The sequence below is a fragment of the Oncorhynchus nerka genome, linkage group LG19, assembly GCF_034236695.1.
Source record: "Oncorhynchus nerka isolate Pitt River linkage group LG19, Oner_Uvic_2.0, whole genome shotgun sequence".
NCBI classification, from domain to species: Eukaryota; Metazoa; Chordata; class Actinopteri; order Salmoniformes; family Salmonidae; genus Oncorhynchus; species Oncorhynchus nerka.
Window position 1 is genome coordinate 3113375 of NC_088414.1, and position 101203 is coordinate 3214577.

At 44.8% G+C, this 101203-nt stretch overlaps 2 protein-coding genes across 5 annotated transcripts; one reads left to right on the forward strand and one right to left on the reverse strand.

The window, feature by feature from the left end:
- Positions 1 to 222: 222 nt before the first annotated feature.
- Positions 223 to 17059, forward strand: LOC115146870 (myomegalin-like). The gene is made up of 14 exons (XM_029688890.2): positions 223 to 831; positions 1107 to 1241; positions 1347 to 1466; positions 1858 to 1950; positions 2681 to 2890; positions 3251 to 3421; positions 3935 to 4045; positions 4197 to 4334; positions 4547 to 4726; positions 13312 to 13506; positions 13639 to 13830; positions 15366 to 15498; positions 15695 to 15874; positions 16014 to 17059. The coding sequence occupies exons 1-13, from the start codon at positions 223 to 225 to the stop codon at positions 15841 to 15843; spliced, it is 2436 nt and encodes an 811-aa protein (XP_029544750.2). The 3' UTR covers positions 15844 to 15874; positions 16014 to 17059.
- Positions 17060 to 18113: 1054 nt separating this feature from the next.
- On the reverse strand, positions 18114 to 72221 carry LOC115147104 (volume-regulated anion channel subunit LRRC8A-like). Of its 4 annotated transcripts, XR_003866272.2 has the most exons (8): positions 72100 to 72221; positions 53925 to 56046; positions 25945 to 26151; positions 22935 to 23100; positions 21382 to 21459; positions 21145 to 21230; positions 20806 to 20947; positions 18114 to 18674 (listed from the first exon to the last, which is right to left on the reverse strand). XR_003866272.2 is itself a non-coding variant. In XM_029689109.2 (4 exons), exons 2-4 carry the CDS (start codon positions 56034 to 56036, stop codon positions 22927 to 22929), a joined length of 2493 nt encoding a protein of 830 aa, XP_029544969.1. In that variant the 5' UTR covers positions 56037 to 56046; positions 72100 to 72221; the 3' UTR covers positions 22898 to 22926. The 4 variants fall into 4 exon arrangements, 3 of the variants coding, with proteins under 3 accessions (XP_029544969.1, XP_064860689.1, XP_029544970.1); XM_029689109.2 differs by lacking the exons at positions 18114 to 18674; positions 20806 to 20947; positions 21145 to 21230; positions 21382 to 21459 and having other exon boundaries at positions 22898 to 23100; XM_065004617.1 differs by lacking the exons at positions 18114 to 18674; positions 20806 to 20947; positions 21145 to 21230; ... (1 more) ...; positions 22935 to 23100; positions 25945 to 26151 and adding an exon at positions 39158 to 39366.
- Between the last annotated feature and the right edge of the window lie 28982 nt (positions 72222 to 101203).

Below are 101203 nucleotides of genomic sequence, written 5' to 3' on the forward strand. Positions count from 1 at the left end.
GAGGGAGCACCTGAAGGAGTGTGTGGCCCACGTCTACGGACGCCATAATCCCTTGCCTAAGAGGCCCGATGTGGGGGAAGAGAACAATGTTAAGGTCCCCCTCTGGAGGTCCTCTGAAGGTGGGGGAAGCCCAGAGGATTACGGGGGAGGGCAGTGTACGTCAGAGGGGCAGACCAAGGAAGGCGCGGGGAGGGGGATGGTCGGGGGAGGCGCTCTGTGAGTATGGACCTCCTGGGTGGACCGAGTGGTCCAGGGGGAGCCACAGGTCGGTCAAGCTCAGTCCCCAGGAGGGTGCAAGCAGGGACAGATCTTTGCCCGGTGTGCCAGGTGAAGAACCCCTGGCTACAGTCATCACGGCTCCGCTCCAGGAGCCTGATCTACCTGGACCTGGTCTACCGCAAGGGTACTCTCGCCTCTCCCGGCCCCAGGCTCCGCTCAGCCTCGCTCCAGTCCCTCAACCTTGACCCCCCTCAACAAACAGAACCCCTGTGCCCCCTGCCACAGAGACAGCACAGAGAGTCGAAGATACCATTGAGGGAGCGTTCGCCCTCAGTTGGCCCAGCTACCAGCACTACCACACCCCAGAGAGCCCAGCCTTCCATCATCTCTGACCTGCTGCAGCTGCTGCACTCCATCCACAGACCACCAGTGCCAGGTGCCCCCGGAAGCCGCATCCCCATACTGCGTAGGAGGCCCGGCGACGGACAGCCGCTCCCCCCAAGACGCAGCCTCACCCCTTGGGCCTGGCACAGACTGAGGGAGGCAGAGTGGAGGTCCCTCCAGGACCTCACTGAGGAGTTTAATGATGATTACATGCCGCTCAGAGTCGAGGTAGTCCAGTCAGCCCAGACCTTCACTCTGTAGAGAATCTAAAGGCCCTGGAAATGTAGCCTGGTTAAACTAGACTGAATGCTGCGCATGGTTTTGAATGATTAAAGATCAAAAACTAAATGGGATTCAAAGCTGTTCTGTGCCCATGTGTCCTAGTATTTGACACAATGCTATAAATAATCCCTCTGTTAACGCAATGTCCTTTTGTCCTTTGTTAGCCAACTCATCCCTCCTTGTTGATGAATATTCCTGAATCTTGTGCTTTACTTTTCCAGGGTTTCACTGAGCATCAGAGTGAAGTGAGCAGACTGAAGACAGCCCACAGGCAGCTGAGTGAGGAGATGAACCAGTTCAGAGCAACCAACCAGAACCTCTCCAAGACCCTGGAGGACACCCAGAACAACAACACGGTAGATTGAGGTGGAAAGAGAAAATTACCAATCTAACATGTTAGAGGCAGATTCATCTACTGTTCTGGCTACTTAAGGTCCCTGACTCCTGGTGTGTTTTAATAGGTGCTGTCTGGTAAACTGGAGGACACTGAGAACGAGCTCACCTCTGAGAAAAAGAACACTCTGAAACAAGACAAAACCATCCAGGGACTCACTCTGCTGCTCAAGGAGAAAGAAAAAGAGGTAAGGTTGATTTGTATATTGCTTTTTCAACTGCTTTTCTTTCTCCAATGAGTGTTGACCATGACAACACGATTTGATCGTGTGAAATGATAATATACTGTTGTAAATATACCGATGTATGACAGAATGTTGACCATTATAGTTTCTCCCCATACGCTATGCCATCTGTGTTACGCAGACTGAGGGCTTATGTAACATCATCACACTAACCTGTCTGTCTGTCTGTCTGTCTGTCTGTCTGTCTGTCTGTCTGTCTGTCTGTCTGTCTGTCTGTCTGTCTGTCTGTCTGTCTGTCTGTCTGTCTGTCTGTCTGTCTGTCTGTCTGTCTGTCTGTCTGTCTGCCTGCCTGCCTGCCTGCCTGCCTGTCTGCCTGCCTGCCTGTCTGTTCCAGATTGAAGAGCTGTACCATGAGATTGAGGACAGGGACGAGGTTTTAGTCAAAGCCAGGGAGACGGCGCACAAAGCCCAGCTCCACAAATACCAGGCAAGACGCCAGACCAGACACTTAGCATTGGTCCAAGGCTCAATACATTGCAGTCGCACTAAACTCATCAACCAATGGCTGTGAGCCACGGCAGTCGGGCTAGCTATGTCATATGATGTCATAAACACCTATATGATGTCATAAACACCTATATGATGTCATAAACACCTATAAAAGGCATTGTAACTCTGCTACTCTGCTGTAATTCCAAGGTGCTGTCCCTCCAGGATTCCGCGATCAAAACCTTTTTGCAAAATTAACAATTCTCCCCATATTTTGCAAGGGATTGCAAATTTGACCAATCACTGCAATGTTACCACAAAAAAAATTAAAATCAGCTCAATATTACATATAAAACGGACACATCACCGTAGTTCAAAAAGAAGGCTCGCAATTTCAACCAGCCAATGGACATTTACCTCATATGGTTCAATCAAGACCCAATCAAACTTTTTCCCTTGTCAGCGCATTTTCGGGACAAATTGGAGAAAATCCCTGCATATTGCCATGCAAAATGTCAGAATTGTCACAGCAGAATCAAACATTTTTGTCTGCAAATATCACATAAAATCCCCCTGAAGTCCTGGAGGGACTGAATGTGTGTACAGTATATGTGTGTTTACAAAAGGTCACAAATGCAGACTCAACATGTACACCACACACTAAAAAGACAAAAAAAAAGAGGTCTCCTGCTTCTCTAACTGTATCCTAATTTCATGTTTTCCCCTAGGGTGTGGAGGAGCACCAGAACCTTTTGATGGAGAAGCAGGAGGAGCTGGCCCAGCTCCAAGGGGAGCACCAAACCAAGCTGCTGGAGGCCCAGAAGCTGCAGCGCTCCCTGGGCAGGCAGAAGCAGGAGCTGTCCGACCTGCAGCAGGCCAAGGAGCAGCTGGACCAGGAGCTGGAGGAGTTGCAGCAGCAGAAGGTCGAGGCCCTCAATGTAAGCACACGGGAGGAATTTCTATTCTGTCATTGTGAGGGAAAACTTTGATAACGGCAAGCTGGCAGCAGGTCTGCTGTTTTTTTTGTGTTTTTTTTACCACATAACTACATGTTTTTATGTAATATAATGCAGAGTGTATTACCCAAAGCCCTTTGCCCAAAATATGAGGGTGACTTATTTTCAGTGCTTTTGCTAACCACGTGACCCGACCAGGAAAGAAAACTCCTGACCCTACCTGTAATCAATGTACCTTATGAGCACAAGACGTTGAAAATACTGTATGTGGTTTTGGTTGAAAAGCCGTTGAAAATACGTATTTTCAATGCAACCAGTCAGTGGCATTGTTCTAACCCCCAGGAGGTGCAGAACCAGCTGAAGAAACTGACCGGGGAGCTGGGCGAGAGGGAGAGCGGCCTGAAGCAGCAGTACCAGGAGCTGCTGGAGCAGACCAAGAGGAGGCTTCAGGGCCATGAGGTCACCATCCAGCGCCTCACCACTTGCCTGACCGACAAGGATCGGCAGCTGCAGGTAGAGAGATATAATGCAGGAGGGCAGTGAAGAAGAAATGGATAGTCTAAGAACTAGAGAAACTCTAGGTGAAACCATGGAAATATAATCTATAGAAGGGGTTTAGAGCCTCTAACCCTGACCATTTGGAGAGGCCAATTCTATAGTTTCTATGGGTGAAACTAGGTAAAGGCGATGTGCTAGCACGGGAACTGGTTCTGGCACGGGAACTGGTGCTGGCACGGGAACTGGTTCTGGCACGGGAACTGGTTCTGGCACGGCAACTGGTGCTAGCACGGGAACTGGTGCTGGCACGGGAACTGGTTCTGGCACGGCAACTGGTGCTGGCACGGCAACTGGTGCTGGCACGGGAACTGGTTCTGGCGCGGGAACTGGTTCTGGGAACTGGTGCTGGCACGGGGACTGGTTATTTTTTTCTGTCTCTATTCTATCTTGTTCCTTGTCTAACTTTCACACTATTTTCTCTCACTTTCTCTACCTCCTCTCTCTGTCTATTTTCTCTCTTCCTCTCAGGAGTACATGAACATAACGAGAGACATGGAACAGAGCAGAAGTCCTGGGGGAAGCGACACCATGCTGTCGAAGCTTCGAGAACAACTGAAACAGAAAGAGAAGGCTCTGGAGGTGTGATTTCTATCAATGTCTTTTTAAAATAAAATATTTCACTCACTCACACACACACTTTCTCTCGTGTTCTAGATCTGTCTCATCTGACAAAGAATGTTGTAAGCATCTACAGTCTTCATTATCAGCCTGTTGTATTGCTCCTCTACAGGAAGCGCTGGATGATAAGTTTGCGGCTCTAGAAGAGAAAGACAACGAGATCCACCAGCTGCACCTGTCACTCAGGGAGAAGACGAGGGACCTGGAGAGACTCAACAAACTGCTGTCTTACAATGAGGACACCATCAATGTAGGGACCACTAGTGCTGTTCACACTACCTTGACTGCTCAGTGCTCACACTGTTTGCAATCCCTAGACACTTGTGGAGATCTGAGAGGATTTGATGGTGATAGCTACACCTTACCTTACTCCTGGGGTAAAAAGCATGTTCAATGAAGTCTCAGACGGCACTATTTGTCACACCTCTTGGACTAACACATATTCTCTCTCCCGAACTCCAGAGTTTTGACACGTTGATAAAGGAGAAGGACGTGGAGCTACAGTACCTTGTGAACATGCTGAAAAACCTGCAGCAGGCCAAGCAGGACGTGGAGGACAACCTGAACTGGGCCTGCAAGGAGAAGGATGCCATCATTAGCCAGCTGCAGCTCTGCCTGGAGTGCAAGACCAAGGACATGGAGGTAGGTTGCTGAGACACGCACTAAGAAACATGCTAATGTATCACTCACCCATCCACCCACTCATTCACCCACTCACTCACCCATCCACCCACTCATTCACCCACTCACCCACCCACCCACCCACTCATTCACCCACTCACTCACCCATCCACCCACTCATTCACCCACTCACTCACCCATCCACCCACTCACCCACCCACTCACTCACCCACCCACCCACCCACCCACCCACTCATTCACCCACTCACTCACCCATCCACCCACTCATTCACCCACTCACTCACCCATCCACCCACTCATTCACCCACTCACTCACCCATCCACCCACTCATTCACCCACTCACTCACCCATCCACCCACTCACCCACCCACCCACTCATTCACCCACCCACCCACTCATTCACCCACTCACTCACCCATCCACACACTCATTCACCCACTCACTCACCCACCCACCCACCCACCCACCCACCCACCCACCCACCCACCCACCCACTCATTCACCCACTCACTCACCCATCCACCCACTCATTCACCCACTCACTCACCCATTCACCCACTCACTCACCCATCCACCCACTCATTCACCCACTCACTCACCCATCCACCCACCCACATTCACCCACTCACTCACCCACCCACTCATTCACCCACTCACTCACTCACCCATCCACACACTCATTCACCCACTCACTCACCCACCCACCCACCCACCCACTCACTCACTCACCCACCCACCCACCCACCCACCCACTCATTCACCCACTCACTCACCCATCCACCCACTCATTCACCCACTCACTCACCCATCCACCCACTCATTCACCCACTCACTCACCCATCCACCCACTCACCCACCCACCCACCCACTCATTCACCCACTCACTCACCCATCCACCCACTCATTCACCCACTCACTCACCCATCCACCCACTCACCCACCCACCCACCCACTCACTCACCCACCCACTCACCCACCCACTCACCCACCCACTCATTCACCCACTCACTCACCCATCCACCCACTCACTCACCCATCCACCCACTCATTCACCCACTCACTCACCCATCCACCCACTCATTCACCCACTCACTCACCCATCCACCCACTCATTCACCCACTCACTCACCCATCCACCCACTCATTCACCCACTCACTCACCCATCCACCCACTCATTCACCCACTCACTCACCCATCCACCCACTCATTCACCCACTCACTCACCCATCCACCCACTCATTCACCCACCCACCCACTCATTCACCCACTCACTCACCCACCCACTCATTCATCCACTCACTCACCCATCCACACACTCATTCACCCACTCACCACTCACCCACCCACCCACCCACTCACTCACTTCACCCACTCACCACTCACCACTCACCACTCACCACTCACTCACTTCACCACTCACCACTCACCCACCCACCCCCACCACTCACCCATCCACCCACTCATTCACCCACTCACTCACCCATCCACCCACTCACCCACCCACTCACTCACCCACCCACTCATTCACCCACTCACTCACCCATCCACCCACTCATTCACCCACTCACTCACCCATCCACCCACTCATTCACCCACTCACTCACCCATCCACCCACTCATTCACCCACTCACTCACCCATCCACCCACTCACCCACCCACCCACTCATTCACCCACCCACCCACTCATTCACCCACTCACTCACCCATCCACACACTCATTCACCCACTCACTCACCCACCCACCCACCCCTCACTCACCCACCCACCCACCCACCCACCCACCCACCCACCCACCCACCCACCCACCCACTCATTCACCCACTCACTCACCCATCCACCCACTCATTCACCCACTCACTCACCCATTCACCCACTCACTCACCCATCCACCCACTCATTCACCCACTCACTCACCCATCCACCCACCCACTCATTCACCCACTCACTCACCCACCCACTCATTCACCCACTCACTCACTCACCCATCCCACACTCATTCACCCCCACTCACCCACCCACCCACCCACTCACTCACCCACCCACCCACCCACCCACCCACTCATTCACCCACTCACCCATCCACCCACTCATTCACCCACTCACTCACCCATCCACCCACTCATTCACCCACTCACTCACCCATCCACCCACTCACCCACCCACCCACCCACCCATTCACCCACTCACTCACCCATCCACCCACCATTCACCCACTCACTCACCCATCCACCCACCCACCCACCCACCCACCACTTCACCCACTCATCCACATTCACCCACTCACTCACCCATCCACCCACTCACTCACCCATCCACCCACTCACTCACCCATCCACCCCACTCACTCACCCATCCACCCACTCATTCACCCACTCACTCACCCATCCACCCACTCATTCACCCACTCACTCACCCATCCACCCACCATTCACCCACTCACTCACCCATCCACCCACTCATTCACCCACTCACACCCATCCACCCACTCATTCACCCACCCACCCACTCATTCACCCACTCACTCACCCACCCACTCATTCATCCACTCACTCACCCATCCACACACTCATTCACCCACTCATTCACCCACCCACCCACCCCCACTCACTCACTCCCATCCACCCACTCATTCACTCCCACTCACTCACCCACCCACCCACCCACTCACTCACCCATCCACCCACTCATTCACCCACTCACTCACCCATCCACCCACTCATTCACCCACTCACTCACCCATCCACCCACTCATTCACCCACTCATTCACCCACCCACCCACCCACCCACCCACCCACCCACCCACTCATTCATTCATTCATTCATTCACCCACAATTGAATGAACCCATAATTGTGTAGTTTAGAGTGTGTAGTCTTAGAGTGATTATCTTAATTTACCGAGGTTAGCTAGCCAGCTATTTGTCGTCCTTAACGTAGGAGACACTGCTAGCTTAGCCAACAGCTAGCCAACGTCTACCGAATAGAACTTCCGCACTCAACAACCCGGTCGCATTCCGCTTCGCTCCACAGGTAGTATCACATTTTCATTTCATTTCATTACAGTACAACGGTTTGATTTGTTTGATCGTAGCTAGCTACATAGCTAGCTACATAGCCGTCTTTGTATCAAAGATAATTGTGTAGTCTAGAGCGATTTTCTAGGTTAGCTAGCCAGCTATTGTCGTTCTTTTAACACAACGTAACGTAATCAACACTGCTAGCTAGCCAGCTAGCCCCCGAATAGCAGGGAATAGCAGCACTGTAGAAGCACTGTAGAAACTCTAGAAACTATTACACTCAACGGAACGACTTGATTAGTGTAGTGTCAACAACGCAGCCACTGCCAGCTAGCCTACAAAGTCAACAACGCAGCCACTGCCAGCTAGCCTACAAAGTCAACAACGCAGCCACTGCCAGCTAGCCTACTTCAGCAGTACTGCATCATTTTAATCATTTTAGTCAATAAGATTCTTGCTACGTAAGCTTAACTCTCTGAACATTCGAGACGTGTAGTCCACTTGTCATTCCAATCTCCTTTGCATTAGCGTAGCCTCTTCTGTAGCCTGTCAACTATGTGTCTGTCTATCCCTGTTCTCTCCTCTCTGCACAGACCATACAAACGCTCCACACCGCGTGGCCGCGGCCACCTAATCTGGTGGTCCCAGCGCGCACGACCCACGTGGAGTTCCAGGTCTCCGGTAGCCTCTGGAACTGCCGATCTGCGGCCAACAAGGCAGAGTTCATCTCAGCCTATGCCTCCCTCCAGTCCCTCGACTTCTTGGCACTGACGGAAACATGGATCACCACAGATAACACTGCTACTCCTACTGCTCTCTCTTCGTCCGCCCACGTGTTCTCGCACACCCCGAGAGCTTCTGGTCAGCGGGGTGGTGGCACCGGGATCCTCATCTCTCCCAAGTGGTCATTCTCTCTTTCTCCCCTTACCCATCTGTCTATCGCCTCCTTTGAATTCCATGCTGTCACAGTTACCAGCCCTTTCAAGCTTAAAATCCTTATCATTTATCGCCCTCCAGGTTCCCTCGGAGAGTTCATCAATGAGCTTGACGCCTTGATAAGCTCCTTTCCTGAGGACGGCTCACCTCTCACAGTTCTGGGCGACTTTAACCTCCCCACGTCTACCTTTGACTCATTCCTCTCTGCCTCCTTCTTTCCACTCCTCTCCTCTTTTGACCTCACCCTCTCACCTTCCCCCTACTCACAAGGCAGGCAATACGCTCGACCCTCATCTTTCATCTGTTCTTCCACTAACCTCATTGCAACTCCCCTCCAAGTCTCCGACCACTACCTTGTATCCTTTTCCCTCTCGCTCTCATCCAACACTTCCCACACTGCCCCTACTCGGATGGTATCGCGCCGTCCCAACCTTCGCTCTCTCTCCCCCGCTACTCTCTCCTCTTCCATCCTATCATCTCTTCCCTCTGCTCAAACCTTCTCCAACCTATCTCCTGATTTTGCCTCCTCAACCCTCCTCTCCTTTCTGCATCCTTTGACTCTCTATGTTCCCTATCCTCCAGGCCGGCTCGGTCCTCCCCTCCCGCTCCGTGGCTCGACGACTCATTGCGAGCTCACAGAACAGGGCTCCGGGCAGCCGAGCGGAAATGGAGGAAAACTCGCCTCCCTGCGGACCTGGCATCCTTTCACTCCCTCCTCTCTACATTTTCCTCTTCTGTCTCTGCTGCTAAAGCCAATTTCTACCACTCTAAATTCCAAGCATCTGCCTCTAACCCTAGGAAGCTCTTTGCCACCTTCTCCTCCCTCCTGAATCCTCCTCCCCCTCCCCCTCCTCCCTCTCTGCAGATGACTTCGTCAACCATTTTGAAAAGAAGGTCGACGACATCCGATCCTCGTTTGCTAAGTCAAACGACACCGCTGGTTCTGCTCACACTGCCCTACCCTGTGCTCTGACCTCTTTCTCCCTCTCTCTCCAGATGAAATCTCGCGTCTTGTGACGGCCGGCCGCCCAACAACCTGCCCGCTTGACCCTATCCCCTCCTCTCTTCTCCAGACCATTTCCGGAGACCTTCTCCCTTACCTCACCTCGCTCATCAACTCATCCCTGACCGCTGGCTACGTCCCTTCCGTCTTCAAGAGAGCGAGAGTTGCACCCCTTCTGAAAAAACCTACACTCGATCCCTCCGATGTCAACAACTACAGACCAGTATCCCTTCTTTCTTTTCTCTCCAAAACTCTTGAACGTGTCGTCCTTTGCCAGCTCTCCCGCTATCTCTCTCAGAATGACCTTCTTGATCCAAATCAGTCAGGTTTCAAGACTAGTCATTCAACTGAGACTGCTCTTCTCTGTATCACGGAGGCGCTCCGCACTGCTAAAGCTAACTCTCTCTCCTCTGCTCTCATCCTTCTAGACCTATCGGGTGCCTTCGATACTGTGAACCATCAGATCCTCCTCTCCACCCTCTCCGAGTTGGGCATCTCCGGCGCGGCCCACGCTTGGATTGCGTCCTACCTGACAGGTCGCTCCTATCAGGTGGCGTGGCGAGAATCTGTCACCTCACCACGCGCTCTCACCACTGGTGTCCCCCAGGGCTCTGTTCTAGGCCCTCTCCTATTCTCGCTATACACCAAGTCACTTGGCTCTGTCATAACCTCACATGGTCTCTCCTATCATTGCTATGCAGACGACACACAATTAATCTTCTCCTTTCCCCCTTCTGATGACCAGGTGGCGAATCGCATCTCTGCATGTCTGGCAGACATATCAGTGTGGATGACGGATCACCACCTCAAGCTGAACCTCGGCAAGACGGAGCTGCTCTTCCTCCCGGGGAAGGACTGCCCGTTCCATGATCTCGCCATCACGGTTGACAACTCCATTGTGTCCTCCTCCCAGAGCGCTAAGAACCTTGGCGTGATCCTGGACAACACCCTGTCGTTCTCAACTAACATCAAGGCGGTGGCCCGTTCCTGTAGGTTCATGCTCTACAACATCCGCAGAGTACGACACTGCCTCACACAGGAAGCGGCGCAGGTCCTAATCCAGGCACTTGTCATCTCCCGTCTGGATTACTGCAACTCGCTGTTGGCTGGGCTCCCTGCCTGTGCCATTAAACCCCTACAACTCATCCAGAACGCCGCAGCCCGTCTGGTGTTCAACCTTCCCAAGTTCTCTCACGTCACCCCGCTCCTCCGCTCTCTCCACTGGCTTCCAGTTGAAGCTCGCATCCGCTACAAGACCATGGTGCTTGCCTAGGGAGCTGTGAGGGGAACGGCACCTCAGTACCTCCAGGCTCTGATCAGGCCCTACACCCAAACAAGGGCACTGCGTTCATCCACCTCTGGCCTGCTCGCCTCCCTACCACTGAGGAAGTACAGTTCCCGCTCAGCCCAGTCAAAACTGTTCGCTGCTCTGGCCCCCCAATGGTGGAACAAACTCCCTCACGACGCCAGGACAGCGGAGTCAATCACCACCTTCCGGAGACACCTGAAACCCCACCTCTTTAAGGAATACCTAGGATAGGATAAAGTAATCCTTCTCACCTATTGTAAAGTGGCTGTTCCACTGGATGTCATAAGGTGAATGCACCAATTTGTAAGTCGCTCTGGATAAGAGCGTCTGCTAAATGACTTAAATGTAAAATGTAAATGTAATACCCCCGTAGATACAACCTACCCATCAAAAGTTTTTTTCTTTATTTTGACAAATGTTTACATTGTAGAACAATAGTGAAGACATCAAAACTATGACATAACACATATGGAATCATGTAGTAACCAAAAAAGTGTTAAACAAATCAAAATATATTTTATATTTGACATTCTTCAAAGTATCCTCCCTTTGCCCCGATGACAGCTTTGCACACTCTTGGCATTCTCTCAACCAGCTTCAGGAGGTAGTCACCTGGAATGCATTTCAATTAACAGGTGTGCATTGTTAAAAGTTTATTTGTGGAATTTCTTTCCTTCTTAATGTGTTTGAGCCAATCAGTTGTGTTGTGACAAGGTAGGGTTGGTATACAGAAGATAGCCCTATTTGGTAAAAGACCAAGTCCATATTATGGCAAGAACAGCTCAAATAAGCAAAGAGAAACAGCAGTCCATCATTACTTTAAGACATGAAAGTCAGTCAATCCTGAAAATGTCAAGAACATTGAAAGTTTCTTCAAGTGCAGTCGCAAGAACCACCAAGCGCTATGATGAAACTGGCTCTCATGAGGACCGCCACAGGAAAGGAAGACCCAGAGTTACCTCTGCTTCAGATGATAAGTTCATTAGAGTTAACTGCACCTCAGATATTTCAGCCCAAATTAATGCTTCAGAGCTCAAGTAACAGACACATCTCCACATCAACTGTTCAGAGGAGACTGCGTAAATCAGGCCTTCATGGTCAAATTGATGCAAAGAAACCACTACTAAAGGACACCAATAAGAGGAAGAGACTTGCTTGGGCCAAGAAACACGAGCAATAGACATTAGACCGGTAGAAATCTGTCCTTTGGTCTGATGTGATTTTCGGTTCCAACCACCGTGTCATTGTGAGACGCAGAGTAGGTGAATGGAGGATCTCTACATGTGTGGTTCCCACCGTAAAGCATGAGGAAAGAGGTGTGATGGTGTGGGGGTGCTTTGCTGGTGACACTGTCTGTGATTTATTTAGAATTCAAGGCACACTTAACCATCATGGCTACCACAGCATTCTGTAATGATACCCAATCCCATCTGGTTTGCGCTTAGTGTTAGTGTCATTTGTTTTTCAACAGGACAATGACCCAAAACACCTCCAGGCTGTGTAAGGGCTATTTGACCAAGAAGGAGAGTGATGGAGTGCTGTATCAGATGACCTGGCCTCCACAATCATCCGACCTCAACCCAATTGAGATGGTTTGGGATGAGTTGGACCACAGAGTGAAGGAAAATCAGGCAACAAGTGTTAAGCATATGTGGGAACTCCTTCTAGACTGTTGGAAAAGCATTCCAGGTGAAGCTGGTTGAGAGAATGCCAAGAGTTTGCAAAGCTGTCATCAAGGCAAAGGGTGGCTACTTTGAATAATCTCAAACCTTTTTGGTTACTACATGATTCCATATGTGTTATTTAATAGTTTTGATGTCTTCACTATTATTCTACAATGTAGAAAATAGTGAAAATATAGAGAAACCCTTGAATTGTTGTATTATTTATTTTACTAGGCAAGTCAGTTAAGAACAAATTCTTATTTTCAATGACGGCCTAGGAACAGTGGGTTAACTGCCTGTTCAGGGGCAGAACAACAGATTTGTATCTTGTCAGCTTGGGGATTTGAACTTGCAACCTTTCCGTTACTAGTCCAACGCTCTAACCACTAGGCTACCCTGCCAGCCTGACTTGAACTGTACATAACACATAGAAAAACACACAGTTTGCAATATACTCACAACAAATACCCACAAAAATGGACACTCACTCGACACAGTCATACAGTAATAATATACTGCCATCTTAGATCACGTCTCTCTTGGAAAAAAGTTTTTTCCCCAAGGGACAAAGCTGGATAAATAAAGGTTGAACAAAAATATATATTCAACTCATTCTTTCTCTCCGTGTCTCTCCATCGCCCTCTCTGTGTGTAGGAGATGGCGAAAGCCTTGCTTAGTCAGTCCCAGTCTCAGGCCTGTGACCTTGCAGAGCAGATGGGTCAGAGGTTAAAGGTGACAGAGTCCATGCTGGCGGAGGCAGTCAAGGCCCGGGAGAGGCTGGTGGAGAACAACAAGAGCACCGTGGAGGGTCTGCTGTCCACCATCAGCAGCAACGACCAGCTGCTCAATGTACACACACACACACACACACACGTTCATATCCTCCAATCTGTCTCAGACACATTCATCTACACCCAATAACATGTCCTTTTTACAGGAGGTGTAGTTTTATGATCTCTCATGTCTGTGTTGTCTTACCAGGAGTCAGAGGAGCACTATAACCGCACACTGTCTGAGCGCACCCAGGAGATCCAGGAGCTGAAGCGACAGCTGTTCGTCCGGCAGCAGCAGCTGGCCGTGGCAGAGAAACAGAGTTCTGAGGCAACACAGGAGGGTTACCTGGAGACTGCCGAGCTCAGGGCCCTGCTGACAGAGAAGGACTCCATCATCAACGTAAGTGGGACCGAAAGCGCTACTCAGTTATTTGGTTAGATGCATTGTAAAGAAATGACTATTTTGTAAAGTGTGGGGGTCATTTTTAAGAGTTTAGGATTTATATGGGTGCTGGCTTCACTATGTGTAGGATTTTGCTCCTGCCCAACTCATACGCAGTAAAAATGGAAGACACTTTGGTTATTATTATTATATATTATCTCGAATCCCACCGTACCTTCTCCGCTGTGCAATCTGGTTTCCGAGCCGGTCACTGGTGCACCTCAGCCACGCTCAAGGTACTAAACGATATCATAACCTCCATCGATAAAAGACAGTACTGTGCAGCCATCTTCATCGACCTGGCCAAGGCTTTCGACTCTGTCAATCCTCATATTCTTATCGGCAGACTCAGTAGCCTCGGTTTTTCTAATGACTGCCTTGTCTGGTTCACCAACTACTTTGCAGACAGAGTTCAGTGTGTCAAATCGGAGGGCATGTTGTCTGGTCCTCTGACAGTCTCTATGGGGGTCAACAGGGTTCAATTCTCGGGCCGACTCTTTTCTCTGTATATATCAATGATGTTGCTCTTGCTGCGGGCGATTCCCTGATCCACCTCTACGCAGACGACACCATTCTGTATACTTCTGGCCCTTCCTTGGACACTGTGCTATCTAACCTCCAAACGAGCTTCAATGCCATACAACACTCTTTCTGTGGCCTCCAACTGCTCTTAAACGCTAGTAAAACCAAATTCAAGCCTCCTTCTCTCACGCCGCCAAACTTACCCTAGTAAAACTGACTATCCTACTGATCCTCGACCTCGGCGATGTCATCTACAAAATAGCTTCCAATACTCTACTCAGCAAACTGGATGCAGTTTATCACAGTGCCATCCATTTTGTTACTAAAGCACCTTATACCACCCACCACTGCGACCTGTATGCTCTAGTCGGCTGGCCCTTGCTACATATTCGTCGCCAGGCCCACTGGCTCCAGGTCATCTACAAGTCCATGCTAGGTAAAAGCTCCGCCTTATCTCAGTTCACTGGTCACGATGGCAACACCCACCCGTAGCACGCGCTCCAGCAGGTGTATCTCACTGATCATCCCTAAAGCCAACAGCTCATTTGGCCGCCTTTCCTTCCACTTCTCTGCTGCCTGTGACTGGAACGAATTGCAAAAATCGCTGAAGTTGGAGACTTTTATCTCCCTCACCAACTTTAAACATCTGCTATCTGAGCAGCTAACCGATCGCTGCAGCTGTACATAGTCTATTGGTAAATAGCCCACCCAATTTACCTACCTCATCCCCATACTGTTTTTATTTATTTACTTTTCTGCTCTTTTGCACACCAATATCTCTACCTGTACATGACCATCTGATCATTTATCACTCCAGTGTTAATCTGCAAAATTGTCATTATTCGCCTACCTCCTCATGCCTTTTGCACACAATGTATATAGACTCTTTTTTTATAACGTTGAATAAAGATAATTGCAAGGTTATGAACAAGAGAGCTCCAGTGTGTTAAACATTTGATTTCCTCTTCAAGAAACTTCTGGAGCGTGGGCAGGAGAGAGACCAGTTCCTGGCTGAGTTAGGGCAGAAGGAGCCTGCACCGCCCCAGGTGATGGAAATCAGACAGACCATCAAAGTTCTGCAGGAGAGGCTGGAGGAGAGGGAAGGTGAGAAACTCGTATCTCTTGAGCTACAGGCAGGTCACCAGTAATGTGAGACCAATGACTTCAAGCTGAGGACGAAGGCATTTTCAAAGCATTCAGGAAACGGGGGAAAACTTTGGGTTGAACGTTGCTTTCTTTAGTCTCTCTGGGAAAGGTAACCCACTAACATTGTCCTCAACTGCTCTGTCCCTCTCTGTAGCGCAGCTCTCCAAGAAGAACAACGAGGACAACATGGAGAAGGTCCCTCTCACCAAGAATACTCTGGTCATCCTGAAGAAGGAGCTAGCTCAGAAGACTGATGCTCTCAACAAGGCTCTGAAGAGGGAGAATGACCTCAAAGTGAACTAAAAGAACACACAAACACCCCTGCTCATTCAAGGTGTGTCACTTTTTGGGTGTGTTGTTGGCTCGTCATTCTTAGGCACAGATCTAGAATCATCTTACCCTCCACAAATCCTAATATTTAACCATTAGATGGAAAAACACAAAACTGACCTTGATGTCTTCCTGTGTTCCAGATGTCCCTAGCTGATCTCGAGTCAGTGTTGTCAGAGCTGAAGGAGCGTATCGAGGTCCAGGCGGTCAGTATAGACTCCCTCACCACCACCCTTGGGACCAAAGACAAGATTATAAATGAGTGGATGGCCAGTGGCATCTTCACACACTCATACACACATTCAAACAGGCTCATTAGGTTACCTGGAGCCATTTGGGTTCACGGGTAGCTTTCATAGGGTTAATCCATTTGACTAACCTTGAACTGAACTTATCCATCACCACCTGTTCTACTCTTGAGCGTGGCTTTAAAGTTGAAACCATGTATTGCATTCGTTGTAAATTGTAAAAGGAAATTGGGTGAACATGTCTGGGCAATACATTTACTTCAATACGTTTGTTTTTTCAACCCTTTGTTTGTTCCCTGGCCTGTTGGGGAGTGACGGACTCCATCCTAGCTCTAATTTTATCTACTAACATAGACAGGGCACTAACTCCTCTAGCTCCACAATGAAATAGGATGCTGGCCAGGCAGCAGGCTGAAAGCCAGCCTGCCAGCTTAGTGGAGTCTGCCACTAGCACAGTCAGCGTAGTCAGCTCAGCTATCCCCATTGAGACTGTTTCTGTGCCTCGACCTAGGTTGGGCAAAACTAAACATGGCGGTGGTCGCCTGAGCAATCTCACTAGAATTCCTGCCATTATTGAAAGAGATCATGATACCTCACATCTCAAAATAGGGCTACTTAATGTTAGATCCCTCACTTCAAAGGCAGTTATAGTCAAAGAACTAATCACTGATCATAATCTTGATGTGATTGGCCTGACTGAAACATGGCTTAAGCCTGATGAATTTACTGTGTTAAATGAGGCCTCACCTCCTGGTTACACTAGTGACCATATTCCGCGTTGTTCCTGCAAAGGCGGAGGTGTTGCTAACATTTACGATAGCGAATTTCAATTTACAAAAATACCCCGACGTTTTCGTCTTTTGAGCTTCTAGTCATGAAATCTATGTAACCTACTCAATCACTTTTTATAGCTACTGTTTACAAGCCTCCTGGGCCATATACAGCGGTCCTCACTGAGTTCCCTGAATTCCTATCGGACCTTGTAGTCATAGCAGATAATATTCTAATTTTTGGTGATTTTAATATTCACATGGAAAAGTCCACAGACCCACTCCAAAAGCCTTTCTGTGCATTCTAATTGCCATCGATAAAATGCAATTGTGTTCGTTGTCCGTAGCTTATGCCTGCCCATACGATAACCCCACATTCACCATGGGGCACTCTGTTCACAACAGCAAACCGCTTGCATCCAACAAAACGCCATACATGTGGTCTGTGGTTGTGAGGCCGGTTGGACGAAACTGCCAAATTCTCTATAACAACATTGGAGGCGGTTTATGGTAGGGAAATTAACTTTCAAAACTTGAGAAATCTGTGGCATTGTGTTGTGTGACAAAACTACATTTTAGTGGCCTTTTTTATCCCCTGCACAAGATGCACCTGTGTAATGATCATGCTGTTTAATCAGCAACTTGATATGCCACACCTGTCAGGGGAATGGATTATTCTGGCAAAGGAGAAATGCTCACTAACAGGTACGTAAACAAATTTGTGCACAAAATGAGAGAAAATTTTTGTGCGTATGGGAAATGTCTGGGATCTTTTAATTCAGCTCATGAAAAATGGGACCAACACTTTTCATTTTGCACTTATATTTTTGTCCGGAATATTTGTTTCTTTTTCACCATTTTCATTTAAAACAATCACAGCAAGGTACCTAGAAATGATTTGATATTGTGATTAAAAAAGACTGCATTGGACCTTTAAGGAGCCCAAGACCCGTACAGAATGGGGTCTATTGAGATGCTCCATTCAACAACCCAATCTGAAACTGTAGTGAAGTTCAGTTGCAATATACTTTCACAACTTACTCATGGATGTGGAGATAAGATGTTGGATTGCTAACATCTGTGAGGGTCTCATTTTCTTAACAAAACCCACACTTCACCTTCCAATACACACACTGCTCGGCCTTTCACCACTCAAGCTGAGTCAAGTGTTTCACTTGGCAACCAGGAGAAGACAGGCTGTTCAAAGTTGTAACGTAGACACTGGGAGTCGAGAAGCAGGTGCAGGTGGTAAAGTTTAATATAACAAGTAACATGGAACGATACAATATAGGAGTAGCGTCTAGACATGAACAACAGAAACAATACTGCCTGGAGAAGGAACCTAAGGGAGTGCCAGATAAAAGGGAGGTAATGAGTGAGGTAATGGAGAACAGGTGAGCTTACTGATGAAGCGCAGGGGCGCGTAATGATGAAAGCCAAGTGTGCATAAAGACCGGTGGTTATTAAACTGGAGATGCTAGAAGGGAGGAGTGGGGATAGACGTGACAGTACGCTCGGCTCCAGCCGCAGGACAGCCCCGAGGACGAAGAGCAGGCTGGTCCGGAAGGCGAAGATGTATATTACGGATGATATTGGGATCCAGAATGTCCTCCACTGGAACCAAACACTTTTCCTCTGGGCCGTACCCCTCCCAGTCCACCAACCCCCACGACATCGGGAGTCTAGTAGGGATCTAACGGCATAGGCGAGAGCTCCCTCGAACGTCCAGGAGGGCGGAGGGGTGTCGTGGGGGACAGCATCAGCCAGAGAACCAGGAACCACCGGCCTGAGAAGGGAGACATGTTAGTCACTGGGAAGCTGTAAGCTATACATCACCTCCTTGGCCCCCCGGAGAACCTTGAACGGCCCCACAAACCGGGGGCTCAGCTTCTTGCAAGGCAGGCAGAGTGGGAGGATTCTGGTAGAGAACCAGACATGATCCCCAGGATGGAACATGGGAGTCTCACTGTGGTGGCGGTCTGCCTGCTCCTTCTGACGGCTCCACACTTCCTCTGCGCGCCTGATCCACTCATCAACTGCAGGAGCTTCAGTCTGGCCTGGGGTCCACGGAGCCAGAAACGGCTGAAAACCCAGAACACACTGGAAGGGAGTCAGCCCGGTGGAGGAGTGACGTAACGAATTCTGTACGTACTCTGCCCATGGAAGGAATTGGGCCCACTCTCCCTGCCGGTCCTGGCAGTGACTCCTCAGGAACCTCCCCAGCTCCTGGTTCATCCTCTCCACCTGCCTGTTGGACTGAGGCCTATACCCGGAGGTGAGGCGGACCGTGACCTGAGCTTCTCCACCCGTGATTTGAATTGAGGCCCATGATCGGACACAATGTCCTCCGGAAGGACATAATGCTGGAAGACCTGCTGGAATAGTGCCTCAGCAACCCGGGGAGCAGTAGGGAGACCAGACAGAGGAATGAAACGACAGGATTTAGAAAATCTATCCACAACCACCAAAATGGTGGTGAAACCGTCAGAGGGGAGATCAGTGACAAAGTCAATGGATAGATGAGACCAGGGACGATGAGGCAAGGAAAGGTAAAGGAGTTTCCCTGCTGGAGCGTGCTCAAACTTAGTTTGAGCACATACAGAACAGGAGTTGACTTAGCAACTAACGTCCTGTGGCAAGGTAGGCCGCCAATACTTCTTGGAGAGAGATTGGGTAGTGCGAGAAATACCTGGATGTCGGGCAATAACAGCTGTGTGCACCCAGGATAATGTCAAGAAAACTGTCGGCTATAAGACCGTTATTTATCATTACCACATGTCAGAGTTATGGAACACTTGCGAATGGACATTAAAACGGGCGTCTACGCTCCAAAATGCCATGTGTTTCGACAAGAAAACGTACATTTTGCCATGGCAGAGATGAATGGCGGACAGCAGTGGACGCCAATTGTCATTAAACGTTTGTGTAGAAGGTGTCTCTTTCCACAACTATTTGGAGGCTTGAAATACACTACATGACCCAAAAGTATTCGGAGACGTGCTCGTCAAACATGTCATTCCAAAATCTTTGGCATTAATATGGACGTGGTCCCCTCTTTGCTGCTATAACCACCTCCACTCTTCTGGGAAAGCTTTCCCACTAGAAGTTGGAACGTTGCTGTGGGAACTTGCTTCCATTCAGCCACAAGAGTATTAGTGAGATCGGGCACTGATCATGGGCGATTAGGTCTGGCTTGCAGTCGGCGTTCCAATTTATCCCAAACGTGTTCGATGGGGTTGAGGTCAGGGCTCTGTGCAGGTCAGTCAAGTTCTTCCACACCGATCTCGACAAACTGAAACAGGAACTTCGCCAAACTGTTGCCACAAAGTTGGAAGCACAGAATCCTCTATAATGCCATTGTACGCTGTAGTGTAAAAATGTCCCTTCAATGAATCGAATGGGCCTAGCCCGAACCAAGATAAACAGCCCCAAACCATTATTCCTCCTCTACCAAACTTTACAGTTGGCACTATGCATTCGGGCAGGCAGCATTTTCCTGGCAACCGCCAAATCCAGATTTGTCCTTTGGACTGCCAAATGGTGAAGTGCGATTCATCACTCCAGAGACGCGTTTCCACTGCTACAGAGTCCAATGGCGTCGAGTTTTACACCACTCCAGCAGACGTTTGGCATTGTGCATGACTTAGGCTTGTGTGTGGCAGCTCTGCCATGGAAACCCAATTCACGAAGCTCCCGACAAACAGTTATTGTGCTGAAGTTGCTTCCAGAGGCAGGTTGGAACTCGGTAGTGAGTGTTGCAACCGAGGAAAGACGATTTTGACAGATTCTATGATTAGGCCTGCAGGCGCGTGCACACATAGCAGGTCCCGTACGAGGGGAAGAAATTACATCTACTTTCACCCCTGGTATACCATACACACACCCACACCTAGATACACACAGCGGTTGTTCCCTACCATACCACCGAGACCCTGCATCTGCAGCGCAGAGATGAGAGCAGAGTCCTTGGTCTTTGCCATCAGCTGCTGGTCGGTCTGCAGGACACTCTCCAGGATCAGAGAGAGGGGAGACAACACGTCAGAGGTCGTGGCCACCACACTGGAGGATGGGGAAAAGGAGGATGATGGAGGGAGGATGGGTAAAAAGAGGGGAAGATGTTAGAGCCAAGATGTACAGAGAGAGTTGAGACTGAATTAAGTATACAACACAGGTTGGAGGTGATTTTTAGCATCCTGATTTTTCTACCTGAGTGGACACAATGTATACCTATTACATCAATCCAAACACACACACACCTTCTCCACTGTTTGAGCAGGATCAGCAGCAGGGTAGTCATCATGGATCCCAGACGTAGACAGTGCACCGATCTGGGCACCAGCAACTGAAGAGACAGTGGACGAGAACATGAGTGAAAAGATGAGAGACAGGGATGATGAGAAAACAAGTGAGTTAAAAGGAGTACAGAGATTAAATACAAGAGAGGAAGTGACAGCAAGTACACATTGCAGCAGTTGTCATGGTGACTAACTCACAACAGCTTTGGTCCCATTCAGCACATCCATGAAGAGCTTCAGTCTGGCAGAGTCCTCATTCAACTGCATCACATCTGACTGGAGACAATACCACGCATCAATCAACCAACCAATCACATTGACATATCTGCATTTCACTCTGGACAAAATAAATGTAAGACTCAACACACATCAGGTTTATATAACATACAACAACCAGTTCCAGTACTTGTAACTAAACTAATACAACTGATCACATGAAATTGGTAGTCTCATATCGCTACTATAACCCAAAGTAAAATCTGCACTTGAATTAATTCAACCTTGAACTTGAAAGTCACAGTTCAGTGCAGAGCAGTGGGTTGTGGGATGTGATAACGTACATGACCATGGCTGCATTCCATATATACAGTGTATACCAACCATTAGGAGCACATTCCTAATATTGAGTTGAACCCTCCCCTGTTGCCCTCAGAACAGCCGCAATTCATCGTGGCATAGACTTGAAATCGTTCCACAGGGATGCTGGCCCATGTTAAATCCAAGGCTTCCCATGGGTCGTGTCAAGCTGGCTGGATGACCTTTGGATGGTGGACCATTCTTGATACACACAGGAAATGGTTGAGCGTGAAAAACCCAGCAGTGTTGCAGTTCTTAACACAAACCGGTGCGCCTGGCATCTAACCAGTTCAAGTGCACTTAAATATTTTGTCTTGCACATTCATCTTCTGAATGGCACACACACAATCCATGTCACAATTTTCTCAAGGCTTAAAAATCCTTCTTTAAGCGGTCTCCTCCCCTTCACTGATTGAAGTGGATTTAACAGGTGACATCAATAAGGGATAATAACTTTCACCTGGATTCACCTGGACAGTTTCTGTTATGGAAAGAGCAGGTGTTCTTAATGTTTTGTATACTCAGTGTATAAACATGCACACATATATTTTGTATACATTATTGGGTCACGTGACTGGTGGAGAGGATGAGCAGCAAGAACCAGGCTGACATGACCATCTGGGTCTCTGAGAATGAGCGCATGCCCTCTTCCTCAGTCTCAGCTATGTGCACCACCAGAGACTTGACGTACTGGGACCAGTAGTGCCGCCCACTGGAGAACTTCTGCAGTGCGTCCTTCAGAGTCTGCTCCAGGGAGCCACTGGGGATCAGAGGTTCGTTCAGATGGAAGAGTACTGCGTAGAATAGATATGAATGCATCTCAGGTAGGATAAGGAATTTGTGACGTATCTATCCGTTACGTTTCAAAAGTCCATCTCGTTTAGTTTATTTCATATCTCTATTTTACAAATTTTCACAAGAAGTTTTTTGCATTTCGCTCCAATTCCCACAGATATACAAAACTTGACACGTCACATGCAAGTCGGGTTGACGGAGCCATTGATGCCAGTAACAACTCAATCCACCAATCCAAACAGAGGAGGAAATATCATAGATTTAATATATTAAAACTCATAAAAACAATGTTACTGTATCATCTCTCATGTCGGTCTGTGTGTGGATGTGTGTGTGTCTCAGGTTGTGTGCGCACCCAGGCAGTGTCATAGCTCACTCACTTGGTGCGTAGGACAGAGATGGCTCTGTCCCGTTGGTCCTGCCACAGGGCGTGGAGGAAGGCCAGGATGGCGCGGTGCAGTGGGGGGACACCAGTACTTCCTCTGCTGCCAAGTCGATCAGGTCCAACAGCACCTGCAGACAGCTCCACTCACCCAGCAGAAACTCCTGAGAGGGAAGGAGGGAGGGAGAGAAAGAAAGGTATTTTAAATGACTGAACTCTTGAGTCCACAGCCTTGAGATGGGAAGAAGAATTCATCTTGCATAAAGACGCAGAAACTAAAAAATAAACGCTACATGTAAAGTGTTGTTCCCATGTTTCATGCTCTGAAATAAACGATCCCAGAAATGTTCCATACACACAAAATGCTTATTTTGCTCAAAATGTGCACTTTTTTTTTTACATCCCTGTTAGTGAGTATTTCTCCTTTGCCAAGTTAATCCATTTACATTTCAGGTATGGCATATCAAGAAGCTGATTAACACAGCATGATTATGACACAAGTGCACCTTGTGCTGGGGACAATAAAATGCCACTCTAAAATATGGTTTTGTCACACAATGCCACAGATGTCTGAAATTTTGAGGGAGCGTGCAAATAGCATGCTGACTGCAGGAATGCCCAACATAGCTGTTGCCAGAGAATTTAATGTAAATATCTCTACCATAAGCCGTCTCCAACATTGTTTTAGGGAATTTGGCAGTACGTCCAACCGGCCTCACAACCACAGACCACAAGCGGTTTGGAGGCAAGCGGTTTGCTGTTGTCAACGTTGTGAACAGAGTGCCACATAGTGAAGGTGGGGTTATCGTATGGGCAGGCATAAGCTATGGACAACGAACACAATTGCATTTTATCGATGGCAATTTGAATGCACAGAAAGGTATCTGTGACTAATATATGCATATCTATATTCCCTAGTTGTCACGAATATCATCGAAAGTGGCTCCCATTCCTGTTCGGGTGGCGCTCGGCGGTCGTCGTCGCCGGTCTACTAGCTGCCACTGATGGTGGCTCCCCTTCCTGTTCGGGTGGCGCTCGGCGGTCGTCGTCGCCGGTCTACTAGCTGCCACTGAAGGTGGCTCCCCTTCCTGTTCGGGTGGCGCTCGGCGGTCGTCGTCGCCGGTCTACTAGCTGCCACTGAAGGTGGCTCCCCTTCCTGCTCGGGTGGCGCTCGGCGGTCCTCGTCACCGGTCTACTAGCTGCCACTGAAGGTGGCTCCCCTTCCTGCTCGGGTGGCGCTCGGCGGTCCTCGTCGCCGGTCTACTAGCTGCCACTGAAGGTGGCTCCCCTTCCTGTTCGGGTGGCGCTCGGCGGTCGTCGTCGCCGGTCTACTAGCTGCCACTGAAGGTGGCTCCCCTTCCTGTTCGGGTGGCGCTCGGCGGTCCTCGTCACCGGTCTACTAGATGCCACCGAAGGTGGCTCCCCTTCCTGTTCGGGTGGCGCTCGGCGGTCCTCGTCACCGGTCTACTAGATGCCACCGAAGGTGGCTCCCCTTCCTGCTCGGGTGGCGCTCGGCGGTCCTCGTCACCGGTCTACTAGATGCCACCGAAGGTGGCTCCCCTTCCTGTTCGGGTGGCGCTCGGCGGTCGTCGTCACCGGTCTACTAGATGCCACTGAAGGTGGCTCCCCTTCCTGCTCGGGTGGCGCTCGGCGGTCGTCGTCGCCGGTCTACTAGCTGCCACTGAAGGTGGCTCCCCTTCCTGTTCGGGTGGCGCTCGGCGGTCGTCGTCACCGGTCTACTAGCTGCCACTGAAGGTGGCTCCCCTTCCTGTTCGGGTGGCGCTCGGCGGTCCTCGTCGCCGGTCTACTAGCTGCCACTGAAGGTGGCTCCCCTTCCTGTTCGGGTGTCGCTCGGCGGTCCTCGTCGCCGGTCTACTAGCTGCCACCGATCCCTTTTCCTTTTCGTTTGGTTTTGTCTAATTGTTTTCACCTGTTTCTTGTTGGGGTTTTGGGGTTGGTATTATTTAAGTTTGTTTATCCCGCTTGTGTTTGTGCGGGCTTGTTGCTATGTACGTAAGAGGTGTATTGTTTGTGTGGGCTTGTTGCTATGTACGTAAGAGGTGTATTGTTTGTGTTTGTGCGGGCTTGTTGCTATGTACGTAAGAGGTGTATTGTTTGTGTTTGTGCGGGCTTGTTGCTATGTACGTAAGAGGTGTATTGTTTGTGTTTGTGTGGGCTTGTTGCTATGTCCGTAAGAGGTGTATTGTTTGTGTTTGTGCGGGTTTGTTGCTATGTACGTAAGAGGTGTATTGTTTGTGTTTGTGCGGGCTTGTTGCTATGTAGGTAAGAGGTGTATTGTTTGTGTTTGTGCGGGCTTGTTGCTATGTACGTAAGAGGTGTATTGTTTGTGTTTGTGCGGGCTTGTTGCTATGTACGTAAGAGGTGTATTGTTTGGGTTTGTGCAGGCTTGTTGCTATGTACGTAAGAGGTGTATTGTTTGGGTTTGTGCGGGCTTGTTGCTATGTACGTACGAGGTGTATTGTTTGGGTTTGTGCGGGCTTGTTGCTATGTAGGTAAGAGGTGTATTGTTTGGGTTTGTGCGGGCTTGTTGCTATGTACGTAAGAGGTGTATTGTTTGGGTTTGTGCGGGCTTGTTGCTATGTACGTACGAGGTGTATTGTTTGGGTTTTCGCTGTCCAGGTTATTACCAGTGGTCCTTGGGTTGTGTTTTGGCTTCACCCATTTGTACGTGTTCCTGGTTGTTTTGGACATTAAAGCGTTTTCCCCTGGTATCTTCTGCTCTCTGCGCCTGACTCCACCCCCATCACTCTTCAGATGTTACACTAATCATGTGAAATCCATAGATTAGGGCCTAATGAATTTAAATGGACTGATTTCCTCATATGAACTGTAACGCAGTAAAATCTTTGTAACTGTTGCATGTTGTTTACATTTTTGTCCCGTTATATGTGGCAAACATCAATACACAAAGTCTGTTAACAAGTAAACAAAATGGAGTCCCAACATATTTCAGTCCTATTCTCAGACTGCCCAGTCTAGCTCCTCACCTTAGACCCCTCTGGGCTGTCCTTGACCTCCAGGTTGAGGAAGAGCTCAATGAGGCCCGGCTGGGTCTCCACGGCCACCGTGAGAAGCTCCAGGATCATGACCTTGATCCTCATGTCCTCCGTCTTGCTCTGCAGCCGCGTCAGGTAGGCGTCCCGGATGGCCGCCACGTCACCGCCCAGGCAGGCGTACACCGACATGGGCGCCACCTGGAAATCAGCAGGTTCCGTAAATATTACACTGGATATTGATAGACTAGTGGGACTGTAGTCTTGGTCAAAGGAAGTGTGAACAGCTGCTCACTGCTTGCTCTCCACTTTCAAGCACTGTACAACCTGGGGATGTCAAAAAGGCTATACTGTCAGATTTTAGCAGTCAAGGCATTTTTCTACCAGGCCAGAGTCAGATGAACTCGTAGGTACCATTTTCATGTCTCCGCGTCCAGTATAAAGGAAGTTAGAGGTAGTATCACGAGCTAACTAGCATTAGCGCAATGACGAAGTAGAGCTCTAGAGTAACATACCTGTAAATTTTTTGGGGTCACTAGGGAAGATTTTAACGGTATTACTACTCTTACTGATACTGCTTATCGAACCGGTACTTTAACGTTATTCTCATCAGTTATTTTTGTTATTTTTTTTACAAAATGTAAAATAAAATAAAATATTATTTACAGCAAAAGAAACCGCAATGTTTTGAACAAATCAGTATTATAGACTAACGTTGTGATGAAAATGTAAATCAAATGAAATAAACAATATTTTCCTGCAAAAGGACTATACAGTGGTATACAGCAACACGGGTGGGGCCTGCAGGTAGACTGCAAAAGGACTATACAGTGGTATACAGCAACAAGGGTGGGGCCTGCAGGTAGACTGCAAAAGGACTATAGAGTGGTATACAGCAACACAGGTGGGGCCTGCAGGTAGACTGCAAAAGGACTATAGAGTGGTATACAGCAACACAGGTGGGGCCTGCAGGTAGGCTGCAAAAGGACTATAGAGTGGTATACAGCAACACAGGTGGGGCCTGCAGGTAGGATGCAAAAGGACTATAGAGTGGTATACAGCAACACAGGTGGGGCCTGCAGGTAGGCTGCAAAAGGACTATAGAGTGGTATACAGCAACACAGGTGGGGCCTGCAGGTAGGCTGCAAAAGGACTATAGAGTGGTATACAGCAACACAGGTGGGGCATGCAGGTAGGCTGCAAAAGGACTATAGAGTGGTATACAGCAACACAGGTGGGGCCTGCAGGTAGACTGCAAAAGGACTATAGAGTGGTATACAGCAACATGGGTGGGGCCTACAGGTAGGCTGCAAAAGGACTATAGAGTGGTATACAGCAACACAGGTGGGGCATGCAGGTAGGCTGCAAAAGGACTATAGAGTGGTATACAGCAACAAGGGTGGGGCCTGCAGGTAGGCTGCAAAAGGACTATACAGTGGTATACAGCAACACAGGTGGGGCCTGCAGGTAGGCTGCAAAAGGACTATAGAGTGGTATACAGCAACACAGGTGGGGCCTGCAGGTAGGCTGCAAAAGGACTATAGAGTGGTATACAGCAACACAGGTGGGGCATGCAGGTAGGCTGTGAGGTTCTCCCACACCTTCGCTTTGATGGTTGCCGCAAACGTTGCATCTTCATGCTTCACAGTGACGTGCTCTTCCAGTTTGTGGAGGATGGGTATGATCTGTCCACAGGTGGCATTCTTGTCACATGACACACAGGGTGGATGTATAGAGGATTCTCATGATCTGGACAAACTCCTCAGCCTTATGCAAGTCCTCATCCTTCAGACGGTCCAGGTTGTCCTTGGTCATTGCTTTTTGCAGTCGTGGGTCCAAGGCTGCTGCTTGGATCGCTGGATACCGCTCCGTGAACCTCTCTATCATTAGACAGAGTTCCATCGGATCTTGACGTCAAGGATGAGTGAGTGTTGCGGAAGGCCCGAAAAACAACAAATTAAATTGAATTAAATTGAATTAAATTGTTAAATTTGAAAATAATACTTTCATAGACTGAACTGGAGGTGCTGCTTATTTATTTGAATCATTCTTCATTGTTCATTTCACAATGTCACAAATAATTGTCCCTGATTGAGTCTATAATACCAACATGTTTCAAGCAGACCACCATAGTCCCTGTGCCCAAGAACACTAAGGTAACCTGCTTAACTATTTTTACTAACTTTCTATAAAGATTTATTTGGAGTGAGAATTAAAAAAAATTCGGGATATGTATGTCCACATCCCCGTCTGTCCATTATATTGGTAAACTACACAGTAATGTAAAATGTATATTTTTTGTGATCCAATACATAATATAGTACGTTTTTAAAAAAATCCAGCTCGCAACATGCATCTGATTATTCATTATGAATAGGATTTATTTGAATTATTTTGTTTACATTCTTCATTGTAACCACAATGTCACAAATAATTGAACCCACACAACATGAGCAGATTAACTTGGTCAAAACCTGTCTTTATTAAAGACTAGAAATAATGTTGGTACTTATTTATTTAGATCCAAAGCCATGAATGAGTGAGTCACTCAGCTTTATGCTGAAAGATCTTCACTGGACTCCCTTTCATTATGTTTCTTCTTCACATCTGCAAAGGACTCAGTGTTTCAGAAACTCACTTTATATAGAGGGGATATCACTCTTTCACACAGGTAAATAAATTATTTAGAATAAAAAAAAAATGTTTTTAGAGGGAGAGAATCGTCAGTCCACATGTTAAGTGTAATTCTCCGATTGTATTTACCCAAGTCTCTCTCAACTCCAGGACCACAGCCAGCATTTTTAGTTTTTTTGTTAGTTTTTTGCCTGATGCAGGATTCAAGTGCCAGAGAAGAGACACTCTCAAATTGAAAACACCTCCATTAATTTACGAAAAGATAGTCAATTTGTGCAACAGTTTAGACTACCAACAGATCAGCATTCTAACTCCCCCTTGTGATAATGTGGTGCAATGACAGAACGATGCAATCTACCACAAACGGTTGCAGCATAAGCTCTACACTTTTAACCAGTTGGATTTAGGGGGCGCTATTTTAATTTTTGGATGAAAAACGTTCCCGTTTTAAACAAGATATTTTGTCACGAAAAGATGCTCGACTATGCATATAATTGACAACTTTGGAAAGAAGACACTCTGACGTTTCCAAAACTGCAAAGTATTGTCTGTGAGTGCCACAGAACTGATGTTACAGGTGAAACCCAGATAAAAATCCAACCAGGAAGTGCCGCATTTTTTGAAACTGCCTCATGCCAATGACTCCTTATATGGCTGTGAATGAGCTACGAATGAGCTTACGTTTTCCACGTTTTCCCAAAGGTGTCTACAGCATTGTGACGTCTTTTTAGGCATTTCCCTTGAAGAATGGCTGTAAGGGACCATATATGGCATATGGTTACATGGTGTCTCCCGCAGAAAACCTTGCGTAAAATACTGAGGTAGCCATTTTTCCAATCGCTTCTTATGAGAAACCAACTGCCTCGACGGATATATTATCGAATATATTTGTTAAAAACACCTTGAGGATGGATCCTAAACAACGTTTGCCGTGTTTCTGTCGATATTATGTAGCTAATTTTGAAAAAAGTTTGGCGTTATAGTTGTAGCATTTTTGCCTGCTGCCAGCAGAGCCTAGCATAGACTAGGCTCTGATAAACTTACACAAATGCTTGTCTAGCGTTGGTTGTAACGCATATTTTGAAAATCTGAGATGACAGTGTTGTTAACAAAAGGCTAAGCTTGTGTTTGAATATATTTATTTCATTTAATTTGCGATTTTCACGAATGTTTGCGGATGACACTACAGTGGTAGGCTTGATTACCAACAACGACGAGACGGCCTGCAGGGAGGAGGTGAGGGCCCTCGGAGTGTGGTGTCAGGAAAATAACCTCACACTCAACATCAACAAAACAAAGGAGATGATTGTGGACTTCAGGAAACAGCAGAGGGAGCACCCCCCTATCCACATCGACGGTACAGTAGTGGAGAGGGTAGTAAGTTTAAGTTCCTCGGCGTACACATCACGGACAAACTGAACTGGTCCACCCACACAGACAGCGTTGTGAAGAAGGCGCAGCAGCGCCTCTTCAACCTCAGGAGGCTGAAGAAATTTGGCTTGTCACAAAAACCACTCACAAACTTCTACAGATGCACAATCGAGAGCATCCTGTCGGGCTGTATCACCGCCTGGTACAGCAACTGCTCCGCCCACAACCGTAAGGCTCTCCAGAGGGTAGTGAGGTCTGCACAACGCATCACTGGGGGCAGGACACCTACACCACCCGATGTCACAGGAAGGCCATAAAGATCATCAAGGACAACAACCACCCGAGCCACTGCCTGTTCACCCCGTTATCAAACAGAAGGCGAGGTCAGTACAGGTGCATCAAATCAGGGACCAAGAGAAAAATAGCTTCTATCACAAGGCCATCAGACTGTTAAACAGCCACCACTAAGATTGAGTGGCTGCTGCCAACATACTGACTCAACTCCAGCCACTTTAATAATGGAAATGTTTTATTTATTTTATCTTTATTTAACTAGGCAAGTCCATTAAGAACAAATTCTTATTTTCAATGATGGCCTAGGAACAGTGAGTTAACTGCCTTGTTCAGGGACAGAATGACAGATTATTACCTTGTCATTTCGGGGATTCGATCCATCAACCTTCCAGGTACAAGTCCAACGCCCTAACCACCAGGCTACCTGCCACCCCAAGCATGCTGAAAGTCTGTTAATTTGTTTACAGAGAAATAACATTGTATTTGGTCAAACACCATTATTTCCCAACAGTTTGCAAAGAGTTGGCAGCAAGCTGATAGGTCTGCTGTTAGAACCAGTAAAGGCCGCTTTACCACTCTTGTGTAATGGAATGACTTTGGTTTCAGATTAAATATCAGATTAAAGATATGACAGCTAGGACTGGCTATAGAGTCAACTACCATCCTCAGTAGCTTTCCATCGAAGTTGTCCATGCCAGGAGGTTTGTCATTACTGGTCAATAACTTTTTCCACCTCTCCCACACTAACTTTACAAAATTCTAACTTGCAATGCTTTTCTTTAATTATTTGTTTTGAGTACAATGTCTCACTGTTCATTGTTGGCATTTCCTGCCTAAGTTTGCCCACTTTGCCAATGAAGTACCATCGGTACCACGGGGGCCCCTCAGGGTTGTGTGCTCAGTCCCCTCCTGTACTCCCTGTTCACTCATGACTGCACAGCCAGGCACGACTCCAACACCATCATTAAGTTTGCCGATGACAACAGTGGTAGGCCTGATCACCGATAAGAGACCTGACCATGTGGTGCAAGGACAACATCTCCCTCAACGTGATCAAGAAAAAGGAAATGATTGTGGACTACAGGAAAAGGAGGGCTGAGCACGCCCCCATTCTGTAATGGAGCAGGTTGAGAAGTTCCTTGGTGTCCATATCACCAACAAAATAACATGGTCCAAGCACACCAAGACAGCCGTGAAGAAGGCACGACAAAACTATTCCCCCTCAGGAGACTGAAAAGATTTGGCACGGATCCTCAGATCCTCAAAAGGTTCTATAGCTGCACCATCGAGAGCATCCTGCTGGGTTGCATCACCGCCTGGAATGGTAACTGCTCGGCCGCAAGGCACTACAGAGGGTAGTGCGTATGGCCCAGCACATCACTGGGGCTAAGCTTCCTGCCATCCAGGACCTCTATACCAGGTGGTGTCGGAGGAAGGCCCTAAAAATGTTCAGGACTTCATAGACTGTTCTTTCTGCTACCGCACAGCAAATGGTACCGGAGCTCCAAGAGGCTTCTAAACAGCTTTTATCTCCAAGCCATAAGACTCCTGAACATCTAATCAAATGGCTACCCTCCCCCCTTTTACACTGCTGCAACTCTCATCTATGCATAGTTACTTTATCTCTACATACATGTACATATTACCTCAATTACCTCGACTAACCAGTGCCCACACACATTGACTCTGTATAGCCTCGCTATTGTTATTTTACTTATTTTTTAAATATTTTTTTTTATTAGATATTTTTCTTAACTGCATTGTTGGTTAAGGGCTTTTAAGTAAGCATTTCACTGTTGTATGTGGCGTATGTGACAACATTTGATTTGAAGACATCATTAAAATAATTGGCAACATCAAATGGTTATGTGATGAATAAGCTATCTGATTTGTTGAAAGATGGAGTTTAAATTTGTCGTTCGGCCCATAATTTCACAAGGGACAAGTAACCAGATGCAGCTGATAACGTACATAGGTGACAGCAGACCAGGGGTCACTCATTCATGTAAATTATAACTAAAGGACAGTGTACACTGCTCAAAAAAAATAAAGGGAACACTAAAATAACACATCCTAGATCTGAATGAATGAAATATTCTTATTAAATACTTTTTTTCTTTACATAGTTGAATGTGCTGACAACAAAATCACGTAGAAATTGTCAATGGAAATCAAATTTATCAACCCATGGAGGTCTGGATTTGGAGTCACACTCAAAATTAAAGTGGAAAACCACACTACAGGCTGATCCAACTTTGATGTAATGTCCTTAAAACAAGTCAAAATGAGGCTCAGTAGTGTGTGTGGCATCTACGTGCCTGTATGACCTCCCTACAACGCCTGGGCATGCTCCTGATGAGGTGGCGGATGGACTCCTGAGGGATCTCCTCCCAGACCTGGACTAAAGCATCCGCCAACTCCTGGACAGTCTGTGCAGCCCCCCAAAGAAATGCCACCCCACACCATGACTGACCCACCACCAAACCGGTCATGCTGGAGGATGTTGCAGGCAGCAGAACGTTCTCCATGGCGTCTTCAGACTGTCACATGTGCTCAGTGTGAACCTGCTTTCATCTGTGAAGAGCACAGGGCGCCAGTGGCGAATTTGCCAATCTTGGTGTTCTCTGGCAAATGCCAAACATCCTGCACGGTGTTTGGCTGTAAGCACAACCCCTACCTGTGGACGTCGGGCCCTCATACCACCCTCATGGAGTTTGTTTCTGACCGTTTGAGCAGACACATGCACATTTGTGGCCTGCTGGAGGTCATTTTGCAGGGCTCTGGCAGTGCTCCTCCTGCTCCTCCTTGCACAAATGCGGAGGTAGCGGTCCTGCTGCTGGGTTGTTGCCCTCCTACGGCCTCCTCCACATCTCCTGATGTACTGGCCTGTCTCCTGGTAGCGCCTCCATGCTCTGGACACTACGCTGACAGACACAGCAAACCTTCTTGCCACAGCTCGCATTAATGTTCCATCCTGGATGAGCTGCACTACCTGAGCCACTTGTGTGGGTTGTAGACTCTGTCTCATGCTACCACTAGAGTGAAAGCACCGCCAGCATTCAAAAGTGACCAAAACATCAGCCAGGAAGCATAGGAACTGAGAAGTGGTCTGTGGTCACCACCTGCAGAACCACTCCTTTATTGGGGGTGTCTTGCTAATTGCCTGTAATTTCCACCTGTTGTCTATTCCATTTGCACAACAGCATGTGAAATGTATTGTCAATCAGTGTTGCTTCCTAAGTGGACAGTTTGATTTCACAGAAGTGTGATTGACTTGGAGTTACATTGTGTTGTTCAAGTGTTCCCTTTTTGTTTTTGAGCAGTGTATATCTGGCCAATTCCATGATAATGGAATTACTGAGGCTCCGATTTCTCACTTTAAAAATGTGATTAAAATTATTAACCAAATTAAATTTTAAATTAAAATAATTAAAAACCAAATAAAAAAACATTGATTTCAAAGTAAAAAATAAATAAAAATAACTGCACAATGAATTCAACAATTTCCACAGAATATTTTACAAAAACATCTACTGGAAGAACTTTGCAGATAATGTTTGGTAACAGAATAAAACTCAGAAAGATTTTACAAAGAAAAAAACTGCAGTTTGTCCAAATATCTTTTTATTATTATATACTGTGTACATAAAAACAAACTTTGAAATCAAATGTTTTTTGTTTGCCATACATGTCATTACAGGAAATAAATAATAAAATAATGTATCACAATAGTAAAAAGGGAGCGGTGAAACACCTGTTGTGAAGGCTAAAGTCTCCCACTGTTACAAGGGTCTGGGGCATTCATCATTTCTCCACTTAGAAAGCTAGTGTTCACTCATTTTGGAAACAAAGTGGGCAACCATAATGGTGTTGAAGAAACAGAGCTGGTTTATTTTGTTTTCACTTTTGACACAGGTCCACGTTATATTCTGCATTTAAATGAAACGAGAACATTATAGTACCGCCCACTGCCAGAGAACACCAATGTGGTAGGTTGAGATGAATATGACCATCCAATGATCAAAAAAGATGGAGTGGAACCAAAACTTGACTGGACAAAAGCCAGCATAGAGCCAACTTGGGCCCTTACAATGCCAGCCAGTGCGGTTCTAGATCGAAAGGGGGTTAACCTAGTCAGTTGACTCAACTGAAATGTCTTCCGCATTTAACCCAACCCCTCAATCAGAGTGAACACAAAACAGTAAAAACATCTATGAACTCATTCAGTTGGCTGACTGAAATATGTATCATTGTCCTGTCAACCACCCAAATATGTATGGCTTATAAGAAACAACTAAATTGTTTGACAAAGACAATCTGAACTTCCATGGGCCTTCCAATACTGAGAGAGCCTTGTCCATGTCCATTTGTCATTCTTGCTGAGCTATTATTTAACTAATGCCATCGTACCATGTCAACCTTTTGCACCTGCACTTTTTGTTGCTAAGCCAAGTACATTACGTAATGAAAGTAAAAAGCAGTTTTCTATCTCAGCCTCCCTAAAAAATGTGAGAACTTTTTAACTATATCATGAACTTTAGCAGGTAGTGCAGTGTTTCCCAAACTCGGTCCTGGGGACCCCTAGGGGTGCACGTTTTAGTTTTTGCCCACCACTGATTCAAATAATCAACTAATCATCAAGCTTGGATGATTTGAATCAGCTGTGTAGTGCTAGGGAAAAAAGCTAAATGTGCACCCCTTTTGGTTCCCAGAACCGAGTTTAGGAAACACTGAGTTAGTGCTTGTTTATGAATATGCTCATTGTTAGGATTTCAACAATAAGTTTCTAATTGAGAAACTATACTCATAAACATGTAAAATACATACTCATGAGAAGCATCAATGCTGCTTAGACTATGTAAAAGACCACAAGTCGGTATGCAACCCAAATTATGGATTGAGAATGCCGTTAATTTCTCTAATCTTCATGGCCAGACATTTATGATATTTTTATGGTAATACACAACCATAGAACCTTTTTCTTACATGACAAAATGAAGGCCTACTCAGTGCTCACACGCTCCACCCACACTGGATGCACAAAAGTATTGTCGAAGCAAGACATGCATCCCATGGAGCACTGAAGACCATTTCTGTGAGAATGACAATTTTGCTTGTGAAAGCAAGCTGTCAGTCATTCTGCAGAAACATATAGGAATTTGGGGACCTATACATGTACAGTCAAAAGTTTGGACACCTACTCATGCAAGAGTTTCTTTATTTTTACTATTTTCTTCATTGTAGAATAATAGAAGACAAACTATGATATAGCACATATGGAATCATGGAGTAAGCAAAACAAGTGTTAAACAATTCACAATATACCCAATAGAGATGTTTTGGGATGAGTTGGACTGCAGAGTGAAGGAAAAGCAGCCAACAAGTGCTCAGCATATGTGGGAACTCCTTCAAGACTGTTGGAAAAGCATTCCAGGTGAAGCTGGTTGAGAGAATGCCAAGAGTGTGCAAAGCTGTCATCAAGATAAAGGGTGGCTACTTTAACATATAAAATATTTATTTTTTAACACTTTATTGGTGACTATATGATTCCATATGTGATATTTCATAGTTTGTCTTCACTATTATTCTACAATGTAGAAAAACCCTTGAATGAGTAGGTGTCCAAACGTTTGACTGGTACTGTATGTAAAATATGCAAAAACCGGCACATTGCTGATGGGAGGAAACAAAAGAGGTTACAGGGTATGCATAAACTGTTGGGACCATGGCATGACGACCTACCTAAAGTGAAGGCACAGTGGGGGTAGGTGCAGAGGTCTTCCCCAAAGACTGATACAAGATCACATGCTATTTAATCTCCCCAATGACTAAGCTCATAATTGAGGGTATTGCAATCTGACCCTAGATCTGTTGTTAAGGGCAACATGTAGAGCCAGATATCGTTCCTACAGGGGCCTAAGTCATCATTTAATCAGCTATTTTCTGCGGGTCAAACACACACACACACACACACACACACACACACACACACACAGGTGCCACTGCTGTGTAAACACTTGGCTGACCTCACCATCGGTCCTTTAACTCGCCTGTTCCCTCTATGGTGACATGCTGGAGTGGAGTGGGGATAGATGTTCAATGTGCATTTAGGGGGGAAAGTCTAAAGTCTTGTGACTCAAAGGTGAAAGTGTTGCCACTGTGTCGAAGGTCAGGCCAAGTACAAAACAGATATACATTTTTGCTTGTTGGGGGAGGGGCATGGAAAGGACATAAAAAGCTAGAGATGAGTTAGATACAAATAGTTAATTAAAAATGGTTTTAACAGTGTAAAAACAGTACATAAGCAGAGTTAGATGTGATTCAAAACAATAGCATGTAACCATCACCTCAGTTGAACATAGAGGCCTACACAAAGAGGGGGGATGTTTTGTGACACTATAAGGCTGTTAAAGTATTACTTTAATTATATACATCATCTATATATGGCCACAGCAAAGAAGAGAAATATACTCAAATATATTATCCAGTTTTATTTGCAGAATCTCTATTTCCTACTCTGAGTCAGTCAGCGCGAACTGTTATCATATTCACCCTTTCAAGCACGAGCCACACTAAAGCTGTGAATCAATGAGCTCTCCAGTGAAGGCCTGAGACCAGTGGTCCGTTTGAGAGCTGGAACCTGTTTGCAGTTGTTATCAAATGTTCTAAAAAGCCCAGAACAAGTCAGAGAGGAATACTTGGCCATTATAGTATGTCTGTAGTCAAACAACGATTTATATATACTCACTAGATGACTGTTAGGGGGCGCTATGTTGAAGCCACCGTATCTCCATCTTGGTACTCCCCCACCGTTAAAAAATATATTTTAGAAGCTATAGAAATGCATTTATTAAATGTCTACATTTGTTTTTGCCACATGTATTATAATTACAGACACCTTAATGCATACGTATGTGAGTTAAACATACAAATATAAAATGAAAAAATATATAAACATTTTCCTTAAAGCATAATTTTAGGAGATTAATAATATTAAAGTACACTTTTTGGGGGGTATTAATGCTACTACAAACAAAACAAATCTTAAATACATGCAATTTTGTAGTTGAAACATTTAATTGAAATAAAATCAGCAAAAAAAATAAACATCCCTTTATTAGGAACCTGTCTTTCAAATATAATTCGTAAAAATCCAAATAACTTCACAGATCTTCGTTATAAAGGCTTTAATGCAACTGTTGTGTCAGATTTTTTCAAAACTTTACAGAAAAAGCATAATCTGAGTACGGCGCTCAGAGCCCGATCCTGCCAAAGAAATATCTGCCATGTTGGAGTCAAAAGAAGTTAGAAATAATATTATAAATATTCACTTACCTTTGATGATCTTCATCAGAAGGCACTCCCAGGAATCCCACTTCAACAGTCAATGACCAATTTGTTCCATAAAGTCCATCATTTATGTCCAAATAGCCACTTGTTGTTAGCATGTTCAGCCCAGTAATCCATCTTCATGAGGCGCAAGCACTTCGTCCAGACAAACTCGAAAATTCCGTTACAGGTCGTAGAAACAAGTCAAACGATGTATGGAATCAATCTTTAAGATGTTTTTAACATAAATCCTCAATAAGGTTCCAACCGGAGAATTTCATTGTCTGAAGAAAAGCACTGGAACAAGAGCCAACACTGTCGGGAGCGCGTGTCACGAGCCTGAGACACTCTGCCAGACCCATGACTCATTCAGCTCCCATTCCCCCCTCCTTTACAGCAGAAGCATGAAGCAAGTTTCTAAAGACAGTTGACATCTAGTGGAAGCCATAGGAAGTGCAACTTGACCCCAGAGACACTGTGTATTCGGTAGGCCAAGCTTTGAAAAACTACAAACCTCAGATTTCCCAATTCCTGGTGGATTTTTCTCGGGTTTTCGCCTGCTATATGAGTTCTGTTTTACTCACAGACATCATTCAAAAAGTTTTAGAAACTTCAGAGTGTTGTATATCCAATGCTAATACATGCATATTATTATTAGTATCTGGGACAGAGTAGGAGGCAGTTCACTCTGGGCACGCTATTCATCCAAAAGTGAAAATGCTGCCCCTTATCCCAAAAGGTTTCAACACTGTTTCCCATGTTTGTTCAATGAACCATAAACAATTAATGAACATGCACCTGTGGAGCAGTCGTTAAGACACTAACAGCTTACAGACGGTAGGCAATTAAAGGTCACAGTTATGAAAACTTAGGACACTAAAGAGGCCTTTCTACTGACTCTGAAAAACACCAAAAGAAAGATGCCCAGGGTCCCTGCTCATCTGTGTGAACGTGCCTTAGGCATGCTGCAAGGAGGCTTGAGGACTGCAGATGTGGCCAGGGCAATAAATTGCAATATCCGTACTGTGAGACGCCTAAGTTAGCGCTACAGGGAGACAGGGCGGACAGCTGATCGTCCTCGCAGTGTCAGACCACATGTAACAACACCTGCACAGGATCGGTACATCCGAACATCACACTTGCGGGACAGGTACAGGATGGCAACAACTGCCCGAGTTACACCAGGAACGCACAATCCCTCCATCAGTGCTCAGACTGTCTGCAATAGGCTTAAAGAGGCTGAATTGAGGGCTTGTAGGCCTGTTGTAAGGCAGGTCCTCACCAGACAACACCGGCAACAACGTAGCCTATGTGCACAAATCCACCGTAGCTGGACCAGACAGGACTGGCAAAAAGTGCTCTTCACTGACAAGTCGCGGTACAACCATTCATGTCTAAACCGCAGGCAACAAAAGTGAGTACACACCTAAGTGAAAATGTCCGTAGCAGAGTGTCATTTCTTCAGTGTTGTCACATGAAAAGATATACTAAGATATTTACAAAAATGTGAGGGGTGTACTCACTTTTGTGATATACTGTATATATACACATTTTTGTAATAATGACAATTGCAACAATACTGAATTAACACTTTTATTTTAACTTAATATAATACATATGGGCTTTTGGATGAGTGTTCTTAAGGTGATTCCACAGGTTGGTGGTATGTTTTGATTTAGCCGTTGCTGACCCCATGCTTACATCTTTATCACAAATAAGACACCGTGCTTTCCCTGGTGCCAATTCCATGTAATAGTCCCACACTGGTGCTCTGCTTTTCTCTGCCATCTGTAAAAAAACACACACACACACACACACACACACACACACACACAGCTCTGAAGTGACAATGACACTGAAGAGTCTGCTTAGGAGACAAATACTCTCAACTGTTTGAATAAAAATAGAGTTTAAGTTACCTGTGATGAATGTTGAAAACAAAAACTGTAAGTTCTATATGCAGGAAATCCTATTTTAATAATGGACATGGTAAGAATTGACAACCAAAGTGCGAGTCATAATTCCCATGACACCTAGCAAAATCTGAAAAGCGGTTCCTTCATTCATTTATTCCATAGGATATTTTTTAGATTCACTTAAAATAAGGTCTGTGTTTCGTGTAGGCTAACACCACCTTGCCAATTTTATAACTGTGTAGATATCCATAGGACAAGGTAACTCTGATCAATATTGGCTAAATATTTATTTTTTATTTTTTATTTTACCAGGCAAGTCAGTTAAGAACAAATTCTTATTTTCAATGACGGCCTAGGAACAGTGGGTTAACTGCCTGTTCAGGGGCAGAACGACAGATTTGTACCTTGTCAGTTCGGGGGTTTGAACTTGCAACCTTTCGGTTACTAGTCCAATGCTCTAACCACTAGGCTACCCTATAAGCGAAGATCATTTTTTGTGAGTGGATTTATGAAAATATTTTGACAAACGTTACCTTATCCTAGTGAGATTTACACGGGTATCAAAACGCCGAGGCGGTTTAAGCCTGCACCCTAACCTGCATGAAACACAGACCTTATTTGAATTAGATCAAGACATTCTCTATGGAAGACATGAACGGTAAAATACCTCTTTCAAGTTCAGCCGCAAGTTATTACAGAAATTATAACGCGTCGACTATTTCTCTCTAAACCATATACCTTTGACTATTACGAGCCTGCTGCTGCCTACCACCCCTCAGTCAGACTGCTCTATCAAATATCAAATACGAGCCTTAGGTCAAATCCGGAAACGATCACCTCGAAAACAAAACGTTTATTCCGTTCCGTATTTTATCTAAAGGGTGGCATCCATGAGTCTAAATATTCCTGTTACATTGCACAACCTTCAATGTTATGTCATAATTACGTAAAATTCTGGCAAATTAGTTCGCAAAGAGCCAGGCGGCCCAAACTGTTGCATATACACTGACTCTGTGTGCAATGAACGCAAGAGAAGTTGCTCAATTTCACCTGGTTAATATTGCCTGCTAACCTGGATTTATTTTAGATAAATATGCAGGTTTAAAAATATATACTTGTGTATTGATTTTAAGAAAGGCATTGATGTTTATAGTTAAGTACACATTGGAGCAACGACAGTCGTTGATTGATTGTTTTTTATAAGATAAGTTTAATGCTAGCAACTTACCTTGGCTTACTGCTTTCGCGTAACAGGCAGCCTCCTCATGCGGCAGGTGATTAGAGTGTTGGACTAGTTAACTGTAAGGTTGCAAGATTGAATCCCCCGAACTGACAAGGTAAAAATGTGTCGTTCTGCCTCGTTCCTAGGCCGTCATTGAAAATAAGAATGTGTTCTTAACTGACATGCCTAGTTAAATGAAGATTAAATAAAGGTGTAAAAAAAATCAAATTAAAAACATCTGCAAAATCGGCGCCCAAAAATACCGATTTCCGACTATTATGAAAACTTGAAATCGGCCCTAATTAAATCGGTCATTCCGATTAATCGGTTGACCTCTAGTCACAGCATCATCAGACTGAGCTTGTTGTCATTGCAGGCAATCTCAACGCTGTGCGTTACAGGGAAGACATCCTCCTCGTCCCTCATGTGGTACCCTTCCTGCAGGCTCATCCTGACATGACCCTCAAGCATGACAATGCCACCAGCCATACTGCTCGTTCTGTGCCTGATTTCCTGCAAGACAGGAATGTCAGTGTTCTGCAATGGCCAGCAAAGAGCTCAGATCTCAATCCCATTGAGCACGTCTGGGACCTGTTGGATCGGAGGGTGAGGGCTAGGGCCATTTCCCCCAGAAATGTCCGGGAACTTGCAGGTGCCTTGATGGAAGAGTGGGGTAACATCTCACAGCAAGAACTGGCAAATCTGGTGCAGTCCATGAGGTGGAGATGCACTGCAGTACTTAATACAGCTGGTGGCCACACCAGATACTGACTGTTAATTTTGATTTTAACCCCCCCTTTGTTCAGGGACAAATTATTCCATTTCTGTTAGTCACATGTCTGTGGAACTTGTTCAGTTTATGTCTCAGTTGTTGAATCTTATGTTCATACAAATATTTACACATGTTAAGTTTGCTGAAAATAAACACAGTTGAGTGAGAGGATGTTTCTTTTTTTTTGCTGAGTTTACTATAGAATTCCATGCATTCCTATAGAGGACTGCTCCTACTGGGGAGTGCCAATATGACCGTCCGGTGGCCTCTCAATGGCCAATACATAGCATCAGCAATCGAGGGTTTATATATATCATTGGCCTCAACCAATGATTTATCTACACACTTGATTACTAATTGGGGATGCCGTGTTGAAACCACCACGCCTCCATCTTGGTACACCTTATTGTATACTTTTAAATTATATTATTTGGGCTAAACATACAAAAACATATTTTTTGGTGCATTTTTAGCATCAGCAATCCAGGGTTTATATAGATCATTGGTCTCGACCAGCGAGCCTTTGCTCTGGGATCGCTTGCTCCTTTCTGATGCACTCCTACTTTGTGTGCATTGCTCCATTCATTTAAATCTGGGCCCTAGCCTTCACTAACAAATCCAAAACCGCTAACTTTTCAGAACAGAGCTAGATTCAAAACACCTAGCTGGAAAGTTTTATTCGGTAAGTAACATTGCGAGAAAAGGGAAATGACATATGTAAGTTTATACATAAAATGAAAATAACTGTGTGAACAAAGATGAACTAAGCTCCCTTTCCTCCAAAGTCAGGCTTTCCTCTCCTAATATAACTTGGGACAGTTGGTGAGAAAAATAAAACCATCAATGCCTATGCTCGAAACAATTTTACAACAGCTATACATTTGTCTGCATATTTAGCAAAATCAGGAACGTTATGGTTTTAATCAAAGACAATGTGGGACGTACAGCACAGCACCCAAAAGGTAAGGCCATATTAGTAACAAGAGTTGCCTGGCTGGTCTTGAAGGAATCAGCTGAGGTGGCAATTGCCCTCCAAATTATGTTGTTTACTCCAAGTCCAATCGATAAAAGTGTCTCTTCTTCGATATCCCGGCAGAATATATTGCACTAACGTGTACTGTATAAGCCAATGCCGTATCCATGGACACTGTTTTGGAGTGCAAACATCTGGATCATTTTCTTTAGGGCACAGTATCAAACGTTTCAAAACATTTAGCAACAGGAAACAAAAATATGTGTTTCTTATTGATAGTCCGTCTGTTTCAGACCATTTTCTTCCATTTGGTGGCTAATGAACAGGGCCCTGCTTTGGATGTATTGCCATCGAGATGTGTTCCCTTAAGCCAGTCGGATCCTGTGTCCTCTCACTGCCGTTTGGATAACACATACTGCTGGTATTGGTGGACTGTATACTTTAAAGTGAAAATGATGGAAAACAGAGCACACACACATTGCTTGGTAGGCTACATGAGCCTTCCACTCCCATACAGCGTCTTTGCCATGTTGACCACTGGCTTTCTAGCAGTGGATCAGTTAGGCAGAAGATACTATTTTTTCTGAGTTCTAGGAGTGTGTGTGTTTTTTATTTTTACCACATGGGGGAACCGTGGGGGTACTGCTTAGCTTTGTAACCCCTTGTCCCTTTGTGGTCTCTGTCTATACGGAGACGACTCAGTACTAAAAAAGGGCCTCGATCTCAGAGAGGTTTCTGTCTGGTTAGTCTGTTAAAGAGCATCTTGTGAACCTAAACAAACTAATTCAACCAGTAAAGCCAAGACACCAACCAACCATCCTTCTCTAAACGTACGTCCAGAAATATTGACACCTCTTTCTCCTTCCCGATACCAGTGGAGGCTGGTGGAGGGAGAAATTGGAGGATGGCTGCTGATTTAAAATGACATCATCCTCCACTGCCAAATACCCCTTCTCTCTCCCGCTTTCCTCCTCGCCTTAGGCTCTCTGGAGTCTCTCCTCAGACCGGCTCTTTGTCGGCCCTCCACAGCTGCTCTTTGACCTCGGGGGGCAGGGTGTTAAAGAGGTCCTCCTCCACCACTAGACCACACCTCTTCAGCAGCCTGCACTCTCCCAGCTCCACGGGCAGGCACTCCAGACGGTTCCCCCGCAGCTCCAGCTGGCTCAGGCCAGTCAGCTCGCCAAAGCGCGAGGGCAGAGTCTGCAGGCAGTTGTTGCCCAGGTTAAGGGTGCGCAGCTTCTTGCACTGGAACAGATCCGGCGGGAGGGACTCGATCTGACAGGGACAAGGAGGGAGAACAGAGAGAGGATGAATGTTGAAAAACAGGAGAAAGGTTCTTGTATTTGTTAACTTCTCCCCAGTGCATAGTTAACAGCTATATTTGTAATAGCAGACTTGGAAAAAGAGGCGAGAGAAATCCGTGCACTGTTCCCGCCGTAGTTACCCAATCAAAAACCAGTCACACACCAGCCCATAGAACTTTAAACCAATCAGAAACAAATCAAAACAATCTGCCCTAAAGCAAAGACTGGCATGATACCCTAGCCAAGAATCTAGAGTAAATGATTTAGGTAGAGGTACAGACATACCGTGCATTCGGAAAGTATTCAGACCCCTTGACTTCATCCAAATTTTGTAACATTACAGCCTTATTCTAAAATGGATTCAATTGTTTTTTTTCCCCCTCATCAATGTACACACAACACCCCATAATGACACATCAATATAATATTTTTTTATTTTTTACAAATTTGTAAAAAAAAAAAAGTGAACTGAAATCACATGTACATAAGTATTCAGACCCTTTAAATCAGTACTTTGTTGAAGCACCTTTGGCATCGCTTACAGCCTTGAGTCTTCTTGTGTATGACGCTACAAGATTGGCACATACATTTGGGGAGTCATTCTTCTCTGCAGATCCTCTCAATCTCTGTCAGGTTGGATGGGGAGCGTCGCTGCACAGCTATTTTCAGGTCTCAAGAGATCAAGAACATTCAGAGACTTGTCTCGAAGCCACTCCTGCGTTGTCTTGGCTGTGTGCTTAGGGTCATTGTCCTGTTCGAAGGTGAACCTTCACCCCAGTCTGAGGTCCTGAGCACTCTGTAGCAGGATTTCATCAAGGATCTCGCTGTACTTTGCTCTGTTAATATTTCCCCCGATCCTGACTAGTCTCTCAGTCCCTGCCGCTGAAAAACATCCCCACAGCATGATGCTGCCACCACCATGCTTCACCGTAGGGATGATGCCAGGTTTCCTCCAGACATGACGTTTGGCATTCAGGCCAATCTTGATTTCATCAGACCAGAGAATCTTGTTTCTCATGGTCTGAGTCCTTTAGGTGCATTTTTGCAAACACCAAGCGGCCTGTCATGTACCTTTTACTGAGGAGTGGCCTCCATCTGGCCACTCTACCATAAAGGCCTGATTGGTGGAGTGCTACAGAGATGGTTGTCCTTCTGGAAGGTTCTCTCATATCCACAGAGGAACTCTGGAGCTCTGTCAGAGTGACCATCAGGTTCTTGCTCACCTCCCTGACCAAGGCCCTTCTCCCCCGATTGCTTGGTTTGGCTGGGCGGCCAGCTCTAGGAAGATTCCTGGTGGTTCCAAACTTCTTCCATTTCAGAATGATGGAGGCCACCCTGTTCTTGGGGACCTTCAATGCGACATTTCTTAGTACCCTTCCACAGATCTGCGCCTCAACACAATCCTGTCTCAGAGCTCTACGGATAATTCCGTTGACCTCATGGCTTGGTTTTTGCTCTGATATGCACTGTCAACTGTGCCAACTTATATAGAGAGGTGTGTGCCTTTCCAAATCAATTCAATTTACCACAGGTGGACTCCAATCAAGTTGGAGAAACATTTCAAAGATGATAAATGGAAACAGGATGCACCTGAGCTACATTTCAAGTCTCATAGCAAAGGGTCTGAGTAGTTCTGAAAATAAGCTTTGTTTTGATTTTTTTAATACATTTGCAAAAAATTCTGTTTTTGCTTTGTTGTTATGGGATAGTGTGTAGATTGATGAGGAAAAATGACTTTAATCCATTTTAGATTAAGACTAACATAAAATGTGGAAAAAGTCAAGGGGTCTGAATACTTTCCGAATGCACAGTACACATACATATTCTATAATAACTTATGCATCATGCCTACACTAACACCTGTTATAATTGGCTGCCTTCTGTTGGGACAACAGCACAATGAGTGCATCCTATATAGATTATGTTAATTTAAGACAATTACGATCAGAGTAAGCCGATTTACGAGCCTAAAAATAGCCATATCAAATTACAAATGCTTTTCTTAGCTTCATGCGCTGAAGATGTGAGATGGCTGGGGCTACTTTGACATTGTTCTTCGAGCAAAAAACAAAAACGTAGCACATTGGTGTCCAGCTGCAAGCATTGGATCCTCGTTAGGGCCCACCTGGGAACGACGTTTTGCAAATTACGCAACTCATTTAAGTCAATAATGTGCAAATTGCAAAGAGAAGACCCTAGAGATGATCGTAAAAACGGAACACATCAGAGGGGTTCCTTGTAAACGGGGCTAATTTAGGATGCATAACACTCTGTTCCAGGACTATTTTCAGTGTGGACAAAGGAGTGCAGCAAAGGGTGTTTAATAGTTATCCAACTTCCTTGGGAGGATGAATGATGTTTGAAATTCTTTTGACAGTTTTATAACGTTTTTTTTAAATCATGATAAAAATGTCATTTTTTAGACCTATACATGCCTTCTGTAAAACCATATGACCTGTGAACGTGATAAAGACAACATATCGGTGCCATTATACTACTTATACTGTGCTTTAAAATATGAAGTATGTCTTGAATCTAAAATATAATTTTCACATTCATTAATTAAACTACCCTTTTGAATTTGTTTATTTTAAGACACTTTGTTTGGAACAATATACTCCACAAGTACATCACATTTCCAGAGTGCGCTCTCTGCTAATTCTGAAGGTATGTAAAATTATATGAGCACCACCACCACAGTGAATGGAAAAATGGATCTGCTGGTGACTTGCTCAATGTGCAATCCTAAATGTGGTCTGTGATTGGTTAACCTCCCAAGGTCGATGTCTGCACCCCCACAGAAATCAAATTAGCAAAATAAAAAACATCCCATACAAATCAGACAGTTTTAGCTGGAGATGTGTTTTGTTGTTGCATTGGATGCGTTCTAGGATACCTCACAAGACTTGTCTGAAGGTCCCCCGGTACAAGTTGAAAAAATTGATGGAAGTGTGTGTATATATATATTTTTTTTTAACTCAGCAAAAAAAGAAACGTCCTCACACTGTAAACTGTGTTAATTTTCAGCAAACTTAACATGTGTAAATATTTGAATGAACATAAGATTCTACAACTGAGACGTAACCTGAACAAGTTCCACAGACATGTCACTAACAGAAATGGAATAATGTCCCTGAACAAAGGGGGAGGGAAGGAGTCAAAATCAAAAGTAACAGTCAGTATCTAGTGTGGCCACCAGCTGCATTAAATACTGCAGTGCATCTCCTCCTCATGGACTGCACCAGATTTGCCAGTTCTTCCACCAAGGCACCTGCAAATTCCCAGAAATATCTGGGGCGAATGGTCCTAGCCCTCACCTTCCGATCCAAATAGGTACCAGATGTGCTCAATGAGATTGAGATTCGGGCTCTTCGCTGGCCATGGCAGAACACTGACATTCCTGTCTTGCAGGAAATCACGCACAGAACGAGCAGTATGGCTGGTGGCATTGTCATGCTGGAGGGTCATGTCAGGATGAGCCTGCAGGAAGTGTACCACATGAGGGAGGAAGATGTCTTCCCTGTAAAGCACAGCATTGAGATTGCCTGCAATGACAATAAGCTCAGTCCGATGATGGTGGGACACCGCCCCAGACCATGACGGTCCCTCCACCTCCAAATCGATCCCACTCCAGAGTACAGGCCTCGGTGTAACGCTCATTCCTTCGAGAGAGAGAGATATATATATATATATATATATATATATATATATACACACACACACACGAGTATATATACATATATAATATATACATATATAATATATACAGTGCCTTACGAAAGTATTCGGCCCCCTTGAACTTTGCGACCTTTTGCCACATTTCAGGCTTCAAACATAAAGATATAAAACTGTATTTTTTTGTGAAGAATCAACAACAAGTGGGACACAATCATGAAGTGGAACGACATTTATTGGATATTTCAAACTTTTTTAACAAATCAAAAACTGAAAAATTGGGCGTGCAAAAACTATTCGTGAAGTGTTCATCCACGTATACAGGTAAGAGTCTAGCTACATTTTCCAGATAAGTTTCTAATTTTGTCAGAAAGTCATTTTTATTGCAAGTTAATGCATACTGTTAGCTTGCTAGCTAATGTTACCTGTATGATCTGTGCAGTAATATTATTAAAATCAGAAATCCATTTGGGGTGGTTAGAGTATTTCCTTCACATGACCCATCAATTTAGACAAGTGTGTCGGGTAAAGCGTCATCTAATAATGATAAAATGTTTATAAAATATTTTTAATCTGGACACTTTGTTTTTGATATTGCTCCTATGCAAGTATTATCCCTGTACTGTTTACACAAAACGTACCCATTTGAAACGGCCTATTTCTCAGCCCCAGAAACTAGAATATGCATATAATTGTCAGATTAGGATAGAAAACACAAAAATTTCCAAAACTGTAAAAATATTGTCTGTGAGTATAACAGAACTGATATTGCAGGCGAAAGCCTGAGGAAAATCCAATCATATTTTGAAACCTCTGTGTTCCTATGCATGCCTATCCTCCATTTAAAGGGATATCAACCAGATTCCTTTTTTTCTATGGCTTCCCTAAGGTGTCAACAGTCTTTAGACATAGTTTCAGGCTTTTATTTTGAAAAATGAGCGTGAAGGATCACATTGCGTAAGTGGATAGGTTGGGGCTCTCAGAGTGAGTTTTTGCACAACCGAGTAAAGCGGCCATTGTTCCTCCCGCTGTTATTGAAAAACCTACACACCCGGTTGATATATTATCGAATATATATTTTAAAAACAACCTGAGGATTGATTATAAAAAACGTTTGACATCTTTCTGTGGACATTATGGATATTATTTGGAATATACGTCTGCGTTGTCGTGACCGCTCTTTCCTGTGGATTTCTGAACATAACGCGACAAACAAACGTCGATATTTTGGGTAAAGAAATCATCTTTATGGAACAAAAGGAACATTTGTTGTGTAACTGGGAGTCTCGTGAGTGAAAACATCCGAAGATCAAAGGTAAACGATTTTTTTGATTGCTTTTCTGATTTTCATGACCTAGCTACTTGATGCTTAGTGTACATAATGTTATGCTATCGATAAACTTACACAAACGCTTGGATTGCTTTCGCTGTAAAGCATAATTTCAAAATCTGAGATGACAGGTGGATTAACAAAAGGCTAAGCTGTGTTTTGCAATATTGCACTTGTGATTTCATGAATATGAATATTTTTTTGTAATAGTATTTGACTGTGGCGCTATGCTATTCAGCGGTTGCTGATGACAATTATCCCGGTACTGGGATGGGTAGCGTCAATAAGTTAAAAGGGTGTGAACGATGCTGAATGGGTGTCGACAAAGATGAGCTCTCCAGTAGGTGTACCAAAATATTCAAGGGCCATTTTAGTTATAGCCTAATGGTAGCTAGTCAACATGGAACCTCGTTTGTTACAATCTGAAAAGTGGGGTTATAAGTTTATCAACTTTAAATGCAGAATTACTTTCCCACTGTTCCTCCACGCTCCCGAGTGGCACAGCGGTCTAAAGCACTGCATTTCAGTGCAAGAGGCATCACAACAGTCCCTGGTTCAAATCCAGGTTGTATCATATCTGGCCGTGATAGGGAGGCGCACAAATTGGCCCAGCGTCGTCCGGGTTTGGCCGAGGTAGGCCGTCATTCTAAATAAGAATTTGTTCTTAACTGACTTGCCTAGTTAAATAAAGTTTAAATAAAAATATTAAAACATACAGTGTATGACATACAATTTTCTAGCTCTGAGTCTCTACTTTTATCAAATATAAAAATAGAATTTCAGATTTCGCTACATAAGACCGAATTGAGGCGGTTGGTCACATATGGAGACTGTTCAAAAATAAGAGGTTAAATATGTACATGTAAAAAAATAAAATGAATCTCTCAGATATAGGACAGACTCTTCAGAACAAACTTCCTTTAGATTTTTTGTTTGGACTATCTGTAGTTCAAAGTAGTGAATCTGTTATTCCATGCATTTGTATGGGTTAATAGCTTAGACTCTTATGGGTTAAACATCCTTCCTCCCTATGAAGTTTCTACGCCAGAAAAATCTGAGATACCAAAAATATTTGGTGGAGTGGAATGGCCTTAAAACCATGATAATAGTATCGTTTAGAGTAACCATCTGATCCCACACACAGCAGATGCCCACCAGAACACAACAGGGAGAATGTTGTATAACCTCCCAGAATTCCTTGCGAGCCCTAAGCATGTTTCTCACTGTGAACTCGATCCCTAAATAAATCAATTGGATGAACGGCGTGTTTAACCCGACAGTAATGCACATTAGACATTACAGGCAAATTGGTTGTGAAGAGTATGAGGTCAGCTCATCAGGTGATCCGAGTGTTGTTCATGCAAAATTCACAAATTGGCCCATGCAAAAACATACATTTATATAATTATAAAGACATATTAAATGATGTAATGTGTTTACATTATACATTATGTATATTTACATGATATATTACATTTAGTTAGTGTTAAGTGCTAGCCTACACTAATATTATTCTCAAAACTCTCTTTAAAAGTCAGAAATTAGTTAGACAAGAATTTGCATAAGTCAAATAATCTTCTTAAACAATTCACAAAACTCCTGAATGAGTCTAAGACAGTATAACCCTGAGGTGTTCTGTACAGAAGACAGTAAACCTTTTCCAGCTATCGTTGGGGCGGCAGGTAGCCTAATGGTTAGAGTGTTGGACTAGAAACTGAAAGGTTGCTAGATCGAATCCCCGAGCTGACAAGGTAAAAAAAAAAAAAAATGTTGTTCTGTCCCTGAACAAGGCAGTTAACCCACTGTTTCTAGGCCATTATTGTAAATAAGAATTTGTTCTTAAATGACTTGCCTAGTTAAATAAAAGGTTAAATAAAAACATGCTTAACAAGGCTGAGTTGCATCTAATAGGATGGGGTGTAGGACACACTGTTCAAAGAATGACATTTTTTAGGAGCTTGACTATACTAAATAGTCCTAAAAACGAATTCACTAGACATTTTGACTTCATATTGGCTTGAAAAATAAGTACAGTACCAAAATAGTGAAAATCACCCCACAGACAAGTTCTCTTTATCTGCAGCCAGAAGTGTGATAAAGTAATTAGCATAATACAACTGTTCATCTGTGTACTTCAATTTAAAAAAATATATATATTTCATTTATGAATTTTCTGCTTTACAAAACAGACATAATGACAGCAAACAATACACTGAGAATACCCCCCACCCCTCAACTGGAGACAAATAAATACATTCAAAAACAACAGAACACAACATTGCTCTTAAGGAATTGGCACCTTGCTTCAATGATATTTCACATACTGTACAGTATAAAGACTATGCTCGGCATTATTAAAAATAATCACTGTGGATCAGGGTTGGTTGCAGGTTGCATGTTGTTTCCCATCATCACTTGAAAGATACGTGATAAAGGGCTGCCATAACTTAAATGTATTAGATCTGCCAGAGATATCATGTTGAATCCTTTCTATATTTAGCAAGCTGGTGACTTCAGCTAACCAGGTTTTAAAAACAGGTACAGTCTCCTTATTCCAAAGCCTTAAAATATTTCTTTTTGCAATAACCCTGCCATATTGTAATGTTTTTTTTGTTCCCAGTGGGTTAAAGCCGTTAGGTGCTGTGACCTGCCTAAAACAGCAGTATCCGGGGCTGGTATGAGGTTACAGCTGTATACTCCTGAGAAGCACTTAGAATGTGTGCAGTTTGGGGCATGACCAGAAGAGGTAACCCAGCGTACCCTCTGCAGATTTGAACTGAGGGCATATCGGAGAGACCGAGGGGTAGAACGAGTGTAATTTGGTACAGGAATAGTGTAGTCTGTGAATCACTTTGTATTGAATAAGTTGGTGTCGGGAGTTTATCGAGCACAAGTGAATATCTTGAAGCAATCACCCCAACAGTCATCAGTAATCTCTATAACAAGGTCTTCCTCCCAGGTCTCCTTCAAATGTTAGAGTAATATGCTGTAAAGTTATCTACAAAGCTGGAGATCAAACTCTTGGAGCCAGGGGCGAAGTTCATGAAAATATACAACTAGTGGGCAGGTGTAATTGCCTCAAAATGTGGTATATTTAAGTAAACGTAGTTTCTTATCTGAAGATATCGGTAGAAGTTAGATGCGGGGAGATTGGGGGGGGGGCATAGTTATGTCAAATAGGAGTACATACAGAGGTCTCCGGGAGACCAAATGTTTTCCTTACGATACCATTTTTGCATAAAGTTAATGCCAGTAATACCTGTAGAGGATTTAGTTGATGAAAAGAAAAGTGCTGGAAGAGAGGTGTTGTGTATATCTTGGATCTACCATGCCAGAGTATGCATCCTGCCAATAAACCTAATAAACCTGCCCAATAACAATGTTGAAAATTTGGTAGGCTCAGGCCACCTAATTCTTTGGGCTTAATTATATGTTTTTTTTAGAGATCTGGTGTACTTTGTATCCCCACACAAAAGGCAAGATAATAGAATCCAAGGATTTGAAAAAAGCTTTACTTAAAATATAGCCAAATTCTGAACGAGATAAAGGAATCTGGGGAGTGTAACCATTTTAATAGCGTTAACACGGCCTATCATAGATAGAGGCAACACTCTCAAGAACTCAATGTTGCATTTCAACTTCCCTATCACGTCGTGGTAGTTCAATTTAGGGTCCTTGGGGATGACAACCCCTAAATATTGAATTTAGTCTCCTGTGAATTTAAAAGGTATATGTTTAAGGAACTCCCCTTTAAGAGGCATGAATTCACTTTTTTGCCAGTTTATGGTATACCCAGAGAGTTCTCCAAATGATTCGATGAGCTCCAACAGCAGTGGAAATGACTCTTCGGGGCGTGAGACAAACAAGATGATGTCATCCGCATAGAGCGAGATACGGTGATCAACCTATGTTTAGCTGAAGCAATGGCAGGACAACTTCTGATACAGACAGCTAGGGGTTCCATAGCAGTGGCAAATAGCAACGGACTCAAGGGGTATCCTGAAGGAATGTTAAAGTGAAAAGGAGCGGAATTATTGTAATTAGTGAGAACTGAAGCCATCGGGCACGCATATAGTATTTCAGGCCACGAGACAACACTCTTGCCCAGACCAAACTCATTTAATGATTTCTGGTGCGTTAAGTGCAAGTATTGCAATTTTTGAATAAAGATTTAGTAGCTCTTCATACTGTCCCTCGAGGGTGGCGATGCATGTCTCGTGGTCACCTGCGTTTCCTTCCAGATCAATAATGTGGGTTGTATGTTCAGCCAGGGAGGTTTGCACTGATTGTAAGGATGAGTCGAGATGATTAAATCGAGTGTTCATGTCCTCTTCCATTGTCTTGATAGCTGCTAAAATAATAGTCGGTGAGGGCTCCGAGTCAGGGCTAGCCATTACGGTCAGGCAAACGCAAGCATCGCCATCCTCGTCTTGTGCTGTGGTGGGGACTTTACCATCTTTCTTTACGATTGTTTTTGGATTAATTCGTTTCTCCATGGTCGTGTTTCTCATGGAGTTGCTCATAGTAGCAGTTTGGTAGAGCAAAAGTAGAATTTAAATCAAATTTAAGCAAGGGTGAGGAGGTAGTCGGAGAAGCGTCTACTCCATGGTGCTCACTAGCGCCCCCCATCAGTGTACTTTTAAAACTCGGGCACATTGCATCACATCAGACAGTTACTTAACTTGAACTCATTCGAAACATATTATTAGCACTAGCAGGGTAGGCTGTTACTGTCTCAGAATATTGGGCAAATGAACTATTGAAGCGATAATTTCAACTCAATGGAGTTGGAGACATCTCGGTCTACTACACAAAACTACAATGTGTACTCTACAATATGTGCACAAGCTCATTAGGGCAAATTATCCCTAACATAACCACGTTCCGGTCATCATTATGCTAAGCCCTACCTTCCCAATCACATGTGAAAGAGGCAGGTAGACGGGAGTAGGGCTTTTCAAGAACAAATGTCTAACATTTTCCTGTGACACACAGAAACAAGTGTTTCTTTGACCATTTGACCTGACCAGGAAATAATCTGGGCCCTAACAAAGATAGTTAGAGGAAAGAATAAAAACTGTTGGTTATAGAATTAGTTCCAAGTCTGTATCAAATATTTTCTCTGGGACGCTCAAATACTAGATCTGTACTCACCCTGTTGGCTGTCACAGCAAAGTACTGCAGGTTCTGGAGGAAGCCCACGTCGGCATGTATACTGGTCAGGTTGTTGTGACTCAGGTCCAGGAAGCGCAGTTTGCGGCAGTAGAACAGCTGGCCCGGGATGTTCTCGATCTTGTTGCGGTTTAGGTAGAGCCTCTCCATGTTCGTCAAGGTGCCGATTTGGATGGGGATATAGGCAATCTGGTTGTACCACAGCTTCAAGTTTACCAGACGGTGCAGGTGCTGGAAGCTGATGATCTCCTCGATGGTCTTAAGGTTGTTGTCCTTCAGGTCAATCTCCTGCAGGTTGTGCAGGCTGAAGATGGAGTGCGGGATACGTTCCAGGTCGCAGCGCAACAGCTCCAGCTCTGTCAGGTTCACCATCTTCTTCAGGCTGTTGAGCACCATCAGCTTGGTTCCCTCATTGTTGATTGACAGCTTCTGGAGGTGGACCCCAACGTCTGTCACCACCTGAGGCAGCTTGGTCAGGTTACTCTTCAGACGAAGCACTTTGAGCCTCTTGAGCTCCCGTAGCCCGTCGATGACAATGTAGCGGTTGTTCTCTGCGCTCAGGTTCCCTGTGAGGTGCAGCTCGCTCAGGTTCTTCAGGCTGTAGATCCATAGAGGAATCTCCTTGATGTCAGTGAATTTGATGTGGAGGGACTTGAGGTTCTCCCTCAGAAAGGCCAAAGCTGGAGCCTCAATTTTTGCCGGTGTGTGGTAGAGCCACATCTCTCTCAGGCTGACGAGCTGGGCAATGATGGGGGGAATGGTGACATCAGGGATGAGCTCCAGCTTGAGCACCTCCAGTTCTATTAGGTCAAACACTGTTTCAGGGATTCCGTTAAGCATGAACAAGTGCAGCTCCAGTTTCTCCTGGGAGTTCTTGGTGATACGTTGCCGCAGCTTGTCCAGCGTCCACTCATTGTTGAGGTTCAGCTGACGCAGTTTGTTCTCGCTAACCTCTGACAGGAAGACCGCAAAGCGTTTGGAGTAGAGCGGGTCATACTGGTCTATCATGTGCAACATGAAGGCAAAGTCGTTTTTCACATCAGGTATGTCACTGTACCTGCTCTCCTCGCGGATTGACTCAAAGGAGTAGCGCTTAAGCGAGCGGCTGAGCATCCAGCAGAGGGTGTACATGCAGATGAGACCGTAAATCCCCACCAAGCTGATATAGAAACATGCCAGAATCTTGAAGAGTGTGGCCAGGGGGTGAGCACAGTGGTACATCCTATAGCCTGTCAGCTTCTCAATGTCCACCGTGCAGATCACACTGAACTTGATGTAGTGCACATAGTAGGCCGTGTAGCAGATGATCAGGATAAACTTGACGACTTTGATGATGGTCTGGCGGATGTAGAGCCGGTAGACAATGTCCCCTTCTTCGACGTGGATCCGGAACTTCTTGACCTTCTCGAAAAGAGCTTTGGCCTGCTCGCCTTCCTTCTTGTCCAGGACACCCGTGTCGGAGCGGTCAACAATGCCCTGCTCGATGAGGGACTTGGTCCTTTGGAGCATGGGCACGCTGGCCTCAACGTCCTCGCTGATGCATGATGCCTTCTTGTCCATGGTACCGTTCATCTTCCCCAGAGGCTTGGGGTCGCTCTCCTCCACTACAGTCTCAGACAGAGCCCTGGTGGTCCATGGCGAGTCAAAACACTTGAGCAGGATGGACACAAAGTGCTCCAGTTTGGAGCTAGTCCGGGGGAACTTGAACCAGAAGTTACTGCAGGCCAGGAAGATGAGAGTGTGCAGTAGCACCAGGTATGGGAAGTACTTGGCAAACCAGTGCAGCTTGTTCTCATAGCAGACCGCGTCAATGTAGTTGTACTGGTGCCGGTCCAGTTCATACTGGATGCCTTTTGGCTCTGGGTCAAAGGGGTCACGGAAGCTCATATTGAGGTACTCGCAGGATTTGTTGACCACCCACTTGCAGGGCAGGCAGATCATCTTGTCCTGGGTTACCTGTAGCGTGCCCCCAAACACGGCGATCATGAGCATGACGATGGAGATGTAGTCTGTGAAGACGTCCCACCATGGCTTCAGGATGCGGTACGCCGGCTGTGTGTCGGCAAAGTACCGGAGCTCTGTGATGGGGATCATGATGGTTTACCTATAGAAAGGGATAGAGAAAAAATGTAATGCAAGACATTCACAATGCCACTCGTATACTTCAAAGTTCATTAGAGTAAAAGCTTCAAAAAGGTTGGCTCCAACATAGCTCATCAAATCGAACAGGATTGCACAATAAAGTCAGAGAATTATTTCCGTTGTGGGGAAATAAGCCATGTCAGCATGAGTTAGGGCTGGGCCATGTATCGGTATTGATACACGGACCGGTTTGGGTTTTTACTTTACCTTCAAAAAACGTATTTGAATGTTTGGTTTGTTAAATGTGATATGCCATGTGTAACGTACATTTTTATCACCATGCCTCTTTCCACACAGACCTAGCCCCGCCCCGTCACTCAAGGAGCAGATGTTGTTCCTCAACCACGAGATACTTGCATTCAGTCTCTGCATGATTAATGCAGCACATTAAACAATGTTGAAGACAAATATGCTGTTTTCACTTTGCTTCTTAATATAAATCTACTAGTGTTCTATTAGTTTGTGTTTCTTATATCTGCAAATAGCTAGATTGTCTTTTCTTAGCAAATTGGGCCTGAATCTTGTTAGCCGCTAATGCTAATCGCTAACTAGCTAGTAAATGTACTGAGTCAGAGCAAACGTAACTAGCTATACAGCCTGATAATACCAGTGATGGTGTAGACCCACAGTACCAGCCAAAAGTTGACACACCTACTCATTCAAGGATTTTTCTTTATGTGTACTATTTCGTACATTGTAGAATAATAGTGAAACTATGAAATAACACATATGGAATCCTGCAGTAAAAGTGTTAAAATAAAAATATATTTGAGACTCTTCAAAGTAGCCACCCTTTGTCATGACAGCTCTTGGCATTCTCTCAACCAGCTTAACCTGGAATGCTTTTCCAACAGTCTTGAAGGAGTTCCCACATATAGTGGGGCAAAAAAGGATTTAGTCAGCCACCAATTCTGCAAGTTCTCCCACTTAAAAAGATGAGGCCTGTAATTTTCATCATAGGTACACTTCAACTGTAACAGACAAAATGAGAAAAAAAATCCAAAAATTACATTGTAGTATTTTTTATGAATTTATTTGCAAATTATGGTGGAAAATAAGTATTTGGTCAATAACAAAAGTTTCTCAATACTTTGTTATATACCCTTTGTTGAAAATGACAGAGGTCAAACGTTTTCTGTAAGTCTTCACAAGGTTTTCACACACTGTTGCTGGTATTTTGGCCCATTCCTCCATGCAGATCTCCTCTAGAGCAGTGATGTTTTGGGGCTGTTGCAGGGCAACACGGACTTTCAACTCCCTCCAAAGACTTTCTATGGGGTTGAGATCTGGAGACTGGCTAGGCCACTCCAGGACCTTGAAATGCTTCTTACGAAGAAGCCACTCCTTCATTGCCCGGGCGGTGTGTTTGTGATCATTGTCATGCTGAAAGACCCAGCCACGTTTCATCTTCAATGCCCTTGCTGATGGAAGGAGGTTTTCACTCAAAATCTCACGATACATGGCCCCATTCATTCTTTCCTTTACACGGATCAGTCGTCCTGGTCCCTTTGCAGAAAAACAGCCCCAAAGCATGATGTTTCCACCCCCATACTTCACAGTAGGTATGGTGTTCTTTGGATGCAACTCAGCATTCTTTGTCCTCCAAACACGACGAGTTGAGTTTTTACCAAAAAGTTATATTTTGGTTTCATCTGACCATATGACATTCTCTCAATCTTCTTCTGGATCATCCAAATGCTCTCTAGCAAACTTCAGACGGGCCTGGACATGTACTGCTTAAGCAGGGTGACACGTCTGGCACTGCAGGATTTGAGTCCCTAGCGGCGTAGTGTGTTACTGATGGTAGGCTTTGTTACTTTTTGGTCCCAGCTCTCTGCAGGTCATTCACTAGGTCCCCCCGTGTGGTTCTGGGATTTTTTCTCACCGTTCTTGTGATCATTTTGAGCCCACGGGGTAGGATCTTGCATGGAGCCCCAGATCGAGGGAGATTATCAGTGGTCTTGTATGTCTTCCATTTCCTAATATTTGCTCCCACAGTTGATTTCTTCAAACCAAGCTGCTTACGTATTGCAGATTCAGTCTTCCCAGCCTGGTGCAGGTCTACAATTTTGTTTCTGGTGTTCTTTGACAGCTCTTTGGTTTTGGCCATAGTGGAGTTTGGAGTGTGACTGTTTGAGGTTGTGGACAGGTGTCTTTTATACTGATAAATTCAAACAGGTGCCATTAATACAGGTAACGAGTGGAGGACAGGTCTGTAGCAGTTTGGGTCTAGAGTGTCACCCACTTTGAAGAGGGGGATGACCCCGGCAGATTACCAATCTTTGGGAATCTCAGACGATACGAAAGAGAGGTTGAACAGTCTAGTAATAGGGGCTGCAACAATTTCGGCAGATAATTTGAGAAAGAGAGAGTCCAGATTGTCTAGCCTGGCTGATTTGTAGGGGTCCAGATTTTGCAGCTCTTTCAGTACATCAGCTATCTGGTTTTGGGTAAAGGAGAAAGGGTGGGGTCTTTGGCGGTTTGCTGTGGAGGGTGCCGGGCAGTGGACCGGGGTTGGGGTAGCCATGTGGAAAGCATGGCCAGCCGTAGAGAAATGCTCATTGAAATTCTCAATTATAGTGGATTTATCGGTGGTGACGGTGTTTCCTAGCCTCAGAGCAGTGGGCAGCTGGGAGGAGGTGCTCTTATTCTCCATGGACTTTACAGTGTCCCAGAACTTTGAGTTAGTACTACAGGATGCAAATTTCTGTTTGAAAAAGCTTGCCTTAGCTTTTCTAACTGCCTGTGTATATTTGTTCCTAACTTCCCTGAAGAGTTGCATATCACGGGGCTATTCTATGCTAATGCAGAACGCCACAGGATGTTTTTGTGCTGGTCTGGAGTGAACCAAGGACTATATCTATTCCTAGTTCTAAGTTTTTTTGAGAGGGGCATGCTTATTTAAGATGATAAGGAAGGCATTTTTAAAGAATAGCCCGGCTTCATCTACTGACGGGATGAGGTCAATGTCATTCCAGGATACCCCGGCCAGGTCGATTAGAAAGGCCTGCTCGCAGAAGTGTTTCAGGGAGCGTTTGACAGTGATGAGGGGTGGTCGTTTGCTCGCAGACCCATTACGGATGCAGGCAATGAGGCAGTGATCGCTGAGATCTTGATTGAAAACAGCAGAGGTGAATTTGGAGGGTGAATTAGTTAGGATGACATCTATGAGGGTGCCCGTGTTTACTGATTTGGGGTTGTATCTGGTAGGTTCATTGATAATTTGTGTGAGATTGAGGGCATCAAGCTTAGTTTGTAGGATGGCCAGGGTGTTAAGCACGTCCCAGTTTAGGTCACCTAGTAGTACGAGCTCAGAAAATAGATGGGGGGGGGCAATAATTCACATATGGTATCGAGGGCACAGCTGGGGGCAGAGGGTGGTCTATAGCAAGCGGCAACAGTGAGAGACTTGTTTCTGGAAAGGTGAATTTTTAGAAGTAGAAGCTCAAATTGTTTGGGTACAGACTTGGATAGTAATACAGCCTGCAGAGTTCTATCTTTGCAGTAGATTGCAACACCGCCCCATTTGGCAGTTCCATCTTGGCGGAAAACATTATAGTTAGCAATGGAAATTTCAGGGTTTTTGGTGGTTTTCCTAAGCCAGGATTCAGACCCGGCTAAGACATCTGGGTTGGCAGAGTGTGCTAAAGCAGTGAGTAAAACAAACTTAGGGAGTAGGCTTCTAATGTTAACATGCATGAAACCAAGGCATTTACGTTTACAGAAAGTCAACAAATGAAAGTACCTGGGGGGTGGGAGTAGAGCTAGGCACTGCAGGACCTGGATTAACCTCCACATCACCAGAAGAACAGATGAGAAGTAGGATAAGGGTACTGCTAAAGGCTATACGAACTGGTCATCTAGTACGTTCGGAACAGAGAGTAAAAGGAGCAGGTTTCTGGGCACGATAGCATAGATTCAGGGCATAGTGTACAGACAAAGGTAAGGTAGGATGTGAGTACATTGGAGGTAAACCTAGGCATTGAGTAATGAAGAGAGCGATATAGTCTCTAGAGATGTTTAAACCAGGTGATGTCATTGCATATGTAGGAGGTGGAACAACATGGTTGGTTGGTTAAGGCATATTGAGCAGGGCTAGAGGCTCTACAGTGAAATAAGACAGTAATCACTAACCAGGACAGTAATGGACAAGGCATATTGATATTAGAGAGAGACATGCGTTGCCAAGTGAACATATGGGTCCAGTGAGTGGTTGGGCTGGCTGGGGACACGGCGATTCAGACAGTTAGCAGGCTAACAAGCTAAAAGTTAGTAGGCCGGGGCTATACAAGCTAGCAGCTAGTAGATCAGGGCAAGCTAGCAGTTAGCAGGCCGGGTTAGCAAGCAGTTAGCATTATGTCGGTATTCCAGTCGTAGGGGATCTGCAGGGTTCTTCGGTGGTAACCCAGGAGTATACTTCGGTGGTAGCACAGGAGCCCTGGCCGGGCTAGCTTCAAGCTAATTGGTGCTTACTCTGGGATGGAAACGCTAGCCAGGAGTAGTCATCCGGGATTGCGGTTAGCTAGTTGTGAAGATCCAGATGAAAATGTTCAGTTTGCGGTAGGAATCCGGGGATAAAAAATAACAGGTCCGTTATGCTCTGGTTAGAGTCACGTTGTTCGAACTGACGAGAGCTTTCTGAGCTAAAGGTTAGCTGATGATCGCTGGCAATGGTTTGCTGACTGATAGCTGGTAGTTAGCTGGCTAGCTTCAGTTGAGGGATTCCAGATCCGAAGTAAATATAAATACTTTAGGAAAAAAAAAGCAGATCAACGCTACATTGGGTGAGGCGGGTTGCAAGAGAGTATTAAGATGTTGAGGTTTAGCAAAATATTTTAAAGGATATGCGACGAAAAAGATGTAACGCAAAATATACAAGGGACACGACAGAACAAAGACTGACTGCTACGCAGATTCATTGGATTCATTCATCATCATTAAATAGCCTGCCTAAAATATGTCAGTCTTTTTAAACTAAGTACAATTTCAGGAAATTAGCTTCAAAACAACATTTTCCAATGTCCAAAAGGGGGGCTTGGGGAAAAAAGGTTGGGAAACCCTGCTCCAGTCAAATGTTTAGGCTACGCTTCATCACCAAGTTAATTCAAACAATTAGGAAGTAATCTTTATGATGCCTTTTACAATAGGCCTACAACCCAGTCAGCTACTTTCAGGTCAAGCCAGTTTGTGGGTTGCCAGAGTGGTGTACTCCATGTCAGGGACATCCCAGACATCCTGTGAGCAGACAGAGAACACTATGTGGCTCCAAGAAGACAGCGGAAGCTGGATGCAGAGGGGAACAGAAACTGACACAGCACACAAATGCTAAAGTAAGCAATAAATGTATTGTTACAAGACCCCGCACAAAAATGAGTAATCATTGTGACTCGTACTTTAAAAACACAAAGTTCTAAAAAGGACAAGCCCATCAGGTAGGCAAACTTGACATTGTCAGGAAGGCGAGCTTTTGAGAACTTTGGCCTTTAAAAGTACATTAAGAAAACAGGGTGATCATGTTTCTAACGGTTATCTTTCTGAAGACATATTACTCAATGCGGGAGATTTAATGACGGTATTTATGGGCCAACAGCTAAATGTCATAGACAGCCTGTCTGATTATAATAAATCCAATGCTGAATCCATTAACATGGCTAGAATGTGTTTATGCCGAAAAGGCTCACTCACTTCCTCATGGTGTTCCATCTGTTATGTCTAGCTCAGCTATAGTCAAACTGTATCCTCTCCACCAGTGATATTTTATCTCCCAGACGTGGAAAAATGTAAGGTTACTTTGCGTAACCCTGGTTCTCTGCTATTATGAGTGAGATCTCTTCACTAAGACTGCCCACCCTCTCGGAGGTGCCTATCAAAAGTGTTTGTTGGAGACAGACAAGTAAGAGTGGTGAATGAGGTGAAACCCTCACACTTCCATAAAAGGAATAACTCTCCCGCCATCTGGTTATTCTCAAGTATGCTTTTCTTCCTCATGCTCCTGCGAGCAGGGGAATGCGGTGAGATATCTCATACCATATCAGAGAACCAGGGATATGAAAGTAATCTTCAGTTCCCTTTCAATTATTTGTTTTAATATCTCACATGGGGATATGGCCAACTCCCGTATTGCAAAACATGCTCTCCAAAGCCAGGGAAGTCCCAACATCAGCAACCCTCAGAGGTCCTGAGTACGTACCGAAGAGGTGCAGAGACAACCCAACAGGGGAAAAACTTCATAAACTGAGGGTCAGCCCAAAATAAGACGCATACAATCTCAGTTTAATGAGATATGCTACAAAAACAGTACCCAAGAGGTAAACTCCTTTGTAGGAGAGGGACCTTCCAGGCACCTCCAAAGATTATCGCCCCATTATAATGATTCCCATGATCCGGGCAGGATATCGTCAAAAAGAGAAGGGCCCAATAAGTGAAGCGCATAACACCCTTGCCCGAGCTCTCCTACAATCCAAGTAGATGCGAACCGCACCTAATGGACAACAGGGACACCCTTCTAGAGAAGGCAACAGGTGAAAAGCCATAGGCTCCAAGGTGCGACAATGGGAAAAAGTCGACCCGGGCCAAAGATAGGGTTAGGTACATTGACCTGAAAAACCCCAGGGCAGACTGTTGGCGCGAACAGTGACTGGTAAAGCACAGTCCACACATATGTTTCGTGATGCCAAAGGCCTTAGTAAAGTGAAAGAAGGAGGAATAATACTTCTCCACACTTCCCAGTGGCTAATAATAGACACGTCCCAAGACGAGCTAAAATCTCAGAGACTGGGATTAAGCAAAGTGTCCTGCTTAGAGACTACACAACAGTTATGGATAATCTGTTTCAAGCATCTCTGAACTTTGCTCCGTTCATCTTTGCCTTGATCCTGACTAGTCTCCCAGTCCCTGCGCTAGAAAACCTTGAGCCTTGGAAGGCTGAAAAAGTGGCTAAAGGACCATAACAAAGAGTAACCTTCTCACCCCAACAAATCCTGCAAGGAGCATAGGACCATGGAAAACAGTGTAGTGAAAAACAATCTGTCTAGTTACACCACTTCTCCACAAAAAAACAACACACCAACTGTGAAAACAGAAAGCATAAATGGCTGCCACTCTTTTCCAAGAGTTGCAGGCCTGTCACTTTCCCTTTTTTTCTAAAGAATCTGGGTGAGGGTGGAGAATTGCTTCGTTCGCTAGGGTTTAAACCCTGCATGACGACAGCCAGGGTTGGGGAGTAACTGATTAATGTATGCTGATTACAAAAAAAATACTTTTAAATTTAGAAAGAATGTTTGCGAAAAAAAAGAGACACCTTTCTGTTCCCAATGACATTCAATTCAGCATTGGAAAAAAGGCACAATTTGAAGTTTGTTTCTGAGTGAGTCTGACCACAAGTCAGAGATCACGTATCCTTTTTGTCTTCTTCTAATGCATCTTAAGGCGAAAGTAATACAAAAGTAACGGAAAGTAAATGAAATTACATTACTGAGTTTGGGTAATCCAATGTCCAGGCTCAGGGTAGCCTTAGCAAGAATCCTGCTAGTGAGGGCCTCTTAGCTTCCCTGAGGCAAAGGCAAACTGGTACTGCGGGGAGCAGTGGGGGCTTTCCTGCTGTATAGATCCATTGACGGGCGCTGAGCCACTACAGGGGATGGCCACTCGATGTCTAGTCTGGCCGCCAAACTTCACTGGAGGTGGTCTGTGGGCCTGAGAGGGTGGGAGAACGGGGTCGTCAGTCCCCATCTCCTGCACTCTCTCAAGGATCTCCATGATATTAATCCCATCGTGATCCCCCAACTCGCCTTCCCCTGACACTATGTCGTCAGCCATTGAGGGGAGAGAGTGGAGGCTAGTGGGGCGTTAGCTAGCTAGAAGCTACCTTGTGGTGAAAGTGTGCCGTGGCTAGCTCAGTGCTGGCCAAGTTAGCCTTCAGAAAGAGCGCTTCCGCAACCGAAGATGCCGCGAAGGCTGAGATGGTCAGTCTAGTAAACACAACAGGTGAATGTAGACGATAAAAGGGTGCTCACAATGCTACCGTGTTGCAGGTAGGGTATGCTAGCAAGGTTAGCTTGCCTCTCAGCAAGGTAGCCAAGTTAGCCTTGCAGAGTTGGCTAACCGAGTCTCAGTAGCTAGCGGAGACTGAGAAGTAGAAAATGATTTCAAAACAAAAACCTTCCGGTTAGTACACAACCTCTCGACAGGGTATGAAGACCACCAGTTGAAGTCAGAAGTTATCCTTCAGGGTTCGTTTCTGGGTATCCAGTCGATATGCGGCGAGCTAGAGTAGTGAGACCATTCGTGAGGAAGAGAAGCAAGAATAACCAGAGGGTGGTAGAGTGGCTCCTTTTATAGAAGTGAGAGTCTCACCTCATTCGCTACTCTACCTCCGTCTCCAACAGACACTTTTGATAGGTACTTCCATGAGAATAGGCGGTCGTAGAGAACCCCCACATGTGAGATATCAAAATTAATATTTGAAAGAGAACGACCCATTTAGGACATTGTTGGGGCCAGGAGTTTTTACTGATCACATGACCTGATTAGGGAAAATAATCTCTACCCTAGTCAGGACAAGAGGTCAGAAACACCTTTGTCCTGAGAAATTAATACTACTACTACAGTCTACTGGGGAAACCAGTAGACCGTAGGACATTCCTCAGGAAATGAAATCATTATTCAGGTACACAAGTCCTCCGCATTTGGACTGTTTAACCCAGACACGTTACTTAATGAAAACATCTCAAACTGAGATCATAGTAAAGCTTAGAGTGCCCCAGCAGAAAAACCCCTTCCAATATCAGCTATCTAATCAGTTATCCGTTTCCTTTTTGTATGTGTGAGGTCAGTTGGGGTGGACTGGGTGTAGACTTTAGTTTCTAGCTCCCTCTCTCCATGTGCACCTCCCCTTCTACCTGCACGAACTAACAGGAAGAGAATAAGGGAGTGTGGTCAATGGAAGCTCACAAAAGAGCCTCATCCAGTCCAAACCAGTCAGACGAAGCCATCTTAAGTCACTCTATTTCTTTGGATCGCTGCCCACTCTTACAGTAGCTCCCAGTTGGACAGAAGTCTAGTTTAAACACTCCGACTGAGACCGTTTGTCCCCCCCCCCTCTGTAGCACGAACCAAGTAACCTATCAAATGAAGTCTTTGTTTGCACAAATTTCAAGTCGTGGTGGCATGACTTCTACAATTCCGTCTGAGAGCATAATGAATAATGTGTGCCAGCCTACTGAGTGACTCAAACAGGCCGTTATACAGCTGCACAGTTCACAGTGTACCTAGCTGCGCACTGAGCACTATCTGGCAGATCGGACACTGTAAAGGCAGTTCACATGGATCACTATACGGCAGCTTGATAAATCATTCCCGTTTACCCCTGGGGTATTAAGCATATCCATCCAACAACAGTACACACAACATCTTTCTGCTGGAGTTACACTACCGGTGAAAAGTTTTAGAATAGCTATTCATTCAAGGGTTTATCTTTATTTTTTTTTTACTATTTTCTACATTGTAGAATAATAGTGAAGACATCAAAACTATGAAATAACACATAAGGAATCATGTAGTAAAAAGTAAAAAGAGTTAAACAAATAAAAATATATTTGAGATTCTTCAAATAGCCACCCTTTGCATTGATGACAGCTTTGCACACTTGGAATTCTCTCAACCAGCGTCATGAGGTGGTCACCTGGAATGCATTTCAATTAACAAGTGTGCATTCTTAAAAAGTTAATTTTGGGAATTTCTTTCCTTCTTCATGCGTTTGAGCCAATCAGTTGTGTTGTGACAAGGTAGGGGGGAATACAGAAGATAGCCCTATTTGGTAAAAGACTAACTTCATATTATGGCAAAACAGCTCAAATAAGCAAAGAGAAACGACAGTTCATCATTACTTTAAGACATGAAGATCAGTCAATACCAAAAATGTCAAGAACTTTGAAAGTTTCAAGTGCAGTCGCTAAAACCAAATCTAATTTTATTGGTCACATACACATGGTTATCAGATGTTATTGCGAGTGTAGCAAAATGCTTGTGCTTCTAGTTCTGACTGTGCAGCAATATCTAACAAGTAATATCTAACAATTCCACAACAAATACCTAATACACACAGATCTAAGAAAAGGAATGGAATAAGAATATATAAATACATAAATACAAATAAAGTATTTAGTCAGCCACCAAGAATGCAAGTTCTCCCACTTAAAAAGATGAGAGAGGCCTTTAATTTTCATCATAGGTACACTTCAACTATGACAGACAAAATGAGAAAAAAATCCAGAAAATCACATTGTAGGATTTTTAATTAATTTATTTGCAAATTATGGTGGAAAAGAAGTATAATCTCCAAGCGTGGATTCCGACTGGTCAGCCTTGCATTGAATAGTCCTTAGCACGGGTACTTCCTGTTTGAGTTTCAACTTATAGGAAGGAGGAGAAAAATTGTCAGATTTTCTGAAACAAAGGCGGGTGAGCATTGTGGAAGTCAGAGTAACAGTGTTCGTGTTTTTCCCAGCGCAAGTGCTACAGTCGACATGCTGATAGATCTTAGGTAGCCTTGTTCTCAAATTTGCTTTGTTAAAATCCCCAGCTACAATAAATGCAGCCTCAGGATATATGGTTTCTAGTTTGCATAAAGTCCAGTGAAGTTCCTTGAGGGCCGTTGTGGTATCGGCTTGAGGGGGGATATACACAGCTGTTACAATAACCGAAGAGAATTCTCTTGGGAGATAATACGGTCGGCATTTGATTGTGAGGTCAGGTGAATTTATGTTTATACAATTACACCATGAGTCATCAATCATGAAACATACACCCCTGCCCTTCTTCCCGGAGAGATGTTTATTCCTGTCGGCGCGAAGCACTGAGAATCCAGGTGGCTGTACCGACTCCGACAGCATATCCCGAGAGAGCCATGCTTCCGTGAAACAGAGTATGTTAAAATCCCTGATGTCAATCTAGAAAGCAACCCTTGTCCTGATTTTGTTGTTACCTTGTTATCTAGGGACTGGACATTAGCGAGTAATATACTCTAATATACTCGAAAGTGGTGGGTGGTGTGTGCGCCGCCGAAGTCTGACTAGAAGACCGCTCCAGTCTCTCTCTTCTCCGGCTGCGTTGTTTTGGGTCGGCCTCTGGAATCAGTTCAAATGCCCTTGGCTGGGGCGGACAAAGGATCTGCGTCGGGAAAGTCGTATTCCTGGTCGTAGTTCTGGTAAGTTGACGTCGCTCTGATATCCAATAGTTCTTCCTGGATGTATGCAATAACACTTTTCTAGGCTAACAATGTAAGAAATTATACATAAAAAATTAAATACTGCAAAGTTTCCTAAGAGCTAGAAGCGAGGCAGCACTCTCTGTCGACGCCATCTTTCACAACCATCAAGTGCTATGATGAAACTGGCTCTCATGAGGACCGCTGCAGGAATGGAAGACCCAGAGTTACCTCTGCTGCGGACTATACGTTCATTAGAGTTAGAGGCCTTAGAAATTGCAGCCCAAATAAATGCTTCAGAGTAACAGAGACATCTCAACATCAACTGTTCAGTGGAGACTGATGAATCAGTCCAAGAAACCACTGCTAAATGACACCAATAATAAGAAGAAAGTAGCTTGGGCCAAGAAACACTTACAATGGACATTAGACCAGTCCTTTGGTCTGATGAGTCCAAATGGGATTTTTGGTTCAAACCGCCATGTCGTTGTGAGATGCAGAAGAGATGAACGGATGATGTCCGCATGTGTGGTTCCCACTGTGAAGCATGGATGTGGAGGTGTGATGGTGTGGGGGTGCTTTGCTGGTGACACGGTCTGTGATTTATTTGAAATTCAAGGCACACTTAACCAGCATGGCCACCATACCATTCTGCAGCCATACGCCATCCCATCTGGTTTAGGCTTAGTGGGACTATCATTTGTGTTTCAACAGGACAATGACCCAACACACCTCCAGGCTGTGTAAGGGCTATTTGACCAAGAAGGAGAGTGATGGAGTGCTACATCAGATGACCTGGCATCCACAATCCCCCGACCTCAACCAAATTGAGATGGTTTGGGATGAGTCGGACCACAGAGTGAAGGAAAAGCAGCCAAGTGCTCAGCATATGTGGGAACTCCAGGTGAAGCTGGTTGAGAGAATACCAAGAGTGTGCAAAGCTGTCATCAAGGCAAAGGGTGCCTATTTGAAGAATCTCAAATATAAAATATATTTTGATATGTTTACCACTTTCTTTGGTTACTACATGATTCCATTTGTGTTCTTTCATAGTTTTGATGTCTTCACTATTATTCTACAATGTAGAAAATAGTAAAAATAAAGAAAAACCCTGAACGGGTAGGTATTCTAAAACCACAGCATCTCAAATCGGGTTGAGGTCAGGACTCTGACTGGGCCATTCCAGAAGGCGAATCTTCTTATGTTGACGCCATTCTGTTATTGATTTACTTCTGTGTTTTGGGTCGTTGTCCTGTTGCGTCACCCAACTTCTGTTGACCTTCAATTGGCGGACAGACAGCCTTACATTCTCCTGCAAAATGTCTTGATAAACTTGGGAATTTAGTTTTCTGTCGATGATAGCAAGCTGTCCAGGCCCTGAGGCAGCAAAGCAGCCCCAAACCATGATGCTCCCTCCACCATACTTTATAGTTCGGATGAGGTTTTGATGTTGGTGTGCTGTGCCTTTTTTTATCCACACAGTGTTGTGTTCCTTCCAAACAACTCAACTGTAGTTTCATCTATCCACAGAATATTTTGCCAGTAGCTCTGTGGAACATCCAGGTGCTCTTTTGCGAACTTCAGATGTGCAGCAATGGTTTTTTTTGGACAGCAGTGGCTTCTACCGTGGTGTCCTCCCATGAACACCATTCTTGTTTAGTGTTTTACATATCGTAAACTCGTCAACCGAGATTTTAACATGTTCCAGAGATTTCTGTAAGTCTTTAGCTGATACTAGAATTATTCTTAACCTCATTGAGCATTCTGAGATGTGCTCTTGTAGTCATCTTTGCAGGACGGCCAGTCCTAGGGAGAGTAGCAACAGTGCTGAACTTTCTCCATTTATAGACAATTTGTCTTGGACTGATGAACATCAAGGCTTTTAGAGATAATTTTGTAACCCTTTCCAGCTTAATGCAAGTCAACAATTCTTAATCTTAGGTCTTCTGAGATCTCATTTGTTTGAGGCATGGTTCACATCAGGCAATGCTTCTTGTGAATAGCAAACTCAAATTTTGTGAGCGTTTTGTATAGGGCAGGGCAACTAACCAACATCTCCAATCTGGTCTCATTGATTGGACTCCAGGTTAGCGGACTCCTGACTCCAATTATCTTTTGGAGAAGTCATTAGCCTTGAGGTTCACACATACTTTTTCTAACCTACACTGTGAATTTTTAAATTATGTTTTCAATATAGACTAGAAAAATACAATCATTTGTGTGTTATTGGTTTAAGCACACTGTGTGTGCCTATTGTTGTGACTTAGATCAGATCAGATTGTATGACCAATTTATGCAGAAATCCAGGTAATTCCAAAGGGTTCACATACTTTTTATTGCCACTGTGTGTGTGTGTGTAATATATATAAATATATTACATTATCTCCAAAATGTCAGACAGAATTATACTCACATGGTGAAGCCTTGCCTGATTGAACTGCAACATATCTTTACCACTCAAATTGTTTCCCTGACAGTTGCCTGACATAGTAGGCAGGTAGAGAGCTTAAGGCTTACCTGCCACCCCTCCTGCATCTTAAGTTATGTTATTCCCCGGTAGATTGATCGACATAGTCTTGATCGTCTGGGCTACAGAAATCTGAAAGCATACCACTAACAGAACAGTCCTTGTGTATAAATGGGGGTACAGGAGAATAGTAATGCCCAGCTGAACACTGGACGGTAATGCATTTCACTAAGAGATTACCTGAGTTTGTTTTAGGTCTCCATCCAGAACAAGCAAAGATGATGACGAGTCTGTTAAATAGTATGGCTTGTTTTATGTAAGGCTTTGAGGGGAGGAGTAAAATAAGAGAATTTGGTGGCCGGTTTTCAGATCCTACCCTCAGCCTTATGTAGGTACAGTGAGTCAGTGCTCCCACCTTCTGAAGACAAAGCTACCATTGTCCAGGCAGGGCTGCTTTGTCCAGGCAGTGTTGACTGGCATACATTAGAAAAAGGGCCAAACATAGAAATAGAATTACTAGAAGGCCCGTCACCACTGCGATTTGTATGCACCATGATAGGTACACTAATTGGAGATGCTAGTTCTAATAATTATATTTCTATGGGCCAACCTGAGCCAAACTTATATCCCTGAGTCAAGGCCAAATAACCTCCTCCAAGGGCATTACTGCTCTTTACCTGGAACTACAGGGAGACAATCTTAGAGAAAATATCACAGAATGGTCCCTGTGAAAATAGGGAACAAATACTATCCCTCTAAAAGAGCATTAAGATGTTGAGTGATGTAGCTGAAATTCATCAGAGGGTGATTTGCACTGCCAGGAGGATCCAAGGACAGTTGAGACACTCAACATTTAAAAACAAATGACATTTCATTTACAAACATGGTGGTGCATAGCAGACAAACGAGCCATTTGTTAGCAACCTAATCAACATCACGTACTCAACAAAGAAGTTAGAGGTCAAGTTGTTTGTAACATTCTTACACACGGGGTAATTACATTGTGTCCCCTCTTTATGTCAGCCTTGTAAAAGAGATGTTGACTTTCTTCAACAATGTTTTGAAAGTAGACCAAGGCTGAGACAGTAGCACAGTCCAGTGCATAGGATTAGCATGAGGGCTGTTTGTGTTTGATCTGGTGAGTAACTTCAAAAATAACACTCTGCAGAGCATTCCAGTGACCTCGCCGATGTCCAGCCCCGGGGACAGACAGTGTCACAGAGATGTCATCATCGTTTTATGTCAGGGCATCCATGCTCAGGTGTTATAATTGGGTGGAGGGGGGGGACATGTAGTGGTGGCCTTTTCTTTTGGATTAAATAGCAATTTTGTGAACAGTTCAACCTCTCTGAAATAAAAACACTCCAATTTAGCCTTGATGTCCAACTCACATACAGGGTTCTGATGGCATCAATGTGAAGTGTACATTTCATTTATAATTTTCTCCGTGAGGTTCAGTGGACAATGTTAAGTGGCCTGGCTGGCAGTCCTATATGATGTTCTGGACAGTAGCCCACCTGAGGTGCCCCCAGGGCAGGTAAAATGCCAACAGACAGCAGAATATTGCTTTTGGCACTAGCGCCAACTAACGCTAACTTACAAATCGATACTTGGAGTCAAAGTATCGATATGTCGTCCGAAATAATATCGCGAAATGTAACTGTATACATTCTTCACCCATCACTATCCAAATCCATTATTTGCTGAAATGCAATTGCATAGAATGACATGTTGCCAACTGATGTGCTATTACAGACTGCAGATAGTCCAAGACCGGTGAGCATTTGAAGGCCCACTCAATATGTGCTTCTGTGTGCCATTGTTTGAGCTGTTATTAGTTTTTTTTTTTTTTTTACAATACATGTTGTAAGGCCTACTTGACATTTTTCCAAATAATCATTCCATATTGAAATATCATCGCATGACATTAATTTAACAAGTGTATATCCAGAAATCATTCATTATCGTCACTAACATTTTATCCACATTGCAACGATTTATAGGAAAGTGATATACAATTGCCTACCTAGACTGGTGTAACATTAAACCGCTGTGAAATCATAAAAGACTAACAGTCTAAATACGTGTACCAGGTGCCGGTTGACTGGCACGTGTTATGGCTCCAACAAAATGCACAATCTGATAATGAAGCAACAAGCCACAAAATACAGTTTAAGTTTATATATAAAGTCGTTTCGTGTCTATAACAAAGGTAGAATTACGTTATCACCGACAGTCTTTGTTGGATTCCTAAACAACACCCCGGTGACGCTGTTACGATGTCATACACAGGAGTCGCATTTTTTTCTCTGAACATCATAACGTATAAAGTCCTTACTCACCTAATTTGTTACCGTAACTGTCTTTATCCTCTTCAGCACATAATTGAAACATTTCGTATTGTTTCACAGAGGGGCAATGTTACCGTTCACACTAACCATCCGCAGCACGTGCGTGTCGTGAGCAACATTAGCATATAGTGGAATCGGCGGTTCGCCTTCAAAATAAAAGTCTGCAATTGAAACTGATGCAAACGGATAAAAAGTCAAAACAATTGAACTATAATTATATACAAATTAACAAATACAATTATTAGTTCATTTGAACCCACCAAAAGTATAAATCAGTTGATGGGGATGTATTTGAATTCAGAATTTCATTGGGGGCATACTTATATGCACTGTACAGACTAACCTATGGATTGTGCACCCATGAAATGAGAGTTCAGCCACTCAGTGACATCCACAGAACACCACTATGTAGAATTTACACAAATATTAGTGTTTTAGCTCTTATTGCAAGACTTTAACTGTGGGATATCACCATCCCAGTCAGTATATTGTGTGTATTGAACATTCATATTGAACTGCACAGCCTGACCTATGGATTGTGCATGAAATGCAGTGTGGAGAAGCTACTCTGGAAGTCAAGTTTATTAAGTTACCATGTACTTCCCTCTGGAAGAAGTTAATTAAGCTACACTAAAACTACCCTCGCAAAATATAAATTTCTTAACTAAAGTTACTTTGATGGATGGAAACTACAAATGTAATGTCTGTGCTCAATGCAATGGCACTCATAAATGTAGATCCTTCAAACACCCCCAAAACTGGGAAACAAATCCCATTCAAAGGTGTTATCACGTGCTCCACTAAGGCAGTTATTTATCTTAGAACTTGTCCTTGTGGTAAAAAATGATGTGGGTAAAACAAAGCGCAAATTAAAAGTACATATCTTGGAGCATCGTAGCACCAGTAGGTGCAAAAACTTGACTTACCCAGTTGCGGCCCACTTCTTGGAAGAAAACCACTAGATTTCGTCTCTATGTTATATTGGCATCGAACACGTCACCCTCCCTAGGAGAGGGGGTGACCTCGACAATTTGTTAAAACGAGAGGCTGCCTGGATCTTTAATTTAAAGACCCTTGCTCCCTTCGGTCTCAACGTAGACTTTGATCTGAAGCCATTCTTGTGATTATTGTTATTTTGCTATTGTAAATGTTTGTAGACCTATGTAGCCAAATTGTATCTATGATTGTATGTTATCCATTTATGTATGTTATTTTAATATATGAGAATTAACCAATGATATCAGATCACAACTGGCCATGATTACAGACACCTGTGTGTGTCTTCTCACAGTGTTTGTCATTATACCCCGATGAAGACAGCTTGTCTGTCGAAACGTTGGACATAAATATTTTTGCATCTGAGCTCCTAGAGTGTGCTGTTCTACTCCGCTAGCAGCAAGACTAAATAGGTGTAGTTTATTTCGCCTCTAGATTACTTTGAAAAAGTAATTCACTACATCCAAACTACTTCGTGATAAATTATATCATATGTAAATCTGAAATGCCATCACTTTGGGGTCATAGATGTAGGATCTTAATTTGAGTCAGTTTGCTACAGTAAGACAAAAATCATGCAACAACAGGGAATGAGAATTATAATTAATTAACATTTTTGTAGGGGTTGATACATTTGTGAGGAAAAATCAAGTCTGACTGTAGCGGGTGCGTAATGTGTGGCAGAGAAGTCAGGCGCAGGAGAGCAGAACTGGGTGATAACAGGATATTTATTATGCAAAACCAACGGTAGAACAAGATAAATAGGCACAAAAATAACCCACCGTGCGCTAACGGGGAACGTGCACAGGCACTACAATAAACAATCCCACACAAAGACATGGGGGGGAACAGAGGAATGTGAGGGAAAACAAGAAAACACATGGAAAATGAAAAGTGGATCGATGATGACACAGACCGCCGAGCGCTGCCCGAACAAGGAGAGGACCAGACTTATGTGGAAGTCGTGACAGTAAACCCCCCCCCCTTCCACTTGACGAGCGGCTCCAGCAGCACGCTGATGGGGCCGGAGGGCGAGGCAGGGCGATCCGGATGGAAACAGTGGAACTCCCACAGCATTGAAGGGTCCAATATGCCCTCCGGACCGTACCCCTCCCACTCCACGAGGTACTGAAGGCCCCTCGCCCGACGCCTCGAATCCAGTATAGAGCGAACGGAGTACGCCGGGCGGAGGAACCTCTCGCACCTCAGACTCCTGGAGCGGGCCAAACACCACCGGCCTGAGGAGAGACACATGGAACGAGGGGTTAATATGGTAATCAGGGGAGCTGTAACAAACCTCGTTCAATCTCCTCGGGACTTTAAATGGCCCCACAAACCGCGGACCCAGATTCCGGCAGGGCAGGCGGAGGGGCAGGTTCCGGGGTGAGAGCCAGACCCGGTCCCCCGGTACGAACACCGGGGCCTCACTGTGGTGACGGTCTGCACTGGTTTTCTGGCGCAGCACGGCCCGCTGGAGGTGAACATGGGCGGCATCCCATGTCTCCTCCGTGCGCCTGAACCGAGGCTCCACCGAGGCACTGATGCCAAGACAACAGAAACAGCTGGTACCGCAGTACGCACTGGAAGGGGGAGAGGTTAGTGGAGGAGTGTCGGAGTGAGTTCTGAGCCATCTCGGCCCAGGGCACGAATGCTGCCCACTCCCCCAGCCGATCCTGGCAATACGACCACAGAAACCTGCCCACATCCTGGTTCACTCTCTCCACCTGCCCATTACTCTCGGGATGAAACCCCGGGGTAAGGCTGATCAAGACCCCCAGACGTTCCATGAACGCTCTCCAGACCCTGGATGTGAACTGTTGACCCCGATCAGAAACTATATCCTCAGGCACCCCGTAGTGCCGGAAGACGTGAGTAAACAGGGCCACCGCAGTCTGTAGGGCCGTAGGAAGACCGGGCGAAGGGAGGAGACGGCAGGACTTAGAAAACCGATCCACAACGACCAGGATCATGGTGTTGCCCTGTGATGGAGGAAGATCTGTTAGAAAGTCCACCGACAGGTGCGACCACGGCCGTTGTGGAACTCCAACACCACCGGTGCCACCAGGCAAGAGGCCGGAAGTATGGGAATGTGATCCATGGACTGCTCCTCTGTGTCATACATCTGGGACAGTGCCTTAGCGTTCTGGGAACCTGGTCTGTAGGACAGAGTGAAAAAAAAACGGATAAAGAACATGGCCCACCTTGCCTGGTGAGGGTTCAGTCTCCTCACCGCCCAGATGTACTCCAGATTGCAGTGGCCAGTCCAGATGAGAAAAGGGTGTTTAGCCCCCTCAAGCCAATATCTCCATGCCTTCAGAGCCTTGATAATAGCCAACAGCTTTCGGTCCCCCACATCATAGTTTCGCTCCGCCAGGCTGAGCTTCTTCGAAAAGAATGCACAGGGGCGGAGCTTTGATAGCTTGCCCGAGCACTGAGAGAGCATGGTTCCTATCCCAGCCTGGGATACGTCCACCTCCACTATGAACGCCAAAGAGGGATCCGGATGAGCCAGCACGGGAGCCGAGGTAAACAGAGCCCTCAGGTGACCAAAGGCCCTGTCCGCCTCAGCCGACCACAGCAGCCGCAACGGTCCCCCCTTCAGCAGTGAGGTCATTGGGAGCCACTACCTGACCAAAACCCCAGATAAACCTCCTGTAGTAGTTGGCAAACCATAGAAACCGCTGCACTTCCTTTACCGTGGTGGGAGTCGGCCAATTATGCACGGTTGAAATGCGGTACCATAGGAAGGAAACTGACTGTTGGAAGAACAGACATTTCTCAGCCTTGACGAACAGGTCATGCTCCAACAGTCGACCAAGCACCCTGCGCACCAGGGACACAGCGAAGTATATCCGAATGTCGTCGATATACACCACTACACCCTGCCCATGCAGGTCCCGGAAAATCTCATCAACAAAGGCCTGGAAGACTGATGGAGCATTCATCAGTCAACGGATAGCTGTACCTCACAGTGATCTGATTGATCCTCGATAGTCAATACACGGGCGCAGAACCCGATCCTTCTTCTTCACAAGAAAGAAACTCGAGGAGGCAGGTGAAGTGGAGGGCCGAATGTATCCCTGCCCCAGGGATTTGGAGACATATCTTTCCATAGCCACCGTCTCCTCCTGTGACAGAAGATACACGTAGCTCCTGGGAAGTGCTGCGTTTACCAGGATATTTATTGCACGATCCCCCCGTCGATGAGGTGGTAATTTAGTCGCCCTCTTCTTACGGAAGGCGAGAGCCAAATCGGCATATTCTGAGGGGATGCGCACGGTGGAGACCTGGTCTGGACTTTCCACCAGGAAATTCAGGAAATGTAATTAACACATACATGTGAGCAACAGGGGGCTCTGGGTGAGCCTGGTGCCAACTCACCTGGGGTGACACGATAGTGTCCTGCCTGCTGCCTCAAGTCCCTGAGGAACCCCCCCAGCACGACCAGCAGTGTACCCTCTGCGGCCACAGATGGTGCAGGGAATGGCCCCTCCTCCGGTCGCCCTAAGTGCAGCACCTCCCCAACTCCATCCTCAGGTGGAACAGACGTTCACCCGTCGCTCGATCCTCAGGCGGGTGGTTGAACACTGCCCGAAAGCGGCGGGTGAAGTCTGCGTAATGGTCCAAACCTCCCTCACTCCATACGGGTTGGCCCACTCCAGGGCGAGGGCGGATACACTCTCACGACCCGAAGGAGCCAGATGGACGGTCGCCCGGTAGAGCTCCAGCTGTAGTAGAAACTCCTGGCATCCGGCAGCCGTCCGATCATACTACCTCGGGAGCCTACGTCGAATCCCGCTGGGACCGGGTGAAGGAGAGGTGGAAAGTGGGACCTGTTGTAGTGGGGCTGGTGGAGGCGCTGGAAAACCTCCTCCTCTCTCCCAATGATCCATCCTTTGCAGCACACAATCCATGGCGGTGCTCAGATGTTTGCAATATGGGCGCGTGCTGCTGGACACGCTCCTCTATCTCTGAAGGGAGGGTGTCTGCTCCTGCTGACTCCATTCTTTCAGGTGAGTGATTCTGTAAGGAAGTCTGTGTGTAGCAGGTGTATAGGAGTCAGGCGCAGATATGAGTAAATAAACATATTTTACTTAACATATAATAAATGCAATACAAATACAGAGCCCACAATAACGGACCTTCCTACATAGAAACAATCAGTCACAAACAAACATGGGGGAACAGAGGGTTAAATAATGAACAGGGAATTGGGGGATTGAAACCAGGTGTGTAAGACAAAGACAAAACAAATGGAAAATGAAAAGTGGATCGGCGATGGCTAGATGGCCGGGGACATAGACCATCGAACGTCGCCCGAACAAGGAGAGGGACCCACTTCGGTGGAAGTCGTGACAAGCTGCTACCCCCAAGCCATAAGACTGCTGAACAGTTAATCAAATGGCTACCCTGACTATTTGCATTGAGCCCCCTTTTTTTTTTACACTGCTGACACTCACTGTTTATTATCTATGCATAGTCACTTTACCCCTACCTACATGTACTCTCTGTTTATTATCTATGCATAGTCACTTTACCCCTACCTACATGTACATATGACCTAATTACCTACAACAAACCTGTTTATTACACATAGTCCGCACACTGAGTTTATTATCTGCATAGTCACTTTACCCCCCTACATGTAGTATATAGCCTTGTTATTATTTTATTTTTTAACATTTTTTTTACTTTTATTTTTCTTAAAAGTGCATTGTTGGGGGCTTGTAAAGTAAGCATTTTCAGCGCATGTCACTAATGACATTTTATTTTGATTTGACTTTCTCTGTTTTACTTTTAGCTTGGACAGTTTCACCACCACCACCATGTGAGTTACCTTGTTTCCCCTTACAGCTTAGACTAGAAACAGTCAGAAAATGTGAGTTACCTTGTTTCCCCGTACAGCTTAGACTAGAAACAGTCAGAAAATGTGAGTTACCTTGTTTCCCCGTACAGCTTAGACTAGAAACAGTCAGAAAATGTGAGTTACCTTGTTTCCCCGTACAGCTTAGACTAGAAACAGTCAGAAAATGTGAGTTACCTTGTTTCCCCTTACAGCTTAGACTAGAAACAGTCAGAAAATGTGAGTTACCTTGTTTCCCCGTACAGCTTAGACTAGAAACAGTCAGAAAATGTGAGTTACCTTGTTTCCCCGTACAGCTTAGACTAGAAACAGTCAGAAAATGCAGAGCACAGAAAATACACACACCTAGTATTTCACTGTAATTCTTTACCTTGTATTTCTAACAGTTTAACAGAAGGCCACCACAACACATTAGAGTTGGTAAGTGCATGAGAAAACAATACATTTACTAATTCATCTGTTCTTGATTATTTGTCTCATGTGGAGCTCAATTAGCCAAGTAGTCTACTAGTTAAAGGTGAGTAGGTTGTCTTTTGCTACTTCAATATATAATTTGCAGTATTTTGTTGCTGTTTTTCATGTAACACACAGATGTTCTGCAGTTCTATTCTGAACTCTGCCCCTCATCTGTCTCCTGACCAGTTAAAACAGAGCCTGTAAACAACAGTGAGACACCACAGAAGGCAGTACTGGACAGCCATGCAGGCGACCGATAACACAGTTTCAGCCTCTCACTTCTCCCTTTACAACGGAGCCTAAGACACATGCATCTGTGTTAACAGCCATATTAAAACCAACTCTCACCACGTTTACCATTACAGACATCTGTTTCCCTTCACACCAACACACATACTGTAAGCTGTTCATGTGATGTCACCATGACTCTCACTCTTGTTATAAAGTCAGCTTTTACCATATTTATTAAAAATCTCGTATTTTCTTTCTGCTAGGAATTATACTTTATGCATTGCTGGTGAAATGGACAATCAAACACGCCAGGTGTGGCTTGATTGGATAATACAATTGCCATGCAACCTTATATCTTGTGCAATCTGTGCATTCTTTTTAAGGAATGTGGATTGACCTACATGAAATTATCTGAAGGAGGAGGAAAGAATCTACAGGAATTCTTCCCTGGAAATCTTGTGGAATTAACTGCAGGACTCTTACCTACAGGATATCCCACAGGATTTTGGGGCCATTTTGGTGTAGGACCATTCCTTCATGTAGTCCTTCAGGAAACAGTCCTGCAGGATTTATTTGAGGACTATCTGCAGCATCCCTGCAGGATTGTTTTCCTGAAGGACTACCGGCATGATTCCTACAGGATCCTGCAGGAATTGTCATACAGGAAAGTGGCCCCGAAAATCCTGTGGGATATCCTGCATGACTTCCTATTCCTGCAGGATAAATAATCTGCAGGATTCCTGCAAAATTTATTGTGAAGGATTCCTGTAGGACTTTTTTTGGAATGGTGGTCTGGATTGCGCTGCTTGTATACAACTTTGACCCTTTAGAACCCATATCGGCCTTCGATGGCCTTTCTTTAAATGAATATAGCGGCCGCAAACGGCCTTGTTTTTCTAACAATAACGTCTCTGTTAATAACACAAAATGAACTCGCTAACAACTTGTTTTAGTATTCGCATGGCTGTTGTCATCAACCAGACACCGGAAACAGGGTATGCTGTCATTAGGTTTTTTGTGTGATTTTTTTTCTTTCAATTCATTACTCAAAATGCTTGAATGATTGCTTTCTGTCTCATGGAAATAGCTCCAGCATTTAGCTGAGTACAGTCAGCTAACTAGATGGCTGTTTGGTCTTGTTTCTACAAATGTAATTCATATGGAAACGGCTCAAGCTGCTTGCTATAGCTACCTAGTCTATAGCTACCTAGTCTATAGCTACCTAGTCTATAGCTAGCTAGTCTATAGCTACCTAGTCTATAGCTACCTAGTCTATAGCTACCTAGTCTATAGCTACCTAGTCTAACGGCTCAAGCTGCTTGCTATAGCTACCTAGTCTATAGCTACCTAGTCTATAGTTAGCTAGTCTATAGCTACCTAGTCTATAGCTAGCTAGTCTGTAGCTAGCTAGTCTGTAGCTACCTAGTCTATAGCTACCTAGTCTATAGCTACCTAGTCTATAGCTACCTAGTCTAACGGCTCAAGCTGCTTGCTATAGCTAGCTAGTCTGTAAGGCAAGAAAAGTTGTGCGCCGGTAAATGTGGGCTGCGCTCTTGAAGCATCAACCTCAGCTATCCATTCAGTCAACCAGCTAACTAGCCACCAAAATGGAGATTAGAGCAATTCGTGTTTATCTGTTGGGATCAGGTTATGGTTTGTCATGTTTGGTAGGTACAGATATTCATAGGCTATACGTTGCTCTTTTCCTATTATTTGACAGTTTAGCTGTCGTCTTAGTGGACCGCGCAGTGGAACTCATCAGATATTGAGTGGCAGTGATATTTGTTTACATAGCCAGCTAACAAGTTGCTTGTTTGGTCCTGTTTCTACAGATGCTATTCAATTTGGAAACTGTCCCATATTTGTAACTAGCTAATAAGCTAACATTGGCGAACTATGTAGTTAGTCTGTCAGGCAAGAAAACGAGAGTCGATTGTGCTTGGCTCTCGCGCGCTGTCATTTGATCGTCTCACTCCCTTCGTACAAAGACAACCAGTTAACTATGCCCGTCGTAGCATCATCATCCTCCGTTCTGAAAGACTTGGCATTAACCATCAGTCAGACATCATATGCTGCGACATCTGTACAACGTTGAAAACAATGGTAACGATGCGACCGAGTTGCAACACATGACGAGATCGTAATCAATAAAAGGTCACAATATGGTGCAGAGCGTTCCATTTGCCTCCCGGGGGGAAAGGAGACTCTCCAGCTCCCCTACCACTGACAACTGAGTGCCATTTTCACGGGATTGTTAAATAAAACCATTTGGTTGTAATATCCTCGATCTTGAAGAGCATAGTCAGAACTACACATTTCTGATTATTCCATGCAAAGTAATTGTGCACATTTAGCTCTATCATCAGAGATATAAAGCAAGTAACTGCATGCTTTTCATGATCAGTAAACATAAATTCATCATGTAATTTCAGATATGTGATATGTAGCCCCTCAACATTGGCCACCATTAATTTGATATTTGACTGATATAAAATTAAAGTGAACTATACAAACATGAGTGGTTTAGGTTAATTTCTCGTCCTTTGTGGGCTCTGCCTTTCAAGCAGCAGAAGGGTGAATTTGCCATGCAGTGGTAAGTAGACCTAAGGCCTTTTCACCAGTAGCGGCCGTGGGCCTGGGGCCTGGGCCTTCAGTGAAGTCCTACACAGTCCCACCCGAATTAATCCACCTCTTATTACCATCATTATGGTGCCATGGCTCTAGACACTATACATTTAGACAGAAACGCAGTATAAAACCAGGTGTTGCGTCACCTTGAAATTGACATTTTTATTTAGAGAATTGCAGGGGAAGCGTACAATACCTTTTCATTGTGCAGCTTCGTTGCCCTGCAGATCCACTCAGGTGTCCCCAAAAGTTTTCAAAAGCACCATTGCTTGTAAGTGCCCAGCCGTACTTTGGTGTCTCGTTGCTGCCTTGGTTAGACAACTCAAGTTTGCAAAGCCAGTGTGGCTCCAAACACCAAATCGATCACTTGCAAATAATAGGCATTCCCAGCAGTACAGTTTGCAGTGCTTCTCGGAGCCTGTGAGCCATTGATAGCGCTCGTAGTTGGAACTTTGAAAGTGGCGAACGAACCCCTTTCCCGCCTGTGACAGACTTTGTAGCGTCGGCCTCTCCTGACAATGTCTAACTTTTCTTGAAAAGTTTGTCTTGAGAATGGCGTTATAATTATATCCTCGACCAAATCGATATCTTCTCCTTCCGCCATTGTGGGTTGAAATAACAGCTTAGTAGTACGCAAATTAATTTGTTTATCAAATTCAGTTTCCTAGTTCTGAGATTCTGCATAGACCTGCCCATATAGGATCTGCCTCTCAATATTGGTAATCCAATCAAAAGACGTGCACGCACTACCCCTGCGAGCTGGCTCCTGTGTAACACTGGAGCCAGCCAGCAGGCGTACAATAGCCAACTCTAAAGCTGATTGGTTGACACTCAATTTTAATTTCCATTCCCTTTAAGCTACAAGCGCCCGCACTGTTGATTCTGAAGGCCTGAGGGCAGATTTTAGACCCCTGGCAACACATGTTGGCTGAATATGATTGGATAAAAGATCTAACATAAAGACCAGCCCTCCAAATCTCAACCTGGGGCTGGAAGCAGTGCAACCAAGAGGAAAGCTATGAAATGAAGAGTATAAAAGGAATAATTTAATACATATTTGTGGGAAATTATATTTAAAAAAAAATTATATTATGATGATGTTTAGGCCAGCAGGGAAGGCCTTGCTGGCCCTGACGGCCCACCACTGCTTTTCACACTGCATTGTTCTTAGCCCCGGAGTATCTTAGCCCCAGGAGACTGGCACGGGGCTAAAAAGTGCAGTTCTGAGTGAACTGAGAGGTAACGATATTAAAATCAAATAGTTTTATTATAACATTTATTTAACAATCCCTCGAAAACGGCACTTAGTTGTCAATGGTTTTAGCAGAGTTCGGCGTCTCCTTGCCCCCCAGCAGCCCAATGGAATGCTCTGCACCGTATTGTGACGTTTTATTGATAACAGCACATTAAATGTTCTATCCTTCTTTTTGTTCTCCACTTTCATGGGATTTCCTCAGCATTCTAAAAGTCCCATTGTGACATCAATACTTACAACATTCCATTCACTGTAAATGCAACAATATAACTTTTGACACAAATCAGCTACTTTGCCAACAATGTAGACACACAACTAGTGAACACAACACACACAAATTCTGACCACAACCACACAACTACTGACCACAACCACACAACTACTGGCGACGACAACACAACTACAGACTACAACTCCTGACCACAAGTACTGACCAAAACCATACAACTACTGATCATAACAACTGACCACAACCACACAACTACTGGCCACAACTACATTCCATAACTACTGAACACAACTTCTGACCACAACCACTGATCACAATTATTGATCACAACCACAAAACAACTGATCACAACTACTGACCACAACTACTGACCACAACCACACTACTACCAACCACAACCACACAACTAATGGCCACAACCACAAAACTACAAATAATGACCACTACTACTGAACCACACAGTACATTCAAATCTAGGTAGTGTTTTCAGTAGCTAACTAGATGGTAACTTTACAAGTAAAGCTGTGGGTCTTGCTTTAGTTATATATAGTCAAAGTTAAATTTAGTAAAATAATTGGTCTGACTACTTTGATAGACTACTATATCACGGGCTGCCCCCAGGTGGTGAGGGTAGGCAACAACATCTCCACCCCGCTGATCCTCAACACTGGGGCCCCACAAGGGTGTCTGATTACTTTGATAGACTACTATATCAACCTTATTACTTTTGGCTCCAATGCTTTCCCACTGTGGGACACAATGTCACTATTTTCATTCCATTTCCCCCAGTGGTGTAGATTTTGCACATACTGCCACGTTCAGAACAAGTTCCTGAGTTGGATGACCGTTGGATGTTGGATGACCGTTAATATAGATTTTTCCCAATCGGAAGTTGGAGATTTCCGAGTTCCAAGTTGTTTTAAATGTGGCATACGGGTGCAACAGTTGGTGTTTTCAAGACACTTGTGGTGCATTCAGTTCGCTTAAACATTTGCTGTTGCGGAACAGTTTGTACTGAAAGACAAAGCATTACATGCTGACCACGCCGTCCGCGAGCGTTGCAAAATAAATGTACACAGAAGTTATTCAATCATTGCGCCCACACTGTTTATGCGCGTCTGCGTAGCCAGGCGCTAAAATAGAACTTGGTTCTATTTGTGGCGCTTGACGTGCTGCAAGTTCCGCCTCTCCCATCTCCTCATTGGTTTTTAGGAGCATATATCCATGTGGGTGATTGAAAGATGAACTGAGGTCCACACTCCAGTCCAGTTGGTGGTGGTAATGCACCTTAAAGTTGGTTGCCAAATTCTTTATAAAGTCCAAACAAGAAGAAGCCTGAAGGAGGAGAGATTACTAGAAAATAACTCGGTTTACCCTTTTATCTGTGGATTAATTGTCAGAGTAGAGGACCTTGTAAATTTCAGGTAAAATAACAACCCTGTCACTGGTGTAGGAGGCAGCTGCAGGTTTAGAACTCCTGAATTTATTTAAGCACCATAGATCAAAGCGGGACGAAACCCAAACGCTGTTGTGCTCAAACTATATCTTCATAAACAAAAACGTTTTTGTCTCCTGAGGGGGAATAGACTTTGTTGTGCCCTCTTCACGACTGTCTTGATGTGTTTGGACCATGATAGTTTGTTGATGTGGACACCCAGGAACTTGAAGCTCTCAACCTGTTCCACTACAGCCCCATCGTGAGAATGGGGGCGTGCTCGGTCCTCCTTTTCCTGTAGTCCACAATCATCTCCTTTGTCTTGATCACGTTGAGGGAGAGGTTGTTGTCCTGGTACCAGACGGCCAGGTCTCTGACCTCCTCCCTATAGGCTGTCTCATCTTTGTCGGTGATGAGGCCTACCACTGTTGTGTCATCGGCAAACTTGATGATGGTGTTGGAGTCATGCCTGGCCATGCAGTCATGAGTGAACAGGGAGTACAGGAGGGGACTGAGCACGTACCCCTGAGGGTCCCCGTGTTGAGGTTCAGTGTAGCGGATGTGTTGTTCCCTACCCTTACCACCTGGGGGCGGCCCGTCAGGAAGTCCAGGATCCAGTTGCAGAGGCAGGTGTTTTGTCCCTAGGTCCTTAGCTTAGTGATGAGCTTCGAGGGCACTATGGTGTTGAACGCTGAGCTGTAGTCAATGAACAGCATTCTCACATAAGTGTTCCTTCTGTCCACGTGGGAAAGGGCAGTGTTGAGTGCAATAGAGATTTAATCATCTGTGGATCTACTGGGTCTAGGGTTTCTGGGTTTATGGTGTTCATGTGAGCCATGACCAGCCTTTCAAAGCACTTCATGGCTACCAATGTGAGTGCTACGGGTCGGCAGTCATTTAGGCAGGCTTCCTTAGTGTTCTTGGGTACAGGGACTTTGGTGGTTTGCTTGCAACATGTTGGTATTACAGACTCAGTCAGGGACTGGTTGAAAATGTCAGTGAAGACACTTGCCAGTTGGTCAACGCATACTCGGAGTACACGTCCTGGTAATCCATCTGGCCCTGCGGCCTTGTGAATGTTGACCTGTTTAAAGGTCTCACATCGGCTACGGAGAGCGTGATCACACAGTCGTCCGGAACAGCTGGTGCTTTTCATGCATGTTTCAGTGTTACTTGGAGCAAAGCGAACAAAAAAGTAACTTAGCTCATCTGGTAGGTTTGTGTCACTGGGCAGCTCATCTGGTAGGTTTGTGTCACTGGGCAGCTCATCTGGTAGGTTTGTTTCACTGGGCAGCTCATCTGGTAGGTTTGTGTCACTGGTAGGTTTGTGTCACTGTGCTTCGCTTTGTAGTCTGTAATAGTTTGCAAGCCCTGCCACATCCGACAAGCGTCGGAGCCGGTGTAGTACGATTCAATCTTAGTCCCATATTGACACGTTGCCTATTTGATGGTTCGTCGGAGGGCATAGCGGGATTTCTTATAAGCTTCCAGATTAGAGTCCCGCTCCTTGAAAGCGGCAGCTCTACCTTTTAATAATGTAAAAATTCTCTGTAATCCATGGCTTCTGGTTGGGGTATGTAATAGATGTTACTGTTTCATCAGAGAGCCACAAAGATGAAGTAAACAAAAGTAAACAAATCGCTGAATTCACGTTGTTTGCTATTTCATGCCGCCACAGAATAGAAAGCTAAGCCAATTATTTTGTTTTCGAATTTCGTTTAAAAGTTGAGATATCATTCACACAAAGTAATTAGATTGGTTGTGCAAGTAATCCTCCACGATAATTGTAAAATTTGCCTCATGCTAGGTTTAGACGAGGGACACAAAAAAGCGTCATACCAGTCGGTATAGAAGGAGGGTGACGCAAAAGAAAGCCAGCATGACAATATGCATTGCTAAGGTGAGTTCAGTAAATAAACAGTGCAAATCAACATCCAGTAGAAAACAACGCTATGGCTTTGAAGTTGAAATATTTGAACTCTGGTGGCAAGGCCTGTCTACCGTGGCAGCTGACGGTGATTCACCGCCAGTCTCAACAGCATTTTCCGTTGTGCTCTTATTGAAAACAATGACTTCCGGCTTGCCATCTACCTCCTACCATCTAAGCACAGCATCGTGTAAGGACATTCAAAGCTATTCAGATTAACAGTTTTTAATGAAACCAGCAATGCAAATAATTATTGTCAGTGATTGACAGTATATAGGTATTATTGTATGCTGAATAAGTAATCACATTGAAATGAGATTCAATGATCATGAGTTTTATATATAATTTATGACAGTTTTGTAAATTGGCTTGGTAGCGGTATTGACATTGTTGGTTGGTTAGCAAGCAATTGATGTTACACATCATTCACATTTGGGAAAATTGGTCCCGCTGCTTGGTAGCTAGCTGTCGTTAGTTCAAATAAAATGATGTACTAATATGAAAGGGAAATTGTAGGCTAAACTATGAACACCCCATATCTTAATTTAATGAATGAGGTCCCATGCAGAAGGTTCTCTGTTGAACGTAGACGTGCTTTGGGCAGTCCTTGCACTTTGAAACCCATGCCAAACCGTCACATATAGCACCGCCCGTAATGCTAAATGGTGTGAAAAGAATTGGCTTGTTTGACATTGCAGCCGACACTGCAGGCGACTGCCGACTGACTGATCTACAAATCACCTTAAATCATAAAAAACGACTCATAATTATTTGTAGTCACAATTTGCCCATTATACATCATGTTTTTTGAAGCTCTCGAACACAGTCAGTGTTTCTGTCATGACCTGACCATAGAGAGCTGTTTATTCTCTATGTTGGTTGAGTCCGGGTGTGATTTAGGGTGTATTGTCTAGGGGAATTGTATATCTATGTTGGCCTGATATGGTTCCCAATCAGAGGCAGCTGTTTATCATTGACTCTGATTGGGGATCATATTTAGGTAGCCATTTTCCCATTGTGCTTGGTGGGATCTTGTCTAGGTATAGTTGCCTGTGAGCACTACTCTGAGCTTCATGTTTCGTTTGTTCGTTTTATTGTTTTTGTTATTTGAGTTCTCTTCCTAATAAAAAGGATGGAAATATACAACGCTGCATTTTGGTCCACTCCTTATGACGATCGTGACAGTGTCCCTTCACACTGCGGCTGTACTTATGCATCGAACCATGTGCAGTGTTGCAGACATGTTGAAATTGTATGTAACTGCCGCCCGCCCACATGGTAGAGGCGTTTGAGTTCTATCCGCATCAATCAAGGTAGCTCTGGTGATTGTTTGCAGTCTGGCCGATTAATTAGGGCCAATTTCAAGTTTTCATAACAATCGGTAATCGTCGTTTATGGACGCCGATTATGGCCGATTACATTGCATTCCATGAGGAAACTGCTTGGCAGGCTGACCACCTGTTACGCAGGTGCAGCAAGGACCCAAGGTAAGTTGCTAGCTAGCATTAAACTTATCTTATAGAAAACAATCAATCTTCACATAATCACTAGTTAACTACACATGGTTGATATTACTAGGTTAACTAGCTTGTCCTGTATTGCATATAATCAATGCAGTGTCTGTTAATTTATCATCGAATCACAGCCTACGTCGCCAAACGGGTGATGATTTAACAAAAGCCCATTTGCGAAAAAAGCACAATCGTTGCACGACTGTACCTGACCATAAACATGAATGCCTTTCTTAAAATTAATACACAGTATTATATTTTTTCAAACCTGCATATTTAGTTAAAATAAATTCATGTTTGCAGGCAATATTAACTAGGGAAATTGTGTCACTTCTCTTGCGTTCATTGCACGCGGAGTCAGGATATATGCACAGTTTGGGCAGCCTGGCTCGTTGCAAACTACTTTGCCAGAATTTTACATAATTATGACATAACATTGAAGGCTGTGCAATGTAACAGCAATATTTAGACTTAGGGATGCCACCCGTTCAATAAAATACAGAACGGTTCCGTATTTCACTGAAAGAATAAACAAAATGATAGTTTCCGAATTTGACCATATTAATGACCAAAGGCTCATATTTCTGTGTTTATTATATTATAATTAAGTCTATGATTTTATATTTGCCAGCAGCTCTTAACAAAGCTTGATGCGCTGTTTATGATTTCAAGTCTATCAACTCCTGGCAAAACTAAAGTGCCTATTAGAACATCCAATAGTCAAAGGTATATGAAATAGAAATTGTATAGAGAGAAATAGTCGACGCGTCATAATTCCTATAATAACTACAACCTAACACTTCTTAACTGGGAATATTGAAGAACTGGCAATATTGAACCACCAGCTTTCATATGTTCTCAACAAGGAACTTAAACGTTAGCTTTTTTACATGGCACTTTTACTTTCTTCTCCAACACTGTTTTTGCATTATTTAAACCAAATTGAGCTTGTTTCATTATTTATTTGAGACTAAATAGATTTTCTTTATGTATGGTATTATTAAGTTAAAATTAGTGTTCATTGCTCATTCAGTATTTTTGTAATAGTCATTATTATATACAGTGGGGAGAACATGTATTTGACACACTGCCGATTTTGCAGGTTTTCCTACTTACAAAGCATGTAGAGGTCTGGTAATTTTTTATCATAGGTACACTTCAACTGTGACAGACAAAATCTAAAACAAAAATCCAGAAAATCACATTGTATGATTTTAAGTAATTAGTTCTACAGTTAGCCCATTCCCATGTCCTAGGAGGACACCTGGCACGAGACAAGACTATTGACAGAATCATGCAGAGATTCTATTGGCCCCGCATCACCCGGGATGTGGCCAGGTATTGTACGACGTGTGATCAATGTCAATGTACACTCCACGGCCACACCTACGTAACCCTTTGATTCCTCTCCCCATCATAGAGACTCCCTTTGAACGCAAAGCTATGGACCTTGTAGGACCCCTCCCAAAATCCACCAGAGGACACGAGTACATCCTAGTGGTTATAGATTACGCTACCAAGTTCCCAGAGGCCATACCCCTGCGTAACATGTTGTCAAAGGGAATTGCCAAGGAGTTATTCCTGATGTTCTCTCGTGTGGGCCTCCCCAAGACTATCTTAACTGATCAGGGAACTCCGTTCATGTCCCGGTTGATGAAGGATTTGTGTCTGTAATATCAGGTTCAACAGATACGTACCAGCATATTCCACCCTCAAACAGACCGGTTGTGTGAACACTGGAACAAAACGATTAAAAGCATGTTGAGAAGAGTGGTGTCCCGAGACGGGAAAAACTGGGACATGATTCTCCCACACTTAATGTTTGCCCTGCGAGAAGTACCCCAGGCATCCACTGGATTCTCTCCCTTTGAATTGCTCTATGGCAGACCCTGTCGAGGGATCCTCAACTTAGCCAAGGAGACATGGGAGACCCAACCATGCCCCTTTCGATCCACAATAGAACATATTACCCTGATGAGAAACCGCCTGTCAGCAGTGTGGCCCATAGTCAAGAAGGCACAAAGGACCCATGATAAGTCCGCGACCCCCCGTGAGTTCACCGTGGGAGAGAAAGTGATGGTGCTCGTGCCCACAGCCAAACATCGCTTGCTGGTGCAGTGGAGGAGGCCCTACGAGGTAATGAAAAGGGTCTCACCGGTCAATTACCTCATCAAGCAACCTGACAGGAGGAAGAAGGTCCAACTCTATCACATAAACCTATTGAAGACGTACCATGGACGAGAGGAGGAGGTGGCTTTGATGGCCCTGGAGGGCAAAGGAAAAGAGGAGGCTCTAACACAGGTGCGCCGTGGCCAAACTCTCCTGCCGGAGCAGTCAAGACAGCTAGACATGCTGATTATGAACTTCGGACGAATATTCTCTACATTCCCAGGACAAACAGATGTCCTGTTCCACCATATCCACACTGAACCCGTCAAGAAGGTGCGTATCCGCCCTTACAGGATTCCTGAGGCTCGCCGAGTCATCGCTAAGAATGAGGTAAGGGAGATGTTGAGGATGGGTGTGATCGAGCCATCGACGAGTGAGTGGTCCAGTCCCATAGTCCTGGTCCCCAAATCCGATGGTAGTATGAGACTCTGCAACGACTTTAGGGGCGTGAATGCCATCTCTACATTCGATGCGTATACCATGCCCCATGTGGATGAACTCTTGGAGCGCTTAGGAAAGGCCAAGTTCATCACCACACTGGATTTGATGAAGGGATATTGGCAAGTGCCGGTGCCTCTGGAGGATCGCCCAAAGACTGCCTTCGCCACCCCAGAGGGGCTTTTCCAGTATGTGAGGATGCCCTTCGGACTGCATGGTGCCGCTGCAGCTTTCCAATGCCTCATGGCATTCTACGGCCCCATCAAGAGTATGCAGCGGCGTACATAGACGATGTGGTCATCCACAGCGAGGACTGGGATAGTCACCTCCTGCGATTACGGGCGGTGGTCGCGAGTTTGGAAGCCACAGGGTTGACAGCCAATCCAAATAAATGCTGCCTGGGCCTGTCCGAAGCGGAATACCTGTGGTACACCGTGGGGAATGGGAAAATACGCCCACAGGCAGAGAAGAACAGGGCAATTTGGGACTGGCATCGACCTCAGACCAAGCAGGATGTTCGTGCCTTCTTAGGGATAACGGGATATTATCGGCGTTTTATCCCGGGATATGCAGCCATTGCCAACCCTCTCACAAACCTAGAGTGGAAAGACGAGACGGAAGAGACCTTTCAATTGCTAATATATGGCCTGTGTTCTAATCCAGTCCTGCAGGCTCCGGACTTCTCACAAGAGTTCATTGTGCAGGTCAACGCCTCGGATACGGGGCTCGGGACCGCACTAGCTCAGGGTAAAGGAGAAGCAGAGAAGCCAAATCTCTTCATAAGTAGGAAGCTCAGCGATCAGGAACAGAGATATTCTACCGTAGAGAAAGAGGCCTTAGCCATTAAGTGGGCCCTCGATTATCTCCGGTACTACCTACTGGGTCAGAGGTTTGCATTAGTTACTGACCATGCGCCCCTCACATGGATGGCTGGTAAGAGAAACAATAACAGAATAGCCAGATGGTTTTTGGCTTTACAACCGTTCTCTTTCCATGTCATCCACAGGGCCGGATCGAGGAACGGGAATGCAGACGGGCTGTCCCGACACGACCAAGACGGTGCGTCTGGGGCCCGACTCTCCGGTATGTGGAAGGACCACCATAGGGCAGGCTGGGCTCACGGATAGTAGCCCAACAAGGCAGGGGAGACAAGGTAACCAGAGGCAATTAAGCACAGCTGACAGTACTAATGCCATATTCTCCTTCCCCTATAAGAGAGAGTATGGAACCAGCAGAGAGAGGGGGAAAAACTCTCTGGAAGATGGCCACCGAGACAGAGGAGCTATCCATGGAGAACCACTAAGACGGTGACAATCTCGTGACTTTTGGAATAGTTTAAAGATAATCGTATTGTGTTCCTGTTTCATCTGGAGAAGAAGATGTATGTTTTGTCCTTGGGAGATTTTCATTGATTATGTTGGAGTGTTTGTGTTGACCAAATGCCCTCAATAGAGAACTGTGTTCAATCAAGAAAATCTACTCCTGACTCGTTTATTCCACCTTTCCGCTTTAGAGTGACGCCCAATTACTTGAACGCTCACAATATATATATAAAGAAATCAGACAATTAATCAGTATCGGCTTTTTTTGGTCCTCCAATAATCGTATTGGTATTGGCGTTGAAAAACCATACTCGGTCGACCTCTAGTCTTTATGTTGATCAATACAAGTGTAAAAAAGGCTGTCCTGCTCCCCTTCTCTCCACCTAACTCCCCCTAACAGTCCCCTTAGTTTCTCTTATTGAGTCTAGGTAGCTTGGCTGCTCAGTTTAACTAGTTGTCACTCACCCATCATAGCCCTGCAATTCCCAACCAATCAGAGCTTGGAAATGCACATCTGAACATTGCAACCACCCACTCAGGTCAGTGTTATTGTTGTACAAAGAGAGAAGACGCACGGTTTCTGATTACTTTTTGATTGTGGACAGTAACACTGTAACAGTGGTACTTCTATGTCATACTTGAGTAAAAGTATAGATAACTTAATAGAAAAGTATTTAGAATTAAGGATCAGGACCCACTCGGGGCCAGGATCGGGACTCGGGTATTCGGATGCAGGTGGATCTTTGAAGACCTCTACTCCACGGTAGGGTCAGAGTTCCCTTTCTGCACGGTAGGTTTGGAGTTCCCTTTCTTCCCGATTCTCGGACACCTGCAATAGTGCTAGGCCCCCAGGCCTCTGTCGTTCTAGGTCCACAGTTCCCTGTACTAGTAGCCCCTAAGTGTGTTGCTCTGCCAGGCCCTAGGTATTTGTTCTTAACTGACTTGCCTAGTTAAATAAAGTTTAAATAAAGTTAAAAAATAAAATAAAAAATAAAAATCGGCAAATGGCGCCCAAAAATACGGATTTCCGATTGTTATGAAAACTTGAAATCAGCCATTAATCGGTTGACCTCCAATCTGGACACTGCACTCGCATTGGATTCCTGCCTTTTGGCTGATTCATATGTAGTCTCAGGCTGGGTAGAAAAGAAGTTGGGTACTGTTAAATTGGTGGAGGTAGCTCAAAGGGTCTTGTGATGATTTTCTTTGTTTATTCCATCCCGAGAGAGCGTGCGCTTCATGTCACGTGACTAGGGACAATACCTATGACTTGCTTTGCTCTCCAGAGCAGGGTGTCTTTGAGTGATTACTGGGGTGAAATTAAGTGTTGAGGTGGACTGAAATGGAAAATTTCCTGTGCCTGACGAACACCGTTTGGTGCGACGCAGACCCGGTGGCGAGCGTGGTAAAACTGAGAAGACATTGTTCTTCTGAGTTTTGAAGCAGTTTTTACCTGATAAAGTCATGTTAGGATATGTCAGTTATTCAGTGAGAGCTTTTGTGCCAAACCCACTAAGGTGTTTTAGATGCCAAGCTTATGGTTATGTTGCAGCAGTGTGTAGGAGGAAGATTCCAAGATATGACAAGTGTGCAGGAGGGCATGGGACAAAGGAATGTGTAGTTTTGTGTCAATTGTGGAGTTGCCCAAGTTGCTGGGGATCAGAAGTGCTCGGTGCGAGAGAGACAGGTTGAGGAGGTTGCCAGGGTCAGAATAGAACAGCAGGTGTGGTATGCTGAGGCAGTGAAGAGACAATGCGTTTTCACTTATCCCACAACTACTACTGCACTGATCACAGTCAAACAGAAAAGGCTGATGCTTGGAATTCATTTTTATTGTGAAGTTATTTGATATAGGAAAAATAAAAATCCAAAAAGCCCATTTAGGGCCATGACAAACTACCTATCATGGACACTCTCCCTCTTCCTCCATGGTGTCCTCCAGTCGCTCATTAGAAGCAATGCCTTCATACAGAATGTAATCATAAAACAAACAAAAATGTAGTTTTTAGTTGAATCAAATCAAATGAAATTGTATTTGTCACGTGCCAAAATGAAATTGTCCCATACAGTGAAATGCTTACTTACAAGCCATTAACCAACAATGCAGTTCAGAAAAAAAGTATTAAAGTATCTACTAAAATAAACTGAAGTAAAAAATATAAATGAATAAAATAAATGATTATGGAGCAAAAATAAAATAACAGTAGTGAGGCTATATACAGGGGGTACCGGTACAACGAGTCAATACAGGGGGTGTACAGAGTCAAGGGCACCAGAGTCAATGTATTAGTTGAGGTAATTGAGGAATATGTAGAGGTAATTGAGGTAATATGTAGAGGTAAAGTAACTATGATAATAAACAGAGAGCAGCAGCGTAAAAATGGGGGTGGGGGGCAATGCAAATAGTCTGGGTAGACATTTGATTAGCTATTCGGGAGTCTTATGGCTTGGGGGTAAAAGCTGTTAAGAAGCCTTTTGGATAAAGACATTGGATACATGCATTTATACACATACAGTAATTCACAATCTCCAATCATGCTGGTGCTGTGGCCAGGGCTGGAAACCGTGCTGGTACTGGGGCCGGGACTAGTACTGGGACGGTAACGGTAACCGGGAACTGGTGTTGGTGCAGGTGCTGGGTTGGATCTGGGACTGTAGAGGGGAGAAATGACAACCTGAGGAGCAAGCAGGCACACAAGGGAGTCCAAGACCGTAAGATTAGGACTGGCACCTTCCTGTGGCCTGCTCACTCTGGGTGAAGGTTCAATCTTTGGTCCCTTTTGTCCCACCGCACCTCGAGTGGTGGGGTTAGTGCTGGGACGGGTGTTGGATCTGCAGAGGGGAGGAAGGACAACCCAAGGAGCAAGCAGGCACACAAGCAAGCCCTAGAACCAGAGGTTGGTGGTGGGACTTCCCTGTGGCCTGCTCGTTCCGGATGAAGGTCCGATCTTTAGTCTCCCCTCCGTGCCTCTTCCAGTGTTCTGGTGCTGGATACTGGGAACTAGGTTGGTGCTGGGAATGGAATTGGTGCTGGAACTATAAAGGGGAGGAAAGGCAACCTGAGGAGCAAGCAGGCAGACAAGGAAGCCCTAGACGCGGAGGTCAGTGGTGGAACTCCCTGTGGCCTGCTCAACCAGGGTGAAGGGCTGGGGGTGGAGAGTGACGTGGTGAAGGGGCAATGCTGCGATGAGGCTGAAGGACGGGTCTGGGGTCCGGGGTTGGTGTTGGTCCGGGCAGCATGGAGGGCAGTTTAGATGTTAACTTCTTGCGTCGAGCCATCCCGGATCCGGTATCGTGACTACAGCCTCAAGCTCATTACCATAACGCAACGTTAACTATTCATGAAAATCGCAAATTAAATGAAATGAATCTATTTGCTCTCAAGCTTAGCCTTTTGTTAACAACACTGTCATCTCAGATTTTCAAAATATGCTTCTCAACCATTGCAAAACAAGCATTTGTGTAACAGTATTGATGGCTAACGTACCATTTAGCGTTAGCATTCAGCATGCAACATTTTCCACAAAAACCATAAAAGCATTCAAATAAAATCATTTACCTTTGAAGAACTTCAGATGTTTTCAATGAGGAGACTGTTAGATAGCAAATGTTCCGTTTTTACAAAAAATATTATTTGTGTCGACTAATCGCTCCGTTTTGTTCATCGCGTTTGGGTAAGGAAAAAAATAAATAATAAGTCATTAAAACGCGAACTTTTTTCCAAATAAACTCCATAATATCGACAGAAACATGGCAAACCGATGTTTAGAATCAATCCTCAAGGTGTTTTTCACATATCTATCGACGATAAAATCCATCGTGGCATTTTACTTTCTGTTCTGAAGAAATGGAACGCGCATGGACCTACAGATTACTCACACAGGACACCGGGCGGGACACCAGGTAAATGTAGTCTCTTATGGTCAATCTTCCAATAATATGCCTACAAACACGTCACAATGCTGCAGACACCTCGGGGAATAGACAGAAAGCACGGGCTCATTCCTGGCGCATTCACAGCCATATAAGGAGACATTGGAACACAGCGCCTTCAGAATCTGGGGCATTTCCTGTATGAAACTTCATCTTGGTTTCGGCTGTTGCATTAGTTCTGGGGCACGCACAGATAATATCTTTGCAGTTTTGGAGACGTCAGAGTTGTGTCTTTCCAAGGCTGTCAATTCCATGCATAGTCGAGCATCTTTTCGTGACAAAATATTGCGCTTAAAACGGGCACGTCTTTTTATCCAATAATGACACAGTGCCCCCATAGGTTCAACAGGTTAATGTCCTTCTATCTTGCAGCTCTGTGTGCCCATAGGGGAAATATGCAGTGTTTCTTAGATGGGTCCTTCTGGGTGCCGGCAGCATGCTGGTCAGGCTCCGATTGGCCGTTGACAAGGTACCTGTGGAGGTTGTACCTAGGGAGAGCTGCCAGTGTCGGGGAGATGGGTCGAAGAATGGAGGAGGTGGAGCGCTGCTTGATCAGTCCTTTATCCACCCCAATCTGCTGATGACAGACACGTTTCTATTACTTAATAGCTTAATGGTCCATGTTATAACTATCTTAAAACAATTCTGTGTAGTACATCTCATAGAGAAAACACGTTTATATTACTGTATCTCAGCCTATTAGAAAAATAGCAAGGTCCACACTCTTGAAATAAAGGTGAAAAATATTTATTCCAATTCATAGATTCTTCCATTCTTTTTCAACTCTTTTCCAAGAATGCTGACCTTCCTAAGAATATTACCAGTCAGTGTGCAGCTTTTCTTTCTTTTACTATTTACATGTATCAGGATTGGGCAAAGCAACCATTTTCTGTTATGAAAGTCTCATTTAAGGAAACTGATGTTACCTCCTCCAACAGCTCATGCAGCCTAAATATTTCTCCATACAGCACCTTAATCTCCCTCATGTTTCCTCGCTCAGTACTCCATGTCGCTCTAGCCAATCTCCAATGGGCAAGCTCAAGATCATGGATATCCTCCCGCATCAGTAGTTCAACCTGGGTCCCCTTCTCATTGGGCCTCTTCTTTTTTCTCTTCTTTGGGGTTGAATATTTTCCATGCCCTGCCTACGCACCTTTGGGGCGTGAAGGAAATTTAGAATAGAACATGTTATATTTGATTTTACTCATTGTATTATTATGTGCATTCCATTGTTATAGAAGTGGTTCCCAAACTGTTTAATGACCCCTTCAAACATTCAACTTCCAGCTGCTCAAATTTTGTTTTTTGCCATTTTTTCCCATGTTTTTTTTATTTCACCTTTATTTAATTAACAAGTGGGCTAGTTGAGAACAAGTCCTCATTTACAACTGCGACCTGGCCGAGATAAAGCAAAGCAACACAAACAACAAACATGCAGTCAGTAACACAATAGAGAAAAAAATAGTCCATATACAAATGCAAATGAGGTAAAGCAATAAATAGGCCATAGTGGCAAAGTAATTACAATTTAGCAATTAAACATTGGAGTGATAGATGTGCAGAAGATGAATGTGCAAGTAGAGATACTGGGGTGCAAAGGAGTAAAAATATAAATAACAGTATAGGGATGAGGTAGTTGGATGGGCTACTTACAGATGGGCTATGTACAGGTGCAGTGATCTGTGAGCTGCTCAGACAGCTGGTGCTTAAAAGTTAGCAAGGGACATACGAGTCTCCAGCTTCAGTGTTTTTTGCAATTCGTTCCAGTCATTAGCAGCAGAGAAGGAAAGGCGGCCAAAGGAGTAATTGGCTTTGGGTGTGACCAGTGAAATATACCTGCTGGAGCGCGTTCTACAGGTGGCTGCTGCTATGGTGACCAGTGAGCTGAGATAAGGTGGGGCTTTACCTAGCAAAGACTTATAGATGACCTGGAGCCAGTGGGTTTGGCGATGAATATGAAGCGAGGGCCAGCCAACGAGAGCATACAGGTCGCAGTGGTGAGTAGTATATGGGGCTTTGGTGACAAAACGGAAGGCACTGTGATAGACTGCTTCCAATTTGCTGAGTATAGTGTTGGAGGCTATTTTGTAAATTACATCACCGAAGTCGAGGATCGGCAGGATAGTCAGTTTTACGAGGGTGTGTTTGGCAGCATGATATTTAATTTTGGAATGGAGATGCTTAATGTGATTCTGGAAGGAGAGTTTAGTCTAACCAGACACTCAGGTATTTGTCCACATATTATAAGTCACAACTGTCCAGAGTGGTGATGCTGGATGGGCAGGCAGGTGCGGGCAGCTGAAGAGCATGCATTTAGTTTTACTTGCATTTAAGAGCAGTTGGAGGCCACGGAAGGAGAGTTGCATGGCATTGAAGCTCGTCTGGAGGTTAGTTAACACAGTGTCCAAAGAAGGGCCAGAAGTATACAGAATGGTGTCGTCTGCGTAGAGGTGGATTAGAGAATCACCAGCAGCAAGAGCGACATCATTGATGTACACAGAGAAGAGAGTCGGCCTGAGATTTGAACCCTGTGGCACCCCCATAGAGACTGCCAGAGGTCCGGACAACAGGCCCTCCGATTTGACACACTGAACTCTATCTGAGAAGTAGTTGGTGAACCAGGGGAAGCATTCATTTGAGAAACAAAGGCTGTTGAGTCTGCTGATAAGAATGTGGTGATTGACAGAGTCGAAAGCCTTGGCCAGGTCAATGAATACAGCTGCACAGTATTGCTTCTTATCGATGGCAGTTATGATATCGTTTAGGACCTTGAGCGTGGCTGAGGTGCACCCCATGACCAACTCGGAAAACAGGTTGCATAGCGGAGAAGGTACGGTGGGATTCGAAATGGTCGGTGATCTGTTTGTTAACTTGGCTTTTGAAGACCTTAGAAAGGCAGGGTAGGATAGATATAGGTCTGTAGCAGTTTGGGTCTAGAGTGTCTCCCCCTTTGAAGAGGGGGATGACCGCAGCAGCTTTCCAATCCAGATTTTGGTCCAGATTTTGCAGCTCTTTCAGAACATCAGCTATCTGGATTTGGGTGAAGGAGAAATGGGGGAGATTTGGGCAAGTTGCTGTGGGGGGTGCAGGGCTGTTGACCGGGGTAGGGGTAGCCAGGTGGAAAGCATGGCCAGCCGTAGAAAAATGCTTATTGAAATTCTCAATTATACAGAAATGTATCAGATTTATCGGTGGTGACAATGTTTCCTAGCCTCAGTGCAGTGGGCAGCTGGGAGGAGGTGCTCTTATTCTCCATGGACTTTATAGTGTCCCAGAACTTTTTGGAGTTTGTGCTGCAGGATGCAAATTTCTGTTTGAAAAAGCTAGCCTTTGCTTTCCTAACTGCCTGTGTATATTGGTTCCTAACTTCCCTGAAAGTTGCATATTGTGGGGGCTATTTGATGCTAATGCCGTACGCCACAGGATGTGTTTGTGCTTCAAGGGCAGTCAAGTCTGGAGTGAACCACATCTGTTCCTGGTTCTAAATGTTTTCAATGTGGCATGCTTATTTAACCTCTACTAACTCCCCATCCCGCATGCGGGAGTGTAATCATCGCCTGACACTAATTTGCATAACGCATCGGATATAAATATCCCTAGAAAATATTCCTATTCATGAAAATCACTAAAGAAATATATTAGCCTTTTGTTAATCACCCTGTCATCTCAGATTTTCAAAATATGCTTTACAGGAAAAGCTAGACAAGCATTTGTGTAAATTTATCATAGCCTAGCATAGCATTATGCCCTGCTAGCAGCAGGCAACATTTTCACGAAAATAGAAAAGCAATCATATTAAATCATTTACCTTTGAAGAACTTCGGATGTTTTCACTCACGAGACTCCCAGTTAGATAGCAAATGTTCTTTTTTTCCCAAAATATTATTTTTGTAGCTCTGTTTGTTCTTCACGTTTGGCTGAGAAATCGACCGGAAAATGCGGTCACTCCAACTGGCAAACCTTTTCCCAAATTAGCTCCATAATATCGACATAAACATGGCAAATGTTGTTTAGAATCAATCCTCAATGTGTTTTTCACATATCTATTCGATAATATATCCACCGGGACAATTGGTCTCTCATTAGAAGCGATTGGAATAATGGCTACCTCTGTGCTTTACGCAAGATTTTCTGCGGGAGCCATCATGTGACCATCTGCTCAATGTAGTCCCTTACGGCTATTCTTCAACATAAATGCGTAAAAATACGTCACAATGCTGTAGACACCTTGGGGAGTACGTAGAAAGCGTAAGCTCATTCGTAGCCCATTCACAGCCATATAAGGAGTCATTGGCATGCAGCGCTTTCAAAATATGGGGCACTTCCTGATTGGATTTTTATCTGGGTTTAGCCTGTAACATCAGTTCTGTTGCACTCACAGACAATATATTTGCAGTTTTGGAAACGTTAGAGTGTTTTCTATCCAAAGCTGTCAATTATATGCATAGTCGAGCATCTTGTCGTGACAAAATATCACGTTTAAAACGGGAACGTTTTTTATCCAAAAATGAAATGCCGCTCCCAGAGTTTCAAGTTAACACAGGTGTGAGTGTTGATGAGGACAAGGCTGGAGATCACTCGGTCATGCTGACTGAGTTCGAATAACAGACTGGAAACTTCAAAAGGAGGGTGGTCCTTGGAATCATTGTTCTTCCTCTGTCAACGATGGTTACCTGCAAGGAAACACGCACCGTCATCATTGCTTTGCACAAAAAGGGCTTCACAGGCAAGGATATTGCTGCCAGTAAGATTGTACCTAAATCAACCATTTATCGGATCATCAAGAACTTCAAGGAGAGCGGTTCAATTGTTATGAAGAAGGCTTCAGGGCGCCCAAGAAAGTCCAGCAAGCGCCAGGACCGTCTCCTAAAGTTGATTCAGCTGCGGGATCGGGGCACCACCAGTACAGAGCTTGATCAGGAATGGCAGCAGGCAGGAGGCGAAGACTTTTGGAGGATGGCCTGGTGTTAAGAAGGGCAGCAAAGAACCACTTCTCTCCAGGAAAAACATCAGGGACAGACTGATATTCTGCAAAAGGTACAGGGATTGGACTGCTGAGGATTGGGGTTAAAGTAATTTTCTCTGATGAATTCCCTTTCCGATTGTTTGGGGAATCGGAAAAAAGCTTGTCCGGAGAATACAAGGTGAGCTCTACCATCAGTCCTGTGTCATGCCAACAGTAAAGCATCCTGAGACATTCATGTGTGGGGTTGCTTCTCAGCCAAGAGAGTGGGCTCACTCACAATTTTGCCTAAGAACACAGCCATGAATAAAGAATGGTACCAACACATCCTCCGAGAGCAACTTCTCCCAACCATCCAGGAACAGTTTAGTGACGAACAATGCCTTTTCCAGCATGATGGCGCACCTTGCCCTAAGGCAAAAGTGATAACTAAGTGGCTCTGGGAACAAAATATCGATATTTTGGGTCCATGGCCAGGAAACTCCCCAGACCGTAATCCCATTGAGAACTTGTGGTCAATCCTCAAGAGGTGGGTGGACAAATTCTGACAAACTCCAAGCATTGATTATGCAAGAATGGGCTGCCATCAGTCAGGATGTGGACCAGATGTGAATTGACAGCATGCCAGGGCGGATTGCAGAGGTCTTGAAAAAGAAGGGTCAACACTGCAAATATTGACTCTGCATCAACTTCATATCATTGTCAATAAAAGCCTTTGACACTTGAAATGCTTGTAAT

What these genes read in the sequence shown, in the direction of transcription:
- LOC115146870 (XM_029688890.2), top strand. Translation starts at nt 223, where the DNA reads ATGGACCTCCTGGGTGGACCGAGTGGTCCAGGGGGAGCCACAGGTCGG. An exon ending in ACATGCCGCTCAGAGTCGAG is followed by an intron (nt 832 to 1,106) that starts GTAGTCCAGTCA and finishes TTACTTTTCCAG; the next exon opens with GGTTTCACTGAGCATCAGAG. An exon ending in CCCAGCTCCACAAATACCAG is followed by an intron (nt 1,951 to 2,680) that starts GCAAGACGCCAG and finishes GTTTTCCCCTAG; the next exon opens with GGTGTGGAGGAGCACCAGAA.
- LOC115147104 (XM_029689109.2), bottom strand. Translation starts at nt 56,036, where the DNA reads ATGATCCCCATCACAGAGCTCCGGTACTTTGCCGACACACAGCCGGCG. An exon ending in TTGCTGTGACAGCCAACAGG is followed by an intron (nt 26,152 to 53,924) that starts GTGAGTACAGAT and finishes GCTGATTTCCAG; the next exon opens with GTGGCGCCCATGTCGGTGTA. An exon ending in ACAGCCCAGAGGGGTCTAAG is followed by an intron (nt 23,101 to 25,944) that starts GTGAGGAGCTAG and finishes CTTCCCTCTCAG; the next exon opens with GAGTTTCTGCTGGGTGAGTG.